The 144179-nt window shown below is 34.6% G+C and overlaps 2 long non-coding RNA genes and 1 other non-coding gene across 12 annotated transcripts in view; 1 reads left to right on the forward strand and 2 right to left on the reverse strand.

The window, feature by feature from the left end:
• Positions 1 to 12406: 12406 nt before the first annotated feature.
• Positions 12407 to 95559, forward strand: LOC141424480 (uncharacterized). 4 transcript variants are annotated; one of them, XR_012449408.1, is made up of 6 exons: positions 12407 to 12581; positions 42927 to 43017; positions 71467 to 71612; positions 74788 to 74925; positions 76234 to 76412; positions 92753 to 95559. It is a non-coding gene; the product is annotated as an uncharacterized lncRNA (long non-coding RNA). The 4 variants fall into 4 exon arrangements; XR_012449404.1 differs by lacking the exon at positions 42927 to 43017 and adding an exon at positions 64277 to 66047; XR_012449398.1 differs by lacking the exon at positions 42927 to 43017 and having other exon boundaries at positions 64277 to 71612.
• Positions 49214 to 49315, reverse strand: LOC141416279 (U6 spliceosomal RNA). The gene has a single exon (XR_012441042.1). It is a non-coding gene; the product is annotated as a U6 spliceosomal RNA (small nuclear RNA).
• Positions 95560 to 129070: 33511 nt separating the features above from the next.
• Positions 129071 to 144179, reverse strand: part of LOC141424506 (uncharacterized) — a 690552-nt gene continuing 675443 nt past the window's right edge. For 6 of the 7 annotated variants that reach the window (XR_012449431.1, XR_012449421.1, XR_012449447.1 and 3 more), the window contains 3 exons: positions 137334 to 137380; positions 136909 to 136945; positions 129071 to 135261 (listed from right to left, as the gene is read on the reverse strand). This is a non-coding gene — a long non-coding RNA (uncharacterized lncRNA). The remainder of the gene's footprint in view (positions 135262 to 136908; positions 136946 to 137333; positions 137381 to 144179) is intronic. The other variant, XR_012449425.1, reaches the window with a different exon arrangement.

Here is a 144179-nt window from a genome sequence, read left to right on the forward strand (position 1 = left end):
CTCATGCCAAATGGTACGGACCCCTCAAGTGATTTCTGTGCACACAGACTTCAAGAACTGCTGGCAGACAGCAGTGATTATGGGTAAAAGCATCTTGATTAGCATGGCTATTACCTGAATAAATAGACTGTAACAAATGCCCACAGCACCTATTTTCCCTCTCTCTGGGATTCCATGTTTCACACATCCTTTTACAATTTGGATTGAACATAACTCATTGCCTAAATGCTTTCATTTAAAACTCATAGCCACCTGACTATTTCTACTGTGAATTCCTGCAGAACATACATTTCTCTTTCTGGTAGTTCTGCACTGCCTGAGCCCTAACAGGCTTCATGTGTGTATTGAAAGTTTCCAGAAGGCAGAGGATTCATTGTGTGTTTAGCTTGGATTCCACATTACCCTGCCTCTGATGTTCAATACAATGTTATGGATGTTAGAAGGCAGAATATAGCCTTCTAACATGTGAGTTCCATGGGTGAAAATGTAACTGGAAGGTAAAAAACAACAATAAAAGCAAAAGAAATTCATTTGTACAGAATTCTGAATAAAAATATTAAATGGAAAAGCCATCTTGTGGGTGGCAAATTTTAGTAGTTGGGAATCTCTGATATCTGTGTTTTGCTTTGTATTTTGTAAAGAACTTTCAAATCCATTAACCTGTGTAATTACTACCCTAAAACAAGAAGACAACACTATTTTGTAGATATGTAAAGATGAGGCTCCGAGGAAGAGGTGACTGCCTTCACTCATTACCTCTTCAGTCCTCACCTCTCATTACCTCCTAAATTTCATTCTTAAATTGAAGATTTAGTTATCCATTCCTTTACCCAATGACCTTCTATTCCTTAAAGAAAACATTTAAAAACTCTTGAGATCTTAGATACCAGTAAGCCATCGTTCTTAACATTAACTCTTCACAAATCTTTATTTTCTTTACTGGCAGAAACTTACTTCTCTAAGAAAGCCCAAAGAAAAAAGTATTTCTTTGGTTGATCTTCTAACTAACAACTCCAATTTTGACTAATAATATCTGCATGCTCTTCTGCAACTTAGTTATTGTTATTGTGGTAAAATGTACATAACATGAAATTTACCATCTTAACCATTTTAAGTGTACAGTTCAGTGGTCTTATAGATATTCACAATGTGCATATCCATCTCCACCATCAATCTCTATAATCTTTTCATCTTATAAAACTAAGACTCTATTAAAATTAATTTTCAGCCAGGTACCGGTGGCTCATTCCTATAATCTTAGGTACTCAGGAGGCAGTGATCAGCCTAGTTTCAAAGCCAGTCCCAGGCAAATAGTTCATGAGACCTTATCTTGTAAAAAACTGTCATAAAAACAGGGCTGGTGGAGTGGCTCAAGTGGTAAAAGTGCTTACTTAGCAAGTGTAAGTCCCTAAGTTCAAATCCCCTTGGACTTCCTTTTAAAATTTTTAATTTTTTTTATTTTATCATTTTTACATTTACTCACGTGTATAGATTGCCCCCCCACCTTCTGGGCAGAACCTGTTCCACCCTCTTGTACTCCTATTTTGTTGAAGAAAAAACATAAGAGATAATAAGACATGGTGTTTTTGCTAGTTAGAGATAAAGATAGCTATACAGAGTCATTCCTTGCATTGCTTCCATGCACATGTGTATTGCAACCCAGGTTGGTTCATCTCTACCAGACCTCTTCACTACTTCCTTCTCTCCTCCCCATAGTGACCTCTGCCAGTTTAGGATTACTATATTTGCTCCTCTACAGTGAGCACATCAACCACATTCAAGTTTTTGGTTTCCTTCCCCCTTTCTCTTTCCTCCCATGTTCATTCTCCCCTTAGTGTGTGACCCATGTCCAATAATATTACTGCATTTGTTTTAGGCCTATGATTGACACATGAGAGAGAACATGAGATTTTTGGCCTTCTGAACCTGACTAACTTCGCTTAAGATGATGTTCTTCAGTTCCATCCATTTACTTGTGAATGACAAAATTTCATTCTTCTTTGTGGCTGAATAAAATTTCATTATATATAAATACCACATTTTCTTAATCCATTCATAGGTAATGGGGCATCTTGGCTGTTTCTATAGCTTGGCTATTGTGAATAGTTCTGCAATTAACATGGATGTTCTGGTGCTTTTGTAATAACCTGAGTCGCATTCCTTCGGATATATCCCTAGGAGTAGTAATGATGTTTAATATGGCAGACCTATGTTTAGTGTTTTAAACCTCCATATTGTTTTCCAAAGTGGTTGTACTAGCTGATACTCCCACCAGCAGTGTATAAGGGTTCATTTTTCCCCTGCATCCTTGCGAACATTTGTTGTTGTTGGTGTTCTTGATGATAGCTATTCTAATAAGAGTGAGGTGGGATCTTAATGTGGTTTTGATTTGCATTTCCTTTATGGTCAGGGATGGTGAGCAGTTTTACACGTGTTTTTTTGGCCATTTGGACTTCTTTCTTTGAAAAAGTTCCGTTTGGTTCAGTCGCTCATTTCTTTATTGGTTCACTGATTTTGTGGGAGTTTAGTTTTTTGAGCCCCCCGTGTATTCTGGTTATCAGTCCTTTGTCTTATGTACAGCTAGCAAATATTTTCTCCCACTCTGTGGGTGGTCTCTTCAATTTAGAGACCATTTATTTTGTTGTGCAGAAGCTTTTAAATTTCATGTCGTCCCATTTGTCCATCCTTTCTCTTAGTTGCTGGGCTACTGGAGCTCTATTAAGGAAGTCCTTGCCTATACCTATTGCTTCCAGAATATTCCTGGCTCTTTCCTGTACAAACTGCAAAGTTTCAGGTCTGATATTAACTTAATCCACTTTGAGTTGATACCAGTACAGGGTGATAGCCATGGATCTAGTTTCAGTTTTCTGCCAGCAGTTAACCACTTTTCCCAGCTGTTGAAGAGGCTATCTTTTCTCCATCGTATTTTTGGCAACTTCGTCAAAAATAAGGGGAGCGTAGCTGTGTGGATTCATATGCCGGTCCTCTATTCTGTTCCACTGGTCTTCATGTCTGTTTTTGTGCCATTACCATGCTCTTTTTATTAGTATGGCCCTGTAGTATAGTTTGAATTTGGACAATGTGATACCTCCAGCATTATTCTTTTTGCTCAGTATCGCCTTTGCTATTTGGGGTCTTTTGTGTTTCCAAATGGACTTTAGGGTAAGTTTTTCAATCTCTGTGATGAATGTCATTGGGATTTTTATGGGAATTGCATTGACTATGTAGATTGCTTTTGGTAGTATAGCCATTTTTCACTATGTTGATTCTGCCAATCCATGAGCATGGGAGAGTCTTCTTCGATCACTTTCTTCAGTGCGAACCACTTTTTTTGCTGCCAAAAATATTTTTAAAAGAGAGGGAGATAAGAAAGTCACAAGTGAGAGAGGGGAGGATGTAGGGAAATGGTATAGGAAGGTGAATATGATGGAAATATTATGTACTGATGTATGAAAGTGGAAAAATGAGACCTGTTGAAACTTCTAGGAATGGAGGGAAGGGGGATAAAGGAAAATGATGGAGAGGGTGAATTCAAATATGGTATTTTATAAGAACTTTGGGAAATGTCACAATGTACCCCCAGTACAACTATAATTAAAAAAAGATAAAATAAGAAATAAAATTAAAACAATGCATTAAAAAAAGAATGAGTAATAGTGGGGGCAAATTTGATCAAAGTACATTGCATGCATGAATGGAAATATCACAGCAAAGCCCCTTTGCACAATTAATGTATGCTAATAAAAAGATAAAAGCTGTAACTCCATTTACATTAAATACAAACTCCTTGTTCTTCCCTCTCCTCAGCTGCTGGATACTTTTTATCTTCATGAATGTGATTAAGTACCTCATATGAGTAGAATCATACAGTATTTATATTCATGTAACTGGTTAATATTACTTAGCATGATGTTCTCAAGATTCTTCTGTATCGTCCTGAATTGCAGAAATTTCTTCTTTTTAAAGGATGAATAATATCTTATTATTATGTTGCATTTATATACAATGTTTTTCTTACCCATTCAACCCTCAATGGACATGTGGGTTGCATCAATGTTTTACTTATTGTGACTAATACTGCTATGAACACAGATGTACAAATATTTCTTCCAAACCCTGCTTCCAAATTTTTGGGTTATATATCCATAAGGAGAATTGTTGGATTGTACTGTACTTCTATTTTTATTTTTTTGAGGTACCACTGTGCTGTATTCTATGGAAGTTGTACCATTTTACACTCCTACTAACACCATGAAACATAATACCAGAAGAGTTTCAATTTCTCTAAGTTCTTTCTTTTTCATTTTTTGGTGGGACTGGTGTTTGAACTAATTTTTCCACCTTCTTGCCAACACTTTTTTTTTTTCTTAATAGCAGCCACCGTAATATGTGTAAGTTGGCATTTTATTGTGGTTTTCACTCTCTGAGATGCTTGTTAGTCATTTGTACAGTCTTTGGATAATTATGTATTCAAATCATTCATCTATTTCTCAGCTACATTCTGATATTGTTTACTTTTAAGAGTTTTCCATGGGTTCTTGAAATTGAAGACATGAATATTACACCTAAAACTATGAGAGTCTTAACAGAAAAATAAAGGAAAAGCTTCATGATGTTGGATTGGGTAGTGATTTCTTAGCTATGACATCAAAGGGTCAGGCAGCAAAAGAAAAAAAATAGACAAATTGAATCTCATGAAAAATTTAAAGACTGCATCAAAGATATTACCAACACGAGGCAACCTAAAAATTATAAGAAAATATTTCAAATCATGTACTTCTAATAACTGATTAATATATGCTTTTTTGGCTCAACTTCTTGAAGCATAGTAGGTCTTAAATATTTTTGCAAAATCATTTTTATTTGTCATTAAACCACACAATCTTGAACATATATGAGTCTATAAAATCCCTACAATGAAATATAGGAAGATTCTTGGGCTCCACAGTGAGTTCTATTTGAAAATGTCTAAAATTTTAACTTTAATATTGAACAATTGCTTCAAAATTTATAAAGAAGGACTTCAAATTCCTTAATTAAAAATGTTTTTGAGACATGTATGCTTCATCATGGAAAAAAATCTGCAGATTTCACATGCCAGACAGGTTCTAACTCCCTCTTGCCTACTTGCCCTGGATGAACATCAAGCAGCCCATCAGTATTATTCTTGGGTCAATTCTTCATTGGTGAGAGGGGCTTAATACAGTTAAAATAGTATCAATAATTTCAATTTTACCTTTCTAATATAAACACCTGTTTTTCCTAAGAGTCAGTTATAAATCAGCTCTATAATGTACAAAATTGTGGCTTCTCTGAAAAATTATATTTTTGTTAGAAGAATCAAGATCAGAATTATTTGAGATAACTTTTATTAAAGCCTGAAAAAATTATAGAAACCATTGCTTAGAAGTACATTATTTTATTTATAATTCATTTTTAATAGGAAAAAAATTTCATCTTCCTAGGTACTGTATTTTTGTCAAAATGTAGTCATTATGAAAAAAGGATACAATAGAAATGGTAATATTTCATAAACTAATATGAAGTTATTTTGATAACTTGTTCTTCTACTAACTATTCACAATTATGGCCTTACTATATAGAATTTACCTGAATAGCAAATGTGAAAGAAAACCTCAACCCATAAAATATGGATGGAATTTGACAGAATTCAACATTCATTTTTTCAATTTGGCCAATTTCTGTTATTGATGTGCAGGTTTAAAAATATTTATTTAGTACTAGATCTTAAAATATGTCAAACTCCCTCCTCAGCTATCTATTTCACTTTCAAGTTAGAAAATTCTGTAATTAATATTTTCATATTTAACTGGAAAGTATTTGAATGAGAGCTAGAAATTGCTGTAAAATGACACACTACCATCAACAATAATAAACATAGGGGTCATTCCTTTTAGTGACATTTCTTGCTCTTCTAAAAGAAAAAAATTCAAAAGCTAAATATTAGTGAAGGAAAAATAAGTAACATTCTTATTTTAACTTTCAATGGAATAAGGACTAAGCATTTAATTATACTGACCCAGGCCAAATATTCATTCTATTGAGGAATTGTATTGTGCCAAACATCATTTCTTCTGGTGATTTTTTAATTGAATCAACAACTTAGGCCTGCATCACATTTTAGCAACACTATTATTTAATTTTATCAGAAGAATACTCAGACAAATTCAGTTTTTGGCATTCAGTATATAAATCAACATGTTTGAAATGGGCAGAATGCTTTCAGTGCCCACCAGTTCATCATTAGTGAAGGTAAAACATCATTTGGCAGCTGTTTTGACTGAGGCCATGGCAGTTCGCAGGCAAACTTAGGACATTATCACAATTCCCAGATTTTCAGTTTAATTACCCTTCCCCATTGAAAACACATTCCATGTTGAAAGAAGATTGAGGCAAATGAAAATAGGGCTACAGAATCACTTAAACAAGCTGCTACTTGGGAATCTGAAAATGGCGAATCTAGGAATCTTATTTATGACCATGAATGAAAAAATATATATACTCATATAATAAAATGTATATAAGTATATTGATTCATGAAATTCTGTCAGTGTCAGTCCTATGGATACAGTTGCATAGAACAGTAGTGCTTTTTTTTTATATTTTATTTCTCCACCATGTGCATATTTTTCATTTTGATGCACATGGTCCAAGTTTTTCATACTGGTGTAATTCCTCTATACCTTAAAAAAAATCATTGTTATGGGGTCATATTACAAAGTATCAGATAATTGCTATACTTTTAAAAGCATTTTATTATGGAAATTTCAAACATATTAAAAACAGAAAATTTTAGTAAACCCCCATTTACCCATCATCCAGCTTCACAGCATTATCAATACTTTTCCTATTTCATTTCCTCTGAATTCCATCCCACTTCTTACTAGAGGTTATTGAAGCAAACCTCAGATATCATGCCAGTTTGTCTATCAAAAACTCTAGTATGCATCTCTATAGATAAGGACATTTTTCCTATTCCATCATGTCATTATTTCAATTAAAAATGGCAATAATTTCTAGATATCACTTAACAGTTATCTAAATTAAAATTTCCTTAATTGTCACAAAGATGTCTATTTACAGTTGATTTGAGTCATTAATCCATAAAAGTTCTGTATGAGCATACATTGTCTCTTGATGTTAAGTTTCCTTTCCTTTTTAAAAAAATTTTAAACTTTTATTTACTTTGCATTTAAATTTTTTTCCTGGCAGTAGTTTTATGAATTTTTAAAAAAATTTTCACTGGTGTATATTAGTTGTACAAATAGGTTTCATTGTGATATTTCCAAATTCACTCCTTTTTATTTTTCTAATCCCCCTCCCCACTTTGAAAAATAATTTTAAGTTTCATTCTTCTATTTTCATACCAGTATATGAAGTACTTCAACCATATTCACTCCCCCCTTTATCCTCTCCTGTTCCTCTCCTCACTCTCCCTTAGGCCCCCAAACAGAACCTATTTTTGACAGCTGTCATTCATTTTTTAAAGATAAATTCTGCATATGAGAGAGAACATGTGATACTTGGCTTTCTCAATCTGACTTATTTCACTTAATATGATGATCTCTAGTTCCATCCATTTTTCTTCAAATGATGTAATTTCATTCTTTTTCAATGCTGAATAATACTGCATTGTGCATATACACCACATTTTAAATCTATTGTCCATTGGTGAGCACCTCAGTTGATTTGATATTTTTGCTATTGTGAATAGTGCTGCTATAAACATAGGTATGAATGATGACTCACATTCCTTCAGATATTTGCCCAGGAAATATGGTAGTTCTGATTTTAATGTTTGAGGAACCTCCTTACTGAATTCCCCAGTGGCTGTACTAACTTACAGTTCTAGCAAGCATGTATTAGGGTCCCTTTTGCACCACATCCTCACCAGTATTTATTTTCTTGATGATAGCCATGATGAGTAGGGTGAGATGAAATCTCAGGGTAGGTTTGATTGGGAATTACTTTATGGCTAAAGATGTTGAACATTTCCTAATGTACTCATTATTCACTTATGCTTCTTTTGAAACCGTTTATTTGCCCATCTATTGAGTAGATTATTTACTTTTAGTACCTAATATCAATCCTTCATCCAATGAATAGCTGGCAATGATTTTTTTCTCCCATTCTGTAGATTTTCTTTTGATTCTAGTAATTGTTTCCCTCACTGTACAAAAGCTTTTAAATTTGATAAAATCCATTTTTCAATATTTTTTCTTATATTTATAAGCAATCAGGGTTCTATTCAGAAAAGTGTTACCTATTCCTATCTCTTCAGTAGTTTTCTTTTACTAGTTTCAAAGTTTCAGGGCTTATTTTCATACTAAGTTCTTTGATACAATTGAAATTATTTTTGTGTAGGGTGAGAGATGAGCGTCTAGTTTCAGTCTTCTCCATGTGAACATGCAGTTTTCCCAACACGATTTATTAAAGAGACTATCTTTGGTATGACATAAGTTTCTAGCATCTTTGTCAAAATCATATATCTATTTAGTTGTGTGGGCTTCTTTCTGGATCTTCTATTCTGTTGCACTGATCTATATGTCTGTTTTTGTGCCAGTACGATGCTATTTTGTATAATGTGAAAACAGGTATTATGATACCTCCAGTATTGGGGTTTAGTTGGCTCAGAATTGCTTTGGCTATTCATAGTCTTTTGTGCTTTCAAATTAATTTTAAGATTAATTTTTTTTCTAGGAAAAATGGCATTGGCATTTTGAGGCTTGAGTTGAATTTGTAGATTGCTTTCCATAGTATATCCATTTTAACAATGTTAATTCTGCCGAACAATGAACATGGGTGGTCTTCCCCATTTTCTAGCTTCTTCAATTTCATTCTTTGATATTTTGTAATTTATATCCTAGAGGTCTTTCACTCCTTAGTTAGGTTTATTCCTAGTATTTAACTTTTTTGAGCTATTGTAAAAGAAAGTGTTTTCTTGATATCTTTCTCAGCCTGTTCATTATTGATATATAGAAAATCTACTTATTTTTTATGTTAATATTGTATCCAGCTACTTTGCTAGAAGTGTTAATTTAATACTTTTTTTGTGGTATTGCGGTTTGAACTCAGGACCTGCACCTTGAACCACTCCACCAAGCCTTTTTCTTGTGATTTTTTTTCCTAGATAAGGTCTCAGGAACTATTTTCCCATGCTGGTTTTGAGCCGTGATCCTCCTTATCTCTGCCTCTTGAATAGATAGGATTACAGGCATGAGCCCCTGGGGCCTGACCAGATCTAATACTTTTTTAGTAAATTCTTTAGGGTCTTTCGAGTATAGGATCCTAACATCTGCAGATAGGGGTAATTTGATTTCTTTCCTATTTTTTCTCTTTTATTTCTTTCTCTTGCCTTATTGTTCTGGCCAAGAATTCTCACATTATATTGATTAAGAGCAAAGACAGCATTCACCTTTGTCTTGTTCCTGACTAGAGGAAATGGTTTACTACTTAGGAGAATGTTGAATACACATTTATCATGTGTAGCCTCCATTGTGTTGAGGTGCGTTCCTTCTAATCCTAGATTCTTCAAGTCTTTTATCATGAAGGGATGTTGAATTTGGTCAAAGGCTTTTTCTGTATCTCTACAGATAATCAAGTGACATTTTTCTTTTAGTCTGTTTATGTGGTATATTATTTTAATTAATTTGCATGGGTTGAACCATCTTTGCAACCCTGGAATGAAAGCAACTTGATCATGGTGTATAACATGTATTGGTACTACTAGAGTTTGAACTCAGGGCCTCTCACTTGCTAGGCAGATTCTCTATCACTTGAGCCACTCTACCTGCCCTGTGTGATCTTTGAAATGTGTTATTGAATTTGATTTGTCAGTATTTGATTAAGAATTTTTACATTTATGTTCTTCAGGAAAATTAAACTATAATTTTTGTCATGTCCTTTAGGAGATCATCTGCGTCTAGAAATTTGTCCATTTCATCCAGGTTTTCCAGTCTATTAGAATATAGATTTTTAAAGTATTCCGTAATGATCTTTTGGATTTCATTGGCATGTTTTGTGATATCCCCCTTCTCATCTCTAATTCTATTAATTTGGTTCTTCTCCCTCTTTCTTTTGGTTAGTTTGGCTAAAAATTTGTCAATCTTATTTATCTTTTCAATGCACCATTCATTCTTTATAATATTCTTTTAGTCTCTATTTTGTTAATTTCTGCCCTAATCTTTATTATTTATTTCTGTCTACCACCTTTCAGTTTGGCTTGCTATTGCTTTTCTCAGAGCTGGAGATGCATCATTAGGTTATTTAGTTGAAATTTCTCTGATTTTTTAATGTTGGCTCTCATAGCTATAAAATTCCTTCTTAGCACTACTTTTGTTATATCCCCAAGGTTTTGGTAAATTGTGTTTTCATTTTCATTTGATTTGAACCTTCTGTTTCCTTCTTTATTTCTTCAGTGACCTACTGATCATTCAAAAACAAATTATTCAATATGCATATGTTACAGTATTTTCTGTGGTTTATCTTAATATTGTTTTCAGCTTTATATATTGTGATCTGAGAAAATATGTGACGTTATTTCAATTGTCTTTTATTTAAGTCTTGCTTTATGTCCTAAGATATGTTCTATTTTGAAGGAAGTTCCATATGCTGTTGAGAAAGATATTTATTCTGAGGTTATTGGGTGAAATACTCTGTAGTTGTCTATTAAATCCATTTGATTTTTAAGGTCCATTCACCCTGAAGTTTCCTTGATTTATTTTTGTCTAGGTAATCTGTCTATTGGTGAGAGTATTAAAGTCACTATTTTCTATTGGATTCTATCTGAACATTTTTGCTCAGTAGTGTTTCTTTTATGAACATTTATTTAATATTCTTTAACCATTTGCAATAGTTAAATCTTCCTGATGGATTTTTCCCTTCATAAATATGAAGTTATGTTCTTTGTCTCTTCAGACTAATTTTGGTTTAAAGTCTGGTTTGTCAGATGTATACCTACTTTCTTTTAGGTGCATTTGCTTGGAAAATGTTTTTCCGTTATTTCATTCTAAGTTTGTGTTTGTCTTTGTCTGTGAGGTCCTTTTTTTGTAGGCAACACATTATTGGGTCTTGTTTTTTAATACCAGTTCACTAATTTGTGTCTTTTGATAGAGACTTGATACCATTAACATTTAGTTATTATTTAAATGTATGTAGTAATTCCTGTCATTTTGTTGTTTTTGTAGTGTTAGATTCTCCCCTTCTCCTCATTTGCTTATCTACTCATCTGGTACAATTTATTTTTTCCCATATTTTTGTGGTTACATGTATCTTCCTCTTCTATGCATAGGATAGCTTTGAGTGCCTTCTGCAGTGCTAGTTTAGTGGTCATGAATTATTTCAGCTTTTGCTTATCATGGAAAATTTTTATTTCTTCCTCAAATATAAAAAATAATTTTGATAGGTAAAATAATCTCAGTTTACAGTTATTTTTATTCAGAGCTTGAAATACATCATTCAATGTCCTCCTTTTAGTTTCTGTTGAGAAATCTACTGTTATCCTGGTGAGTTTATCTTTATAGGTAACTTGGCACTTCTCCTTTGCAGATTTCAATATTCTTTCTTTGTTCTATATACTTAATGTTTGAACTATAATATGACATGGAGAGATTTTATTCTTATCTTGCTTGGTTGGAGTTCTAAAGGACTCCTGTAGCTAGAAGGATATCTCTTTTCTTAAAATAAAGGAATTTTTCTACTATTACTCTATTAAATATGTTTCCTATGCTTTTAGCTTGTACCTCTTTTCCTTCCTTCCTCTGTTCCCATAGTTCAAAGGTTTGGTCTTTTAACAGTGTCCCAATGTTCTTGCATGTTTCATTCATACTTCTTCATTTTTTTTCATCTTCATCTCACTTTTCTGTTACCTCTGCTCATCTGCAAGCTGTGATATTCTTTCTTCCATTTGATCCAGTCTATTGGAGAAGCTTTTAACTGAATTTTAAAATTTGACTTATAGAACTTTTAATTTCCAGAATTTCTATTTTATTTTTTTAGGATTTCTGTATCTTTCTTATATTCCTTTCCATGTCTTACATTTTATTCCTTACTTTACTTACTGTCAGAGCAAGCAGTGGGACTGTGCCTGTGTGATTTGGCATCTGGCCTTGTGAGAAAGCTTCAAGGAACTGAGGCAAAGGTCTCAAAACCAGAAGTCCAAAAAAATAACAGTGCTCAAGGTTCCCCAGATGGCTTCGTGTCCTTCAGATGTAAATAGGAAGGTTATGCTGACCATGTGCTTCTCTTGCTTCTCTGTTCCCATTTTAAAAGAGACACAACAAAGAGTAAATTAATTTTAACTGTGCTTCCTTGTACTAATGTAACCTTGACACATAATACTTGGCATGCTTTTTCTGATCAAATTCTCTGTGTTTGAGAGAGTGTTTATAAAAAGCAGAAGTGATCTTCAGTAAAGTGGCTATTGAGCACAACTTGATAGTCCCACCATCTTTTTCAGCTCCATTCACCCAGGTCCAACTGATAAACAGCAACAGTTGGTGCCCTGAACAGGGACCTGAAGGATAATTTTGAAAGTGACGTGGAGGCCCTCACAGAAGGAGGTAAGTGAAACAAGATGGGGCAAAATCAGTGCAGAGTCCAGCATTTTCTTTCACTCATGCATTGTTTTTTATTATGAGGAGGACTGAGGCTCAGCACCAACTGAGCTCTTACAAAAATTAACATATGAAGGATGGACTTGCACTGATATATAAGATCTAGTCTGACTTGAAAGAAAAGGAATGTTGCAGAAAGATTGTGAATGTGGAGAGAGGGAAATGAAGAAATGGAAACAAAATTGGGGTGAGTTCTTCATGGGTGAAGTGAGGAGAAAGAGAAAGAGAGAGAAAAGAGAGAAAAAAGAGGGGAGAGAGAGAGAAAAAATAAAATGTCATAAAATGTTTAGAGACAGAAAAGGATAAAAGGTTTAATACTCTCCTTCAGTTGGGTTTTTATGTCTTAAAAATAAAAAGTAGATAAAAAACAATTTAGGATTATTAAAATATGCCAGAAATACTGAACCTTATTCTGATTTTATAGGAAGATTGGAGGAGACCATAGAAAAACAGGTGAGAGGAGATCAAATACAAAAATATCTTACTGCGTTGATTGGCTTTTGATAACGCTAATGAGGATTGCCAAAGTCTCATTCAACCAATTTGGGAGACTGACAATATTATGGACTATTTAAAGGCCTGTCATAATGTAGGCACTTTTAAACATAAAGCCAGAGTTGCTGCTTTAGAAACCATGGCAATACAGAAACAAAAAAACAGCCAAATGTTTTAATTGTTGCCCCTGAATAATGAAAAATTACAGGCTTTAAAACAATTAGTTGAAGAACAATTAGAGCACAAACATATAGATCCTTCCTTTTCTCTTTGGAATTCCCCAGTGTTTGTTATTAAGAAAAAATCAGGAAAATGGAGACATTAATTGGCTTTGTCCTTCTTTAGGTATACCAAATTATAAACTTATTAATTTGTTTTCTATCTTAGAAGGTGATACTGCCCAGGATAGCCCTCAGACTTTAACACCTGATGCTGAAAATGAATTACAATTTTTTGAGTCACAATTACAGACTGCCTTTCTAACAAGATTTGATCTTTTAAAACCTATTTCCCTAATAATATTTCCTTCTCCTTCTAACATTACCTTTACTGTTTGTCTTGTCATTTTTTGTATAAGATACTCCTGTCTCCAACAACAATTAAAATCTTACAAAACTTCTGAAGCCACGGTCACACTGGGATTGCTATGTTTAAAAAAATAAAAATGGGAAATTGTCAGAGCCAGCCTCCGACACACCGTGCTTGTGTGATTTGGCACCATGCCTGTGTGATTTGTCATCTGGCCTTGTGAGAAAGCTCCAAGGAACTGAGGCAAAGGTCTCAAAACCAGACGTCCAGAAAAATAACAGTGCTCAAAGTTCCCCAGATGGCTTCGTGTCCTTCAGATGTAAATAGGAAGGTTATGCTGTGTGCTTCTCCTGCTTCTCTGTTCCCGTTGTAAAAGAGACATAACAAAGAGTTAATTTTAACTGTGCTTCCTTGTACTAATGTAACCTTGACACATAATACTTGGCATGCTTTTTCTGACCAAATGCTCTCTGTGAAAAAAGGAGTTTATGAAAAGCAGAAGTGATCTTCAGTAAAGTGGCTATTGAGCACAACTTGATAGCCTCTCCATCTTTTTCATCTCCAGTCACCCAAGTCCAGCCGATAAACAGCAGCACTTACCTCTTTATTTGTATCCTCTTTAAATTCATGTACCTGTTTGTGGTGTGATGGGAAAATAGTTTTTGTCACTTGTGTATACACACATATGGTTGGATTGGGTTGTGGGTTTAGGGATGTAGCCAGCTAATTAACTCACTCCCATGCCCGTCTTTTGTCCTGGGGGAGGACCCAGGAGGTCAAGTGCCTTCTGCCTGAGCACTGGACCAAAGCAGGGTGCGGTGGTCTCTGGCAGCCAGCCTTGCTGAGAGTCTTTCATGGACAATTGTATTTATGTATATGTGCTGGGGTGGGTGGTGGGTCTAGGGATATAGCCAGTTAGAGGGGACTCCTTCTGGCTTGGTCATTCCCACACCTGTCCTTTGCTCTGGAAGCGGTGGATACTTTCACTCATCCATTTCTGTTCAGTGGCCAGGGCAAGACTTGCTGGCCTGTACTTAGCCTACCATGCAGTTGTTTTGTTTTGGGGTTGGCATGTGTGGGTGGATCTTGCCAGAAACAAAATAAAATAAACAAAATAATGGGCTGGAATGGTTGAGGGATCAAGTAGATCAGTTCCTACTTCCAGCTCTGGGTTCTGTCTGAGTAGTTTGTTTCTTTTATAGACCTGAAGTTTGATAGTTTTTTACTTTTTTTAGCCATTATCTGTCTAATCTTCTATTGGTGCCATCCTCCATCTTACTGACTTGCTTAATTTTCCTTACAGTCACATACCTGAGGTTTTATTTCTTGTTATATGTTGCAATCCATCATCTTCCTAAAAAAATGATATTATGTTTCTTCAGTCACATATTTTTTATCAGTACCCCTACCTCTTTGATTTTCATTTTGTTCATCTCTTGGGTTCAAAACAGTTTTAGATTATGTATTCAGTCGAAAGTCCTCTTGTGATGTCATTTGACTTGTCACTTGAACTCATGCACTCTCAAGGGGGTAATATGTGCTCACAAAGATGGGGGAGGATATCCAAAGTGACTTAGTACAAGGGGGCATAGTATGCAAAACTATTCAAATTTTGTGGATGGGGCATTTAAGAGAAAATGTATAGAAATACTCCTTCATGGGGAAATAATGAAGAAAATATTTGAGTCAGTTTTTTTTTTTTTGACAGTACTGGGGTTTTGAACTCAGAGCCTTATAGTTACTAGGCTGGAGCTATATTTCTTGAGCCATGTCCCTAGCAAGAAAATGTTTTAAAACACTTTCAAACTTCTCATTCCTGTGCCATAGTAGTGATATTTAGAGACTTAATTAAATTCAGGTCTAACTTTGGAGGGAAAGAAAAGAGATAGTGATACTGTACTTTCTTTTATGTCCCATTGTGAGTCAGATTTCATCTAGACTTTCCACTTTCAGTGATGACAAGATTGTGGAATGGGTTCCAAAATTTCAAGCTATTACCATGTGCCTTATAAACTTTCACTTCATGGGTTTAGCATACATTGATATTCAAGGCCTATAGTTATTGTTTAACTATGGATTAAAAACACCCCACCTTCTCAATTTCTTTATTCCTTCATTTATTAGCTGAGTTTCTTCCATAAAGAAGAACGTTCCCAAGCTGAGCATGGTGTTTCATGCCTGTTATCCCAGCTACACGGTAATTGGGAGGATCTTGGTTCAAGACCAACCCCAGGCAAAAAGTTAGTAAGACCCCCATCTCAACAAAAAAGTTGGGCTTAAGTGATAGAGCACCTGCCTAGCAAGTGCAAGGCCTTGTATTTGAACACCAGTAGCAAAAACAACAACAATAACAACAAAACACTTTTCCATATTGCCTGTTTGTCTACACTGTAATACACTGGGTAGAAGAAGTTTATGCCAAATTCCTAAATCTTTCTTGTGAAAATTAAGAGAATGAACTCATATGTTACTAACTTCTAATGGGAAGCAATAAGATTGCTTTAAAAGGTATGAGTGAGTTATGAATTCATGCATTTGTATATATTTGCTGTACTTCAATTTTAGTCCTTTTTTCTTGACAATCATCTCGTGTCACCTTAGGCCAGAAGAAATTTTTTCAAAGGCTTTTGTGTCTTTTCTAAATGGTGCCTTTAGTCTTTGAACACTTTTCTGCTTTTGTTGTGATATGGAATCTATCTCAAGTTCAGTTTGTACATTTTCTGACCAAAACCTGAAATTGTTAATTTTCAAGGCTAGCTTTCCATGGGAAGTGTCATTACTTACTATGGGTGCTTTATATAGATTTTTCATTGCCTATGCTTTTTTTGGGACAGAGCTACAAAACATATTCCTTTTCTAAACATTGGAAATAAACAGGGAATTATTCTAATACTTTTTATCCAAGTTACAGGTCACAGTTTTTTGGATACTTTGGTTTTATAACTATGTCCTTTGAATTACTTAAAAACCTTGACTCTTGATATTAATAAAATAGTTTATTTGTTCTATTATCTATCTATCATCTGTCTTCTAGTGGTTTCAAAATAACAATGACATTGCTATAATAACATTAGTTTATTCTATCTTTGCTAGTCCTCTCTTAAGAGTCTCATTAAATTAGGCTTCACAAGAAATGTGCAAACAAAATACTATGTTAGAGGCAGGTACATTGGTTCTCTTTTTTGTGTAGTTAGGATAGTCCAATTTTTAGTTTGTTTTCAATTTTTAGGAATTTAATTTTGCTTTGCTCTTTAAGAAAGTATGTTAATCTTTTAGATGATTTCAAATTCAGAGCTGTGTACATTCATAAATGTCTTGCTTCCATTTCTATCCATTTCCTCCACTTTCATACCTTCCTTTAAGGTAGTTAGATTGATTAGCTGTTAGTTTACTCAACTCTTGCTTCTTTGTGAAGACATAAGCAAATAATTATAACTGTACATTCATATGTCTTCCTCTTACATATACAAAATTAGCACACTATAAACTATTCTGCATTTTGCATTTTCCCTTAACAATTTATCTTGAAGATTACTGCATATCATTATGTAGATATAAATATGTACATATATATGTACATACATATGCATATGTGTGTATATATATATACACACAATTATATACACAATTGCCAAATTCCCCATAGACCTTATTTTATTTAATCTTCCCACCAACAATGTGTTAATGTTTGCTTCTCTGTGGCCTCACCCACAGTAGAAAATTTTTATTATTTTTGTCAATCTGATAAGTGAGAAATGATAGCTTAGTATGGCTTTAATTTGCATTTCTCTTATTATAGTGGGGATGAGCATCTTTTCATATGTTAACGGGCTATTTCCATTTATTTTTCTGTCAATTATCTATTCATATTTTTTGCTCATTTTCTGTGAGGGACTGGGGCTTTCTCTCTCTCTTTTTTTAAAGTAGGAAATGCTCACACTTCTAACTCAAATTGGACCCAAAGTGGCTTGGACAAGTAACCCTCTGCATCTGCAATAACAATGGTGTAGCTTTTAGGAATATAACTATTTACCAAGTTCAGAGATTGATTTGCAGTAAAGTAAATGATTTAATTTTTATGATTACTTGTTTGTAGTTTCAGTAGTGTTTTATGATCCTCAAATCATTTTATCTATTTTAGCAGTGATTGAAATTGTAAGGATGGAAATCTAGTGAGGAGTCAGTCAGGGAAAAACTGATAATATAACAGTGCAAAGGTTTTTTAACCTTTGGAATGGCTTCCCCACGGAAGTGAGAGAAGCCCATCACTACTCTCATTTTACATCAAGCACTCACATACAGAAGCTAATTTGTGAATGTAAATCACTTGGGAAATACAGTGCAGTAGTAATGGAAAATAAAAATGCATATTTTGATTATTTGATATAAGAAACATAGATGTAGGGACCTAAATTGAATAATTCCATAACCATAATTACAGCTTCCAAAGTACAATACTGTTTATTAGATAACTCCACCTTTCTGCTATGATAAAGCCAGACTTTCTCCTTTGCCCTCAGGAGTACACAAATTACAAGACTTCTGACCTCCAATCATTTGAATCCATTAAAATGACTGTGCTCCAAGAACACACCAAAGAGACAGTAAATAAAACAAAAATGACTGAAACTGAGGCAAAGCTTCATTTTGTCAGTTAGGGAAGGGATCAGTGGGGAATTTGCAAACCAGACTTCTAGAATAAACCCATTTTACCCCCTACAATAGGTGGAGGAAAAAAAAGTAACAATTGTGTATCCTAGACGTAATGAAATCCAGATTATTTGTGTTTTATTTTTTTACTTTGGTGTGGTGAACTGACCTAAGCTATTCTGATTTATCAAACTTATTAGGCTCATTTTAGCATATGTTCAAAGTAGTTAAAGATTAGCTATCTCTCCTAACTTACTAGTGGGCTTGTAGCAACATGCATAGATATGTATTAATAAGAAATCATGAAACATATACTTATTCGTATAGGTTCAAGGTCCTGGCCTTCTCCAAAGCTCTAAAAAAACTCTTGCATAAAAACTTCAAGGTAAGTGCAATACTATGGTAACAGAATGCAGAATTTAGCTAATCTTTTATTTTTTTCTTGGTGGTACTGGGGTTTGAACTCAGGGCATTGTACTTGCTAGGCAGGTACTCTATCACTTGAGATAAACCTCCAACCCTAACACATTACTTAATTTTGTTTATTTATTTACTGGACCATACCTCCAGCCCTTTTTGCTTTACTTAGTTTTTAAATTAAAAAAAATTTTTTTAGATAGGCTCTTCCACTTTTTCTGTGCTAGCCTCAGACCAGAATCCTCTTACCTGTGCCTCTTGAGTAGCTGGAATTTCAGACATGTGCCGTCAAACCCAACTTGTTTATAAATGGGGTCTAGCTAATCTTTTTCCTGGGCTGGCCTCACATCATGATTCTCCTTATTTTTACCTCCTAAGTAGCTGGGATTATAAGCATGCATTGTTGTGCCTGGCCCTGATTAACCTTTTGCCACACCCTAGAGTGCCATGGCCAAGAGTCCTCTAACACAGCAGCACACAATAAAGCCAAAGTAAGCTGGGCACTGGTGGCTCACACCTGTAATCCTAGTGACTCAGGAAGCAGAGATCAGGAGGATTGCAGTTCAAAGCCAACCCCAGGCAACTAGCTCACGAGACCCTATCTTGAAAAAACCCATCACTATAAAGAGCTGATGGAGAGGCTCAAGACACAGAGGTCCTAACTTCCAAAGTCTCAGAATCTGGTCCTGTTTGGAAATGGGGTCATTGCAGTGCCATCAGCTAAGTGAAGATGAGGTTACACTGGAGCAGGAGTTTAGTCCCAGATGACCGGTGTGGTTACAAGAGAATAGGCTGTGTGACGATAGGCACAGGGAGAGGACACATGACCGTGGAGGCAGGGATGGAGTGATGCAGCCACACACCCAGGGATGCTGAGCACAGCCAGTGACTTCCAGGAAGGACCCTTGTCTGCGGGATTCCTGTGACACAGCCGCCCAAGGCCTCCACCTTGGACTTCCCATCTCCAGAACTGTGAGACAATAATTATCTGCTACTTCAAGCCATCCATCTGTGGTGCCTGGTGACAGCAGCCACAGAGAATGTATATGCCTTCCAGGGAAGTCTCTCCATGTGACCAGCACCTGTTCCATTCCCCCAGGTGTCAGGTACTAGCTGTGGCTCTCAGGCTCTCCTGAGTTCAAGCCCCAGTATAGCAAAAAAAGAAAGGAAAAAGAAAGCCTAAGGAGGATTCCACGTTACTACCTCCAATGACAGGCAAGGATGCATGGACTTTTATGTTTTGCCTATGCAAGGATGGAGAGGGCATCTACAAAATTCCAGTTAATACATTTATATAGAATGTACCAATTTCAATGTAATTCAATACCAATGTAATTTATAATATTCTTTATTTTTTTAACAAGCCATCAATATAATGAGTGAAAGTCCACTTCTTTAGGTTCCAAAAAATTTAGCAAAGCCTCTGGTCTTGATAAAAGATAATGAAGCACTTAAAATAGTTAACTCTGAACAGTGGTCTACTTTTGAATTAAATATTTCAGTGATCAACAACGTTGTAAGATTTCTTAATTATGCAACTGTCTGAACCTAGAGTGTGGCTTAAATGCTGCTTATGGTGCATTATTTTGAAATATGTTACAGATACCTTAATTATTTTATGAGGTATATAAAGGCACTCTTTTTCTCATTGTTCTTTTATCCTACTTTAAAATAATTTTGAAATACAAAATTCAATAATATTTTATCTTGAGAAAAATAATCATCTTTATTAGTAGTATTTTTTATCTTGAGACTAGACTGTACAAATAATTTTCAAAGTTCATTCGTACAGGACTCTATTGATTTCCCTCTTATGATGAGTTCCTGATTCTAACAGACATGAAAAAGGCAATAAGTCTTCAATTATTACTTACAACAAGTAGTTTTCTAAGTGTATAAGTAAAACTTCAACCTGCCTTAATTGTCTCAAAATCAGACCAGCATCAATTCTAACCTCAGGCATCAGTGTTATAGGTACTATAGTTCCAAGTGTGTTTATATGTACTGAGGTCAAGAGGGGATAGAGGCATGAAAAGCATGAGAGAGACCTTACAGAATCCTGCTCTAGACTTTGCCTGAGAATATTTCATTGCTTGTATTAGTTTTTCTGCTCAACTGCCCTTCAAGTTGTGCCTGAGGATTTTTAAAGTGCAGGGTGGTTGTTAAAGGACAAAGACTGAAGTGTTCTGTGGCAATAACCAGTTGAAGTTGACCAAGATTATAAAGTAATTTGCAAAGCTATTTGCTTCTACAGAGGGCTTTTAAGTGTTGGAATATCATGACACTACAAAAGAATTATCTAAAATGAGGTAATATGCTGTATTGTACTGTACAAGCTATATGCAATTAAGGAGGGATATACTTTCTTCACTTGTATTAATAAAGCTGAACAGAATATAAAGAAATAAAATTCTGGAATATATAACAACTCCTGAGGCAAACTGAAAGAAATTATGAAAGAATTCATTGTATTATTGAAACAAAACAAAATGAAATGCCTTGTGACAACATGATATAAATCACGGGATAATATCACATCTTAATAACCAATCCAGAGCAGCAGAGACTTCTGTGTTGATTTACTATGTAGAAAATGTGACATGACAGAAGACCTTCCATCAGCCAATCTCCATACTGGTAGATTATGCTCCCCCTAGAGCATTTGACTGAGATGTCACTCTGAGCAGGGCGGACATGGGCTGAAATATTTTTGACCAATAATTCATCTTACCTGGCCCCATTCTCCTGAGCCAATGTTCTGATCCTCTATATCCTGAAATAAAATCCCAACTGCAGGGTTTTTTTCAGCTATATAAACCTACAGCTAATTACTATGTGCCAAAATAAGGCTGCAGAAAGTATAATCTATTAGCAATAACTCGTGTCTAACAATATAATTGCATCTGGAATAATGAAATGTTCATTTTAGTATTAAAATTAATAATATCATATCAGTGCCATTAATAATTAAGGATTCTTTTTATAACATCACATCATTAATAACAACTGCATTATGAACAATTCTATTAATATCAACAATAATAAAAAATACTATCACATTGCCTTTCTATAGTTACAATTTTGCAAGTATAATGAAATGCTGTACACATAATGGACTAGACCCTGCTGTGTCTAAGGTAAGCAGTGCTGAAAATGTATTATTCTTTTAGATAAATGAAGTATCTTGTTGTTTTCCTAGACAGTAACTTGTAGGTAGGAAAATTTATCATTGAATACTCGGGAAGCATGTGAAAATTTTATTTAAAATTGTTCTGTTGAAGTCTATATTTAGGAAAAGTGTTGGGATTCGGGTAGTTTTTCAGAGCCTTTTATTGCGGCTAGTTCTTACTAGTTTGCTAGTCTACTTCAGTTGGGGATGGGTGCATGGACATTTTTCGCCTCATAATTTAAGTTTATGTTGCATGTAAGATTTTAATGTGTCTAGTAGTCCATCATTTTCAATATTTCATCGCCCTGTCTTCCGGGGAAACTGAATTTCAGTGATTCATTACAGGTAAGTTTCTATTTGTCCAAATTTTCTCTATCTTAGCGATATATTCGAACACATAAATATACCTGTAGATCAAGTATAAGCAAATTGAAACCTGAAAACCAAATCTGGGCCATAGTTTGTTTATCTAAATAAAATTTTATTGGAACATAGTAACACTCATTTGTTACACATAATGTATGCTTGCTTTCACCCTACAACAGCAAAGCTGAGTAGTAACAACAGAGATTATATGTCTACAGAGACTATGTTTGCTATCTGGCCTTTACAGAAAAGACCTAGATAAGGAAAATAAAAAGAGAGAGATAAGTAACTAATAACATACCCTTAAGAATACTCATGTTTATATTTATATTTCATATGACATTAAAATGAACTCTTTTGTTGTGTTGTTCAAATGAGTGAAATGTGTAATTTTAAGATCAATACTAGAAGGTGGACTTTAACAAATCCTTATTAAAACAATAAAAAGTACATGTTCTATTTTATAAATACTTATAGTGGATATACCTTGAAATAGTAATAGTGATTTATTCCTACCAATATTTGCATATCAATATTTTCTATTATTATTTATCATCATTAAGCTATTCAGATAAAAGAAAATACCAATGTATTTTGACAACAAATTTTTAAACTTTTTATTATGAAAAATTTCAAGTGTAAATAATAAGAGGCAGAAAAGTTAAATAAAGCTGTCTGTATCCTTTACTAGCTTTGAGCAATTTTTAAGTCATGGTCAATTTTGTTTCATCTATATACCCCTGTCTCCTTCAGATTTACTTTGAAACAAATCATACCATTTAAATGTTAAATATTTCAATGGGTATCTCTAAAATTAAGTACATTTTATTCAACATAACTCTAATACCATTATTATACTTAATAAAAATTAGGTATATTAACTATGATAATGACAATAATAATATTAACAATATTTCAATATATAGCTTATATTCTAACTTCAAGTTGCCTCATAAAGTACATTTGTTTTCTATAGGTAGTTGTTCAAATCAAGGTCCACATAAGGTTTACACATTTTTGAACTGAGTTTTGGGATTCACAAGGCATTCCTTACCGTATTATTTACTCAGTTTTGGTTTTTTTAGCCTTTACTGTAGAAAAGAGTAAGTGTGGAGAGGGAGTATTACAGAATACAAAACCCCTCTAGGAGTGAAGAGTAGAAAAATCAGATGTAGGATGACTAAGTATCCTTTGGAATTCCCTCCTCCACCTCAGACTTCCTGCATATATTCACTCCTAACAGCAGCACCTGAGGTACCATACTGTTTCCAGCTGGGCACTGGTAGCTCACACCTGTAATCCTAGCTACTCAGAAGGAGGAACACAGTTGGAAGCCAGCATGGGCAAATAATTCATGAGACCCTAACTCAAAAATACCCAACACAAAAGAGGGCTGGCAGGGTGGCTCAAGTGGTAAAGTGTCTACTTAGCAAGCATGAGGCTGTGAGAATTCAAACCCCAGTACCACCAAAATCAAAAAAACAAACAAAAAACTCCATATGGTTCCCAGTGCTATTTCTTGCTACATGAAGGTCATCCAGCATTAGCTGGTGTCCAGGCAACAAAGGAGGACCATCAAAAAGGTCCTGTGGTGCCTGAAGTTCTTCTCCCAGGCCTTTATCCTTTTCCCTCTCTTAAATTTATATGGGATACAGACTAAGCCCCTGGCCCTTCCTTGAGTTTCTGTTAGGAACAGGAGCTCACAGTCCAAAAAGCTACATAACTGAGGAGTACACTTACCTCAAAAATAAAGCGGGACCCCCAAGGGGATATATGGTATCTGAAAGGCAGCTATTGAAACTCATAGATCAATACTATAAAAGGGGCATCTTCAATTTTCTGAGAAACTTTTGTAGCGTTTCCATAGTAATTGCTGTGAATTTTGCATTCACCCTGACAGTGCACAAGGTTTCCAGACTCTTTGCATCTTTAATAACACTTGCTGTCTTTTTAAAATGATAGGCATTTTAGCAGGTATGAAGTGTTATCTTGTGGTTTTGGTTTGAATTTCCCCAATGATAAGTGATGATCATCTTTTCAAATACCTACTAGCCATTCAAATGTTGTCTTTGAGGAAATACCTATTAAAGTCCTTAGCCTACTTTTTAATGAGATTTTAAAGTATCAAGTTGTAGTAATTCCTAAACATTTCAGATATTGACCCCTTAGCAGATAAATGGTTTTAAAGTATTTTCTTCCATTCCATGAGTTTTTTTTTCACTCTATTGATTTTCTTTGTGTTACAGAAGGTTTTTATCTGTGCAATTCTACTTGTCTATTTTTGCCTGTGTTTTTATGCCATATCCATGAAATCAATACCAGATCAACATCACGAAACTTTTTCCCTATTTTTCTTCTAGGAATTTAATAGTCTTATATTTAACTCTATAATCTATTTTGTGTTAATTATTGTGCATACTGTCAGAATCCAATTTTATTTCTTTGCATGTGGATTTCCAGTCCAAACAAAATACATATATGTATGATATTAAAGAAATAGAAATTTCCATGTTTTCCTTTTCTCTGAATACTAAACCAAGTGTTACTTGAAACTCAGCTTTCCAAATTTTGTTTTGGGATTTATTTGCAGTATGTGAATATCCAAAACAAAATGTCTTCTGAATATGAATTAATCAGTTTGTGATCTTATGAAAGTTTGATGAGTGAATGCTAGGAAAAAAAAACCAAAAACTAACTTGTTCTCTGCCTAGAGAAAATGAACCAAGTGACTCTCAAAGCTTTATGATGATGAATATGCTTAAAAACATAGTGAGTTTCTATATGAGAGTGAGTTTTATTGTTTGAGCTAAAGGACACTGACATTTTGTTTCCATAAAATACATTATACAGTTTTTAAAGAACGTGGGAGATTTTGCTTTCCTATTGCAAATCCATGAAAAGCAAACTGCTGTAAGTATGTGTGGTGCTTCTTCAGGTGAATGTTCTCAGTATATTATCTTTTTTACGTGGAGGTGAAGAATTCTGAATTCTAATCTCAGTGATGCTGGGAAAGTCATTTTAATTTTTCCCTGGTTTTCCCATCTGCTAAGTAATTTTGACACTGGCATTTGAGATGAAACAAACTCATCTTTCTAGGATGAGTTGGTTTTGTAAAAGAAGGCTGCCACAGGCCAGTTTGCGCTTGTGAATCCCAAATCACATTGGGAATGTGATCCACAGACCAGAGCAATGCAAAATATGAACTGATGGACAAACATTCCTCTTTTACTGAGCAATGTCCTTTTGGAAGGGCTGAGAGTGAAATCAGCAAAATATATCACTTAGATTGCTGTTCTTTGGATTCAGGCAGCTTGAGGACAATCATGGTGGATCTAGGGGAAAAGGAAGTTGTTCATGTTTATTTGCCCTCCACAATTGAGAAGACAGATTTAAAAGCAGTTCAGGCTGTAGAGTTAGAAATACTTCAGCTAGAATCCTGACTCTGGCTCTGTGGCCATTCTGAACCTGTTTACTCATCTCTAAAATGAGGTTAATGGCAACTGACATGAAATGAGTTATCCTGGAAAACTTTTTTAAAGACTAAATTCATTCAGCAGTTAGCATATACTTTCCTATCCCTTGATTATGCATTTTGCTTCCCAAAACAGAAAGGTATAGAAGCCTCCAATCTAGTTAGCCTTCTCCATCTTCTTGTGGAAATCATAGGGTCTAGAGATTATTCTCTGAATTAATGTCAAAAGCTAGTATTTCTGCTTTCCCTCTACCCAGAAAATTTGTACTTATAAATAAGTTGTGGGAGGAAGTGGGATCTAATGAATAAATACAGGCAGAAGAGAGCTGGGATGAATATCGTACCTGAGTATTCTTTATATTTGCTTGTAGTCAAGTGTGTATCCTGCTCACTTGTTGGACCTTGCTGATTCCTTACTCCAGGGATTGGAGCTTATCTTCTATCCTGCTATTGCCCCTACCAGCACCTGCCCATGATCTCCTCAATCTTAGAATCCTCTGCTTTTCTGGTCATCAAAAGTGGCATTTATAGAACTGGCTGCTATTTGTGCATCTATTTGATGTTGTAGCATGACAGTGACCTAATCTCCTTCAGAACCTAATATTTGCTTCAGAATCTGATTGTATAGATGACCTAACCTCAGATTCACTTAAGGGAAGAAGATCTGTCCTGGAAAACAAAGATTTGAAGTTCAGGTAATCTTAGTAACTATTGTAAAAATAACAAGCATTGAAAAGGGGAAGTTTTTCTTGGCCCATGAGTTGCACTTTGTTCGTAAGACAGGTTGTGATTGTGTTTAATGACTTTACTTTTATTGGTCTAGTATATCTAATTTACCTACTTAGCTTAAATTTTGAAAAGATAAGAAGGAGCTGGAAAAAACAAAGTTGTATTCTTAATCCATATTCACAAAATATTTATATAGGTTAAAGAGCTACAATAAAAGGTAATAAATATACAGTTATGATCACAACAAACTAGATTATTGCAAGCTTAGAATCTTGGGAATGGAAGGTCTTCTGAAGTAAAACACAGAATAAATATGCCATGAATAAATTGATAAACCCAGCTAATTGAGATATCATGGTGACGTTCATAATGTATGAAACAAAAAATAATTATGCAAAATACATAAATACCTCCTATAATTAAAAATAGAAAATGGAAAGTTAAAGGGGAAATTCACAGAAAATTAATAAAAATGCTGGTAAACATTCATGGTATTTAGTCCTGTCCATTGTTTCATGTTCCACAGTTTTAGTTACTTGTGGTCAACTATAGTTTAAAATTATTAAATAGAAAATTCCAGAAATAACTTATTAGCTTTAAGTCCATAAGCTGTTCTGAGTGGTGTGATAAAATCTCACACCCTTCCACCCCATTCCTGCCCAGGATATTAATCATCCCTTTGTGTAGTATATCCACTCTATGCATACTATCCACCCATTAATCACCTGGTAGCCATCTTGGTTATCAGATTGGCTGTCAGGTACCACAGTGCTTGTGTTCAAGTAACACTTCTGTTGTAGCCTAAGGCTACATTATAATGCTTACATCATTCACCCTACTCCATTTCATCACATAGTCATTGAATCATCTCACATCATCATTATCAAAAGATGAAAAACTATGCAATAAAATATTTAAGAGACAGTGAGTGATCCTATAGTCACGAATTTTATTATAGTATTATAATTGTTCCGATTTATTGGTTATTGTTAATTTCTTACTGTGCTTAACTTATAAGTTAAATTATATCATAGGTATGTATACATATAAAAAAGTGTAGTATAAATAGGAGTTGGTGGGATTCATGGTTCCAATCATCCATTGGGGATCTTGGAATATATCATACACAGATAAAGGGGAGGAGTTCTGTAAAATTAATATTTTGAAATTTCATTGTGGCTAACTAGAAGTAAAAATTTTAAACACTGATAATATCCAGTGTTGGAAAAGTTGCACAGAAAATGCATCCTCTTATACACTATTGATGGGAATAAAAATATGTACAGCTCTTTGGGAGTAACTGATAATTGGGAAATTGATAATTTTATGCCTTTCCCCAAATTTCTTTTAAATATGTATTCTAGAGAAATAGTTGTACATGTGTGCAAAAATCTATGCATGATATGTTGTGTTTTTTGGTAATTAAAAATATATAAGCCCAGTCATGACATGGCACACCTGTAGTCCTGTCTCTTTAGGAAGCTAAGGCAGAAGGATCACTTGAGTTCAAAAGGTTAAGACCAGCCTGGGCAAGATAGTGAGACTGTCTCAAGAACTCAAACCAGAATTACATATACACACACTTGTGTGTGTATAATATACATATATACATTTTATAAATATAAATGTTTATTTATAGGCAATGAATAAATAACATATGACACAACATTAGCCTAGAAATCTATGCAGTAGGCAAAAGTGATGAGAACACATGTGTATTCACATGGAAAATTCTCCAGTGTAGGATTTTTTTTTGTTGTTATAGCATTTTCTTTATTGCTGTGCTGGGGGTACACTGTGGCATTTACAAAAGTTCTTACAATATATCAATTATATCATAGCTAAATTCACCCCCTCCATCAGCATAGGCTTTTGTTGGATAAAACAATACAGGTTGCAAAATACACACATGATGTATTTTAATTTATGCAAAATTAAGTACAAAAGTCAACATTCTATTTCTTCAGTTCATAGAAATGTATTTATAGCAGGAAGAAGGTTGGACATATATCAAAGTGAAAAACAGTAGTAAGGACATGAATGTTTAGCAGAGATAGATTAAGAAAGGCACTACTAAATAGAATACATCAAAAGTTTCTTTTGTAAATAAAAGGAGCATGTGTAAAAGTGAATAATATAAATAGAGGGTAGGATATAAAAATAAATCCAAAAACATAGAAACTGAAAAAGTCCAATTTTAAAAAGGAAAATGAGTCTCACATATGTTCATAGCTGACTGTAGCTTTTACAGTCAAAAATTTAGTCCTGACACAAACCAATAAAATATGCGTTTCCCAGAAAAGGAGAAGAGTTTTTCAGGGTTATGGAGGATTTTTGGTGTTTTATGAACATTATACAATGAACATTATATGGTAAATAGAAAACAAACTCAATAATAATTTCTCTCATTTTTCTAATCACTAACATATTGTTACTTTTAAAGTTCTCACTTTAATGAGGATTTAATTAAAACACAAGAAATGTTTCAAAATAAAATCTATACATATCTGCTTCCATTTCATTCAGTATAAGAAGTATGCAAGTTTTATGCAGGAATAAAAGGTTGAATTAGGTGGAAGACTTTAGAAGTTTATGATCTAATAAGAAATGGATTATCAGTCCTTTGTCTGATGTAAAACTGGCAAATATTTTCTCCCACTCTGTAGGTGGTCTCTTCAGTTTAGAGACTATTTATTTTGTTGTGCAGAAGCTTTTTAATTTTATGAAGTCCAATTGTCCATCCTTTCCCTTAGATGCTGAGCTGCTGGGGTTCTATTGAGGAAGACCTTGCCTATACCTATTACTTCTAGAGTATTCCCTGCTCTTTCCTGTGCTAACTTCAGAGTTTCAGGTCTGATATTAAGGTCCTTGATCCATTTTGAGCTGATACTAGTACAGGGTGCTGGTGGGAATGCAAGCTCGTGCAACCACTCTGGAAGAAAAATATGGAGGCGTCTTAAAAATCTAAACATAGTCTGCCACATGATCCAGCAATCCCACCTCTGGGTATATTCAAAGGAATGTGACACAGGTTACTCCAGAGGCACCTGCACACCCATGTTTATTGCAGCGCTATTCACAATAGCCAAGTTATGGAAACAGCCAAGATGCCCAACTACTGACGAATGGATCAAGAAAATATGGTGTCTATACACAGAAGAATTTTACTCAGCTATGAAGAAGAATAAAATCTTATCATTCACAAATAAATGGATGGAACTGGAGAACATCATTCCGAGTGAGGTTAGCCAGGCTCAGAAGACCAAAAATCATATGTTCTCTCTCATATGTGGACTTTAGATCTAAGGCAAATGCAACAATGTTGTAGGACTTGGGTCACATGCTAAGGGGAGAGCACATACAGGAGGTATGGGGATAGGTAGGAAACCCAAAACATGAAAGTGTTCCTGCAGAGGAACTAACACAGAATCCTTAAAGCGATAGAGGTCAATATGGGAAGGTGACCAGGAAGTAGTAAAGAAGTCTGGTGGAGATGAATCAATACACTTGTGCATGACAACAATGCTAGGACTCTCTCTGTATAGCTATCCTTATCTCAACTAGCAAAAATGCTTTGTCTTTCTTATTATGCTTATGTCTTCTCTTCAACAAAATTAGAGATAAGGGCAGAACAGTTTCTGCCTGGAAGCGAGAGGGTTGGGGGGGGGAAGAGGAAAGGAACCAAACAAAGTATGCACATGTGAATAAATGAATAAAAAAATTAAAAAAAAGAAATGGAAGATACAGAAATAAGCAACAGGCAATGCGTGATTTATGGTTTAAGGGAGGCACAAGGGGAACAGGTGTTCTATGGCAGGTTCTATGTATACTTGTAATAATAATGCATTTGATCAATAGGCCCTGGACATAATCTTGGGATGGCAGAAAAGATGCTATCATTATTAGAGTATAGGAAAGACAATTTCTGCTGGGAGAAGTAGGAGGTTTGGGGGAGGAGGTGATGTGTGAGCTTGAGGAAGGTGTTGATATTTCTAGAGTTAGACATGGTAGAGTAAGTTTTTCCAGCCTGAGAGGAGCCCCTCAAACCAAGACTGGGAGGCAAAGACATTTTTAGATATCGCCATGGAAGGGCATAAATCCTAATGTTAGACTAACAGGCATGAAGAAGATGGGTTGTCTGGGAAGCAAAGTTGGGACAGACCCTGCCAGAGTTTGAGCATAGTTGTAAGGTGAAAGAAATGAAGGTTTCCAGACAGGGGAACTACTTTAGTGGAGCTGAATTTTGTAAATGTTAAAGAGTCACAGTCAAAAAAGAATTTTCATTATGACAACCTCGCCAAAAAATCTTAGCTAAAATAGATTTTAGCCACATAAATGAAAAATACTCTCACTGATATAAATTATAGCATTGAAGGAATTAACATTTCAATATAATTATTTATTTCAGGCAAACATAACCTAAATATGACATATTAACGTATTTAACATAGATGTTATGTTATTTAACAAAAACAAAAATTGCAGATTGTACAAAATGTTTCTCTACAAAAAATAGTAGCTACCTTACAATAATGTTGTGAGATATAAATAATAAAGCAATCTCACCAAAGCCCTTAGCGTAGGGTCTGGGTACAACAGTGGGGATAAATGTCAGCTATCACCACTGTAAGTTATAGCAAGGTCTAGCTGAAAGAACAAATTCAGGGAGCTCTCCTCGTCCTGACTCAAATAGTTGATAGTTTTTATTTGTTTGGTGCTTTTGTTTGTTTGTTTGTTTTCAGAGATTATATTATGTGACTGAAGTTAAAATTGTTTTTCAAAGGAGTTTGAGATAATATTAATATTAGAGAATCCTTTGGATTTGTCTAAAAGTTCATGGGACAGGATTATATAACAAGGCAGTGAAATATCACAATTCCTTTGTGTTTACTTTAAGCATTCCCATTTTATTCTGCTGAATGTATCTGGATATTGACAGAAGCCTTCACTCTCCAATGGCATTATCTATAAGATTGCTGGTGCCTAAATTCTTGCATGCAGTCCTAAGTATGTAACACATATGCATATGTTTCTGTATTTCTCCAAAGGACAATTTAAAAACATTGAATACTTAAATATAAACACTGACAAAGACAGTTTGACTGATTTTGTATTTCCATACTGATAATTAAATCTGCTTTATTTTTGGCAGGAAACAAAAAGAGACATATAAATCCTTTTTAAAGTACAAAGAAATAGGAACTAAAGGACTTATCCTTTACAAATAAAAAACTCACAAGGAGAAGGAAATACTTGTTTCTAGTAGATATTCAACCTGTACAACATACATTTAAATAGTCACTCTCCTTGGTATCCAGTCCTTGAAATATCCATTTAAATAGCTTTTGGCTGAGACTACTTGATTTTTAAAATGGTTCTGTTTTCAGTGTCAAATATTTGGTGTCCATTTGCTACACTTAAAAAAAAAGGTTGGGCACTGTTGTGTCTTTTGAAATATAGTAACATGACAGAAAGTGACAAATGGTGAAATGTGTCACAATGAAGCATGATGTATTATAGCAGGGTGATATGCTGATACTCAAAGAATCCATAATATGCATCTTTCTTTTTATTTGCTGCTACAGCAAAGGAGATTATTCTTATAGATTAAGGGACTACTGTCACATCTTAGGTAACAAAGTAAATATATTTCACTGCATTAATATTTCTGTATAAAACTGTCATCTGTTTTTTTCTCTACTTCCCTTCTAATAATTTCAGATTAGCAGTAGATGCATTTATAAATAGAATTCTGTTCCTATGTCCTATTTATCAGGTAGTAACACAATATTTTGAGTTTGAATTTCAAGTCACTAATAAGGGAAAAAATTTATGCTTACAATGGACACATGTATGACTGAATAAGAATTCTAGATTTAAATACAACAGTATTTTGATGACCTCAATAGGACATTTTATGGGAAAATATAATAATACATAAAATTCCTAATTTAAAACTGAAAACTATACAGATTATTAAAATACATTTCAAGAAAATATATTGTCTTTTACATAGCCATTGTAGTTTAAAGTATCACATATGTTGTCATTCATTAAATATTAGTAACCAGTAATATGTCAAATACCCAGTAAATGTGGCTTACTGTCAGCTTTTTCATTTACAGCTAAGATTCCCTTGGCTTTTTTGTTTCCCAGAGAGGTGTACATATTGCCCTGTTTCTCAGAAAATTGCTGAAGTGTATTTTGAAGCTAGAGCAAACTGCAGTTTGTGTTATCAGGCATTAGTGATCCTAATGTACTAATGCCAAAATAATATGCATGGTGAATACAAATGCAACATTAATGTAAGTTGAGAAAAGGAAGCAATTTTATACTAAAAGTAAAGTTCTATTGAGATGCTTTTATTTTGTTCCATCATAATCTTGATATCTCTTCTTTGTTTCCTCCATTTTTCTTCTTATTTCTCATCAGAAAGTGATATTCTTTGACCAATTTGCAAAGTACCACCTCACAATTACCATTATGTGGTTTAAACTCAAAATTTTGCTTTATATCTGAAAAGATGTTATAAGCAAATTTATAAATTATCCTGCAGGAATTTACTACTAAATATTATTGTATACTACTTTGCCAAAACATGGTAAGTCATGTACCATAAAGCCAACTCTTCTGTCCTTACTGATTTATATTTATCCCTGTATATTCAAGGACTGTTCATAAAAATAAAATAACATATGACTTTGTTTTCATAAGCCAAAACATACAAATAATTCATCATGAAGCAATCCTATGTTATTCTATTATTTCTTGTAGGGACTGGCATGTAAGCCAGTGGTACAGAACTTGATGGTATGTACAAGGCCCTGGGTTTGATCCTCAGCACAAAATAAATAATAGATAAATAAATAAACTAATAAAAATCAGTACTTTTTTGTAGAAACAGGTTGCATGGACTCATAATTAAAAATTTATAGCACTTTTTTTTGCAGCATACAACCATCAGTTTAAAATACTTTAGTATTATGAGCATCAATTTAGGTGTAAAATTCAGGATTTTGTATATAGTAGATTTCAAAACATTTCAAACTGAAGGGTCACTAAATGTTCACATTCAGTAAGTATATATATATATTTTTTTTTTCCAGTTCTGAGGATCATACCCCTAGCAATCACTCTATCACTGAGCTATACCATCAGTCTTAGGAAATATATTTTGAGTCAAAAATGTCATTCTGCTCAGGTAGAAGACTATGAAGACACTGAATATACAAAGTGTTATTTTGGCAAGGAGAAAAGTCACTTGATATTATAGATGCTCTCACAGATGATATTTTTTCCAGCAGAGGTTTACTAAACAGGCTTCTTCTTACACATAAAAGTAGGACTACTTCAGAATTTTTAAAAACTTGGGGATAGATAGAGTTTACAACTCACAACTCCTAGTACCAAATTATAAAATCAAAGGATCAAAATATTCTAAGATAATAATTACCTTTTGGGATACTATTCTTATCTAAATTCTTAGAGAATGTTAACATTAGCAGTATCTATAAACAGGTAAAAGTGAGTAGCTTTTAATTTGTAACTATATATGTATATAATTGGTAACTGTATATGTACATTTGTATGTGTACATGTACATTTAGTTTAAATTAAAACTGCAGCATCTTAATACATTAAATAGTATCATTAAGAAATTTAAGGACATTGTTAATGAACTGGAGAATACTTTTATTTTCAAAATCATAATAAGCCTTTCAAAATTTCATATTTGTGATCTTGCTTTTATCTGAGATTTCTATATTGCTGAGTATACACATAAAAAGCACATAAAACCAAATTCTGCTGCTTTTGGAGAAAAGGATTACCATCACCATAAACAGATATTGGATAGGTTTATAGAACATCCAGAATATCCACAGACTAATATTAATATAAATTCAAATAATTCAAAATTATAACAATTTAATAGCCATTTAAATGTTTGGAAGAACTTAAAAAATTACATGGAATTTTGTTTCTCTTACTTCCAGCCTCACTTCAGGTAAACTGCAATAACTGATAAAAATGTTTTGCAGTTCAAATCTATAAAAGTATATACGTATGTGTTCACACGCATACATACACACACACTATTTTCTCAACTTTCAGAGGCTACCATGGCAGCACAGACTTCTTTCTTTTATTGGTTATAATCCTGCCTTCCTGCACAGTTGGTTGCTTAACCATAGGATTTATAGTCATTTCTATGCCACTAATTGTTTAATAATTAGCTCTTCAGAGGGATAAAAAGAAGCCTTACTCACAGTGTTGGCTGTTTTTTGTAATGACAGAAGGTCTACCATGACCTTTATCTGGCTACCAATGAAGTTCCATTGAATGAGGAGTTTGGAAGAGATTCATAGTACCACACCATAGTACTTCTACCACACCAATACTACAGTTGTAAATAACTTCAAGAGCATGGTAAATTGTAGTGAAATAACTTAGAAGTAATAAGTTGCACATTGATTGATTGATTGATTTTGTTTTGCAGTGCTAGGGATTGAACCCAGGACCTTACACGTTAGGAAAGTGCTCTACCACTGAGCTATACTCCCTGGTCTTGGTTGAATTTATTACATTTAATCTTAACACAGTTTCCTAACTATAATTCTATGTAATTTGATTTTTAAATAATGGTTATTTTAAATAACCAAAATTCCTGAGAACATAATAATTGACAATCATGAATTGGTATGAGCTCAAAACACCACTGAGTTATACTCAATAAAATCTTTCATAAGTGGTAATTTTGAAAAATGATATAATTTTAAATGTCTACTGCTTGATCTACAAATTTTTGAATGAGTAAAGATCAGCAGTCATATACTATGGCAATCCGATTGGTTTGGATTCTCAAATTTCAAGTAGCAGTCTTTCTGTTTCTTACATCTAAAAAGAGAAATTGAAATATGGTTTTATCATTGTGAAGCTGATAAAATTATATCTTTAGGTCTGATCCTTTGGTCATGCCATCATCCTTAGCTATGCTTATTATCTTTGCCAAATGATTTGCAACCTTGAGGAAATTCTGTGCAACACTTGTACTTCATTGGCTCACTTTTTGAGAAAAAGGGTTTGATGGACAGACAATGGGTACAGCCCTCTTTGACAGTTTCATGCTGATACCTCAAAGGTAGTCCTGTTGGTAAGAGAAAGGCCTATAATCAGTCTGGAAAGAATGTTTTGAATGAGATGTTAATGTGTAAATCAACCTTTATTTTTCTGAGTTACTTCAACTGCTTTATGTGAAAAAATAAGACAGTGGATTCAGAGCATGTGTCTTCACCTTTCTAATTTACAAACTACCATGTGGCATATGACTATATTTCTCCCTCACTTGTTATCTAAACTGGCCCTGAAGCATCAGGCAGGGAGAAAACAAGTTAGCTCAATGAAACATGAGATAAACGTACTATGGCATTAGAATCAGTAGTTTCCTAGAAAAGGACAATCACAGTCTACCAGATACTATACTTTGGGCCCCACATAGACTAGGAGCTGGCACTATCCATGGTTCAGTGAATTACCTGCTAATCTCCTAAATATCAAATTTTAGAGAGAGAAAAAAAAAGAGAATGACTCCCTTTCATGGGAGGCAGGAATGAATTAAGATTTGAGGCGTTCACTTTTTATCACTACTAAGTTTTGCTATAATTCTAGTCATATCTGATACAAAAATTTGAGGTTTTTTGAAAAAAAAATTACTGCTTGCATCAATTCATATACTGAAAGTTATTTGAAATTTAACATGGTAAGATTCATTATTGACATCATATCCACACATACAGGAACCTACTGTTAGGATGTTAGGATAGGAATCATGATGATTACTAAAAAATATTTTTAGACAGGATCTCATTATGTAATCCAGGTTGGCCCTGGACTCACAGTCCTCTACCTTCCAAGTGCTGGAATTACAAGTGTGCACCAGTATGACAATATTTTAATTTTAATAGTTTATCAGTAATTTTTATTATGCTCACATCTGTTTTTCACTATAGGAATCTATTTTAGCTGGAATACAAGAGGTTGACCCTCTTCTGTGTTTACCATCAGTGCAATTGGAACAAGTAATTTTTCTTCCACCCATCAACCCCCAAGAGAATGTGAAGTTTTCTCATATCATCTGGATCTAAGATGAATGAAACTTGACACATTTATTTAAAGGAACTGTTTAACTATATCATTACTGCATGAAACAGTCTGAAGTTGCTTCTGACATTTCACAGTATGTGATATTCACTGTGAATTAAAGTAAAATGAGTAACTAATAAAGGAAAACAGTTACTTGACCTGTTTTTCCTCCTTAAATTTGCAGTACAGCAGAAATAAGAATCATGAAACTAGAATTCACCAATGTTTCATTGTTAACCCTTTAATAAGAATACCTGTCTTACTGATGCTAATGTAATTGGTTATGCATATTAAGTAGAAGAGCAATAGAGTATTTCTTAATTTGTACTTTTTATTTAAATAATTTATTTGAATAGAAGATACTACCTTGAAATAATGAGATATGTCATTTCTCATAGAATGAATTCAGTCTATTTTTTTAAAAACTGCCTAAACAGAAAAAGCAAAATAAGTAAAAACAAAACAAAACAAAACCTATTTTTGAACATTTTTCTCCTAAAAAAATACATTTCCATTGGTAAAGACTTAACTTGACAGTAAATTTTAGGCTGTTTTTTATGATTATGAGTCTTTGACCAACCTCTCCAGACTTTGTACTTCAGAATAAAATTGTATTTTTTAAAACCACCAAGAACAGCAAGACAATGGGTTTATAAACCCACAACTTACTTACTTTATTTTTAATATGCATTTAAGAACTGAGTTTTCAATAAATTTAGCACATTGACATTTCAACTTTAAACACAAATTCTTACCTGCTTAATTACAGCATTAATCTTAGGTAAATAGTGTGACTTCTTTTGTTGTAATTATCAAAGATGGAATGCTATTGCCAATGTTATTTCAGAAATTTTGCAATAAAGAAGTTCATCTCATAGAATTCGAGAACAGTATTTATCAGAGGCCAGGGAGGGTAGGGAAAAAAGTGTGTGGGGGGGCAGATTTTAATGCTTCAGGGATTACAATTAAATATGAGGAACAAGCTCTGGTGTGCTGTTGCATGCAGTTGATAATAATGTATTGTATATTTCAAAATAGCTATATAAAATGTTTAATTCAGGTGGTGGACATGTCAGTTACCTTAATTTAACCATTATTCAATGTTTATGTGCATCAAAACATTAAATTTTACTCCATATATATGTACAATTATTAGTTATGAAACAAATAATATTTTAAGTACAGATTCAAATAACCTTAAAAAAGGTAAATGCCACAGACGTTTGCTGCAGAGACTCAGTTTGTGTACATTTTACTTAATCCCAAATAGAATGACATATTCAATCTTTGATCAGTTTGGAAGGCCAATGCTGACTACATAAAATACTATAAAAGTATTTTGCTTGCTTTGCTGATTTTAAAGTCAATGATAAAATACTGTAGATTTATGGTACAGGATATTGATGAAAAGCACATTATATCTACCGTGCTCAATGAGTAACCTATTTAAGGTTTGAAAACTAATAAGTTATCAACTCATATATAACTCCCATTATGTATTAAATAATCAAAAGCTTCTGAAAGATCAAATAAAGAACATTAATTTTACCTTTTCACCAGAATTTTGGCTCCTGAATCTTCTGATCTGCCTATGGATCAATGGAATAATTCTTTTAGTTTGAGTAGGGTTCTGTCCCTTAATATAACATATTAAGGTATCAAAATTTAATGTTGCTGAAAAATTTCCACTGATTTCTACTTCAAGATTTTAAGTGTAATGTGAATGTGTGTGTTCCAGGAGAGTGACCAGAAAATGCTGTTACTGGAAAAATAAAGGTGTTCAAGTACTAAACTCTTGAAAATACACTACAAAACATGCTGTTAAGTAAATTTAAGATATCAAAAAATAACATAGTGATACACTGATGAATACCAAATTATGAACACTTTAGTGTTTTTAAAACCTCTGTTTTTCGAGCTTGGTGGTCATGGTTTTATTTGTATGTTCTAGAAGTCAGGCTAGATATGACAACATGTTAGAATCTGACTCTGGACTTGGGCATAGATTGTTTTCATTAATTATACAGAAATCAAGGCGAATTAGTGTAGTGAGAGAAAGCTATTTATCTTCTGGAGGTGACTTAGAACTTTGCGTGCCTTGTTATGAGTCAAGGAAGTGGTTAGCTTATTCCTTCAGGGTTATCATCGAGCTGCCATCAAGATAAATCTTTCTGGAAGTTCTGAAGAAGGAAACTAGGAATATGGAGAAAGAACAGTCTTTGGAATCAAAAAGCATTAAAGCCTTCCCCACAAAACTGTAGATTTTTAATTTTCTAAAACCCTAAGTGAATCATTTTTAATTTAGCATTTCTTTTTTTGCCTTCGGTGAACCTTCATGAGTTTTTGAATAGCATTTATACTGCTCTTCTTGGAGCATGGGGCTTCTGAGGTGGGCCTTACGTCCTGGCTCTATTTTGTCTTTCTTTCTGTCTTTTATGCGTATTAAAATTAAGATGTGTGCGTAGGCACTGTTCTCTGACCTTTTGTGCTTTGTGCAACACCACCTGAAATAAATTATCATTTTAAACTTCCCCTCGGATTTTCCCCATCTTACCTGGAATTTCTTACCTCGTATAATTCATTCCTCAAGATTCAGTTCAAAACACTCTTCCCCATTTGTCTTCCCCACTTCTCCTCCAGTTCTTCATTCCCCAGCAGAGTGAGGCATTCCTCCAAGGTGGCCTTACAGCTCTCTGTTCACATTTCTCTTAAGGCATTGTAATGACATCCTTCCATAGCTATTTGTTTTTATACAACAAAAAATATACTTCCCAGGCCACAATTTTGAACACCAAATTTCTAATTCTTAGGTCAGTTCAGTTTCTCATCCAAATAAGCACTGGGAATGTTTGTTGAATAATGCTTACACTGTCTTGAAAGTAAAATGTGCAACTAGGACCTATTGGCAAATTGCCACTTCAGAAAGACTTAGAAGGCTATCAAAAGCAACAGGATTTGTCTTTGAAAGTAGGTTCAGTAGCAGATTTATGACCTTTGAAAAACCATACTCCCCATCCCACAGTAATGCTGTGCACGTGGCTTTAGAATGATTGTACCTGTTCCTCTCTAGAGTTGTATCTGTTCCCAATCCCAGCCACCCAAATGCATGTGTCTCAGAGCTCTTAAATTAATTTCTCTGAGATTTTACGTAAGCTACCAAGAAAGATGATATAGTGTTTTCTTTTAGACTGACAAACTCTTTTACAATGTATTTTAAGTTGTAAAAAAAAGCATACAACATAAAACTTACTATTTTAACTGTTTTAAGTGTACAGTTCTATAGCATTAAATATGCTTACATATTTAATCTCCAGAACACTTTGTCTAGAAAACTGAAAGTCCATAACCTTTAAATAGTAACTCTTCTTTTCTCTCTCTCCTTCTACTTTCCATTTCTATGAATTTGCTTCTTTAGATAATTCATGTGAGTAGAATCATATGGCATTAGTGCCTTTGTGATTAATATATTTCAATTAGCATAAAGTCCTCGTGATTCATCCATGTTATAGCATGTGTCAAATTTTCCTTTTGTTTTAAGGCTAATATTCCATTGTGTATATGCCATATTTTGCTTATTCATTTATCCACCAATTTGGATTTTATCTACTTCTCATCTATCATATGGTTGTGCAAATATCTCTTAAACTCCCTGCTTTCAATTCTTTTGGCTATATCTAAGAAGAAAGATTGATGAATCATATGGTAGCTGCAATTTCAATTTTTTGAGGAATTATCACACTGTTTTCCATAATTTTTGTACCTTTCTACATTCCCCCCAACAGTGTGCAAGGTCCAATTGATCCATATCCCCCCAACACTTGCTATTTTCTGGGTTTTGTTTCTTTAGTTTTATAATAGACGTTTATTTTTATATTAGCCATCTTAATGGGTGTCAGAAGATACCTCATTATAGTTTTGGGCAGGAAAAGGGATTTTTTTTGTTTTTTGATTGTTTTGTTTTTTGAAACAGGATCTCATTATGTAGCCTAAGCTGGCATCTCACCTCACTCAGCCTCCTGAGTGCTGGGATTATAGGCTTACACATCTCTACCATGCCTGATAATGATTTTAATTTGCACGGCAATAGGCTCTAAATTATGTTATCGAGCTAGTAGATACAGGAAGGGTTGCATGAACTGATAAATTTTTATAATTTCCTTTGGCTAGTTTGAGTTGTAAACAAAAGAATGTTGAGATTCTTTTCTTGACAATGTTGAGATTGTCGCTAAACTGACCTGACAGAGATCTTGCTGAAGACAAGCCAAGGGCATAGATAGCAAAAGCTAGGGATGAAGAATTTGACCAGACATCAAGGGTGGGAGAGTTCTGTAAATGGACTAAGCAGGACTTTTGCTAAAGATTGGGCTGGCCAGACTAAAGAATCCAGGGAGGGAAAGACTAGTGACAGACAGTCCACGTCTCATGAGGAAGGAGGCTCAGAGGATCCTGACTAAAAGGTGGTCAAGGAGAGTATCTTTGTTAGTAAACAATCCTTGACACTACCCTTCCAACTGTTTTTCTATAGCATATTGTTATTATTCATTGGGGAGCATTCAAAATTTTTTATGCCTACTATTTTGGGGGGGTGGGACTGATGTTTGAACTCAGGGCTTTGTGCTTGCAAAACAGATGTTCTACCGTTTAAGCCATACCACCAGTCCATTTTGCTCTGTTTTTTAATATACAAATTTTTATCAGGATAAAAACTAAAAGGGGGATTCATAGTGACAATTCTGATTAGACTTATATTGTACAGTAGTTATATTGCCCTCATCGTCTCTCCCCCTCAACCCCCTCTCCACCCCACTTAAAGCAATTGCAAGAAGTTCCTTAGTTCTGTTTCATAGAGGTGTATGAAGTCCATCTACCATATAGGTCACTTTTATCTCCTTCATTCATCCTCCCCCTCCCAGTAGTACTCCCACCACACTGTACCTGTTTTGCAGTCTTGTTTTTCGTTATTTGCTCTGGTTATTTTGAAGATAGGGTCTTGCAAAGAATTTGTCCAGACTGGCTTGGAACCACAATCTTCCTGATCTCAACCTCCCAAGTAGTTAGGATTACAGGTATGAGCCATTGGCAACTCACTACATTATATGTTTTAAATGGGGTTTATTGTAGATATTTAACTGTGTTCATCATGGTGGTCACTGTCTCACCGTACCTGTTTTTATTCATTGCAATAACTATCTCTACAAGTTTAAATTGACTATTTCTTATGCTTCTTTACCTTCAGCAATAAGACTGGAAGTTAATTTAGGGTTGTTTTGTGCAAATCAAAGCAAAGTTAGATAGAATTTTTAAAATAAAATTTGACTTAAAAGTTGCGCATTAAGAATTTTCATTTTACTGCAAAATTGGTATGGCTTTCATGATGTCAATAAGCTCATTATATTGAAAAGGATGCTAGGCTGAATTGGTCCTAACATTTTCATGGTATGAATGGTGCTCACAGGAAAATATATTTTAAAGTACTCTGAGCACAGAATAGCAGTACACTATAAATAATGATGATTTTTAATTTTCCATTAAGACTTTTGCTTGTCAAGCATTGGGCAATTTTTACAACTCCTTTCTAATTTTTCATGTATTTTCTTTTATGTTACAAAACATCTACCAAAACATCTCTACTTTTCTTCCACCTCTGTGTTACAGTTTTACACATTGCTAAATCTCAGACAGATCAACAGATTCAAATAAAATTTGGTGATAAAAGAAAACAGCACGCACTGTATGTGGAGAATTTCGATGGCAACTTTCAGCCGAATGTGAATTAAAATGGCTAGGTTATAAATCCCCTGAAAATAAGGTTTATAATGGAAATGCTGACAGGCATTTAACGATAGCAGCAGTAGCTGGCACCACTGTAATAAAAGGACTTAAATGAAAAAAAAAATGTGTGCCTCACAAAGACATGCAGATTTCAGGGTAAAGCTATACGCAGACTCAATGTAAGGATGGATGACAATATGCCTGAGCAATTGTGATACATGGGTGTTAGTAACAAAGAATCTTGAAATTCAGTTTCCAATCAAATTGTGAAAGAGTTTATGGAGAAACCTGAATGCAGCATTCTTCTATCACCCTGGCACCACCATCTTACAAATGTATTTTACTCTGCTTTAGTAGAAGGACGAAGAAGGGCTTAGTCAGAAACTGACCCCTGGAAACTAGATAGGTTTCAATAGTCAATCCTTTGGATCCCTCATATGAATGAAAGATTAGAGTGTTGGTTAGGAACCAGGTAAAAGAAGACCAGGTATATTCTTTCAAGGACACCACTGACTTTCTGTAGTCAAATCATTCTTAGTTCTGTTTCTTTCAGGTCCCTTCCCAGAGGGGACACTAGACCTGAGCATCTTCTCTACCCCATCTGCACACAGGAAGTTCACCCTGGGATTACATCCAAACAATAGGTTAGTGACTGTTTTCTTTTTTCCTGAGCAGCGAGGTACATATCAACTCTTTTTTTTTTTTTTGCCTTCTATTTTTGAATTTAAACTCCTTGTGTGCTTCTGAATAAACAGCTGAATGTTAAAAGTGCTGTATTTTCCTGATGATGCCAAAATAAAACAAGAATAAGTTTGCTTAAAAAAATTAAAAAACAGATTTTAAATAAATAAATAAATCTCTTCAGGAGTGAGTATAGAACCAATCAGATGACTAAGTAGTTCCTGTTTCCAGATACCTGTGCCCCAGGTTACTCCCAAAGAGCTCCACTCTGTAATTTTTCTGACAAATAACAAGCTCTTTGGTTATTTTGGGAATGCTTCTTCCCCAGGAACAGGACGGAGGTACGCCGGTGTGAGTGTCTGTGCAGCCTTTCTTCATGCTTATAAAACCCACCCAAACTGTCAAAGTTGACAATCCAAAACGATAATCAAAACCACTTTTTACATTCCTTCTTGTAACTGCCGCAGGCAAGTTTAAAAAGATATGCTAACAAATCCCAAAGAATGGCTGGTGTTAAATATTTGATATAAGCTGAAATGAATACTGTGGGTATAATGTGAAGTCATATAGTTCTTTAATTTCTAATCCATAGGTAACTCTAGTTGTGTGTTTACATATGTGTATATATGATTTAATTTTAAATTATTTAATAGAATTACAGTTTCACTAATTTAAAGATAACATATGCATATATATTATGTTTAATTCACAGAGGATTGAGAAAAAACAAAAGAACCCAAAAGTTTACTGTTTGATAAGATAGTTTATTTTAGTACTGTAATACCAAAAACTATATATAAAAAAATCACCAGCATGATCACTTGTAATGTTTCTTTTTTCTTCTTTTTTTCCGTATTGGCATTTAAACTCAGGGCCTTGTGTTTGCTAGCAAGTGTTCTACTACTTGATCCACACTCCCAACACTTTTTTGCTTTTAGTTATTTTTCAGATAGGGTCTCAATTTTTGCCTGGGACCAGTTTCAGACCATAATCCTCCTACTTACTTTTTCTGTGTAGCTGTGATTATAGATGTATACACCATGCCTGGCTTGTTTTGTTGGATGGAGGTTTTGCTAACTTTTTGCTTGGGCTGACTTCAAACCAGGATCCTCTTGATCTCCTGAGTAGCTGGGATTACATGTGTTCACCACCACACCCAGCTGTTTATAATAATTAAAAATGTTATTTATTGCTATAAATATTAATGTACATTTACTGCTTTGTATAATCCCCCCCTTATTTTTGTTACATCAAGCATAGGAAAAGTAAACAATAATACATGCACAGTAAATTTTCACAAAGTGAATACATCAGTTTAATAATGCTCAGATTAAGACATTAGTCAACATTAGCAGCACCTCCAAAATCATGCCTCTTTTTCATCCAGCTTCTCACCAACTATAGAAGTGACCACTTTGTTTGGATCTCTCAAGAAATGGCTGTCAGATGAAGACATGGGTGCTCATGGCTTATTAAAGAGGAGATTTCTGGGTTCACAAAGTAGAAGAAGAGAGACAAGAAAGAGCAAGGCCCATAAAATTGGTGCTAAAGAGTGGGTTAGTGCTGTGAACAACTGAGTCTCGACTCTGCTGCAGACACTGCGTAACCACATGCAATAGCCACACACTGCCCACTGGAGAAAAAGGAACATTTGCACACTGACTCCTACCTCAGGAATTTACTTATTTGCTCTTCTGGCTTCGGATTAAGCGAGGCTGAATAATTACATGGAGTAGTCTTATATTTTGGTAGCCTACTATGCGTGCATTTCCGTTGAGTGCTTACTAGAACTACAATAGCTTCTACACGGGCATGTTATGTTCAGCTTTAAGTGGATGCTGCCAGGTTTTCAAAATTATTATATGATTATTTCAAAATAATTACATAAGCTTATATTCCCACTAGCAGTTTCATGGCCTGAGGAACTCTCTTTACTATTTTCTTTATTTGATGTCTTTGGAGACAGTGTCTTAATTTTTGTTGTCAGGAACCATATTTAAATATAAATGATTGGTTTTGAAATATATCTGTGAAATGTATGTATTTTAAATGTATATATACACACAATAGATACACACTTCACATACATACATATACATGAAATTCTAGGTTGGCCTTTATTTTCTTTCACTTGCTAAACTTGATACTTCAACTTTTTCATCATTGTTCTGGAAAATTGGCTGTCTATCGTACTTTAAAATTAGGGTGCTATGTTATTTTTTACCCTAGCCGTTTTCACCTTGTCATTAGTTTTCAATATTTTGTCAATGATAGGGCTTGTTTAGGCTGCATTCACCTTGCTTAGTTTCTAGGAACATTTTGAATTTGTGATTTGGTGGTTATTGTGAGTTTTGCAAAGTTATTCAATAGGACAGATTCAATGGGGTTTGTCTTAATATATTCCTTTTGAGACTAAATAAGTGTGTTACATCTTTCAACTGTGTGCTTTTTATGCTTGTTATCTGTTATTATTTCTGTATTTATCTTCATTCTTGTTTTCCTTCTGTGCTTTTCCTTATTGTACTGCATGTCTGCTGAGTTGTTAAATTCATTAGTTGATCGATGTAAAAGGCAGGTCAAAAAATTAATTGTCTTTGCCTCATTCTTACTTCACTGCTCTATTTTTAGTATTTATTTTGGAATTTTCTCCAACCAGCCAAGACTTTCTCACTACATTTCTTCTTTCTGTTCCCTTATTAAAAATTACTTATCTTGATTGGCACCAACATGATCATCCCATTCTATACAAGGATGGCATAGCTAGAATCAAGTGAGTCATCTTACCACCTCCAGTATCCTTATTGCTTGAAAGCTGCCTACTATTTCCTCTTTATAACTATTCTGGGTTTATTGCTAAGACTGACAAACAGGTCAGAGCAAAGGAACTAGTCCAGTAGCATGTCTCTACGCCCTTATAGAGACCTGACTTAGGAGTTTTTGTGAAAATAACTATATATCCACTTAATTTTACTACCATCCAGACAACATTTCTCCATTTTGTGTACAAGGATATCATCATAATACTCTTTTTTTTTATGTGACTGGGGTTTGAACTCAGGGCTTTGTTCTTGCAAAGCAGGTGCTCTACCACTTGAGCCATCCCATCAGCCATAAGAATGTCATGATATTGTTTATATTTTTTTTTCTCCATCAAGTGAATGACTCTCTGAAAAGTAAAAATTGCCTAGTCATGACTTATTCTTGATACAACTATGATTGTTCCACTGGTTATTAATTTTTAAGTTGCTAACTAGTCAATGACCAATTATTTTGGTGTGAATCAATTTCAGTTTATTTGCTAATAACAAATTTATATATTGACTTTTTTTTTTTATTTCTCCAACCCAAACTTTTAATTAACTCTGAATTCTCAAAGTGACTTATTTGGTCTGCAGATGAATTCCTTTAAAGTAGGTGGATATCTTTTCATATCTGTGTATTCACCTTCAATTTCAGATTCTAGTTAAGACTTTGCTGGCTTTGAAAACAGACGCCAGTGGCTTGCACATGCTAGATGTTGGAGGCTGGATTGGGAGGATTGTGGTTCAAGGCCAGTCTGGGCAAATTGTTTGCTAGATACCATCTCCAAAATAAACATACCAAAATGGCCTAGAGGTATAGTCCAGGTGGTAGAGCTTGCAAGCATGAAGCAAGCCACGAGTTCAAAACACATTCATGCCCCCTCCCAAGAAAACAAAAGAATTTGCTGGTTTTGCTTTATCAAAGTTGAATATCATTCTTTTTGATGAAATAAGGGGCAATACAAAAATTGAGTATATCTGCTTTCTGTCTGCCAAAATTTATCTACATCACTTCTTTGGGCCATGGCCAAATGTCTTTTGTCGTTGGCTATAACATTTCATTTATCTTCAAAATTTTCTTTCACGATTATAATCTACCATTGATCTCAAAAATCCTGACACTTATGTAAATTCCATGTTTTTCTAATTGAAAAGTATCAGATGACTACTATAGTCAACTCTAGCAGGTAAAGGTCCGGGACGTCATTGTTCTTGTTCTGACAATAAGAAAAAGCTGAACAACCTGAAAATCAATAACTTTCATTAGATTCACTAGTGAAATAATGTTGCAGAGAAAACTGACATCCAAAACCTGGAGGAGTAAAACCAGAATCAGGTGAGATCTGTTTACTTTGGAGCAGCTCCTGAGGCCATAACCTGGTAAGGACATACAAATACTAATTTTCACAAAATGACAGATGCTGAGTAAGAGACTCCCAGTGTCTGTAGTCCCAATGGGCAGCACACATTTCAGTTTCTTATGGTGAAGATCTGACAATTCCCTCATAGACCTGGCAGGGGAAGGGAAAGAGTACTCTCAATTATGATCAGCCTCCATAATAAGGGCCTTCTCTCAAAGGAACAGATGTTAACAGTCTTTTCAAAGCTGATAGAAGGTCATTCTTTACATTCTACTCCCATCCCTGAGCCTCTGATCTCACAAACAGGTGGCTAAACGTTGGATAAACATTTGTAAATGTAACAGACAAAATACCTAGACCTACTAAAAGATGGAGATATAGTGATTAGATTATCCAAATCTTCCTCTCCCCAACAATTTACCACCATACCAATAGAGTTCCAGTACATTAACAGTGTGCATAGCCCAAAGAGCTTCAAGACACAAACTCTCTCTGTTCAGGAGCATTAATGGGAGTACGAAATCAGGACTGAAGTAAATAAGCACACTAAAGGAATTTGAAGACTGTGGTGCCTACATCTAAGGGAAACATTAAAAACAGCTCAAACAAAGCACCTACTGGGAAAATATATTTGCAAATCACATGATAAATAAATAAAGATAATATGGGGCACATACACAATGGAATATCATTCAGCCATGAAGAAGAAGCAAATCGTGTCATTTGTTGGAAAATAGATGAAACTGGAGAGAGTCACGCTAAGTGAAATAGACTCAGAAAGACAAATATCAATTTTTTTTTCTCATATGAAGAATCTAGATTTTTAAAAAGACATAAAAGTAGAAGGAGGACTATTTGGGAAGAGGAAAGGGATCAAGGGAAGAGGAATATGGGCACAAAAGAGAGTAATGGGAGTTGAATATGATCAAAGTGTGTTATTTCCATGTAAGAAAATATCAGAACGACACCCCCAGTTTTTTTATAATTATTAATACATGCTGAGAGAAAGAAAATTCTTAAACATGGGAGAATTCTTATAAACAGTAAAAAAAAAATCAAACAACTTATATTTTAAAAAACAGATACAAGGTTTCACAGAGTTCACTAAAGAAGATATATAGATAATAGATATCCTATGAAAAGGTGCCAAAATATTATTTGTCTCTAGGGGAATACAGATTAAAACATCTATGAAAAATAGCTTAACATACTAATTAAAATGGCTAAAGCATAAGAAAATTAAAAAAAAACTGGCAACACTTGCTACTTTTGAGGGTGTGAAACAAAGTGATTAAGTTCACTTGATATCTTCTTGATAGACTGACCTGGATGTGATGCAATGACAATGCACTTTACCTCTGTACTCTTTTTCCCCAAAACCCATAACACCAGTTTAGTCATGAGGAAAAACCTGTCAAATGCCAGCTAAGAAACTTTCTACAAGATACCTCAAAATCATCTAAGGCATTGAAAACAAGGAAGGTAAAAGGTCAAATGCAAAGAAGCTTAAATAATTATAACAAGTAAATGTGAAGTGGGGTCTGAACTGGGATCCTGGGAGATAAACAAAGGCATTAGGTAAAAACTAATGAATTTTAAGCAAATTGTGTGTCACATTGATTTATTTGTTTTGACACATACACTGTGCTAATGTATAACACTAGGGGATGTAGGGTGTCAGGCTTGTGGACCTCTATACTATCTTCACTTTTTTTCTATAAATCTAAAATTGCTATAAAGGAAAAGCTTGTTTTTACTATGTTTTCCTAATGGAGAAGATTTAGAAAGGGGAAAAGGTCATGCTTTTGACTCTTCATCCTTCTTTATATGCTCCTTCTCTGCCTGATTTGCACATCCTTTTGAAATCTTACCTTCTTAGTTAAGGCCATCCCTGTTTGTTTTGACGATTTCAGAGATTTTCTTCTGAACTGAATCAGTATATAATTCACATATGATTTTAAAATAATTTGTTTCTTTTTCTGATTTTATTTTTTATTGAAAATATGGAATGCTTCCTGAATTTGCAGGTCATCCTTGTGCAGGGGCCATGCTAATCTCTATCATTCCAATTCTAGTATGCATGCTGCCAAAGCGAGCAGAGTGGTTTGCTTTTTTTAAGTCTCTTGTCACTAAACTGGAAGTGGACTTCTCATGTCCGTTTAGTAAACTTTCTCTTTTCTAGTTGTTGTGCAAGTTTTGTGAAGCATACTAAAAAATGACATGCTTCCATGTACTTAAAACTTCCATGTCATACTATGTACATTGTGCACGAGGAGCACTGAAGACAGTAAAAATGTGATATAAAGCAAGGTAAGACAATACAGCTGCTTCTCTCACTTCTATGTTACCATGTGGCTCTTTTGATCAGTTAAATGTTACATGGTTTGTCAGGGGTAAAGTTGAAGGCAATAGCTTCCATCATGCTGTTGTTGTTTAATAGTATTTATGTAATACACCTCAGCAGGTCGGTTACCAAATACTCTACTTTTTACATAGACTTTCATCCTGTATTATGATACGCAGGTCTCCCAGTAATACTCAATTTTATCTGCTTTAATTGTATTATGAAATTTGCCCTACAAAAATCCATCCATGTCTTTCAGTGGGGTAAAGGAGATGGGATTTTTATCACTGCATCATATCTTTGGGATTGCAAAGTCCAAACAATTAAGATTGTACATTTTCCTGACCTGCTACTTAATGTGAGGCAGCATGTTTATATTGAAAATAAGAGGAAAGCAAAAAAAAAATCAGCAAAGTCATTCCATGAAGCTCATACAGTGCAGCAAGATAGATGATGGCAGATGAAACTAAAATGCTAAAGAAATTTGAAGGACTGTGTCAAGATTCAACATCAAAAAGCATGTCAAGTTTATTTGTGATTGAAAATAGTGAGTCCAATGATTTCTGAGAAGAGTTAGCAGGTTCCTTATCAAGTGTCTATGGTGACATGTAATCCAAGTTTGGAGCTATGTATTTGTCTACCAAGACATGTGTTGCAACCCCCCAAATGACAAGGCTACAGTTTAGGGTCACAGCTGCAAGCCCCAAAAGGAGTGACAGTAGCAAAACAACAAAACTTGATCTAAAGGAAACTGTCTTGGAGCCAAGGACTTAGAGAAAGACTGGAATTGGATAAAAAAGTGGTCAGCAACTTAAGTCTGGACAGGGGGTGATTATGCCCAGTTGGAAGAAAACTGGAATAATAACAGCACAAGGGATCATTTGCAGATAGGGTGTAAGTGAACTTCCCTCCCAGCTTCTTTTTCTGAAGCAAATGAGCAGGACATGCAGGTTGAGGTAAATATCTAGTTTCTGGATGGATATGTCCTATGGTCAATGCTTGCGATCTCTGCTGATTGACACATACTTGTCAGCCAGTGCTTTTAAGACAAAATATTATTTCTGACCAAAGTTACCCAATGATAACATGGCTCATTTGTACTAGTTATTTCTGGCTCCTATCTGTTCTTGAGATTCATTTGATAAACACTCATGCTCTCTTATCTAACATCCTATGCTCTGCCCATAAAATATTGTCTCTATCCTCTGAGCATGTTGTAGTTATTGATACTTCTATGACTTTTCATGTGCTTTCTCTGATATCATATTCCCTCATCTAACCATATTTCTTTAAGATTCAGCATCAGTAATATTGCCTTATAATAACTTTTCCTGATAGTTCACATTTCATTTGGTATGCTATAGTACCTATACAACTCTCTTAGTCAGTTTTTCATTTTTGTACCAAATACCTGAGATTATCAACTTAAAGAAAGAAGATTTATTTTGACTCACAGTTTCAGAGGTTTCTGTCCATGATAGGCTAGCTTCACTGCTTTTAGGTCAGTGACAAGGCAGAAGCATCATGGTGGAAAGGATGTGATGGAGTAGACGCTCTCAAATAATGGCAGCCAAGAAGCAGAGAAAGTGAAAAAAAGGGTCCTGAGACGGAATATTCCTTTTAAATGCATACCCACAGTAACCTACTTCCTCTAGTTTCTGTCTCACTAGTTTCTACCTCTTAGTTTCTGTTACTTTTCAATAACGCTATCAAATTATTACATTGGGGATAAGCCTTCAATTCACAAGCTTTCAGAAGATATCTTAGATCCAAACCACAGCAATGACATGTATTTGTTAGTCTCCAATTATGTTTAAAACTCCTCACCAACAATTGTGACATTGTTTGGCTCTTAGTAAGCTTTCATTATGTGTTAACTGATTTGAATTTAAGTTTGTTAGGTGGTTACCAAAGAAATGTTCCTATTTTTCCCTTTGTGGACACTCCTTGAGACATAGTATGTTCTCAATAAATGCTTACAGACTTAATTGAAGGATGTTAGACGGCCCACGGAGACAGCACATTCCTCTCACTATGGAATTATCTTTCCATTCATCCATTCCCCCATTTAGTTTCGTAGGTGAGTAGAATGTAGAATTAAGTGCATGAGGTCTGAAGACAAATTTCTGGCTTCAGTTTTTTACCCATTGTCTGTGATTTAGTTTCCTCCCCTGCAAAGTGAAGCTATTAACAGCATATATTTTGTATTTAGTAAGTTGTATACCTTGGTAATAGTTACACCAAAGTTTGCATGAAATGGATCTTATTCTTCAAACTTGATCATGTAAATTATATATTATATACTTCATAGCACTTGGCAAGTACTTAGCAAAAATATACTGCAGCCTAAGTGCTCAATTAATTGTCTATCCACTTATTTACTTCATATTACTCTAGGGTAACTAACATGAACTTCTGGTAAAATGACATTAAAAATTTTGTGTATGCATAGTACTAAATGGAAGCACCAGCTTTCCAACAAAATATGTGCATCCATTGTTTATGTTCAAGCATTACATATTTTATTGGATGGATAATACTGGAAACTAATGATATTTTGCATAAATGATGCATTCCAAATCCACCTTTATCAACTAAATCAATTTGATAAAGTTTTATACATCACTTTCAAAACTTACTCTCTTTGAGAGAGACCCTTTGGTGGAGATGCCCTTTAACATCTCTTTCCTATAACAAATAGTTCTTAAAGTTTATCATACACAAGTAAAATAATGTAATAAACCTACAAGGGAAAACATGAAACAAAGTAATGTATCAATAATATGGATAATAGCACAGATGTACCTTTACTGTATTTTACAAAAATAGGCATAAATTGGTAGTATTTTAGGCATCTAGTTCCTATGGAAAATACTTAACCATTTTCCTATTTAAGTATAATATAATCTAAATAAAAAGTAAAATCCGACTCAGCAGTAGTTATATTCTGTATAACTGAAGGTAGCTTAAAATGCTGACAGCCCAGCTCTTGAATTAATTAAGCCACAAAGATCAGTCTGATCCTCAGAAACATTATTTTTGGGTGATGAGAGATTAACTGCCATTACTTTCTTGCGGAAACAGGAGAAAATTAGAATCTGTGAAGAAAAATCTATTGGGTAGATACCAGTAGCATTTGATTGGGTTAGGTATAGAAAAGTAGAATAAAAATATATATCCTGATAGAAATACCGTTTTAAAGACTATTTTGATGACTTTCCACATCCAGATATTGTAAGTGGCACAGCTAGTTATATGACTGTGTCATACATTTTGGATACTACCCTTGTTAGCTCTCTATTTGAGAGTAGTACCTGTGACATATAATTTTTAATTTTGTAGTAATTAAGAATAAGTTCATATTAATGACCAGTAATTGGATACTTAATAAGAAGAGTGATGAGCCGGATATTTTTTGAGTATCTGGTTGCGCTAATCTGCTACACTCTATTTTTGAAACTGTTCCTGTTATTGTTCATGAATTTTCTCCCCTGAACTCATGCACCATGCCATATTAAAATTTAATGGAATAAGCACAACGTTGTATGTTTGTCTATGAATGACTGCACTTAAACAATGCATTATTCAGTTAGAATCAACTAACTGAAGGAAGTTAGTACATATTCAGGTTTTGTAAATTGATGCAGGAAGGCATTTTATAACAATGCTTCCTAATCAAAATGTTATCTGTTACTACAGATTATTATGGGTTTTAGAATCCTTTAATGTGGAAGAGTTGTGCTCTACAGTCTTGATAGCTTTTTACCTTGACTGTTGAAAGAGTATAGATATTTTGTAAATGAAATTCCTCAGTTTGGGTTTGTCTACTATTTTCCCATGATTAGATTTAGATTTTGTATTTCTGGCAGGAACAAAACAGATGTGGTTCCCTTTTTAGGACATTATAACAGGAGCACATTTGTAATGCTAACTTTGACCAATTTAGTACATGCTGTATTCATTGGGATTCTCCATCATAAAGTTACTATTTTCTTTTTTAGAATTAATACCTAATTTATATCAACATACTTTTGAGTATAATCTGTAGCGTTATACTTTTGTCCCTCATCAAAATTTTAGCCTCTAATTCCATCATTCATTTATGATTTCCCAACTCTATCATTTTTTCCTTAATACTAGAGGATTCTCCTTTAAGGAAAAGCATTTCTTATTTACCTGTTTATTCATTTACCTATTTATCTGACTCACAGATTTGTGTCTATCCAATGATATTTAAACCACTATTAGCATTGTTTTTTACCGTCTCTATTTGCTCAAATTGTCCCAGATTTGACCAAACATGAGTCCTTCAAGTTAGCTCCTGGGACATGTATTTTTGACATGTGCCAAATATTCTCTTATCATTTTACTTAATTGTTACTACCTGAAGATTTTCCAGACTTATCTTGTGTTTTTTATGTGAAAGCCCTGGTATTCAATAATTTTTCCAAGTATCCATGTTTCCTTTTATTGGAAAACAAGATCTACTTGCAAGTTGTTTTAATTGCTATTAGTGTCAGCTGTTAATTTCCAGAGCTTAGAAATGTATGTAAGTGTGTGTAATATAGAATATACAGTATGTGTACACATATTAAACACTTTGAGTATATTTGAAATTTGTTTATAACATTCTATTGCAGTCCACAGGCACAGGGTACACTTTATTCTTCTTTCGTTCTTTATCTGTAATGTGTTTCCTCAACAGAGATGTCTGCCTTCTATTAATCTCTATATATTTACCAATTAACTAAGTCTAGAACTCATAGAAAGTACTTTCAGAATTGTTAGTCCATACCACCATGAAAAGCAAGTTTACTGACAGCAACTCAAAGTTTGTCTTAATTTAGAGGTAAAATTTGTATAAAATGAAATTCATAAATCATAAGTAAACTTTGAAAATGGATACTTTCATGAAGTCCACAGAGTATTTCTGTTCATATAGTGTAATGGAATAACACAGTGTGTACTCTGTTGCTTGACTTCTTTCATGCTGTATAATGTTGTAAAATTGGTCCATATTGTTGCATGTATTAAGAGTTTGTTTCATTTTATTGCTGATTAGTATTCCTTTGTATAATGTACAACTAATTTATTCATTCTCCTCTTAATGAACATGTGGGTTGTTTTCAGCATTTGGCTTTTATGAATAAAAATGCCAAAATCATTCTTTTAAAAGTCTTTCTGAAGACATATGTTTCTACTTCTATTGGAAAACACCTAAGAGTTGGAGTTACTGGGTCATATGGTAGGTATAAATTTAACTTTGTAAGAAACTGCTACAATTCTTCTTTCATGGTTCTATCATTTGTGCACTCAGCAGCAATGTGTAAGTATTCCATTTGCTTCAATTACTCACTGACATTTGGTATTTTCATTTTTTAAATTTTAGGAATTTGAGTGGCTGTATAGAAGCCTCTCATAATGGCTATAATTTGTATTTCACAGTGCACTAGTTATTCTTATTCATTTTATTTTCTTACAGTAATTGCCTAGTACATCCTAAGAAATATTTGACTACCTCTACTTTCTCACAATCTCCTTTGTTTGCTATAAGAACATTATGAACTGAGCGTTGGCACTCAGGTTACGATACCTCTCAAATTAATTTTATGTTTGGTATTGGGTAGAGTTCAATCTTCATGTTTTTCCATATGGATATTCAGTTGGTTTTGCTTCATTTGTTGAAAAGACATTTCCCAATGATTTGCTTTTGTGGAAATTCAATTGTACTGTATGAATGTGGTTCTATTTCTGCACTCTCTTGTCTATTCCATTGATTCAATTATCTATCATTAAAGAGAATCCGTGCTGTCCTCATTACTGTAGCTTTATAGTAAATCTTCAAGTTGGATGATGTAAGTCCTTCTCCTACTTTTTCCCAAGAATTTTTGGCTATGGTAGGTATTTTGCACTTCCAAATAAAATTTGAATCAGCTTTTATATTTCTTTAAGAAAAGCCTGTTGTGATTTGCATTGGGATTATGTTCAGTGTATAGATCAATTGGAAGAGGGTGAAGAAGTAACATCCTAACAATTTTGAACTCGCTAATCCACAAACTTGGTTTTATTTCTCCATTGATTAAGATTTCTGTTAACAAAAGTCAGCCATGTTTTATAGCTTTCAATGCTGTTTTTTGTTATGTTTGTTACTGTTTCATGTTTTTAAATACTATTGTATACAAGATCGATTTTTAAAATTTGTTTTCTGGTTGTATGCTGCTAATATATTAATCTTGTAGCCTACAACTCTGTTAAATTCACCTACTAGTTCTAGCAGTTGTTTCAAAAATTCCTTGTGATTTTCTATGTAAACAATTATGTTATCTACAAGTAGAGACAGATTTGATTTTTTCCCTTCCAATTTTTATTTGCTTTTTTTCTTGCCTCATTGGCATGACATGAAATAGTACTGGTAAAAGCAGACATCTTTTCCTTGTTACTGATTTTATGGGAAGTCATTCAATATTTTACCATTATGCCTGGTATCAGCTATATGTACTTTGAGTATGCCCTTGTAATTGAGAAAATGCATTCTCTGCATTGGTTTGGAGAATTACAACTATTTCTCCTTTAGTTTGTTAATATGGTGAATTATAATAATTGATTTTCAAATGTTAAAACAAGTTTGCATTCCTTGGAGAATTCCCATTTGCTCAGTATATATTATCCTTTTTATATATTGCTGGCTTCATTTTGCAAACATTTTGTTAGGAATTTTTATATGTTTATTCATGGGGATATTAGTCTTTGATTTTTTAAATTTCTTTGTCAGCTTTTGAGTAATGTTGGCCCCATAAAATAAGCTTAGAAGTGTTTGCTCCATGTCTACTTTTGGAAAAGTTTAATGTAAGATTGATAATTCTATGTAATTCTAATATAAGACTAGCAGAAGTTGAATTAGACAGTGACACCACCTAGGCCTTAATCTTTCTTTATGAAAAAGTTTTACTTTTTTATGCTTATGTTTATTTATTTATTTATTTTTATTATTATTTTGCTGGGGGTAGATTGTAACATTTACAAACATTCTTAAAATATGTCATTGTTGAATATACCTCATCTATCAGTCTTCTTTATTTCCCCCTCCATACTTATACTTTTTACATAATAAATTCTACATTTTATTAGCTATGTGGGCTATGCAGATTTTTTGAAATTGTGTTTTTTTTCTCAGAAATTCCAGTGATTTCATCTAAATTGTCAAATTTATTTATTAAAGCTATCAACAATATTCCCCTATTATTCTATTATCTGTAAAATCTATAGTGAGACTCACCTTTCATGTATTATATTAATAAGTTGGGTTTTCCTATTTTTCTTTATTATTCTTCCTAACATTCTTATCACTTTTCTTATTTTTGTTTGTTCGGTGGAACTAGGATTTGAACTCAGGACTTTGCACTTGCAGAGCGGCACTTTACCACTTGAACCATGCCTCCAATCTGCAATTCTATTATCTTTTTAAATAATCAAATTTGTTTTCATTAGTGTTCTCTAGTTTGTTGATTTTGGCTTTTTAGTATTTTCTTTATAAATTTTGTAACAAATTTGTTCATCTTTTAAAAATATTATGACAAAAACTTAGGTCATTTATTTTAGACATTGTATCTCTTCTTATACAAGCATAAGAATCTAAAAACTTATTTCTAAGCACTGATTTAAGTACTTCCTCAAAGGTTGTTATACTGTGTTTCATTATTGTTTGTCTTTAACTGATGGGTTATTTAGAATGTGTTATTTTACATTTAAATATATGTAGACTTCTAAATATTTTTTACTGATTTTTAATTTAAATTTGTTATAGCCAGTGTGATCTACCATAGTTTATTTGGGGTGACCTTTCATCTTTACTGCAGCATATCCATTTTGTGTCAATTTCCCTCAGTGTGAGGAACTTCCTATAATGACTGAATTTTCTTAGTTTTGTTTACCTGAGAATGTACTTGGCTTTTCCTTTTTCACAATATTTTCACTACATACCGAATTTGGGGTTGGTACTTATGTTGCTGAGCAATCTTGCATTGTCATTTTTCCTCTGGTTTTTCTAATGAGAAACCTGAAGCCTTTAGTATGCTTCTTATTTTTATAAAATGTGTCATTTTCTTGAAATATTTCCAAGATTTTCAATTCATCTTTCATTTTAATCAATTTTTATATTGTCTATTTATTCTGCATATAGGTGGTAGATCTTGAATCTACTAGTAGATATTTCTTTGCCAAACTTGAAATTTCGGGACTATTAACTCTAAATATTTTTCTTCTTATATTTTTTGAGACTATAATTATACATATGATAGATTGCTTGGCAATGTTCCAGGTCATTAAGAAATTGTTTAGTTTTTCTATTTTTTTCCCCAACTGCTCCTCAGATTGGGTAATTTCTATTGATCTTTTTGAAAATTCAATTAATTATCTCATCTTAAAATTGTTGTTAGGTCCTTACACAGAACTCATAATTTTGCATTGAGAGCTTTAATTTAGTTCTTTTTCATAGTTCCCACATCATTGACTAAATTCCACATCTGCTTATTCATTTTGATTACATTTTCTTTTAAAGCATTGGCATGATTATATAACAGTTACTTAGTTACTTTAACACATTTTTTTGCTGTTACTGTTTTTGTTTACTAGTTTTTGCTTCTTTCAATGTCTAGATTATGTTGAAGACATTCTTTTTCCTGAACAAAGTTCACATTTGTTTTTGCTTCTTTGAATAGCTAGTAATTTCTTACTATCATTTGCTGGATAGTGGATAGATTTTTAAAGCTAAAGGTCTGTATTTTGTGCTTTGATATACTGGGAACAGCTTGATGTTTCAGCGTTTTATCGTTTAGAGTTCTTGGGTTTTGTCTACAGTGGACTTACTTTAGGGCTAGAAGAGCCTTTGTCAAGAGAGGCCTTTTTTGGTTGTCAGTTGAATGTTCATATCTTTATAGGGGTCTCTTCATTCTAGCCAGTTAGAAATTGTGTCTCCTGTCACTGTGAAGTCTCTAGTGGGTGCTCTGTACCAGGCCATGTAAAATCCTATCCTACTTATTTTAACATGGTATTTAGATAAGCACATCATGTAATCCTTATGCAGATTGATTTCTATATGGCCTTATTTTTCCTTTAATACACTGCCTGCAACTGCTAGCAAGCAGTCCTAGTATCACCAACTTCTGGTGCTTGGCTCTCCTGGTCAGTGAAACATTGTGCCTCTCTGTTTTGTTTTCACACCTTTCCACACAGAGGTGAAAGTTGTGCCTATGCTGATTGTACTTAGGTACGGAGCCTGGGCAACTGATCCTCTCTCATGCACATTCCTCTTCTCTCAGGGATCAGAGTCCTATGCTATGTATTAACCAATATCTGAAAGTTGCTTTAGTATTTATTTTGTTCAGTTTTATTTTTTTTACAATAAAAAATACTAATTTTAGTATTAGTTATTCTATTATGACCAGAGATGGAAATCCTTGTATTATTGTTGGCTATTAAATATATTTTATCTCATAATTCATGCAAATTTTAATGATAAAAATCTGGGAAAACTAAACAAAAAGCACAAAATAGGAGGAAAATAAATAACTATCCAGTGTCATTGGTCTATAATAGCTTGGAAATCTTACCTGTAATGATTTTGATTACTAGATGCCTAGACTGGGATTTCTAATGAGCCCTTTTCAACTTAATAGAAATTCAATATTCCATGTATAATTTCTTTTTAAGTAATTTTCTTATATATGCAAATTAACTCACCCATTATTTACTCCACTGACATTGTTTTGTATAATATGAGCTAGTTATAGTTTAGATATGTGAGTACATCTCATTTTTTGATCAAATAGTCAGTTAAATGAGCAAGCACTTTTGATGGATTAATCCATTCTTTCCCAGCTGATTTTGAAATAATTAAGTAATTCAATATATATTTGTTACATACTTGCTTTGTTCCAACACTGTCAAATATGTTATTGAACAATGATCAAAAACTCTATCCTGCAGGTCTTTATATTCTAGTGGATGGAAACAGACATTGAACCTCAATTTTAAACAGTGTGGCTAGAACAGTCATCTTTGAGAATATGGCATTTGAGTACCTGTCTGGTTGCTCTTCCATGGGTGGTTTATTCCTATAGTAGTTCCTCTCATTTGAAGAAATGTAGGTGTGCAATATACATTTGAGATTTGGTCATGAAAATTCCCCTTTATAATTGTATCTTTTTCAAACAATTTATTGGCTATAACTATTTTTGGACATTGATTAGCTGGTAAAATTTTTGAAAAATACATTCAGAAATGTTTTCTTTTTAATATATAGGCTTGTGGCTATTGACTTGCATTTGACTTATGATTTTCACTTTTAATATAAAAAATATAGGCCATTTTTGTGTGGTTTTTATAAATGTGGTGTCATGATGATGACTTCAATGTTTCCCTACAATATCAACAATAAAACACAAAATTTCCTTATTTGAAAGATTGAAAGACCTTGGTACATTGTTTTAGAACTACTTGCTTGAAAACTTTTCTATTTTTTAATATTTCTTTGTTAAGTAAAATATGAACATTTACATTTTTAAAAAATCTATTCATTATGGCACATTTTCAAATTAGCTAGAAAATATGTGTACACGTTGATTCATAAGTTTTAAACTCTTAATTTGTTCTTTTTTTATAACACATTTTGGATTGTAGACTGTCTAAAAAATTTTCTATGCTATTTTTTCTTTACTAAATCAGTTTTTAAATTTATCAACTTGGAGTTTTGTAATTTTTGGTGTCCTTTATTTCATTTTCAATTTATATTCATTTCACACTTCTTTTGTATTGTTCAAACTTTGAGTGATTCATTTCCTTATTTTACTTGATAAAATATTCCAAGTCATGGATTTTCACTTGAGTAAGCTTTGGCAACACTCCAAAAGTTTTAGTGAATAGTATTTCTATTTGTTTTTTTAAAGAACTTTAAATTATGACTTTTTTCTTTTCCTTTATAGTTGTTTTTTAGGAGATAATTTTTAAATACGTAAGTTTTGAATATTTTTCTTTAAATTTTTATATGTATTCTTTGTGTTAGAGAATTTTACCTGCTTTGGGATCTGCAGAATTTGAGGTTCTGTGTGTGGTCTACATCAATTTTGTTAGTACTCCATTGTTTGATAGTCAGGTATGGTAGTACACAGCTACTGTTCCAGCATTCAGAGACTCAAATAGGAGACCAGCCTGAACTACCTAATGAGTACAAAGCAATCTGGGCTGCATACGGAGACCTGTATCTGATAAGCTAATATGCATAATTTTTTCTCATATATTAAAATTAACTTGTGATCTTTACATCATTCAGATCTTTAAAATTCTTTTACTTTCTTTCACTTAATCCTTGAATAACATCAAGTCTTATTTAATATAATAGTTGACCATTCTAATCTGTATACACTTAACAAATATTCTTAAGCAAAAAGTAGAATGTTAACAAATTGGATTAGACCACAGTAAAAGTTCATATTTTGCAAGGTAGAATACATAAAATTAACCATTTTTTAGGAAGTCTTTCTAGCAGGCTCAGCAGCTCATGCCTATAATTCTTGCTACTCCAGAGGCAGAGATTGGGAGGATAGGGTTAGCAAGACCTTACCTCCACCAATTAAAGTTGGACATGGTGGCAAGTCGCTGTAAACCCAGCTGTGTGGGATATGTAAATAGGAGGATATGGAGTACAGTCTGGCCCTGGCCATAAATGCAAGATCCTAGTAAAAATAATAATAAAGAAATATAACTAAAGCAAGAAATTGAAGTTGAAGTAAGGTTGCCAATCGGCTGACCTTGACATAGGTAGATTATCCTTGATTATTTAAGTGAAATCATTGTTATCACAAAGATCCTGAAAGATGGAAGAGGAGAGCAACGGACAGCAATAACTTGGTAGAAGCAGAGGACTTCCCGGATGTAACTGTTAAAAGACGACAAGGGGATGAGCTGGATAGGATAAGGAAACAAATTCTCTTCTAAGCCTTCAAACAGCAAGACAGTCTGCTAACACCTAACAAATGTATCATACTTGAAAAACATTTTTATCCACCAATCATTTCTAAAGAAGGATATAATGTGATGTAGTGAAAACTGTGGAAAACTTTCTGAAAAAAATTGCAAAACACACACATTTGATTTTATATTGCTATGAGAGACAAATTCAGAAAGGAAAAAGGAGGAAGAGAGCAAACACTAAAGTAAAATGAGGGTTCAGTTTATAATACATGGAAATGCCACAATAAACCAAGAATAGAGAACAGGAAGGTAAAACAGGTCCTGTTTGGGAGTTGGTACCAGTGTTTGTGTGGGGAACATAAGGAAAGGGTGTAGGAGGGTAAACGTAGTGGAAATACCCAAGTATGAAAATGGAAAAAATGAGACCTGTTGAAAGTATTCTAAGAAAGGAGGGAGGATAAAGGAGAATGATGGTAGGGGTGAATTCAACTATGATGAATTGTAAGCACTTGTGTAAAAGTCACAATGTACTCCCAGTACAAAAACAGTATGATAATGGAAAAAGAAAAAAATTAGTAAGTATGCATTAGAAGAAGGGAGAGAAAGGAGCGGATATAGGAGAAGAGGAGATGTAGGATAAGAGGTAGAAAGTTAATAGATTATTTTCCAAATAATAATATTGAAATAAAATTCCAGATGAACACCAGAAAAGTGAGGAGTTTGGAGAGAGGAAAAGAAAGGAGAAAGAGAAGAAATACACTGATAAGGTGCTGACCTCTCTAGAAAAATGTTTATATACTAAAAATTATGCAAAAAAAGGGAAAGGATAGAAATAAAATGTAGCGCTATCAAAATTAGAGACCAAACAACATTCAATAAATTCAGTAGAAGAAAGGGAATCATAGAGAATGTATAACAAATTGAAAACAAAATGAGATGACAAATATTGATAATTACTGATCACAATTTCTGTGAACGAACTAAATTCTCTCATTCTTTGACAGAGATTACATGCTTTGATCAAATGAAAGATATCTAACTATTACCCCTGATGTTTCTTTTCATCTTTTGTATTTCTATTAAAGACTGTGTACACAGGTCAAGAAAAATGATCTAAATATAATATGAAGGTAATAATGACAACTATTGAGACAATAATAGGTAAATAGATAACTGAAACAGAAATCAGCAGTAGCGCACATACACACACACACATGAATATGGTACATAAAATTTCAACATAGGGGAGGAAAGATATGTTTGATTGCTAGAAAATAATCTGTCTTTGAATAAAACTTTTGTCATGTGAACAAGTTTGTTGAAGACAAATGGACCTTAAATTACAGATATGTACACATTCATTCATTAAATAAGTTCATTCATTCATTAAGTGAGTATCACATAACTCAAGCAATAATTTCTTAGTCTTCACCATACTGGGTGAGTTATGTGGGACTGGCATAATGCTGACAAGAGATGAGAGTAATGCCTAACAATAATAATATTGCTAATTACACTGCTGTAATAAAGACATAATAAAAATGCTACAAGCTCTTCTGCAGTATACTATGTCCTTGAAGCATTGTACACAGTGATATCCTGACTATTAAGAATTAACACCGAGGCATGGCATTATTATGGAGGGTTAGTCTGGCAAATACTGACCCAAGTGAAAAAAAAAGGTGTTAAATTACTCTAAGGTCTATTGCTATGTCTTTTCAATATAGAAGCAGCTGTGTGTACCAATTTTTATTCATGTTAGTAGCAATAAGCACATATGTAAGGAAACTACATTATTTTACTTCAGTATTATTCCTTTTTTACATATTTTACTAATATGCCCCAAATGTGAAAACTGTTTCAAAAGTTACCTGAAAATATCTAGATATAAAATTATACCTTTCAAAATGGAAGCTTTAAATGTTTCTATACATTGCTGGCAGCCTACAAAAGCTTCTTGATGCATTTTTAATGAACCATATTTATTATAAAATACAGGATTTTGTATTCTATCAGCAAGGTAGTTGGGTTGGCAGTAACAAAAGGTATGATTCCTAAGATGATATATAGATCCCCATGTTTCAGTGTTATAACTTCAGAAGTCAGAACACTTCAAAGTATTCACAGTACTTCTGCCTTATTAAACCTTTGGCATAGACACATGGAGCTTTCCTTTTTACCTATTTAAACAATCTATATGCTTTTTATTGCTTTAGAATTTTGGGCAATAAACCTAGATGCACAGACAATCTTATATGTTTCAGGATGTTGCATGAATGAAAACGAAAACTTTCCTTATTCTGTACAAATTCTGTTTTTCTGATTCCGATTTATAATGACAGCAGAGAATATGACAAATCTTCATTTTACAATAAGTAGCACAATGATGAGATTATTTTTAGGCATTTATAATAGATTCCTCTTCTTTGTGTCATTTTCTGTAAGTTTTTTAAAGTAAAATTTCTGAAAGCAAGGCATTATAATCGGTCACTAAATCTGTATTTTCCCTACCCTCACCCTCTAAGAAAAGCCGTCTCACACTTTTCTCCAGAGAGTAACTACAAAGGGTTAAAAACAATCCACCCTGACAATGCTAGAAAAGATCTCTTGGTGTGCATTGGTTCACTGATCCACAGGGCACAGCAGATGTTGTGTCTGGTGTAAGAAGGGCCCAGGAGGTGTGGGCTGTCAATCACATGTTTGCGTTTTCTTTTTTTCCACCTCCCTCCCTCTCTCTCTCTAACTACAGGCTATGTTATGGATATGAAGCCCAACTAAAACAATCTGCCTCAGCCGGGTGTATGAGGTATCAATAACCCTTGGCAGAGGTGTCAAGAGCCTTGCTGGAACTCAACTACCCTGCTGACCAGATGCTTAGCAAGTTAGCAAGAGTCAGAACATCCAGCACTTTCCTACCACAACAATTAACACAACTGGAAAAATCACAGCACTGGTATTCTGGAAAAGAATCACACCAAAGTTGCTCTTTATGGAACAGACAAAAAATAAATAAATACTGGGTTACATTTGAATGAGGAAGTTTCAAGTTGGCTAGGTGCTTCAGCTAAACTAAGGAAAGAAACTCAAAAATATAAATATTATCATATACTAATTTCTGAGTGCATTAAAACTATATCCAATTCTACCCTTATAAATATAATGCTTTGCCTTTGGGAACAAGTGAGTATAACATAATTCCCCACAGAAGATGAAGACTAAAACTTGATCTAAGGGTAAAATTTAAGCAGGCAATGTTTTGCTAAAGTGTACACTGGTTGGTTTATATGTATGTATATTTAGAAGTTACTCAGCTAACAACATTTAGATATCTATAAAACTTAAAATTAATAAAGCACTCAGGGTGTTTGCCTTTTTAAAAATAAAAGTCTACCCTTTAAAAGACTATACCATGTTGATAGATTCCTGACCTGAATATATTTCATGTTTGTTTTTCAAGTTACATTACCTTATGAGATTCCCTATTCTCTCATTTGTAATTTTATTAGATAGTAATTATGTATTTTTCTGGGAAAACAGATGATATGCTATTTCTAGAAAAATACATAGTATACAGGAAAACATGAATATTAGCTTTAAACAATTTAATGTTGTTTGTCTTTGCTTTGAAATTCAATAATGCCATCAGCCTGGAAGACCTCTTAGAGCCCAGCATTTCACACAGTGAAAGCTGCTTTCTGGTATAAAAGCACAGCAGCTGTGGCTCCCGCAGATTCCCTTCAAGACAGATAGAATAAAACACTGGGAGGGAGTAGGTCGACACAGGAGCATGAAATGGACGAGATGAAGCCCCTTTGTCACAGCCAAACAGGCTATAAAGTTACTATAGTAACATACAGTATTAAACTCCAGGTGGATTGACTTAATCTTCCTCAAACAAAAAATAAAGGTTAACAAAAACCAAACCAATCATGATTATAATCACTCTACCCAAATATTTTTCTAGAAGTTTTTATTTTGGGTTTTGTCTGGATAAGATGAGGAACAGGGTACACTGGCTCATCTTCTGATTTGGAAAAAAAACAACCCCAGAAGTTCAGGTGTGGAGGAAGAGATGGAGTTTTTGACTATTTTTAGTAAGTCCAATGACTTGATGGCAAGAATATCTAAGCGGCAATGAGAGAATAATTAGGCAATATGGATTCTCAAACCCATTTTTTTTCTATATTCATCACATTTTTATCAGATAGAGAGAACTTAAGTGGTAATAACTCTGCATCCAGTCCTAAATTCACTGATAATTCAGTGATCTTAACTCCGTGGAAGAGTTTCAGGCTCTATCTGTCTTACTATATGTTTTCAAAAAAAAGGAAATGACTTAAGCAAGGTACAATAACTATGAAATAAGAGTTAGAGAACTAGCCTGTGAAATATGAGACAAAAAGGAAATGAAAAAATCACAAACTGACCTCTAACGTTTTATTTTTACAAAGAAGTGAATCTGTGTTTAGAAGATACAGTGACTTCTCAGGGTAGATGTTAAATCCTGCTTATTCCTTCCGGTAGGTACAGTCTTTACTGTTTTGGTATGATCGTTGTATTATTTGTGAAACATTCTTATAGGCAAACCTTTCAAAGTTTTTATTCTACCCAAACAAACACTGTCTCCCTCTGTCTGACACACATACAATTTCAAATGCACATATTCTTATTTGTTTTGCTTTAGTAAATATCCATTTTTAGGCGGCTTATTTTCACATATTGAATTTTGTGTCTTCAATAGAGATGGAGAACTGCAATGATAAATAAGCCTCAACAAGCACATTGCTTGTATTTTGATTAATTTAATGACCACATGAAATGCTCTTCTTGACTAGTGTTCTAATGATCTGAAAGAGTTAAGAGACTTTTTCTGAACTTCAATTTATGCAATGGAGTTAGGCACCAAGGCAAGGTGGACTCAGTAAGAATATTTTTAGTAGGATTTAGCTAACAGTGTGAGACATACCTTTAATGGATTTAGTTTGGGTAAACAACCTTTGTCTAGACAGCCCAAATGTCACAGGTATTGGTGCTCATTTTAAGTGGAAACTTCTATGTAAATAATTGCAAAGTTGCATTTTGCTCTTTCTACTGATATTTTATGAATTAAAGCTTTCCACCACATCGAGAATTGCATACCCATAAGTGATGATTCTAATCATAAGTGTTTTTACTGTTTGCTCTTATTTGACAATGTGGGAACGATTAGGTTTTAGATTGCGCTTTAAGATTTGTGATGTGATTGCTGAAGGCAGCTTAAGATTTCTAGTAGCACTAAGAAATACAGAAAAGAGATGTGGAAAGGGGAGGATGATAGCAGGATTTTGGGGAAAGTGAAGAGCAGAACACAAACACAGTCATAGTCAGAATGGATAGGGACATTTATTGTAAGTAAAGATGCTCATTCCTTGAACTTGATATATCCATATATATAAGAAATATGAAACCTTGAGAACTACAACCGAGCTGTGTCATTTTCCAGTGGTGAAATAACTTTGTCAACTTCCTTGTAATTCATAAGGATTCAATAACTTTTTATAATCTTTATAGCTAAAGATAGATGATATTAAGTACTTATATTTTATCCATTAACTTAAAAATCATATGGTCTTTATTTGGCTAAAATTTATCTATAAAATATTTTGTTTATCTTAATATATTTTTGAAGATTCAAAAGAAAAGGGGAGGAAATCAGTCTGAGTCTTGTGGAAGCATAGATTCTTATGATTCAGCTACAAGTGGGGTGCACAGCTGTCCTAACAGACCTAACACTGTCCATGGGAGTACTTTAATGCACCCTCAAACTAGATTCACTTTAAACAGGTGTTTCGCGCTTATCTTGGGATCTCTATAGCTTCTAAAATTCCAGAAAGAAAGACCTATATAATACATTCCTTATCTATAAAATAGTAAATGTATAATTTTTATAAGAAAAGAACAATTTGAAGTCGTCAACAGATTCTGTCAAATCCAATGTTACGAGAGTGAAGGTATAAAAAATTAATAAGGTAAGGCAAAGGGTCTCTTTGCAAGAATAATTTCATTCTAAGGGGAACTGGACTTAAAACTTGTAGTACAGGATAAAATTTTTGCTTTTACATAAAAGCATTCAATTATTTATGCATGCAAATTTCTATTCTTCCTTGCTTTAATTTTGTTAAAAATAAATGTCATCTGAGGTTGCAATTTATTTTACTTGTTGATAACATTGGAAACTCTACCCAACAAGACAAAATAAACAGAATACAGGACCCAAACAACAACCATTGAATTAAATGTTGGCTTAAATGAGAATGCGTCACTGATAATCCTATTTGTATATTGCATAATCTATTATTTCTTTTTGTTGTTGTTCAGTATGCATTCCACATATTACCAGAAGGGCCACGAGGTTCAAACCAGTAATTAAAAACCTGGGGCTCTAATAACTTTGACAAATATAGTAGGTCTGCTCCATTGTATAAGTTGCTCACAGAAAGGGAAAAAATAAATGAATTTTTAAAAGATAAATTAGTTTAATTCATAAGAATGCACATAACGTGTAACAGTTTATACAGAAGAGCCCTGCCATCTTCATTCAGAGGAATAAACAAGGAAAGAAGAGGAGAGGACAAGTCATGTTTTTAGTGCTATCAGCTGGAAAGTGTGTCAGACTTCAAATTGCTGTAATTTTCACCTCAGGCATCCCAAAGAGCTCAGTAAACCATCCAGGATGAAATCCACAACACTCTGTAAGCTCCAACACCCTCCTCACAAGCCCCGCAGGGTACTCAGACTCCCCCAGATTCTCCTGGCATGCTCAACCACTTGACGCTGACCTCACCGAGCACTCCATCAGCACAGCAGAGCCACCTTCATCTGACTCGCTATAGGAATAAGAAAGGGGAAGAATCAGAAACAAATGACAAAAGTCATTAAGACTGTATGTAGGGAACAGCCTTGAAGATCTTTACTACATTCCCTAACTTTAAGAGGAATGATATGAACTGGAGGCTCCAGTCTGCTAATGAGCAAAGGTTATCATTCATGGGCTTATCTGTGCTGTGCACAAAGGTTACCTTGCGAACACGCAGCGAAGAGTAGTTGAATAAACTTTATTTCAGAGTTAGTAACATTTAGGAAAGCCAATGGTAGTCACTTAGCATCTCTTGTCACAGAGCATAAGCTCCTTCAAAAGCTGTTGCTGTTCTCTAACCAGATCCACCAGAAAGCAAGCTCAAGACCCTCACAATGATGGAAGCTGAAGTTATCATCACCTTAGTTTTCTTTCTTATATCCCCAAATAGAAATAGGTTTTGCAATGATTTTTACACAAAATATTCAGTCAAATTCACTCAGTGAACAAGTTGCTCTACTTATTCCTAAATGCTGGATTATTTTTTAAAAATCATATCTCTCTTCAAATGAAGATATCCTAAATTCTAAACTGTTTTAATGATGTTCATATGTTTATGACTTACTTTCATTGTTGGATATTTCATTTTTCTCTCAAAATATGAAGATTTTGTAGTATGTGTTGGCCATCTTAACCACTACTACATTCAAAGTCCATTTTCCTCTTTGTTGTGTAAACACAGTCTCTGCTTTGGAGTTTGTATTTTAAACAATGGTCAGTAAATATTAGGCAATTATTAAAATTTTACAAAATACATGAAAATAGTAGGATAATTCCTGAATTAAATCGTAAGTCCCATTTGCATATCTATTTTGTATGCTATAAGATTAATTATCCTCAAGATTACATGTAACTTATAATACATTAATAGGTATTAGAATGTGAACTCAATGGGGTAAGACCTGTACCTGTCTTGTGCATTCCTTTATTCTCAGTGATGAAAGTAGTGCCTGGCACATGATAGATACTCAGTATTTATTAAATAAACAAATGATGAAATTGTTGGATTTGACACAATTTTCTGTTGCTGCCTAAAAACATGAAAAGGGACAAATAACATATTTCACATTTCAGTTGAGTGAAACAAATTGAAATACATTCAGAAATAGTTTTAAGCATTTGCTTTTTAATGAGGATAGAACATACAGCAAATGTATACAAAGTTTACAATTTTCTTTGTTTATAAACTAGTGTTCTCTTTGAATATATGACACTAGATGAACATCAAAGGAAAATTCAGAGACAAACCATTAAGGAAAAGATCACATATCTACTTACTAAAGTAAACAATTTGTAGGGAATCTTTTGAGAAAACTGACTCCTTGGACAAAATATAAAGCAGGTGTATAAAAGAAACCAGACATCTGACATAGGAGGTTATGACATACGATTTGTAGATAATAAAATTCTTGTTTTTCTCAAAACACTGGAGTCCACATACACTTCTCATTTCTTGTTGCCATGGGAGAACATTTTTCCTTGAACACAAGTCCCAGAAGCACAGACTATTTTGTCTGCTGCTGTGCTCTCGACTTTCAGAGAAGCCATTCTCACAGGACATGCCATGGTTTTGGTGGTTGAGGCCTAACTCTCTTTCAGTCATGGTTTCAAATTCTGTCCCTGATGTTATCTATCTGTTCTCTAGTTTCCTCATCCATAGAATATGGGTTATGTGATTCTCTCAGAGCATCAAGGAGGAATAAATTGAATATGCATAAATGCTTTTCAGCATAGGGCATGGTACACAAAGTGCAATAAAAGACAATTCTTGTAATCAGTTAAATAAATAAAAATTAGTGCTCAGATTTTGTGTATTTATGCAAAAAAATTCAACTAATCCATAAGAAGAGTAAATCTTCTATATATAAGAAATCTGTTGGGTTTTAAAATGTTTTGTTTCACTTCTGTGAAAGACTGAAAAGTACAGGCTCGCAGATGCTAAAGATGTGCAAAGCTTTGATATTCAGAATTGTTTCTTAGAATTTACACCTGTGGATTTCCAGAGTAAATTATTATTCATCTCCAATTACACAGGACATAGGTTTTTGGAATTAAGAAGGAAAATGAAAATAGATTTAGACATCTTATCTATAATACTATGGACAATTATACACAAATAGAATAAATATTATAATAGCTTTGTATCCATTTTAAGTTATAATTCCTATTGTAATGTAATAATGAGGTTGCAAATCATATTTTATTATTTGGTGCATCTGTCTTAGTTTAAGGCATATGCAACCTGCTCAATGAATGTTTGTTGAGTGAGCAAAGTTGTATAAAATATGTGTGTTGAGACTTTGGAGGATAGGGTGATTCCAAAGAATTCAATGGAAATGCTTAGGCAAGGACATTCTTATACATAAAGAGCTTCAACTTCTCTTCTTCGGGACACATACAGGCTGTTCTCACTGCATCTTACCCATGAACAGGAATCACTTGAAGCTGAACATTGCATTAATGGCCATGTGCGGCTGCAGGTAGAAACTTTCTCACTATACATTGCCTAAGTTTGCATGCATTTCCAAAACTATGCCAGTCAAAATATTAATCACTGGCACACTGGAAGCAGTAAAGTTTCAGAAGTTTACAAAACATGCTATTGCACTTTTTTCGTCTATGTCATGCACTGTGGCAGTGTGCATAAATTGCTGAGCACATAACCTAAAATGCAATAAATGCTTTAACTCATCAGTTATTATTATTACTCATTATTACCGTCTATTTTTTTTTCCATGCTTGGAATTGAACCTAGTGCTTATACATTCCAGGCAAACCTCTATCACTGAACCACAACCTCAGTTTTCACCTACTTCCTGATACTAGTCAGGATCTTCAAAATAAAAGCTCTCTGCAATTTGATACCAAGCACGGATTGCCTTTTAGATCTCATAAGTCTCATAGGCGAGTTAATGTTGTTTAAGAAGGAAACCATAAAATGGCAGTAGTAGTGTGTTTAGTTTTCATTCTTGGAAAATTGTTAATGAAGGTAGAATTCAAAATGAAATACGTTTTAATTAATACTAGTTTCTTTAATCCTTAAGGTAAACTCCTCTGTCAGCAAAACGCCAAGTGTTCACTGTACTCATACTTTTTTCTAACTTATGCTGTGTATGGAGTAAATGAACACTAAATTACGAGGAACAATATACAAGAGACGCAGACTACGATGTGATGGTTCTGTCCTGGTGTAAGGCTTGGATTCTGGTCTTGATATTTTTCTTGTTTTACAGGGTTGTTTAGAGAGTTAGCCAATATTTTGTTTTCATTTTGTAATAGTTGGGCTTCTTGTTGACAAATGACCCAGTATAGCAAAACACTTGCTAGCAATAGGATAAGTTCTCATTTTCATTAATATGACCCAAGAGGCATGATTCAATAGTGACGACTCGTTTATGTAGTCAGTGTACAACACAGATTTTATCTATCAATATGTCTTCAGTGAAGTCTTCAAATGATCCTTAAAACTTAAGATATAGATATATCTGAGTTACTGTGAAATTTCTGAAAAATAGGTGAAGTGATTTCAAGATGTCCTGAGTCAGAATTCTTTCCAGATACCAGGGTAAATTACATTAGAAATTGTCCTTGGTCAGATATGCCCCATAGCTACATGCAGGGATACCCAGAGTGCTGGGCTCTACCTTTTCAAGAAGGCAGTTATTGCTTACAAGCATGAACAGGTCATTGATGTCTTGACCACAGACTACTGCTGCAATGCAAAGTGATGAGATTTTTGATAGTCAGTTATGGGAAACTACAATGAAAGAATAAGTAAAATTTCCCAAGTCCTGCTGACAATATAACAAGTGGATTCAATGATTTTCAAGGTCTCAGGAGGCCTTCAAAAATCTGTAATTGTGTTTTTGAGTTTTTAGGATGAGAAGGTTCATATATTGCAAATAGCCTTGTTAACATGCTTTAAAAGAGGCCTGGTTAATTATGGATGAAATACACATGAAAATTTTTTCTTATTCATGTATGCACATCCTCCAATTAAAAATGTTTTTGAATATTCACTCATCAACTGAAGCATGTAAACTATATCTGGGGGAAAAAAGTCATTCATTCCTTATAAATAGAGACAAACGTGGTTATATTATGTAACCATGTTCTTAGCTACTTTTGAGCAATAATATTTGGCTCCTATGGTATATTTTCTTCTTCACTTGTAGCAAGATTAAATTCAAGCATCAATTTGTTTCCTGTCAAGTTCAATTTCCATTAGTAAGAGTCAAAACCAAGGGCTGAAGTGATAGGAGTGTTTGTTTAGCAAGCATGAGGCCCTGAGTTCAAATTCCATTCCAGCACTGACCAAAAAAAAAATAAAGTCAAAAGCAGTTATATATATTAAATAGTTTTAGCAAAGAGAATATCCTTAAAATATGAATTATGAATGTTTGCTCTGAGTTAAACATGGCAGGATTTCATTCTCCACTGATGCTCACTTACTGTATCTCTTCCTAAATCACTCAGTCAAAATTTTTGCAGTTTTTTTAATCATTTTAAAAAAATGATTAAAGATAATCAAAGATATTGACTGCCTTTATGCATAAGTATACATTAACAGTTCATTTAGTAATGATAACTTAGAATATTGATATTTTTATAACTTATAAATCATATTTACATTAGTGATTGCATTTTTAAAACTCATTATCTCCAAAAATGATTTTCCCTCAAATTAATATTTTTGTGACAAGAAAACAGCAAATATTCTGAGTCCATTTCAGGATTTTTTCCCAAATGCATTAAGGCTTTTAGAACAACTCAATTTTCACTAAAGAGAGAAACTTGAAGGACAGGTCAGTGATTCTGTCTTTTCTACATATTAAACTTCTGCCCTTTTTGGATGACTTCCTTCTTTCACCACTAAAAATGTGTCTTATGTGGAGGCACTTACGTAGAAAGGAAGGAGAAGTTTTTTATTTTTTAGACTTTTTTTAAAATCAGATTAATGACATTTGTAAACATGATCAATATAATAAAAATGAGCCTGGTCACTAGTAGCTTGAGTTTCCTTTTAATTAAACAGAGTATGTATAGATTGTAAAGAAAATCATAGTAAATTGTCTTTAAAAATATAATATTACAGAATAAAATGTACATAAGTTACTAGTATGCTAGTAACATGCTTATTCTGCATTTAACAACAGAATCATTTGCCAGGGTTTTGTTGACTATGCTAAAGCAAGTATTTTGAAAATTCACTGGCTTTTTCTGCATCTCTGAGCTTGCTGTTTGGGGGAGGGGAGAACAAGAAAGGAAACCTTCCTAGAAAAGCCACTTTGGTAATATCTGAGACAACACCATTCTTATTTCACTGGGATTTTATTTCATTCTTGTAGGCTTAACATCTCACTGCATGAACAAAGGAAATACCATGTGAAAAGGGCTTCAGGCTAGCTACTTCCAAAAGGATTCAACCTTCTAAGTGCTATCAATATCATCCATACACCCACACACTTAGCACTTTTGAATACATTTACTGAAAACCATTAATAAAGCAACAATCTTAGTCTGGTTCTTAACCATGTGTCACAGTGAAATAAGTTCATGTAAATCTGTGAACTGCACGACAATGATCAAATTAACAGTCATTTCAAGAAAAAATGCCCCTCAGGCTGAAAAATAATTAGTAGTCTCTCACTATCTTTTCCTCCTAATAAAAGTCACGATATTATTGTTGACTGTGCTAATAAAACACCTCCCGTGACCCTGATGTAGCTTGATGTAAAATGTAAGGACTGTTCTATTGTGCAGTCTCACACATCTTTTATTGAACATTTCTATTTGGCTCTTCATCTGGAAACACAAGGGACCATAGAAGCTGAAGAACTTTTGTCACCATGTAATGCAACTCTCACTTGTTTATTACTGCAGTTAATAAAACACCCACTTTGAAATATGTTATCTTTGAAATTTAACTTTTAACTGCACAAGCTGAATCTTCAGCGCTTTGGATATGAGCAGGAGCAAGAGACAGAGACAGAGAAAGCAAACAGAGAAAATCCATTTGGTGCATAAAGGAGCCCAGTATTATTAAATGTGTTGCCATAAACATCAAATCCAAGATTGTGATTTTAATTGAGGAAGTCATAATGGTCAGAGGTTGTTCAATATATTTTCCATTTGGTTATTTATAGTCACTCCAGAACTACTTATTGAAAACTTTTGTGAAAAGCAGTATCACAGGTCTATGAGGGACAGAAAGAAGTAAAAATAATCCCTGTCCTCAAGGAATTTGTCAAAAAAAAAGGTAGTTTGAGATTCTGTGTGGAAAAAGACAATGAGTTGGTTACTAATGTTTCTAGTACACAAACTGAAGGTAATACGCTGGTTGTCTTTTTTTTTTAAAAATACAGCATCCTGATAAAGTCAGTGAACTATGGAAGTGCATGAATCAGAATATCAAACAATACCTATACATTGATAACACATTTTATGAAAACCCTGGTTTCAGAAGTCATCATAGGACAACAAAAACTTTTGACTGTGACGTGGTAAGCCCTTAAATAGCTTGGTGTTCAGTTGGGGGAAATTCATGACCTTAATTAAATATAACATATGCAGGAATATAGTTAATATCCTAGTGACCACTTGCTTGGTAGCAATAGACTTTATTTTACTTTTATAAATTTTCAGATTTACAGCTTTCACGTAGTGGGTAATACACATGCTCATTGGGAAAAGCCGAGAATTTCAGGCACATAGATAACTTTAAACTGTTTTCTAACTTTCCAACATTTTCAGAAAACATATATAAGTTAGAGGCTGATAGTGAGCAACTGGGCAGCAAAACAAGTCAAGCTTACTGAAAATATTATAATAGTTTATCTAAAAGTTCAGATTTTCCAAAAAGCAAAGGAAGTTTTTTGGCTTAAATTTTACAAAAGAGACATTATTGGCACTCTCTAAACCTGTTTATCAAAGTGGGCTCCATGGAATACTATGCTGCAATTGTGTTGAAGGTGTAATAATGTTTGGATATACTAGATTGATATGGTCATAAACACTGTGGATCACTGGGAGAAAACACTCCCCTCAGAGCATCCAGGGGACTGTGGTCGTGTGGAGCAATGTTTGGCACAGCTACAGCTGATGGTTGATGAGAACAAGCACTGAATTCTCAGCTGCTGTCCCTGAAGGGTGGAGTCTAAGAGTCCACCCTTATTAAGACTCTTCAGGTGGTGTCAATGCAATCATCAGGTATCTGAACTTGGACTGATACTTGAGACTCTCTGCTACTAAAGATAAGCCCTTACATATAGATGCTACAGGTGAATCAAGATTTTCAAACACTTCTTTAAACATAGTAGTAGGCATGAAAAATTATTTTAGAAATTCTTTAGGTAGCCAGATGAAAATAAAATGCTTTTTATAATTGCCCTCTGTTTTAGCCTATTTTCTGTTACTGTAAAGAAATGCCTGAACATTCTACTGAGAAGAGTGTTTATTTAGCTCACAGTTCTGGAGGTTCGAAGTCCAATATTGGGCAGCCTCCTGGTTTCAGGCTTTTGGAAGGGTATTAATGATGAAGGGTGTCACAGTGGCTGGAGCCATTGTGGGAGGAAGCAATCCCATTTCAATGCAGGAAGCCACAGAATGATTGAGTCCCACAATCCTTTCCAACAGATGCCTCCAAATGCCTAATGACCGCCCACTGGTGCCCACCTCCTAACGTTCCCACCTCCCAGTATTGCCATGCTGAGGACCAAGCTCTCAACACGTGAACCGTTAGAGGATAAATAATGTCCAAGCCACAGCACCCTCTGTTGGAAAAATGCAAATCTTTCTTTTTCATTTCTTAGGCTATGCTTACATTTCGTCAAGAAGATGTTAAATTTTGGAGAGAAAGAGGAAGGAATTTCTGATGTCATTTAGTGCTCATGAGATCTGTCTGGTTTTTCTTGGAACAATTATTATATATATTGCTCACCAAATCTTTTGGCATGAGATGAGCCTCAGCCTCCAAAGTGCGGGATTACAGGTACATATTACTTTCGTTTTCCGGTTGTTAAATTTTCTTGAGTTGCATACATAGTCTGAGTATTAATCCTTTGTCAGGTGAATCATTGGCACACATTTTCTTCTATTATGTAGGTTGTTTTTTCACACCACGGATTGTTTCCTCTGCTGAGCAGAAGCTTTTCAGTTTGACATAATCTCATTTTTAGCTCTCAGAGAAATGCAAATGAAAACTATGATGAGATGCCACCTCACTCCAGGTAGAATAGTTATTATCAAAAAAAAAAAAAAAAAAAGCAAATTCTGGCAAGAATGTGGAGAAAAAGAAATTCTTAAAAAGTTATAGTGATGTAAATTAGTACAGCCATTACAAAAAACACTATGGTGGTTCCTGAAAAAACTTAAAAATAGCTCTACCATATAATCTCTCCCAATTCTGGATATACATCCAATGGAAATGAAATTAGCATAACAAAGAGATACCTGCATGCCCATTTTATTGCAACAGCATATGTGGAATCAGCTTAGCTGTCCATCGTCAGTGAATGGATAAATAAATGTGAATGTGGTATATATGGTCAATGGAGTAGTACTCAGTCATAAAGAAAATCAAAGCCATAATTTTCAGCCAAATAGATGGAATTGAGTGGTGTTAAGCGAAATAAGCCAGACATAAAGAGACAAGCACTGCATGTTGTTGTTTCTCATATGTAGAAGCTAAAAGAAGTTGATCTTAATGCAGACCAGTGATTACTAGAGGTTGAGAAGGATGTGTGTAGTGGGGGAGAATAAATATAGGTTGTATTTGATTGGTGCTTGCTGTATGCATGTATGTAAATATCATTCTGAACTCCACTAATATGTGCAATTAATACACATTAATCAAAAATGAAATAAAGCCAAGTGTGGTAATACATGTCTGTAATCCCAGCTACTTGGGAGGAGGATTGAGAAGAATCTAGAATTTGAAGTCACCTGGGGCTAGGACATAGCTCAGGTGGGAGAGAGAGTGCTTCCCTAGCATGTGCAAGGCCTCTCAGGTTCAATCCTGAGATATAATGCAAATAATAAAAATAGTAATAATAATAATAAAATATTATTTTTTAAATGCCACTTCTTAGGTCCAACCTCTTTAAGTGTAAAATTGATTTTGGAGAAGTAGACTTTTGTTTATAAAAGTTTTTGGTGTGTACAACAGGAAAAGCTTCTATCTCGTGGTAGTAAGTGGTACAGGGATGAAAGAGTGAAGATAGCTGAAATACGAAATACAATTCTCCCTCCATTATCCCAGTGCTAGCTGACTTCGACAGTGAATGTTGTCTTGACTTGCCACTGGGATGAAAAAAGTTGAAATTAGGCTGCTATGTTGCTTTATTATTGCTTCATTAGTCTATATAGCAAGTCATCCTCAGTCATAGTGGCTTAAAACAGAATTCCATTATTATCTCCCACATTTCTGCTGAGTAGTTGTATTTTCGTGTTTCATTTGGTTTTGGTTTTGTTTGGCAGCACTGGGGTCTGAACTCAATGCCTCACGCTTGCTTGCCAGGTGCCCTTATTGCTTGAGCCAGTTCACCAGCCATTTTTTTGTGAAGGGTTTTTTTTTTTTCCTTTTATTATTCATATGTGCATACAAGGCTTGGGTCATTTCTCCCCCCTGCCCCCACCCCCTCCCTTACCACCCACTCCGCCCCCTCCCTCTCCCCCCCACCCCCTCAATACCCAGCAGAAACTATTTTTCCCTTATTTCTAATTTTGTTGTAGAGAGAGTATAAGTAATAATAGGAAGGAACAAGGTTTTTTGCTGGTTGAGATAAGGATAGACTCCAACAAAATGAAGGGTTTTTTTGAGATAGGGTCTTCCGAACTATTTGCCCAGGGCTGGCTTCAAACTGCAAACCTGCTGATCTCTGCCTCCTGAATAGCTAGGGTTATAGGAGTGAGCCACTGGTGCTGGGCTGCTGGGTAGACTTTACTAACAGTTTTTCATAGGTATGCAGACTGCTGATGTCCTCTGAAGGTTTGATTGGTCTGGACATCCAAATTGTGGGCAAGCGTGCTAGATATCTCATGAGTTCCCAGATAGGGCTATAGACCAGAGCAGCTACATGGGACATTTTTCTTTGACTCAGGCATTTTACAGGTTCTTAGAAGAAGCATTATATATCAAGAATTCACTGGGAAACTTCAAGGCTCAATATAACCTCATGGTGAAATCCTAAGAAAATACCAGTCACTAAGTCAAGCAAAATTTAAGAAGAGAGGAACTAGGCTCCTTCTTTTAATCCGGGAAATAATGCATACAAACAGGGAGGGAAAGGGACTGATGGCTTTGGCTTTCATTATTACAGCTTTTTAGAGGTTCTTCATTCTGCAAAGACATAAAACTGTCTCAAAATTAAAGTGAAATATTTCAGTGAAAAAACTTCTGCCTCTGGTAAAAACAGATCCAGTGCCATTCCAACTCCTTCCAGATGTTTTAGTTCTTGAGGCAGAGGACAAATAGCAAAATCCTTAAATATGATTTACTTCATTTCAACTGGGTATAGGCTTTGCCAAAAATTTCATATCCTGCTAAGTCTATGGAAGATATTTATTTTATAAACTGTGAGGTAACAAGGAAGCATAATTACCTTTGTCTTACCTATTGTAACAACTGTTAAACAAAGTGGATGAAGGCCCCTTTTTTTCTTGTTTAATATACCTAAATGAAACAAATATTTGTAATCCTATTTTCCAGAAGCTCAAAAGGTTTAAGTGTTTCATTTCCTTAAAATTACAAATTTAATAAATAGCAAACAGATTGCAGCCCAGAGTTTTTGCTCCATGACACATGCTGCTTCCATAAAGACTTAGTGAATACTGTGAAAAGTTGTGGAGAAACTGGAGGTGAAGGCATGGAGACTGGGCAAGAAGATGCAGCAGGGAACAGTGTACTAACTTTCACTTAACTGTGAGCTATTTCAATAAATATTTTCTACCTTCTTAAACTGCCAGTGTGACAGAATCGTCCAGCATCCACAGTCTGGGAGAACTTAGAAAACAAAACTGCAGACAGTGGAGAAAGAGAATAATGCTGGGAGGTCATGGAACTGGTGGCGGGTAGAGGCACAGTGTGGCTGGTGCTGGTGCGTGGGAAATACATGGACAAGTGACAAACAATGAGATACACGGAGGGGTGGGAGAGGTGACCCTTTCCCTCCCTCGGTGCTCACACCCCTGCTGCTGAATAGCCTTTTGGGTTTGTATAGAGTTTGAGGAAGACTGTGAAAGAAATGATGAGAATATTCACGCTGCTGGTTTCATGGCACTCCCTTAATTTTTTTTTTCCCTTTCTATGGCTTAAAAACAAAACAAACAAAACAGTGTGCCCATAGCAAAATAAACTAACTTAAAATTTCAGTAACAGCAAAGAATTATAGCAAACAAAATACACTTCTGCCTAATTATATAGGATTATGTTTCTATTAGAGTCATGTTTACAGTTCCATCTTAAAAACAAGGAAGTCTGAGCAACAGCAACTTTATTTGATTTATTTCATCTCTCTAGACAGTACATAATTGTTTTAAAATGGAGTTAATTTTTTAAGAAAACACTGACAGCTAAAATTACAAAAATAAAAGAAAGAGGTATAAATGAAAGTGTTAAGCATCACCTATTATGCTATTAGCATTCTTCCCAACTGATTTACATATGTTACTAGTTGGAAGTCTAATCTAGGCAAAATATTGCAAATTAAGTTTAAAAATCTCATTAAAACCTGCTTCAAAAAAGTTAGGTCACATAAGCAACTTTCTAATTATATGTTTTTGAATAAATTGATCTGTGTCTTTGAGGAGTTTAGTGATAGCAAATTATTCTTGTTAACATTAGTATATATTTTAGTTCAGAACTGCAAGTTGCCTTTCACTGAAAGAAAATAAAATTCTAACATCATTCTTGGTCTGTGATTCTTATCTATGCATTCATCTATATCCATCCCAGCCTATTATGAATAATAATTTCAAACTATTTTATGATCCGTGTTTTTTGCCGCAAAATGCACAAAAGTAATTAAGCCGAATTGAAACAATTATAGAAATACACTATTCAATAACTCGGTTGCCAAAAAAGTTTTACTGTACCCTAAGGAGGCTAGAAAAAAAAAAAAGCCCATACAGTAATATCATTCCACATGTTACATTTATTCCTGCAAGCCAGCCAAGCTCAAATTAATTGTACTGACTAAACTTTTCTTCTTGGAGAAAATTAAAGACATGCTGTTGTCAACACTTGAGCACAACCTTTGCGACACTTAAACGCAGAGAAGGGTGTGACATCCTGCCCTGGCTGCCTTGCGCTAATTAATCACTCTGGTATTTAGGACCATTCAAGCAGACAAATTAATGGGGAATAATTAGTGTATCTTTGTTCCAGCTCAGCTTTGCACCCCAGACACTCTCAGGGAGAGAGGGGAGTTTGCAGTGCGAGGCATTAGCATCTGCATAGTTTCGCTTCTGTTCAGCAAGTTCTTCCCAGATTAAGAGAAAGGCCAAATTAGCAGACGTGTGACTGGGGTTAGGACACCCTTCTGGAAAGAAAGCCCTCTATTTGGGTATCAGCTTTCAGAAGCAAGTTGGTCATCCAGACACTCAATGTCATGAAACACAATCAGAGTTCAGGGAAAATGTAATTTCAGAATCCAAAAAAAAATTTTTTTTAAATATAGTGAAAAAACCATTTTTATTTATACCATTCATGTTTATTTATATAACTCAGACATTAATGTGACTATAAGAAATTTCACATTTCCCCTGATTATTTGTGTATTTTTCTTGAAAATGGATTTTTATCAACAAATACTTACACATTTTGTAATTAAATAGTGTAGTCCATTTAACCTCTCCCCATTTACTAAGAACTCTGTGAAGATATTCCCTCTGGCCATGAAACTTAATTTGTTTTTCTCTGATAGGAATCATAGAGTAGAAAATTCAGAGAAAGTCCGCATACACAGTCTGTGTGACCATCACAGTATTGATTCAACTCTGTTCCATTGCACGTGCACATTGAAACTGCTGTCTGGTTTCAATGTGCACGTGGACTGAGTGACAGCACAGCTTCTTATCAAAATATTTTTTTAAACTAAGATTTAAGTGTTCTTAAATTCTTCCACTGAGAAACTATCATGATTTGGATTCCCTACTAAAAATCAAACAGAAATGAAATCAACTGACATAAAAGTTCAGGTTTTCCTGGATTAAATTTACCAGTTTTATTTGCTACCTAGATTCTACCCCTCGCCAGACAAAAAACACCCCGTTTTTCCACAAATATAGTTTCTAACTCCAGATTTCATGCTGATGCTAAATTATTTCAGAGCTTTTTATTAACAGTTTGCTACATATAGACCTTACCCAAACATACTGCAAGTAACTGTGAATATATGTGTATACATTCACATAATTACACTTGTTTTAATACCATATGTGAAAATGGTCTTTAATTATTCTTTTCATTTTTTATGCAATTTATGTAAAGGGGGAATTTTTTTTATGTTTGCCTACTTAAAGTTCCTTTTTTAAAAAAATGTTCACATACTATTTATTACATCTCCCTTCCTAACTCTCCAGGTTCGTCCCTTAACAATCAAGGCTAGCATGGTTGCTGTAGCCCTCCAGAGAACATTGCTGCAAGTTACATACACACTACAGGATGGTTCACACCCTGGAAACCTCAACTTTCAGAGCAGGGGCTGCTGCATGGGACAGCAGGCATGGAGAGTGAGGTGCAGATGTACAGGGAGACCACACAAGTGAGAAAACAGACCACAATCAGGGCAGGTGATCAAGCGGGTTAGAAAGAAATTCCTCCACCCAAACTGCAAAGGTGAATTTAGTGTGGGCACTGTGAGGTTAGAACTCTTAATAGCACGCAACATAAAAACGGTCATCATTCAGAATTGTTAAAAACTACATTCAACTTCCAGGTTTCATAAAACATGATAGTAAGCATAATGCTCTTGATTTTGTGCTTGTGGAAAGGGAGGGAGAGAGGGAAAAAAATCCAATCACAAAACCACATATTCTCACAATTTCTTAGAGGCGAGAAATTAATCCAGTCCCCTCTGAGATACTAAATTACTGCCTATGATAAGCCCAGACGCCATTAGAAAGACTTCCATCCTGGGAGTGGGTCCTCCTAGATCTTTGAAGGTGCCTAATCCTCATTAAAGGCAAACCCTGGGCGTGGGAGGGGCTGCGCTGGCATCAAGGCACCTGGAGATGACTAAAAGCTCTGGCCCCATGTGCGGCTGCCGCTGAGCAGCAGAATGTAATTTAGTCGCACCAGCGGGAGCAGGGGTCAATGATTTTATATTAATGGGGATCACGACAGTTCTAAGCTGTGGCGTGCTTTGAAATAAGTGTTGTACAAGGCAGCAAAGAGAGCTCGGCTGAGGAAATGAGCTGTGTCACTGTCTCCTCATGCCTTGCAGCAAACACTGGAATGTTTTTAGTTGCTGCACATTCTGTGCCATCATAATATTTTATAAACAACAATTACCTATTTCATTTTGAAAAAAAAAAAAATCAAACTCCTAAAGCAATACTACCAAAGACGCTAGTGAGGATGAGCAAATTCCTTCTAATCCAAACAGACCACAAGCACAAGGCTGAAAAAGTGAATGAACTATAGGTGGGATGTCAGATCTGTAAACAAACTTATGAAAACAAGACCAGGGGTGGTGATGTGGGTGTCTGATGTGTATGAGATGGGATATCACCACATACCTTGACACCTTATCAAAGGGCCTACATCTAAAGTAGAGGAGATGGAGAGGGTGTTAGAGGCAATGATTTTAAATTGCAGTTAGTATTAAACCTTTTTCTGCAGTTGAAAACAGCAGTGTTACATCTTATCTAAAATTTTTCTGAATTTTCAAGTTCTGGTTCAGGAAACTCCATATTAAATTTTCAGTAGTATTGGGATATGCGGAATAAGAAATTATTTCTGTCAGTACCTGTGACTAAGTAAAAGCTATAAAATGAGTTTTCTCAAGTCTCTAGGATGGTCAGATGAAAAGGGGTGCATTGTATGACCTAAAATACAGAAACTACAAAGAAGGAGATTTGGATTTTCAAATTTTCTCTTGAATTAAACAAGTCAGAGATGTAACAGCCAATGGGGGTAAACATATATTTGTGCCAAATATGACTGATGATGAGGAATTCTATTCTTTAGTGAATAACAGCTGCCCAAGAGTTACTAAAAAAAAAAAAAATCCAGCTGTGAAAAGGTATACATGTTGACCAGAAAAATAAAATCTATTCTTAAAAATCACAACTGGAAACACATTTCAGTATTTCTCCCGTGCCCAAGAAGAGTTCTAGCTGGGTTTAGAATTACTGAGCCATTACGGAAGAACCATGTTTTGTAATTGAACATTGAATTACATGCTATCTGATAAACACTTTTTATAAAACAAAATCCAAGCTTGACCAGTCTGCTAGAGATGCATTTTCCAAAGGTCATCTGTGAACAATCATGCTGTAACAATCTAGGCAAAAGCTCACTTGCATACATGTGATGATAGATAGATAGATAGATAGATAGATAGATAGATAGATAGATAGATAGATAGAGGATAGATAGATAGATGATAGATAGATAGATAGATAGATAGATAGATGATAGATAGAAAGATAGATTATAGATGGATAGATGATAGATAGATCCTGCAATCAATTCCATTAAGAAACACTGCATTAAGCCTTTCAGTAATATTCCTAAAGAGCATTAGCATAGTAAAGGTTCTGAGAGTCCTAAAATAAAAATCCTAGAGATCTTTGTCTATCCAACTGCTTTCATTATTGCTTTATCCCCCCTGAACTTATTAACATCCCTTTTTCAAAACACACTTTGGGAAATGTTGCACTTGATTCATTGAATTATAAATATGCATTTTCATCAAGTGAAACTAGTAGATGCAATCTCAGTCCCAAGTTCATTTCTTTGCATATAGGGATTGGTTAATGGAAGAATTGAGTTAAGTATAACCTTATGAAAATTTAAGACCTTCAGAAAGTATACAATGAACTAAATGATATTTATAAATTAATCTCTCTCCAGCTCTAGGGATGTAGCTCACTTGGTAGAGCACCTGCCTAACAAGTTCAAGGCTTTGAGTTTAAACTCAATAACGTCAAAAAAAATTAATATACCTCCTAAAATGAAAAAAAATCCACTATTTCCATAATAAATAAGTAAATAAAGCCCAGTAAGCACATTCTTTATCCAAATGTGAAGATGTGAGTCACCAAAGGCTGGGTGCTGACATGAGGACTTCACTAATTCATCATACTCTTAGATTTGAGACTATGCAGTGTTTTGATATTCTAAGACTGGAGGTATGGGTAGTCTTGTAGGGATAATCAGAGCCAGGATTCTCTTCAGCACAAAATGTAAGGGCAGCAAGACTCAGTAATCAAGACACATGATATTTTCATCAATTTTTTAAAAACTAAAATGTATGCAAATGAGCCGATGATGAACAAAATATCAAAAATTTAAAGACTGGATTAGTGTTGCTGATGCTTCTTTTGCCTCATGCTCCAATGTGCCTATACACTGCAATGAGGATAAGAAACTACAGGAGAAAAACTGCAGAAAGGACAAAGCACTTGATTAGGAGTCCAAATTAGTTCTTATCTGTTAATAAATAGCATATAACTTTTTAAAACCAATAAATACACCATGCTTTGTTTATCCATTTGTAGTGAGAATAGTATTTCTCAAACTATTCCAAGAAACATTTGTTCAATGAAATATTCACAGATTTTAGAAAAACAGAAATAGTGATTTTGATACCAAATATATTTAGGAAAAGTATGTTCAATTTGGTCAAGATTCCTTATTGTAGGACTTTCCCAAATTTTGGCACACTAATATATTCTATGACTATCTTATAATGAACTAGAATATGCACAAATTAGTCCATTTATTAACATATTATGCACAGTTTGTAAAATGGTGAACAACATGATCTTAAGATTCCTCCTCCCTATAAAACTTTAAAATTACACAGAGATTTTAGGGGCAATGTGAAGAGTAAATAAGAATTTAGTACAAATTAGCATTCTGCTGAAAAATAGGTTTAACTATGCTTACAGAAATATTTATTTTGGCAGAGCATATGTAACATAGCAAAGTGGTTTCACATTCAGGTTTCCTAAAAGCAGGATCTACATATTAGCTTCAACAGCTAAAAACAAATGTTGGATGAGGACTCAAGTTCTGCTATTGAAGTCTTACAAAAGACGTATGTAAGAAGGAAAGTGAACAGAGTAGAAGATGATCCAGCATAAACATATGAAGGAAGATGGGGTCATTTTACTTCATTTTCAGTATAAGAAAACAAAGTTTGACAATCAACAGAAAGTTTATCAATCATAACATACATTTTCAGAAACATAAATATGAGCAAATGGGAGTTGAAGCTTGAGAGAGACGAGTTTAAGGATACTTTTAATTCATATAAAATGAATTCATGCTCAGAGATGCTGAAATGATGTCACCATATTGAATTATATCAGTGGCTTTCAAATGCTTTAGAAATATTACGAGCATAAATCTATGGTTGATGAATAACAGGCTTCGCACATTTTGAGGAGGAGCTCAGCGTCTAGCACAAACCCACATCTCTTGGAAACTGTTCCCAAAACAAACTACTGAATTGGAATTTTCATTAATTTCAACATGGATATTATTTTTTAACTTCATGAAATTTTCAATTGTTTTCTTTTATAACCTCATGTCAATTTTATAAATCTCAAGCAGAAACTACCACTATCTCAGAAATGTTGGGCAGAAAGTACACATACCCTGACCCCCACAGCTACAAGTCCTCCCCAATAGCAACATCCACTGCCTTCATGTGTCAAATGGAGCCTACATTGACACATCCATCACTTTTATCTAAAGTTCATAGTTCACATTAGGCTTCATTCTTGGTGATGTACAGTTAATGTGTTTGGGGAAATGTGTGAAGACCCGTGTTCACCGTTATACTGTAGTATCACATAGAGTAGTTCACTGCCCCCAAATCCTCTGTGCTCTGCCTATTCATCTTTCCTCTCTCCAACCTCTGTCAACCACCGGGTTTTTCATTATTGCTATGGTTTTGCCCTCTCCAGGATTTCATATAGTTAGAATCACACAGTAGGAAGTCTTTTTTTTTTTTTTTCAAATTGGTTTCACTTAGTAACAAACAGTTTCCTATGTGCCTTTTTATGGCTTGACAGCTTATTTCCTTTCAGCATTGAGTGGTATCCTATAGATGTACCACAGTTCACATACAGAAGGACTCCTTGTTTGCCTCCAACTTTGGGGAGAAATTTTGAATAAAGCTGCTACAAACATTTATGTGCAGATCTTTTTTGTGGAAACGTGAGTTTTCATCTCCTGCAGATAAATACCCAGAGCCTTATACTTCTTTTCATGCACATACCAAATGCCAAATCACCCTGGATAAACCCTGGACTGTGTACTCTGGCATGTGTGTGGGCACTGAATAAAGCTGAAAACACAGATATGCACATGCACAATGCATCCCCCCCAACTAGGTGCACTTTGTGTGCATTAAAATGCTTTACTTTCTTTTTCACCAAGACTCTTTCCCCCTGCAGTAAGGTTACTTTGGGGGTAATTCCATGTCCTCCATGGTGTGTCCTCAATGCCTCCCTTATGAAGAGGGGACACTGGGAATGAGTTACTTCCTTAGTCCCTTCCCTGGTCCCCTCACACCTCAAATCCCAACTACTTACATATTTTTGATTCAAGGTGGTTATTAAAATTTATTTTGTAGGATTTTTTTTCTGTTTCAAGAATCTTAATTTAGCACTTACATTAAATATTTCCAGATAATTTGCCATTTGGAAGTATATGTAAGTTTTATTGATACAGCTTTTTCTTTCCTTCCTTGTTATCTCCCATCTTGAGTTCTCCTTTCATATTATTAGGGTTCTTAAGTACTTCCCACAGCATCAGCACAAGGGGATGTTAGTGACATTCTTGTATACCTTATATATCTTCAGGTATCTTTCTCTTTTCCTCATATATGGCTAATAGAAATATTGGATGATATATGATTTAACAAAATATGCATTTTTCTAAAGTTAGGACTCAAAAATTTTGCACATATAAATAAAAAATCTAAGTTCCTAATATGGTAGATTTTTGCCTTGTGTCTCCTTTTAATAGCAGTTATAATATTTATGCAAACTAAAATTTAAATGGCAAAAATAACAAAACACACAAAAAATTTTAAAACATGATCAAACAAATAATAAAGTATTTACTGTAACCCTCACAATGTAATATGAATAAAAGAGACACAAGGTTATCTTGACTATACAGAAACTTTTAAATATTCTTTCCTAAATTAAGGGAGTTGTTTACATTTAGTAGTCAGTGCAAATCTAATTGAAAACTGAATGATAAAATTTGATATTTTATGTAATTTAATATATTTTTGCATAGATATTTAAAGAAATATGACAAAGTGATGCTAGAGATCACCTGCTAAAGTCCCTTATAAAGATCACTGTATCAATCGGAATTCATACCTCTTAGCTCTGTCCAAATTATTCCACAGGATTAAAGTGTTAGATAATAAAATAAAAACTGGAAAAAATATTTGTTCAGTTCATGATTCTATTCTCTAGATGAAAGACTTCAAGCATAAATGCAAATAAGAATTCATGGCTTTCTGCCACACATCAGACCGGCGGACCCGGTCTGCCATTTTTCTAATGCAAGGATTTCAGCAGGTCCAAAATTCAGTAAGTCAAATATATGGAAAAATAAAGGAAAACAATATTTGGGAAATTTTGCAACAAATACAAAGGAAATTTATATTAATGTATAAGTTTATACCAATCAGTAACAAAGACAAGTACTTCAATAGAGCTATTATGAGGACTAATAAATGCTTAATAAATATGAAAATGCTCAACCATGCTTATAATAAAATACAAATTAAGGCAAAATTTCTTGTTTTATTTTGCTCTATTTTTCACCCATTAAACCAGCAGCATACTTCTTTAAGCAACTTACTTTATTTTTTTAGTGTTATATCTAGTGTGTTGGGAGGGATCAAAAATTAAGCATAAACTATGAAGAATTGGTGGACAAATTGAAATATTTTTTCTAAATATCAGTCTTATACTCATAGTCAGACTTTCATGGATATGTTTGATGGAATTATATGGTAAAGCAAACCAAAGATATATCAATAAAGAAACTGAATATACCGAAAAACACATGAAAAAATGCTCACCATCTCTAGCAATAAAGGAAATGCAAATTTAAACCACACTCAGATTCCACCTCACCCCTGTTAGAATAGCCATCATCAGCAACACCAACAACAACAGGTGTTGGCGAGGATGTGGGGAAAAAGGAACCCTCTTACACTGTTGGTGGGAATGTAAACTAGTACAACCACTCTGGAAAAAAATTTGGAGGCTACTTAAAAAGCTGGACATCGATCTACCATTTGATCCAGCAATACCACTCTTGGGGATATACCCAAAAGACTGTTACTCCAGAGGCACCTGCACACCCATGTTTATTGCAGCACTATTCGCAATAGCCAAGTTTTGGAAACAGCCAAGATGCCCCACCACTGACGAATGGATTAAGAAAATGTGGTATCTATACACAATGGAATTTTATGCAGCCATGAAGAAGAATGAAATGTTATCATTCGCTGGTAAATGGATGGAATTGGAGAACATCATTCTGAGTGAGGTTAGTCCTGGGATTGGACTTTGGTCACAAAATAAAAGCAAGAGCACACAAGGGAGGGGTGAAGATAGGTAAGACACCTAAAAAATTAGCTAGCATTTGTTGCCCTTAACGCAGAGAAACTAAAGCAGATACCTTAAAAACAACTGAGGCCAATAGGAAAAGGGGACCAGGAACTAGAGAAAAGGTGAGATCAAAAAGAATTAACCTAGAAGGTAACACCCACGCACAGGAAATCAATGTGAGTCAATGCCCTGTATAGCTATCCTTATCTCAACCAGCAAAACCCCTTGTTCCTTCCTATTATTGCTTATACTCTCTCTACAACAAAATTAGAAATAAGGGCAAAATAGTTTCTGCTGTGTATTGAGTGGGGGGAGAGGGAGGGGGCGGAGTGGGTGGTAAGGGAGGGGGTGGGGGCAGGGGGGAGAAATGACCCAAGCCTTGTATGCACATATGAATAATAAAATAATAATAATAAAAAAAGAAACTGAGTATAACATCACCTAAAGCAACAAAATACTGTAAATAACTAAAATGCCCAAGAGTAGAGAAATGATCAAATAAATTTTAGCATATACACTTGTAATAGCTTAGAGTCACTTAAAATATCAAATATTTTAAATATTTGATATAGTGGAAAAATGACCACAAAATATCAGCTTTAGAAAAACAGAATATACAGGTTATTATTCAGAAGTTTTGCTGGCTAATAAAAACAATATGTGCAGAAAGAAATACACTATACTAAAAGCTAGCAATGTTTCACATTGAGGAAGTTATTTAAATGTACTACATTGTTTTCTTTTTAAATACCCATTGTTTTTAGTGGTGCTGGGGATGAACCCAGGACCTCACATATCCTAGGAAAATACTTTAGCTCTGAGCTACATTCCCAAGCCTAACCATCTTTACATATTAGAAATTTACTACACTAAACAGCCATTGTTTCAATATCAGGAAAAATACTCTCACAATTTTAGCATTGGTAATTTTATATTGTTGATAAGGTAGTTAATGGTAAATAAAAATAGAATACCCTATGCAAAGTAGTAGCTGTTCAATAATGTTTACTAAATGAATAATTAGTACTAAATATTATTTTACATTTCATCATCCTCTTCTACCTTTTTATTTTTTACATTTTGTTTCTGTATCCTGATTTCTTGGATTAATTTCTTCATGCTCTCCCTTGCTGTTTTTCATCCCCTTGCCCACTATTTTAATCATTTCTGTAAATGATTGAACAGATGAAGACAATATACTGGCCATATTATCAAATACATTATAATTATGACTATGTGATCAAAGAAATTAATATTTAACTCCACTTTCATTTACATATTATTTGTTCAGTAGGAGGAAAATATCATTTACAGAAGATAGTGAAGGGAAAATACGGGTAAACCAAGGAAGACCCACATCTACTGATAGAGAATACTTAGGTGTTTGTGAAGTTCTTATTAATTAGGAAGATTGGATGAATATTTGATATAAGCAGTGAAGAAGTGAGGCTTTATTTTTAATCTGATCAGTTAGAAATATGTTGAATGTGATAGATTAAACATACTAATAAAGGTAATCCCATACCTGTGCTCAAATTACAAAGCAGTTTGAAAAAAACAATCTTAAGTGATGCTTAGAATTTTTCTTAGGAATCTTCAATCAAGTCACAGATAAACCATGAACATTAGGGTTTATCACAGATAAAAATATTTATCAAATGTTATCTCCCCCACTTACCAAACACAGATAATTTATTTTAGTGCGGATGTGATTCTTAGCAATGTCTTGGATGTAAATTCTTAATTATGTAGCAAAGTTGAGCCTGAAAAATGAAGCAAATAAATGTGTACAAAGTAAATGTCAAACGTAAAAGTAAAGCTCATTTTACTATTGGTGTATCTCCTTTTATCCAAAAAGAAATGTGGGTAGGTGTGTTGGTTCGCACCTGTAATCCTAGCTTTAGGAGGTGGAGATTGGGAGGATGTGGGTTTGAGCCCAGCCCTGGCAAAAAGTTAGTGAGACCCGATTTCAACAAAAAAGGTGGACATGGTAGAGTATATCCATAATACCAGCTATGTGTGAGGAGTAACTAAGAGGATCACAGTCCAAGTCTTCCCAGGCAAAAAAACTGTGAGACCCTGTCTGAAAAATAAGCAAAAGGGGCTGGCAACATGGTTCAAGTGGTAAGCACGAGGCTCTGAGTTTAACTTTGATACCCCCAAAAAACATGTTTGCAATCTGATCCATACAACATTTCATTGTAAATATAAAAAAGCAGTATCATTGCCTCTAGTTTTCCCTTTTGTCTGAATCTGAGAGATGGGGATTAAATGTGTCTATTCCACTTATGAAAAAGAGACTTTTAATTGCTGAAATTTATCTATGGCCATTCACAGCATTAACAGTCTACCACAATACATTGTGGTATCTCTTTTAATTACCATTTAAACCTTTTATTTATTTATTTATTTGGTAGTACTGGGGTTTGAACTCAGCTTGTGCACTCTACCACCTGAGGCACACACACATCAGCTCTTTTTGTGCTTTAGTTTATTTTTTAGATAGAGTCTTGGGCTTTTCTTTTCTCTTTTTTTTTCTTTTCCTTTCTTTTTTTGGCCTGGGTCCAGCCTCAGACCACAAACTTCCTACCTCCATCTTCCACGTATCTGGGACTATAAATATGCACCATCATGCCCAGCCCTCCATTTGCACCTTGATAGGCTCTAACATTGTTTTCATTTGTACTACAATGGCAATGGAATGTGCTCTAACGTTTTTTCTTTGTTTATTATCATATTATTGCTTACTGGGGGTACGTTTTGACATTTACAAAGTTCTTACACGATATCATAGTTGAGTTTGCCCCCTCCAACATTCCCCTTTATCTCTTCTCCCCCCATTCCTGGAATAGTTGCAACAGGTCTCATATTATCTCAGTTGTATTCAGAAACATACTAAAGTATTAACAGGAATCATACTGCATAAGCTACAAAATAGTATCAGGAGTGCCATGTGAAATATCTACTCCTTAGAATATTTAACAAAATTATTTAAAGTCACAATGCTTCCTGATAACATCTTTACAGAGGATTGCTGCTTTCAAAGGCATTCAAAAATACAGTTAAAAGCAAGAATATTTTAATTTTGTTTCCTAGGCATGAAATAAAAAGATGACTTGCTCTGGCTATTTTTCAAGGAATATTTCCAAGTTTCTAAGTGTGCCCAACTTTCATCTCTTAATATATACTCTTGACATAAAAATCTTGAAATATTGTATAAAACCTTCTCCTTTGTTCAAAGAATGAAATGTAGGTTTTACATGTTGTGTATATGTGTACATGAGTACAAGCAGGAGGGATTTGATTTGGGGCATTGGGGAAGAGAAGTGGATAAACAGAAATTAGAAAAAAATGAAAAGAGGAAAATAAAAAGAAGTGAAATGAGGAAATAAAACGTTGTGTCCACTTAATGCTGATAAGTAAAATAAACTCAAAGCAAACTGAACCAAAAATTGTTTTCATTGTCTCAAATTCATTTGTACTATGTATCTTATTTATATTTCTTGATAGAAATCAGAACTTATCATCAAGTTACCCAAACACTGAACCAAAACCACTTTGCATTCTACCTTGGATTTCAAAATTCTACAGGTATCTTTTGACTTGAGTCCTGCTAGGATCCAGAAGCAATGTGCATTCCTCATGCTTTTGAAAAAGAAAAGATTCAGCAGGATCCAAACGGAAATAAATGTAAAAAGGAGGGCAAAGAATGTCAAACATACAGCTTGCCACTGTTGTTGGGCCTACTTTCCTTCTGCTGGGTCGGTGACCTCAGTGCTCAGGACTCAAGCAAAATGGTCTGAGCGACACCTGTTTTCCCAGAACCCTTGACCCTCACTCAGTCAGAAGTCCTGACATGCCCTCATGAACTGCATAGCGATGGAGTCAAGAAAATGGGCAGTTGCCGGGGGAATTCTGCTCTACATTTTGACTCACCACTTAAATATTACCTCTCACCTCATGTGTAATGAAGAGAAATGCATCTATAAAATTGAGGATCTGTATTGATTAGTCTAAAAAGCTTGGAATTGGATTTCAAGATACCATAGCTTTATTCACTGTCATGTTAGCTATATGACCTTGTAACTTATTGGAGCTTTACTGTGAAAGCATTTGAGTTTTTTACCTTGATTGTAATACTGATCCCTGAAGAAGCTGTGAACCAGTTTTCTTTCCTCATAGGTTTTAAAAATCTGCATAAAATTTCTAAAGTTCAATAAAGTAGAAAGTTATTAGACTCTATTCAAAAAGAATAAAGAATAAATGTTCCTAAGTTGTAATGTATATGAAATATGAGATTCTGTCACTTAACCATTTGAATTGCTTCAATTTTTCTATTTGCATTTTCAGACCCATCTTTGCAAAAGCCAGCTAAATTCTGTATATGTACATGCATTTGACTCATGATTGCTAAACTGCAAGACAGCATACTAGTTTGTTTATTTTATTCACACATGTGGACTTAAGCCCTTCATGTGAGTTAAATAAGGAACATAAAATGAATCAGTTCTCCAATCAATTAGAACAGGGGCTTTTTCCCCAGGAAAGTTTAAAAATAAATCACAACATTTTTATGTCAAACAACTTCCCTAAAACTCTGGATAAAGAGGTGAATTTGAAATGGAAAAACTGGAAATGCCTTGAAGAATTCAGAAGCCTTCCAAGGGTTAATATGCTAGCAGTAAGAGGAAAAGAAATCTCTCTCTTTTTTTTTTCTAGCTCCATATTATTGTTCCAAGATAGAGAGTCCTCCCATGCACCGACGAACAAAACTCAGGACAGACAGGCTGGAATACAGAGGCCTATGTGGGGCAATTCTCTAGCTTTTGAGCCAGGCACCACTTTTACCTTCCCCAAATGTTATTGTCCTTTGGGCAATAATGAAGTTTGACTTAGAGAAGCATCTGCAAACAGAGGCCATACAAAAAGAGATTGCAGGCTCATGATGGATGCTGCAAAAGAGAAATAAAGCAAGATGCCCTGACACCCTTGCTAAAAATCTTCTTTAGACAGCATCACTGTCAAGAGCATTTTCACTTAGAGCAGAGTATCATGTAACAAGTGTAAATTCCTCCACATGACCACAGATAGAGTTTGTGTTTCCTGATATCTGCTACTCAAGTCAGGGTCAGAGTGACAGGTAATTTTCAAACACTGGATAAAAGAATGCAGGGGTGACAAAACAGAACGATGGAGCCATGATCAAGGTGAAAGGTCTTGAGGGCAGAACCTGGAGTTAAAGAAATTTGGAGGGATCAAACACAATTTAAAGCCAAGATGCTCAGAGAAAGTACTAGCATGAAGTTATTTTAAAAAGGAAAAAAACCCAAAATTTTACACTATTATGAGAAATAGTTAAATGGTAACTTTCAAAAAACACATTCTTTTTTTTTTTTTTATTTTTAAAGGTGCCTTTGCTAACATTGCAAAACCCACGTATGGTATTACTTTTTACTTTTCTCCCAAGACAAATCTTCCAACAAGTAAATCAAGTGCCTTTAACATTTTTAATGCATTTTGCCACAGACATTCTTAGTTCCAGAAAATTTTCCTCCAGTTTCTCACAAAATACAAAAATTGGGGGACAAGGATGTTCTTCTCAACATTGTTTACGACTTGCTCATTTATTCAACAAAATTTCTGGAGAACTTTCAATAGGCCAGGCAATGTGTCTGCTGTTTAGAAAAAAAATTAAATGCCATTAAAAGAATGATAGTTAATTATGGTACAGGCATATGATGAGCTATTATGCAGTTATTAAAATGATGTTTACAGAATGTTTAATGACTTGGGAAAATGCTAATGATTTAATATTGAGTGAAAAATGTACTTACAAAATAGCACTTATCATATTATCTGAGACATGTAAAAAATGCATTAAAAATGCAGGAAGACTCCCAAATATGAACAGTAATTGCCTTTAGGTGGTAGAATGATGGATGCTTTTTTTCTTGCAATGCTTTTTATAAACAACATGTATTAATTTAATTATCATTAACATATATTCAGATTTTTGTAAACTAGAAATATCAGAGCCTGAGCCAACTGACCACCTGAACAGAACCTCCTTCTAGCTCCAAGGATCTGTTTGAAGCTGGCAAAATGCAGGATATTCAAACAGCTTTTGCAGACAAGCAACTCTGGAAGGCACAGTGCTCAATTTTGTGGATTTCCTGTTTCTTTGTGTCATGCCTTTAAAGTGCTTTGTATTCCTAAGAATAGCAAGTGGATGTGTTTAAGACTTTTTGTTAATAATCAAAAGCAGTTTTAACACATTTCCTGTCATATCACTTTTATTAATGTAAAGTATACATTAAAGACACTCACTTTTTCACGATCCTCAAAAGTTCCCTTGCATTTTTCTATTGCAGGTAATCCTAAACCCTCTCCATGACACCATGCAACTCCTGCTCCATGCCCTGTCACTGGAGATTAGATTTACCTTTTAGAATTTCATATAAATGGAATCATACAGTATATGCTCTTTTGTAGCTGATCTATTTCACTCAACTTAATGTTTTGAGATCTATCCATGTTGTCACATGTATTAGTATGGGATCCCATCAAATACACTTCAAGTGGTTAAAAAATGGAAAAGATTTAGGTTTCCAAGTGTTGAAAAAGTGGTGGAACTAAAAATCCCATATGTTATCAGTGAGTACTTTAGAAAATATTGTGGACTTTCTCATAAGGTTAAATACGTGCCCGCTATATGACCTAGCAGCTCTACTCCTAGATGTTTATCTAAGAGAAATGAAGACATATGTCCACAAAGAGGCAGTAGAAAAACGATAACGTAGAACCGTGACATTTATAACAGCCACAGTCAGGAGCACTGGAAGCAACTTAATGTGTATAAAAATGAAAGGATAAACAAATTATGTCATATGTGTACAATGGAATACTATTCAGCAATTAAAAGTTGCCTTTTTTAAGCACAAGGCTTTAAAACTACTTCAACATAGTACATTGTCCAAAGCAAAAGACACTGACAATTGGAAAATTTTTTATTCCACTACAATTATACACATACTGTTAGTCAGCAAAAACAATTCTTAAGCTGGGCATGGTGGTTCATGCCTATAATCCCACCCATTGGTGAGGCAAAGATAGGAGGGTTAGTGTCCAAGACTGACCCTGGGAAAAAGCAAGAGATCTTATCTGAAAATTATACTATAGCCAAAACAGGCTTGTAGGTATAGGTCAAGAGATGGGTTGCTTGCCTAATAAGTGTGAGACCCCGAGTTCAAACTCAGTATCACCAAAAAAATTGTTTTAAACTTTATTCACTTTTAAATAAACTATAGTCCTAGGTTTAATTAATAAGTATAGTTACCAATTCAAGAGTATATTTTTCTACTTTTATATTTAAGGTGAACAAATTTGTAAATAGATTTTGTTATGTATGTCAGGAAAAGTATTGCATTTGTTAAACCAATCAGGAAACTGCAATGAATAGTTATTACTCAAAACTTCATGTTTTGAATTAAATTACAAACTCCTACTGTGTTGTCCTCTACAAAGCTCTGGTGAAAACCTTATTTTTCTTCAAATGAGAAGCTCCAATAGTCAGAAATGAAATTGTTTCATTTTTCTTTCATTTAAAAATCAAGTACTGAACACAGAATTAGATATGGTCCCTGCTCAGTGGGTTTCACAATCTACAATGCCAGCCTGATTTTCTTTCTGCTCCAACTCTGTACTGTAGCACATACTTGATAGAAATTTGTTTACTATTGCTAAGATATACTGTTGTGCCCTGATATACTCCTGAAAGAAAGTTCACAGTCCTTTGAAAAACCAGGGCCTTGGGCATGCTGGCAGGCCAAGCACAATAACACACAATTTTATCAAACAAAGGAAAAGTTCTGTGTCAAGAATGGAATTCTAATAATGATTTATCTTTTTCTATCTAACTATTTAATGAAATGCCAGAAACAGAGCTCCGACTTTATTTCTAAATGTGTGCAAGTTTGCGAGTCTAACACAGTACCTGGAATAGAATAATTATTTTTGAGTGGATTTTTGAAATACAACGTTTTAAGTCAATAACACCTGTGATTTACCCATATCCATGGCTTCATATCCCTGCTTGACTGGTCTTAGAAATCTTTGACAATTATGAATTCTGTTGCTATTTTTCTGAATTTTTCTGTATCAGGAAGTCAATCTTGGCAACATAATATACAGTAAAAATGTTTTACTCTTTTTTAGGACAAGAAAATTAGAAACTTCACATATTGGAGATTTTATTTCAGATACTGAACTGAACAAGTTAACTTATCCACTAAATAAATATTCTTTAGAAACGTATTATGAGTCAGACATCATTCTGGCACTGGGAATATGGAAGCATACAATGATAGTAATGTCCCTTGGACTGGTGGATCTTACATTCTGGTGTATGGACTTGGGAGAGCAGGAAATAAAAGGACATAATAAACAAATAAATTAGTACATAAGACAATGTCTGGTTACATTGTCCTGGTCTCATTCGTTTTCGACATAAGCTTGCAGCTTAGCTACTCTTAAAATGAGAATATTGCAAGCCAGAGATGTCATATAACTTGCCTTAAAAGCCATTCTGTACCAGGTTTTCCTGACTGACAAACCGTGGCTGTTTACCCTTATTTATATTAGGAAAAATAATCAGAAAACAATCACTAAGTTCATAAATGATAGCAAACAAGGAAGAGGATGGAGGGGGAATGGGAAAGGACTTTAGAAGTAAATATTAATCTGTATGTGGAGGCCATGATTGGACCTCCCTTTCTGTGCAGAATGCAACTAACCAAGACCTTGGGTACTGCGCTGTGAAATCTACGGTGGCATTTGCACTGAGTCAATAGCTGCTCGCAATCACTGGTGGAGCCAGTCCTAGATGTTAAGTGATGCCTACTCCTGGGAGACATGGGACCTTCTGATGGACAGCTTTGACTTGAAGATGCCCTGACATCTTTGCTGCAATCTACCTTAGGCATCATCACCGGCAATGGCACATCCCTCCCTCTGTCTTTCACTTATATTTCAGTCTAAAGATGCTCCCAGCCTTATCTGAAATACTTGCATTTTATTTTTTTTTTCATTTTTCTTTTATTATTCATATGTGCATACAAGGCTTGGGTCATTTCTCCCCCCTGCCCCCACCCCCTCCCTTACCACCCACTCCGCCCCCTCCCTCTCCCCCTCCCTCAATACCCAGCAGAAACTATTTTGCCCTTATCTCTAATTTTGTTGTAGAGAGAGTATAAGCAATAATAGGAAGGAACAAGGGTTTTTGCTGGTTGAGATAAGGATAGCTATACACGGCGTTGACTCACATTGATTTCCTGTGCGTGGGTGTTACCTTCTAGGTTAATTCTTTTTGATCTCACCTTTTCTCTAGTTCCTGGTCCCCTTTTCCTATTGGCCTCAGTTGTTTTTAAGGTATCTGCTTTAGTTTCTCTGCGTTAAGGGCAACAAATGCTAGCTAGTTTTTTAGGTGTCTTACCTATCCTCACCCCTCCCTTGTGTGCTCTCGCTTTTATTTTGTGACCAAAGTCCAATCCCCTTGTTGTGTTTGCCCTTGATCTAATGTCCACATATGAGGGAGAACATACGATTTTTGGTCTTTTGGGCCAGGCTAACCTCACTCAGAATGATGTTCTCCAATTCCATCCATTTACCAGCGAATGATAACATTTCGTTCTTCTTCATGGCTGCATAAAATTCTATTGTGTATAGATACCACATTTTCTTAATCCATTCGTCAGTGGTGGGGCATCTTGGCTGTTTCCAAAACTTGGCTATTGCGAATAGTGCTGCAATAAACATGGGTGTGCAGGTGCCTCTGGAGTAACAGTCTTTTGGGTATATCCCCAAGAGTGGTATTGCTGGATCAAATGGTAGATCGATGTCCAGCTTTTTAAGTAGCCTCCAAATTTTTTTCCAGAGTGGTTGTACTAGTCTACATTCCCACCAACAGTGTAAGAGGGTTCCTTTTTCCCCGCATCCTCGCCAACACCTGTTGTTGGTGGTGTTGCTGATGATGGCTATTCTAACAGGGGTGAGGTGGAATCTGAGTGTGGTTCAAATTTGCATTTCCTTTATTGCTAGAGATGGTGAGCATTTTTTCATGTGTTTTCTGGCCATTTGAATTTCTTCTTTTGAGAAAGTTCTGTTTAGTTCACTTGCCCATTTCTTTATTGGTTCATTAGTTTGGGGAGAATTTAGTTTTTTAAGTTCCCTGTATATTCTGGTTATCAGTCCTTTGTCTGATGTATAGTTGGCAAATATTTTCTCCCACTCTGTGGGTGTTCTCTTCAGTTTAGAGACCATTTCTTTTGATGAACAGAAGCTTTTTAGTTTTATGAGGTCCCATTTATCTATGCTATCTCTTAGTTGCTGTGCTGCTGGGGTTTCATTGAAAAAGTTCTTACCTATACCTGCTAACTCCAGAGTATTTCCTACTCTTTCTTGTATCAACTTAAGAGTTTGGGGTCTGATATTAAGATCCTTGATCCACTTTGAGTTAATCTTGGTATAGGGTGATATACATGGATCTAGTTTCATTTTTTTGCAGATAGCTAACCAGTTTTCCCAGCAGTTTTTGTTGAAGAGGCTGCTATTTCTCCATCGTATATTTTTAGCTCCTTTGTCAAAGATAAGTTGCTTATAGTTGTGTGGCTTCATATCTGGATCCTCTATTCTGTTCCACTGGTCTTCATGTCTGTTTTTGTGCCAGTACCATGCTGTTTTTATTGTTATTGCTTTGTAATATAGTTTGAAGTCAGGAAAATACTTGCATTTTAACGTCACTTTGGGATCTACTTCTTGGAGGATCTAGACAAGTGCTACCAAGATCAATCTGTACAAATGAGCAGTAAGATAGATTTGGAACTGGCTCCCCAAATGTCCAGTACTATCACTGATTTGGGTAATCCTTGGCACAATAATAGTGGCTCAACTGCTAAAGCTGTTACCAATAGTAACTGGGGAAAATATCCTGGTGGAACAAAATACTATGACAGCTGTAATTATAAAGATATCTAAAAATTGGTGTGTGGGAAAGGAGGACAATGCCTACAAAGGCAGCAGAGTAGGATGCCTTTCAGAAAAATAATGAGACACTGAGGGTTGTTAAAAAGGATCTCATAGCTATGTGAACCAAAGAATCTTGGTTGTAGTTTACAAAGGGGTCCTTATCCCCTGTAATAGAAAGGTAAACACAACTAAGTGGCAGGCTGAAGGGTGATTTCAAAGTTACAGAGCTCCAGAGATGTTTCAGTGCTTAGCCAAGGTAGGCTTGTTACATGCAAAGATGAAGGATCCTGGTAGAAAAAAACAAAGATCTGGATATAGGACAGGAATATATGAATAGATGGCTCTGAATACGCTGACTATTCAACCTACTGGCTTCTCCTGAACCACCTGACCTTGCAAAGTTAGCCCATCCTTCCTTACTGAGAGCTGGTACCTCTGCTGCTGCAGAAGCTTCTGTGTCTCAATGTAATACACACTCCCCAAGTCAGGAGAAGCCTATCTCTTCCCCTGCCTGCCAGGCCAATAAGCAGGGTTAAATCCCTACATAAATTGGCTGCAGGTTATTCAAGGCCTAATAAAGGAGGAAAGAGACCATAGTCTTTAAAAATTGAAAAAGTTAGCAATCATGTACTGGGTAGAGAAAAGGAAGTAAGTACTCCTCAGATTGAATTTTGAGAGGGCTTGACAAGGGGACCAAAATATAAGGCTAAAAAAACAAGAGTTAGGTGTGCATTATGAAGAAAGAATTTAATATCCTAGAACTCGAGGGAATGAGGCGACATTGTGGCTGAGGTAAACTTTAGAGGTCTTTAAGTATTATGGCTAACTCTAAGTAAAATAAAAGTGTCAATATTGCCCTGTAGATAGAGGAAGGAATAATAAGACTGATGGAAATGAGCTTGCTGAGTGGATATGGTATACAAATCCAAAAGACTCAAGAGGATGCACCCTCCACCGCAGACACCAGGAATGTTCTGGTGAGAAGGACATCACAATAACGGAGAAGGTTGGCAATATATCTTTCCAGACTAGGGATGACAATAGAAGTGGTTACTCTTTAACATTTGTGGTAACATTGCTATTCCCTCTAAGGAATAGAAACCAGGTGATGACATTTAATTGCCAGAAGCTAGGAGGCTTCAATTACTAGAGTGATAGAAAAATTGGAGAAAGTCAAGAGGTTTAACCTGTAGAAAGTTTTGAAAATGATTGACAGACTTGGGATCCTTTCAGGCAAGAGAGATGGGTAGCTAACAAGAGTGTTGTTTAATATATAAAATTAATAACAATAAATGAATAAGAAATGGTGCTATTGCAGCTCCAAACTGATACAACAAGCCCCACCACCCAGGGCATATAATAATATTCCATAGTGTTAGGGGATTCAGCATTACTTAGTGCTGAAAAAATTACAATGTGGAACTTACACCAAAATACAAGAGAAGAATTATAATGCAGTCCCCTAGAATTCTTTAATGAGGCCAGGCAAGTAAAAAGTTACCCTTAGAAAAATAGTTCTTATGTATTACTAGGCTCTGGTAAAAAAAAAAAAAAAAAAAAAAAGAACACTTGACCATGGAACACACTGGCCATACATCTAAAACTGACCATCAAGACTTAGAGTCTGTTGAATCAACCAAGTCATTAATTTCCAGAAACAGTTCAGTAGACAAGAAATGGTGGTGTAGATCACATGCCACCCCAAACAGTTGTACCTATGGTTATATGGGAGTTGCTATAACACTAAAGTAAAAAGCAAGAAAAAAAGTTGAGTTTGACTTGTAGGTTGCCTCAGTTTGCAATGTCAAGTAAAGTATAAGAGTAACTGCAGTATAATCACACTTAGCATTTGCCTTAAAAACCAATGGACTATAAAAAATATCTTCCCAATGGCAGAGCTATAGACAATACATTCGATCATTCATTTCATGCACAAAGAAAAGTAGACAAGTTAAGAAAACATACATATTTCTGAATAGTTGGCTATGGCCTGACTTCATTCAGGAGCCTTGAAAGAAAACAACAAGCTATATGGGTAGGACATACCATGTAGTGAACACAGACATAAAGATTTTTAAGTCATCCATTGTCTACCAAAAGGCACTAAACAAACATGTAAACAGAATGAGTCATGAAATGGATATTAACTAGACTTCATTTATCAGTCACCCCAAATCTAACATGATGGGCAACCACATGAAATATCCACAGGAAGTAGCAGAGATAGTAGAGTTCAACAACACGGAAACCTCATTGTATCAGAGTTCTTCAGAGAAACAGTACAGATAGCACATACCTATATACATAAGAGGAAGTACATTATAGGAATTGGCTCACAGGAATATGGAGGCCAAGGGGAAGAGGCAGTACTGGTATTAGTGCCATAGTCTGAAGACCTGATAAAAAAATGGTGCTTCAATGTAAATGGACAGTGAAGACGGGTGTCCCAGCTTAGAGAGAGAGAGAGAGAGAGAGAGAGAGAGAGAGAGAGAGAATTTTGTATACCATTTTGTTCCATTTGATCCCTCAATGATAGGATGAGTCCAGCCCATAATGAGGAGGGTGGACCTTCTTTACTCAGTCTATTGACATAAACACTAATCTTACAGATTCATCTCATAGTTAACTAGCTTTCTGGATTCAATGAAGTTGATTCATAAAATCAACCATCACACCTACTTATCAAAACTGATTTAGCTCCTATTACCACTGAATGTCCAATTTCTCAGTGACAGAAACCATCGCTGAGGCTCTGATATGGCATTATTCCTTGAAGAAATCAATTGGTCAGTTGACTACATTGGCTTACTTCCATCCCAGTTCATCTTATAGAAATAGTTACTCTGAGCCTGAGTTTGCCTTTCCTGTCCATAGAAATTTAGTGGGCACCATTATCTAGTGACTAACAGAATACCTCATCAATAGATATAGAATCCCACCCAGCCTCTAGATTCTAATCTCAGAGACACATTTCACAGCAAAGGAAATATGGAAGTGAGTCCTTAGTCATAAAATGTACAGCATCACTCAGAGACAGCCAGCCACAATGAATGTTGAAATAGCCTTCTAAATGTGCAACTGAGGAACCAATGTCAAGGAAACACCAAAAAGATGCAATGCTATCCTTTAGGACGCAGTGTGTTTAGCAAACCACAGATTCCCTATATGGTGCTTGGTCCTCAAAAGAATACATGGGCCCCAAAACTAAGGAGTGGCCACTAATAAATAATTCATAGGGAGCATTCCTACTTTATGCCTGACTTACCACCTTCTTCTTTGCTATCTTCATTCACTTTCATAAAATAAATGTCTAACCAGGTCGTATTCTACCCCTCTTTCTGATACCACCCACTCTCACCCCTGAAATTGTCTGTATTCTAATAAACTTTATTATAATATTTTTGTTCTCTTTCTAAAGATGGCCTGCTTCCAGTCTATTGGTACAACAGTATACAGAACTGACAATTTTTGAAAATCCTTTAATCAGATTGTCATTTTATCTTTATTTCCTTATTTTCTTCCTCCACAAAAAGCTAAACTTCAGTCTGTCAGAATTGTCACAAACTCTGTGCCATCAGTGTCAAAAATATTATTTAATATAAAAATTTATGCTCATAAAATTTTTTCTCCATTCTCTTTGGTTGTTCTGGTGTTTTCTGAAATAAGAGTTTTCTAGGATTCAAAAAGTTTAACATAATTTGTTTTGAATGAAATTACCACTGTGAAAGGTTTCCAATGCTTGTATTATTCTGTCAATCAAGAAGGGTAAAATTTGGGGGACAACATACATTTTTAAGACTTCCCCAATATAAGCTGAAAACATGAAAAAAGGATAAGGCGCTATTTTCTTCTTGAAATGTAGCATTTTATTCATGTTTCCATACGTTGTACTTTTTACTTTTTGCTTAAGGCATAATGGAAAACTCTCTATGACAGAAGGCAAGAATTCATTTTCTTTATCAGGTATCATACCTTAAGGTAAACCCTTCAGTGAAAAAATAAAAATTTAAGTACTTTACTGAAAGTTGTGGTGACAGAACTTACTTCTAACTACTTTGAATTACTTTCATCTACTATCAAAATGGTACATGCTTTTTTCATTCACAACCAAATTTAACAGTGTTGTCAATTCAAGTTAGTACCAAGTACTATATTCTTGACAGAAATTTTATCAGTAACACAAAGATATTTTTATACTTACATCAAGATTGTCTTAATTTGTAGAAATATAGTCTCTCAGATCAAGATTAGTTGTTTTATATATATGAAATATATATATAAATACCATTTGTAATTGCATATATACCATTATATATGTATACCCCTATAAATATATACATGTGTGTACATATAGACACACACACATATATATGATTTTTAGGTGTCAAACTATGGTATTCATTACAACATGTGGATACACATTTTGAATTTTTGAGTTGATATAAATATTTTAGGTAAGTCATTTGTGGTTTTTTTCCATCTATTCTTTTTTATCCAAGAGTCATGTAAATACTTTAGGGAGAGAAATACCTTGAAAAATGTTAATTTCTTTTGCATTTCCTTCTTGGTTTTTCCATGAAATGGAAGTTTGTGATCCGCTAAGAACATCCCTAAAATCCCTTTACATTCTATGTACTGTTTTAATTGTTACTGAAACAATTCTTAAGGCCTAAATTCTATCTGTACCTTTTATCTAAAGATATATAGTTAGTTTGAACACTTTTAACAGAAAAATTATAATGTACATGATTGTCAAGCTAAACTTTTTAAATGTTTGCTTATATGTTTACAATATAAGCCTACATTTTCTGGATATTTGTTACGAGAATGACTAATTCAGTGTTCTTAAAATTGCTTCTATTTGGCCCAAGTGAGCATCATTACATTTTTACACAAGAAGAGAATAAAGTTCCTAACATAACAATCCCTACCCACCTCTTTGTCAAACTTGTACCCTCTCATAAGAAATAAGTAAGTAAAAATGCACACAAATCTTCTGGCTACAAGAGGAAGTTTACATAAATGTATTTAGGTCCCATCTTCCCCGAGATTCGTTAAAATAAAAGAAACACAGAAAGTATAAAATCATACATGAAGGAACAGATGAGAGACCTTCATAATTAAGAAATTTTATAGACTCCTGGAATGTGTGAAGGAGATAGTGGAAAAAAAGAAGATATTTCCTACATTAAAAGAAAAGAAAGCAGAGTCTAAAAGGGAACTATTTCCTCTAAAATCTCAGAACACTGGGAGCTGAGAAATGCCAGGCAGCATGGAGTCAGATGGAAGATCAGATATTTGAAATGTGTTAATTATGACTCTACATAAGGAAGGCTCACTTGTGGGAACACAAATCTCTCCCCCAGTTTGGGTACAGATTGCTAAGCAGACATTAATCTAGACTCTGACAAAAAAAAAATCACTAAGTAAATTCACTGAAACTTTCTCTTTATAAAAATTAGAAGACCTGAGATAAACAATATTTTCATTTTTAAACATTTGTGTTAGTATATGATAGTTGTACAGGGGGCTTCACTGTGACATTTCCATATATACATATATTCTACCCCAGTTTGGTTCATCCCCTCCATTATTCTCCCTCTTGCCCCACTCCCCTTCTCAAAATGACTTTGACAGGTTTCAGTGCTCTCTATTCACATATGTATAGAAAGTGCCTCAACTGCATTCACCTTCCTTTACTTCTTCATCTACCCTCCATTCCGCTGGTGCCCTCCCCTTAACATGACTGTTTATATTCCTGTCCTTCTTTACTTAAATGTCTGCTCATTGTTCAGTGGGGTTTTGCCTTAGTATTTTAACTTAAACATATTCTACTTTAATCATTCAATTCTTCTCTATTAAACTTCCTTATCCTTTTCCCTACCCTTTGTTGTTCAACAAATTTCAGTGCATTTCACCATGTCAGTTCCTACCCAGATTTCAATATCATTCACTCTCTATTATTCTTTTTCTTCTTTTCTTCTTCTCTTAATCTCCTCTAATAGTCTCACTTTTTGGAAACAAGTTATATATATTATATATATGTTATATATTATATATAATATATGTTATATGTTATATATAATATATGTTATATATTGTATACATTTGTACATCTGTATATATGTATGAGTATACATATATATGTCTATATGTATGTATATATGATAATGCTTGTATTTGTATTTGAATCTGTCTTGCACATGTGAGAGAAAACAAGTGACCTTTGTCTTTCTGAACTTGCTTACTTCACTTAACATGATGTTCTCCAGTTCCCTCCACTTACCTATGAATGACAATATTTGATTCTTCTTTAAGGCTAAATAATATTCCACATATATATGTATGTATATATATCCCTAGGAGTGGTATTGCTGGATCATATGGCAGTTCCATTTTTAGTTTTTTGAGGAGTCTCCATAATGTTTTCTATAATGGTTGTACTAGTTTACATTCTCACCAGCAGTGCTATGCAGGTTCCTTTTTCCCCCACATCCTCACCAACATTTGCTGTTGTTTCTGCTCTTGATGATAGTAATTCTAACAGGAGTGAGGTAGAATATTAATGTGGTTTTGATTTGCATTTCCTTTATGGCCAGGGATGGTGAGCATTTCTTCATGTGTTCCTATATTTTTGGTTACAAGAAATTGGTTAATCTTTTGCCTCAAAACCATAAAAGAAAACTTGCTTTAAATAAAAAATAAAGAAACTACCACTGTCTGCTGTTCCACTTTCTAAACTGTCACTCTTGAGTGCATTGCTTGGAGCAGCTTTTGACAAAATCAGCAAAGGTTTCCATATTTTAAAACCTGGTGGTCAATGTTCTAATTTTTTTTTCCTTGTCATAAGCCTTGATAGTTGATTTCTCTTCAGCTTTTTCTCTTTTCTGGCTAACCTCCTACCTCACCAATCTGTCTCTGTCCTCAGCCGGATTCTCCTCCATTCAACTATTAAGCAGTAGTGCCTCTCTGGGATCAGTCCTGAGAACTTCTCCCTATCTGGACTTAGATAACTACCAACTGTGCACGAGAACTTTGCCATGGACTTGACAGAATGAAGTAAGTGTTTAGTATCCAGTTTTAACACTTCATAAAAAATATATTTTAAAATTGAACTTGAGATGTTGAGAAAAATATCACTAGAAGGTAAAAAACAACTTTATGATAGAATATTCATTAAAAAATAAATTATCTCAGAAATTAAAGAGAATAGTACACAAATGATTTTTTAACTTAAAATTTGTATGGCAAAAGAATTCTATTACATAAAAAAGGTTGGACCGTATCATTTTAATTTTTTTATATATTCATTTGAAACCTGTATTCTTTTGTTGAGAAAAAAGCTTTCATTAATAGGTTTTTAAGGCTCAGATTTGCTACTTTTCTGACATACATTTACAATTTCAACTATACTGTTAGATAAAGCTATGCTTGCTAATATTTCTTTACTAGATAACAAAATTTCCCAAATATTGGCTTTTCTATGTTAGTGTTTTAAAGTTTTATTGGGGTATAATTTTATATAATAAGCTATATTAGTTAAAATGTAAGACCTGATACATTTTCATGTATGTATAAACATGTAAAAAGCAGCCCTAAAATCAGTAGGTTGAACATGTCTATCATCCCTAAGTTTTTCCCAGATCCCCCTACAGTATGTCCTTTTCCCTCTCTTTTGGCATCATTCCCCAACTCCCATCCCAGGCAATCACTTACCTGCTGTAACTATAGAATAGTTTACTATTTTTGAATTTTAAAAACATGGAATCAAACATGGTACAGTGGTTTTTGTTTGTCTTCTTTTACTTGACACAGTTATTTTCACATTCATCCGTATTGTTTCTCATATCAATGTCGCATCCAATTACTATCGCAGTTTATCTTCAAGTGACATTGTAATTCTTTATGTATCAGAATCTGATGACAATACACTCCTATTTTTCCTTTCCTGGCCTCATCCTATCCTTGTAATACCGATGACTCTTCCATATATATGAACTCCACACAACATCCAAATTACTCATTAAAAAAAATCTTAAACTTTACTTTTGGATGCACTTAAATTGGTAAGAACTGTTTGAGTCATTTCATTTTTAAGAGTTGCTACTTCAGAACCAGAGAGTGTTTATCTAGGATGAGTTATTCCCCACTAGTTACAAGGGCAAGACCCTTCTGAGGATTCTGCCCAGTTGTGAGGTTTTCCCAGTCTGGCTGGCGGGAACAGGCACTATTCCAGGTGCAAAGCAAGTGCCAAGCACTCTTGAGTAGTTGCTTCCCAGAGCCAAGGGATCGTCCTCACATGGATACACTGATCTGTACTCTACTGCCTTCTGTCAGGGGACCCTTTGCAGATCTCTGAAGTTTTTTCTGTGTGCAGCTCTCTCCTTTCTGGTACTCTGTCCTGGGAACTCTAAAAGTGTTGGTCCTCCTACACTCTCAACTGTCTCTTTACATCAGGGAGGCAAGCAGGTTCTGTCTGTATTCCCTTTTTCTGTTCCATCACATAGAAAGGCCTTCAAGACAGTAAACTGGGGCAATTCATTGGATTGACCCTGTCTGACTTCTGTCTCTGAGAAATAAGTATCTTTGTTAACGGCCGTCCAGTCTTTCAAATATGGTTTTCTAGTTTTTAGTGTTTCAAGCAGAAGGGTAATTCTAATCACTATGATTCCATCACTACTATATGAAAGTGTCACACTAATGTTTTTAAACTGTTATTTATTTGGCTTAATTCTTTACTTTCCAAGTCCCTTAATTACGTGAAGGTAGGAGAGTGATGACACATTCTTCTTCACAATATACTGCTTTCCTTGTGTCATTTCCAGCTCCAGAACCTAAAATGGTTCTCTTATTGCTCTTTAACTTAGATATAAATATAAGCATAAATACATGAATGATCTTGTATAGAAGAATAAGAGTGTTTTCATTGTTTATGGCTTTCTTATATTCTAGCTTGATCCAAAGACATACTTGATGTAGGGGAACGCACAGATGACATCATCTTTATTTAATCATGCATGGCTAGTATGACTTTAAAGCAACATTTTTTAGAAAAACAGTGCATCTAAAAAAGTAAAATTACAAAATTCATCATTTAATTCCTTATTACTCTATGTGTTATTTTTGGAGCCAGATTTCAATATATCTTAGATACATCTGAATGAATGACTGCTTCTTCATATAGAGCTCTAGAGTTAAGACTTGCTGTGACTTAACCAGAATTTGTCCCTTTTTACCATAGTGGTGAAATCAGCAGGGCCAAATGTATATAGATTGTACTTGGGCTGTCCCATAAAAGGTACCATTGGCATATATAACCACCAGCTATTCTACTGTAGTTCTGCATAACAAACCAATCCTAAACTCAGTGTCTTAAAAAAAAATCCCAGTCGGTTTCCTTGTGACATTTCCATGATTTACTCATGTAATTGTGGTTAATCAAAGCTTTCTTGGATTCTATAATAATCTCAGAGTCTTGAATGACATAGAAGCCATGAAGAGGTCCTAGGCAGAAAATAAGGAGCCCCGATTTTTCTAGGGCATGGCACATCCTATGCTTTAGTCATCTTATTGTCTTATGTGGATCCCCTGTGCCTCACCCTTGATAGGATTCCCCTGTAAGATGGTTTAGAATTCCTACAAAGAGTGACTCTTGAAAACATGTTTAATCATTTAGATTTTATCTTTGTATATTGAATCTTATTTCCCTCTGTTTTGCCTCTTTTTGTGTAAAAACCATCTAAACTACCACACTGATGTGTTTTGACCATGACCAAAATGACCCTGACTTGTTATACATACACGTGTAAGTAAATGTAAAATGATAAAATAAAAGGAAAAAGAAATAGAGGAAAAAACAATGTCAAATGTGTTTTATTCAATGGTTTAGCATTGCAAAAACATAGGTAAAATATACAGACTTGGATTTTTTTTCTTTCTGATATTGCTACATTTCCCAAAAGGTTTCAACATAAAGTTAGCAACTGAACATATTCTTATTGTATTTAATATCCAGGAATGTCAACATTTATCAACAACTGTCACAATGTCTAACTACCTATGACTTACACACACACATGCCCATACCTTCAATCATACAACACATGAACATTTATTTAATATTTCCTATTTTTAGGCACTAGGATTCTAGATGAAAAGTCAGAATAAGAGAAAGGAATATTTTTCAAGTGTTAAGAGAATAAAAATGGGGAAAGTCAAAAAGAAAGAAAGGAACAGGATGAAATAATCTAATGCATTGTGACTCATACACCTCTAAGTTACAGACATTCTCCTTGCTTTGAAATAGCTATGATCTTGATGGCACCTGCATCATGCTCAGTGCCCAATACACTTGACTCTCCCATGTTAAGTGCCTCCGCTCTGGCCTGTCACAGCATAAAGCACTCAGCCTGGCAGCCCCTGCAGCCACATGTTAAATTGAAGCACAGACCCAGTGGCTGAGACTTAGAGCACAGGAAGGGGACAGCTCTCAAGCACATCACTTAAATTGCTGTAGTTGCATGTCTGCTACTGCTGTGCTCCTGAGTTCTTTTGTATGCAGATGGGCTGGGAGGGCTGGAGTCATTGCACTGTTGAGACATTGCTGCTTAAGACTGCCATCACTTCACATTCTCAGGACAGATATCTTGCAAAGGTTTGAGTATTTAAATGGGGACCCTGAAGACCTATGCTTGAAAATGATAGCAACAGGTTAACATGTAGATATTCCTACATGTACTTTTTATGTTTATGGAGTTATTTTTTATCCCTTCAGATTAAAAAAATATAGAGATCTCTGCACTGCTACAACATAGAATAAATGTCAGTTAAAACAGGAGTATTAATACAAGTCTCAACATTATCTTTGGCTTGAAGGGGCAGCAAGCACTTCACTCAAATATTCACAAGTAAAATGACTTCGACTCATGGGTCACATGAAAGAGCTTGCTTAGGGACTTCAGAAAGGCATTTAATATTATACTTGGACTAAGAGGTACTTTCTCAAGAACAAAGCATTAATAGGAATCCTTCCTTTTGTCACACTGAATTACGTCTCACAAATCAGTGCAATGCTCTCAATATGTTTTTGCCTCAACTTTTCAGAAGTATTATTAATACAGTATCATTCCCTTCTGACTGACACCTCGCTTTGCTTTTAAAAAAGAATCAAATTTAAGATATTGTTGACATATCAAAGACAAGTTAATCATAATGGTGTGATTTAGAACCAGGGACTTTAAGTAACAACCTTTTCTTAAATAATTTTTGGAAAAGCTTCTGTTAGCCTGGGGTTGTGTCTGGGACTTCTACACGAAGTCAAGTTAAAAAGCACAATATATTTCTCAAAAGCACGTGTAGTCTAAACTATGCTACAGGTGGTCAGAAAAGTTTAAGCCATTTCAGAAATGTTACAGGAAATATAGTGGATTGTGATTGTTAAGATGAAAAATTTTGAAGATTGATTCCCCAATCATCTGAAATGTTGAATGGTTTGATGTCAGAATTAGTCAAAAAAAAGAACCAGAGAATGTAGTTTTCCATCCATGCACACTGAACATATGTACTTTCTCAAGTTAGTAAATCAACTTGCAAATTTCTCGAAGCCCTGAAATCAAACAAGGGAAAGGAAATAAATGATAAACTGTGACTTGAATCTTTTATTAACATTTCTACCTTTTATAAATATGGCATTGTAACATTGACTGCTCACTTTCTCTTCTACTTAAGAAATGTACAATATTGTCATAATTAAAATGTACTTATTAGTTATCAATTTACATATAATGCTACAGTGGGCACTAGAAAAAGAACTACTCAGGCAGAGATTCTACCATGTAGGAGACTAAAATCAGAACTGATGACACGATATTGAATAAATAAATCTGAGTTATATACAACAATAACTGAAAAGAAGTAGATGCTTGAATAGTATCATATATTCACTTAAAGATAAATGACAGGTTGTAGGGATTGAAAAAAGTTGGTGTGAAGGGCAGTAGAAGTGTGGGGACAGGGAAGGGGTCAGCTCTCTTCTTACCACTATGCAAAGACATTCTGGAAAATGTGAGGTTTCCAAAGAAGTCAGATTGGAGCAAAGTGACAAAGTGGGGTTCTCTGTGATCGTAGGAAAATAGTCGAATGGAAGCACAAGTTGGGGCACTGGAGTGTCTACAGTCTCAATTTTAGACTTGCTTCCATCTCCAGGCCAAGGAGAAACTAATTCCAATCCTGGTTTTGGATCAAGACACTGAATTAGAAATAACATAAAGAAAAGCAAATCTGAGAATTATTCATTAAGACTTCCATATAGACAGTTTCTGTTTCAAGACCAGAAAATTCAGTGTGCAGAACATACAAGTTAAAAGCAAAACAATGTTTAATTTATAAGTTATGTAGGAATAATTTTAGTAATAAAACATAAATGTATAAAAGATAATTTTGCACCCATTATTCATGGCCACTTGAAAATGATATGCACCAATCAGATTTAGTTATGATAGAAAGGTGCAAAAACATTTGTTTGTTTGTTTATCTGATTGACTGGTTTGGTGGTTGGTTATTTATTACTTGATTATATACCTCTCCTAAATATTTGTTGTAGATAGTAAAATAATTGTGCCCAAATTTACAAGATGATTCAAAGTAAATGATGTCATTCTGGTTTATCTCTTCCTTATCATTCTATTCAACTTGTAGTATACTTCTACAGTGAAGTGACATTTGGTACTTGAAAAAATAAATACTTTCCTATTATATACAGATATTTTAAACAAAAAAATAGAAAAGGAAAGAAAATGAAAAGAAAGAAAGATCAACTCACCTCTAATAAAAACCTACAACAGCAAATAATTTTTCTTGGAACACTGCATAGTAGTAATTCTGCTTTTCTGTAGGTTTCTCGGATAAATGTATTTAGTGAAGAAATGATAAACCAGTGAAGGTGGCTCTCTTGAGTTGTAGACCAACCCATTACAAAGGGCTTCAAATGTCTACACTTGTGTGCTAGGGACAAGAGATAAATTTGACCCTAAATTGACAATAATTTTGGTTCCTGAGAAAACAAAACAACAAAACAGCATCAAGAAAAAAAGAATTCTTGCAATGTGAATTTATTGTACATTCAATTGTATATTCAATTTATGTGTGTTTTAGTTGTTCATCTAAGGGACTTACATATTTATCTTGCTGAAGTCATGAGTGAAAGAAAATATGAACCATAGTTGAGAAAAAGTCATTGCTCAAATTAAAGATACTTTTAGTTTTTATTAGAAATTTAGTGGATTAAACATAGGTTAGAATGTGAAAAAGACTGCAGTTTGTTTGTTTAAATAAACAATGAAATTCCAAAGCAGCCCAGATCACATGCCCAAGGCAGTGAAATGATGTGTACTGCGATGTGCCCTGCACATTAGTAACATGACTGCGGGAACTCTGAAGTCAGGAAATATTTGCACTGCCTCTTCCTATTCCCCTTTTATTTTAGTCTTTGATGGATATATAATAATTATATTTTATAAGAATGCCAGTGGTGACGGAAGTGCTTCTCCTAATGCAGAGACTGTAAAGCTATCAGAAGAGCTTTAAGCAAATGTTACCTGTTTTACAGAAGAAATCAATTACCCACAGATTGCTTAGACCAGTGACAGGCATGGTAAGGAATAAAATGTGTTAAGTAGAAAAGTTACAGCCATCAACATGCAAGGACTTACATGATATATGAAAGCAATCACTTGTTCAATTTACCTTCAAAACTAAAACAAGTTCTTCTGCATTAGAAATAAACATGAACCTCTCTCTGAAAAGGGAACGATTTCCAACTCAATGGAAAAAGTACTGTATAAATTTTAACCAGGAATAGTGCTATTAGGAGAACACACCAGGTTTTCAGAGATAAAGTATGTGAACTATTTAACATACTTATTTCAAAGGAGGCATCAGTTTGTCTTCATCTTCCTGCAACTCAGCATTATGAATTTTCCAGATAGGCTTGGAGTAAAAGGAGTTTGCCAGACAATGCCCCACACTTTATAGTGTGCCTTACATATATATCAAACTGCAATTGATTTTACTCAATTAAAAATATCTTGACTCTACTTACATTATAATATCCATTATTCTCTGCTGATGACACACATTTTATATATATATTACCAAAAAAAAGATATAGAAGTGAACCTTTTTTTTTTTCCTGTTTAAAAGACAAAAATAAATGTTACCATGTAGTCCTGACAGTTCTTATGAGGAGTTCATGGTGCAAATGTTCGTCAAAGCTGTTAATTACTCAGGTGGAGTTGGCAACTTGTGAAACAAGGTCACAATTTTTAGTTCTTTCTCTTATCAGTCTTTTAGGAATTTTTGCATTGCATAATTGAAGTTTTTAAATGAGTTAATTCAAATCACATGTAACATAAAAAAGTGATTTCTTAATATTGCAAAATAGGAACCATTTTACCAGATGTGCCATTAGAGACATCACACCATAACCATCATGTTTCCTGGGTATCACTGTGTACAATGACAACCACGACAAGAGATACCTGCCTAATGAAGAACTTATGCTGTTCTTTTTATTTTCTTCTTCTTTTTTAACTGAGAAGTGTTTAGAAGAATTGGCTGACATGATCTTTTAATAGAATCAGGAGTAATATACCAGCTGGTGCATATCATTCTTTTATGATATTCCAAGGGAGAGTTCTATACTGATTTAATTTCTCAGGAATAAAATATGTATATTCAGATTTCATGCAAGTTGATTGTCTTTAATGGACAACTGTTAATGATAAATTTAAAGTGCTACATTTTGGAACATTTGTAAGTTAAAAAATTTAAGAACAGCCATAGTAGTCATTTTTTACCCACTCTAACACAGAAAGCAACATTGTAAAAATTCCCAAATGAAAGACAACACTGCTAATGCTTTTTCCTCCACAAAATTATCAGGTTGATATAATGGTAATGTCCTACTGATTATTCACCACAGACCTTCCTGCAGAATAATGCATTCTTAAAATATGAACTTGAAGCTAAAATATTAAATATGCATTTCCTCCTCTTACAGGACATGTTGAAATGCCACACGCTGTTGGTGAAAATGACCCATAAGTGTTGGATTTTTCTCCCCCTCACTCTTCTTTTCCAGAAACAGTTAGTGTGGCGTGCAGTGAACCAAATCAACAATGTGATTCAAGCTGTCTCTGTAGCTTCTTGGCAAAAGAAAGGATAAACTATAAAAACTCCCCTCCTACAGCTTTCAGCTCTTGCTTCCCACACTTTAACATCTTCTGTCACCTCTGGCGCTGTTACTGACCCATGCTAAGCTAAACTAAAGGATGATAAGTTTGCTGCCTTTGCCCTTGTCCTGAGGGGCTAGACATTATCCTATCAAGTATCAGTAGCCATTTCTGTGGGGTATTTGTCACCCCACGAAGGCTTTGGAACAAATGAAATGGGCAGCGAATTACAAAAATGTCATTCTCTAAAGGAAATAGATGAAGGCTTTTGTTCTCCAGTAATAAATAGATGCCATAGGCCTATAACACTATTTTTATATTAAATTTGACAGGGTTACTATTTCCAGTTCATTAAGGGAACAGCTTGAAAACTATTTCCTTCTGTACCTTTAAAAATAACGCTGTTTCTCTTTTCTTCCCAGTAATAAATATAAACAATACCTGGCAATAGATCCTGGAAATCATTGATCATGATTAATTTCACATTACTTTTGCTAATGTTTGTTTTAAGAAATGTACAAAAATCTTTGCAGGGAGGGATTTTGAGAATATAAATGGATTATGTAAGAGCTTGTTATGAATGGATTTTTAAAATCTGATTTATGCCTATCCCTCTTTCTTTATAAATCACAAATATATTACTTCCTTTTCTCACTTTTCTCACACATTATAGTTTTACAGGGCAACATGATAAATATACTGTGGACAAAGGTCAAGCAAAGGATAATAACTCAATTCCTTAAATGAAAGCTTCAAAGTAAATCCTGTGTTTAGCAGCAGTATACAGGGGTCAAGATGACAATGTCCCAGACTAGAGAATAAAATGTGTGTTAATACCTTTGAGCCTCAGTACATTTGTTAAATGGGTATACTTGGACTCAAATACTTAGATTCTCTTTGAAGTGGAACTTGAACAAGATACATAATACAAGATAATAAATTAGATAGACATATTTTTAAACAAATTGCATTGTGTGATTTATCAGGTTTAGCTGGGCATTTTCATAGTAGTTATTGACTATGTTCAATATAATAGTTATATTTCTTCAGTAGTTTCAATGACTCTTGAATGGAGCTACCTTTTACTTCACTAACCTTGTTTTGTTATACAAAGTTTGTAAGATAAAGTAGTACAAATGATTGATGACAATATTTTAGTCTTAGTTATTTTGACCCATTAACATATCATGGACAATTAATAGTTGTGATATACTCTGTGAAAGGTGTTAAATGGTGAAATAAATTATCTAACCTTAAAATTTCTGATTCTATGTTTATACTTATAGTTCTTATGTTGGCACAGTGTTTCAAATCTTAAGTTTGATCACTATATGCCTATATTTCAACAGAACTGATTAGCAAAAAACTGGCTAAATCAATTCTATTAAATTTTTATTTAGGTTAAAGTAGGTCACCATTTGTCAGAGACAAATGATATTTTAAAAATCATACTCTGAACGGTGCCTCTTCAGTGGACATCTGCATACACACACACACACACACACACACACACACATCTATATACATATATATTTGTACTGCATCTCAACATAAGAACACATGCTTACCTTTGTGACCTCCCTGACTGTGTAAGGTTTTACAGGGGCACTAAGGCAGCCAAAAGTTCTCCAAGTATGTCAGCCCATCACATGTATTCAGGCTCAGTGACTAATACACATTTTCACCTCCAGCCAGATCCCTTTATCTTGACTCCTGTATACTGCCCTGAGCCACCCAATACCCATCCTTTAATATCCTTTTAACCCTGACAAGTTGGGTTCCATTGCTTTCAACTAAGTGTACTTCATCCTGAAACATTTAAGTTCTTTAGCTAAATCTAGTTAGTGATTCTTATACCTCAAGAAAGAGGAAAGTAAAAACCATGTAAAAAGAAAATTATAAGAATAACATAAACTTTAAAAAACAAAATTTTTTCATAAAACCAAGTTTAAGGAAGAAAAACTTGTTTTTTTCTTTGCAGATGAAAATGATCAGTAATATTCCCCTCATTATATCACAAGCATAATAGGCTAAACAGAAATATAGTGGATAAAGAGAGGTTCAGTAAGAGAAAACAAGCCAAAACCTAGCAGTAAGCTACTCAAAGGATTTAAGTGATTTGTTTTCTGTTGATCTTTCAAAATAGTTCGCACTTCATCCTACTCAATTCAATTTTGTTCTGTCTTATCCACAGAAAATATAGTGCAATCTATTGGCAATCATTGCATCATCTAAATACTATTGGACTTTTATCTTTATCTGACTTTTCCATGAAAGGTATTTCTCAAAGGTCTTCATTTTTTTTTAATTATCAAATGTAAAAACCACTTTGAAACAGATTATTTTTTTCCCTAAATTTATATTATTCAATCAACAGGTCTAAAACTGAGCTTGTTATTCCCAAAAATATTCCCTGATTTCCTCATTGCTAAACTCTAGGAGGCAGTAAATAGATGTCTATAGCACATCAAGGGTATTGTGGGAAAGCCCACAAGAAAAGATGCTGTGCTTTCTCATATGGGGAAAAATGATAATAAGTAAAAAAGAAATGAGTTCCCCCACCTGCTGGTGAAACTGAAGATTGTTTTGAGTCAAGGGCTTCAGAGTAATAAAACCAAACATAACCGCAGACATGCAACAACCTGACACCTGTAAAGCAGAGAGCAATGTGTGGCAACTATGAGTCTATGGCGGCCTAGGGGAAGAGCTTTCTACATCTACAGATCCCTTTATCTAGAAGACTGGCTCTTGCAGGATTTGGCAGAACAGAGTCAGGGATGGGTATTTTAGTGGTTCGTTAATAATTTACTGAACAAATGATATTTTTATGAATTAATTTGTTACTCTGCAGTAAGAGTGCCTATTTTTTCACACCTATATTTTAGGAAAGGAAAATTAGAATTTGGCAAACTGAAAATATTTTATAAAATAAATCACTTAGGAAATTTACCAAAATAAACAAATAGGTAAAAAGAATGACTATTTACACCAGAGCAGCTATGGCACTTGGACTTGTAATTTGACTAAGTCTTAAGAAGAAAATATATTCCTTATTTTTTTGACAAATGAGAAGCATGGTACATAAAAGAAAATTTTACCTAATAGAAATGTAATTAAAACATTGTGGTCAGTTACACAAAGAGTTTTAGTAATTTCCTTTTATGTTGATCTTTCAAAATAGAGTAAACTCTGTCCTCTTGTTAACACCGTATTGACATACTTCTCTTCGTTTTCTGTCCATTCACTTTGCTGGCCTTCTTAATTTTTACTTTTCAATACTTCTTGCATCCATACATAATTTTAAATTTCTGTTCCTTTTATTCTTGCTTGAGCCCTTTTTATTCATTCTGCCTCTCCCTGTCCTTCTTCCTCTCCCTCTCTCAAAGATTTGTACCAAAAATAAAAGCAAGGGCCAGATTCATCCCTATAATCTCAGTTACTCAGGAGACAGAGGTAGGGGAGGATCGTTGTTCAAAGCCAGCCTGGGTAAAATGTTAACGAGTCCCCATCTCAACCAATAAGCCAGATGTAGTGGTGGTGCACACCCGTCATTTCAGCTATACGGGAAGCATGTAAGAGGATCATTGTCTGGGGCCAGCCTTAGGCAAAACTGCAAGACTGGAAAATAACTAAAACAGAAAGAGTTGAGGCCACGGCTCAAGTGGTAGCAAGCACTAGACACTGACTTCAAACACCGGTACCACCAAAAATTATAATAATAAAATAAAAATTCAAAATTAGTTAGGCTTGCCTCCTACTCTATCCAGCTGTTATAAACTGTTGTAGGTGATTCTTCATAAATCACCCCTGCCCAAAAAGCCTGGAAGAAGCACAGGCATCAGACTGCTGCATCTCTCATGATCTTGGTAAACTTGGCCAGATTGCTTAAACTCTCTAACATTCTCTTTCCTCCTTCAGAAATGAAAGACTAATAATAGAACCTCCTTTGAAGTGTTGATATTTTGAAAGCACTTACATTTTTTGCAAAGGTTTTTCCAAGTTATTTGTCATAGCTTCCCTCCAAGATAGAGACTTTTGGTGGGTGTGTTTCCTAACAACATCTAAATGACATGAAGTATAAAATATGCTATCCTTTGAATTTGCTGACATTTATATCATGCATCCAAAAGTAGTTAAAATATATTATATTTCCAAAATTATTAATATTTTTTAGAAAACATTACATACACAAGTTTTGTAACTTCATATTTATATGTATAAATTGTTTATAATTGTATGTGGTTTAAAGTAATTGTTTTTTCTATATATTGTCTTCCAAAATTTGAGACAACTGCTGATGTAGTTCAGTCCTAGAGCATGTGTGAGACTCTAGGTTTCATCCCCTACCCCTGCAAAAAATGGTCTGTGTGTTGAGGGGTGGCTAATAGCCGTTATGAAATCTAGAACTGATTTTAATTAAATCATTCAAGGGTTAGTGAGACACTTTAAACCTAGATACTTTAAATGCTTTTTAATATATATTCTTTGTTAAGAACATAATAACTACCACATTTACTTATTTCTGAGGAATAATTATGAATTTTATCATCACAATTGTCAGATGACAACATTAAAAAGTAGAATCACAAACTTGTCCTGTTAACATCTAGTAAAATGAAATGTACTTTAAATGCATAATGCACTTTTTTGAAGGAAATTACTACTTTCATATGGCTTGCCTTATACTAATAAAAGTTGGCACAAATGACTAATCTTTTTAAAGTTTACTTTCCAAATTTAACTTTGAGCTGTTACTATCACTGGTTAAAAAAAGTGCTTTGCAAAACCAGCCATAAAATGTCTGCTATGTATACATTTAATATAAAGAGAATTATTCAAATCATAACATATTAATTAGCTACATGATATAGCAAGCCACAATTAGATTACTTATTGAACTAATTTAATTTGCACAGTGGCAGCTAATATAAAGGACATATTCTCTTTTCAAGCTTTTTTTTTTAAAGAAATGCTTGTGTAAAAATTATTAGTCTGGTATTTGCAAACCATCTTTTCCCCATTCTTTCCTTTTCCAGAGAGATAGTTATAATATTTTTCTTTTGAGTAGACATAGATAGAACTATTTTTGAATGATTAAAAAAAGCTAAAAGATGAAAAAATCAATGGAAATATATAAATCTTACTAAGAACAGCATCAGCTTTTCTCCTTTTTATGTTGTTTCATTAGCCTACCCACTTCTCATTCTTCTTTTCATTCTCTCATTTTTTTTATTGTTTTCAGTATCCTTTTGAAACCAATTGGAGATCCTTGCATTAGTGTGAGAAAGAATATACCAAGAGTGTGTGACTGAGATCTATTTAGAACACACAAATGGAAACTGAAACCCACTTTTTACAGTCCTGTGTTTGTTTCTGTATCATGTACTCTGCAGAAGCAAATATTCTACTTGTTCCCAAGATGTAAGTCAGAGAGAGAGAAAAGAAATAAAAGTCATTGACCCAAATAATAAAGTGGACTTAAACAAAACTATAGAGAAGATAGAAAAAGATTGATATGATTATTAATATATTTTGATACTGAGGAAAAAATGACCATGGAAAGGCTCATTGAAAAGAACAAGTAACCCAACTGCATTAATGCTAACAGATAAGAAAACAACTTTGTCACATTGCAGGTTCTTAAACTTGCTGAAAATGAAACTATTACAAGATAATTACAGAAATATTTTATAAGACATACTAATTAAACTATAACATCCATTCTCCAAATATGTCAATGAGTTCAGCAATGAAGGCAAACCATGAAAGCAGTGGAAAGAGATAGAAAAATCTTTCCTCATTATCTTTGATTTTGAAATATGGAATACATTCAGGATCAAATGAGATGATTGAAGTAACTAATAATATGGAGTTGGTAAGACAAATTTGAACAATCATGTAACTTGTAAAACAGACATTATTGATAATCATGGTCATTTCAAAATAAGATAATCCAGAAGGTTTGGGAAAATGTCAGCATCTTTGAAATGATTACAGATCCATGCAAAGTGGTGGTTCAGATCTACAAGTGCCAATATAATAGGATATTATTATCAGCATCACACATATATTTAATCACTTAAATTACTGAGTGTGCTGTCTCCCACAGTCATTTAATAGAGCACAGGTTTTATTTTTTCTGTAATTTCATGTATTAAAAAGTCAATCATAGGAGAAAATACTTATTTCTCTTTCACTGTTGACTCTCTAGAGGAAAACTATGTGTTAAAAGTAAGAAAAGGGAATACAAGAACCAAAAACAAAATTTGTATGTTGTGAGAAAAGGAAATAGAAATATAAATAAGATGCTAGACACACCTTCATACATCAAGGATCTTCATTAGCATACCCACTTCCATTCTTCTTTTCTTTCTCTTATTTCTTTAAAAGTCAGCAATAATCGCAATAACCTGGTTATCCATGTTTCTGACTCATTATTTTCAACATTGAACCCAATTGGCTATTTTCTATGCATAAAATTTTGCATTTTACATTTATAGAACAAAATTGATACATTTTATTTCCTGTGATTCTCAAGGCTGATACTTCATACCCACACCTACCCAATTAAGTTGAGGTATGAATAAATGTATAACATCAAAATATAAATACTAACATTTAAAATGAATCATAAAAGGGAATGGAGAAGAACGAGATGTTTAAGTTAATAGTAATCTACAAATGCCTATCTATCCTTTTCAAAAGAAAGCTCACAAAGGAGATTTTTCCTTTTGCTTGGTAATGTCATGAAGGCATTTAATCAACTAAAAAAGAACCATTCCATGAATGCTGTCATAAAAGAACATGATAATTTTGCCAAGAACTAGGATATTTCAGCAAGCAGAGAACAAGGACTATACTACCCGTGGCCTTGTCCAGGCTCATTCAAGATAATCCAGGAAACTTAGCATTTTGAAAAGTAAACTGTATTCAGCCAGATACCTGACATGGCTGAAACAACCAAGCTAGAGAAACTTAAGTTTCTCTTAAACTCATAAGTTTAGGCTATCTGAGCAGCTTATTTTATCAATTTATTACATGTGAGCTTTTGAGTAGTCCCTGGCATAAAAATGTCCGATGAATCCATGGTAACATGAATTTTTATCAGAGCTTTGACCTCGTAGTCCTCAGGTAGGAGTTGTGTAGACAATAACACTTTGCTTGAAGTTGAATAATCCAATGATACCCTTCACCGACTGAAATTTTCTCAGAGCAATTAAAGCCCTGTTCCTCCAGTGGAGGTACTAGAACATCAAGAAGTACCCAACTTCTCTTTCTTAGACCCAGTTTCTCACTGTGAGAGGAAAAATTAACTTCAATCATGAAATCCCTCAGAAAAAAGTTAAATGAAGACATGGCAAACATTAAGTGAAGAGAGCATACAGCTTTGTTTCAGGCTATAGCCTAGCATTTTACCTGTGTTCTATAATTCGTATGTGTTATTCATCTTTTTTTCAAATTTATGTGTTTGTCCATGTATAAAGATTTGAGGATTTTGAAATGTTTTCCCCCAATCTCTAATAACAATGTTTGGATTCTAGGAGATATCCAATTGTTCTTTAAAAAAGAAATTTATCAGAAGGAATTTGTTCTAAAATATCATTGTGATTTCTAGAATCCTCGTTTGCTCTTGTGCCAATAGATCTGTTACTGATGTTTGGTTAGTTTCTTGAGAAGACGGTCATCATTCTTACTCAATCTACTCTGCTTCCAAATTTTTCCTAAAGCCTTTCTGAAAGGAGGGAGGAGAAAGGGACCCCTAATGTTAATACTAAAGTTAATTCTAAAATTCAATGAAGGAGCTTTAAATCATCCTTAATATTAAGAACACTGATAGTTCATATACCCACATTTATTTTTCCCCTTTCTCTCTGAATTCTAGCTAGTCAACATTCTATTTTTCAAATTCAGGAGAATTTTTTTAGAAAATATCATGTAGGCTATCAGCCATGGTGACTTCTGCTTTTTCAAGATCTGTTTACATTTAAACTATGTTACAAAAAAAAAAATACAGGTAGAACAAGAAGAAATGCAAAATTTTTGTTATTAAGAGTAAAACAACTTAATAAAAAATATCTAAAGTGAATAAGCGAGCCCTTTCCCACTCTAAAGGATGAGTAGCTAGCTTTCCTGCCCACTAATGAGCTATTTTGACCTGACTAAAACCACTCCAAGACCCTTCTCCTGTCTACTCTCACATACAGCTCCTCACCCCCATAGCATTCCCATCCAGTGGACAGTCTGCCTAATCTGCATGCAGTATTGTGGACCATCATGAACAATTTACAGTGGGCACTTTATTTCTATAATTTAGAAGGAAAAAAGAGAAAGAAAAAAATAAAACTACTACTGATACAAAATATCATTTTTTCCCCTTTTTAATGGATTTGTAACAACAAGGAAATTTCTGAAAAGCTGTCCAGGGTGCCTGTCAGCACTGGCAAAATTATGAGTTACAGGCCCGTTTTGAAGAAAGCTGCTCAAAGAAGCACCACAAAAATTGTAAAACTAGCTTAAATATTTGGCCCATAGAATTCACTATTCATCCGTACATGCAGTTTTGCATGGAGGAAAATGTATAAAATTATGTTTTGAATTAAATTTAAAGTAACATATATGAAATATGTGGTTGCAAGAACTCTACAATGAAATGCTGTTTCAGTAGATGCCAAAGGGTTAGAAATCAGTAAATGGATGTAAATTAGATCAGGCTTTGGCACCTTGCAAACCCATATTCCCATCAGTCCCAATCCTTGTGCTCCAGTTGAACTTGATTCTGAAGATCCTCTTTGTGGTCTGATTTGGAACTTATTTCCTGTCTTTTGAGATGAGAACAATAAGGGGGAAGGGAAGGAATATGTGAAGAAAGGTAACAATAATTCTCTTGAATTAAGGGATCATTTTGCTTCATGTTTCCTTTCAGTCCCTCCTGCCCTTGCATAGATCTTGGCAACTGCTGCTATTTCGGTGCCAATTTAGTGAAGGCAGTGGGCCTGGTGCTAGAGTGGAGAGCGCCAGCATGATATCTGCAAATGGGAACTGTTTGTCAAACACAAGAGGCCAACAGAGGAAGTTAGGAAAGCGAGGCTCTCTGCACTACTATTATTCTTTCTATAAGAGATTAAAACAACTGCGATAATTCAAATCAGGACTTTGCTCTACATGGGATTTCTCTTAACAAGGATTGTTCAGCAGCAGGATCCTCCAGCTGGTTCTCCTGGGAAAACTGCAACTTGTGCACAACTTTCCTCTAGGCAGCTTCTCAGAGCACTGTTCATGTTGCAGAATATGAAAAACGTGTCTCTGATAAGCAAGGAGATGTGCACTTACCAAGGTATATGGGATCTATAGAAGATTATTTATAAGGACTTAAGATGAAAGTGATTAATGCAGTGTTTATATAATCTCCAAACACGTAGTAAGTTTCTTGAATAAAAATCAGTTAAAGTGGCAACTTGGCATCCTGTAGAAGAAACATCTGGTTGGTTGACTGCAATTTCATTTATGAATCAGCAGTTTTGGCACTGTACATACACAATCAAAGATCAGTTTTATGACGTTATCTGAGATTACTGGTGCTTCATTGTGAAATGCAGGCAAATATCCAAGTGCGATTGTGAGGTGATAGTGACATAGAACAACTCTGTCCGGTGAGTAAATCATGTACATAGTAATGGGATAAGTCGTGTAATTACTAATTTGTGTCATATTTAAAGTCTACAGAGTATTTCTATATACATTATATCATTTGATTCTTATAATAACTCTGTGAGGTAGACAAGAAATATTTTCAATTTCACAGTTGAGGAAACTGAGTCCAAGGGAACTTTTTAAAAACTAGAACTTTAATTAAAGTCATCTGATTGCCATTCTGGTGCTCATTTCCATTCAGTGTGACTAGGGGGTAAGCTAAATTGAAAAAAGAGTGTTTTAATGCCTTCTTGAGCTTGTTACTTTTGAACCAGAGATGGAAGTGTAAAGAAAATGAAATACACCCTCACAATCAGAGTCTAATGTCTAATAATTACAGTGTGTGTTTATAGGTATTGATGGATACAGTATGTATATATGTAAATGTGCACATTTGTATTTTATGTGTGGCCACGTCACAGATATTGATCAGTAGTCACATGTGGTTGAAAACTCACTGGTAGCACTAGTCTTCTTATTCACTTTGTACATAATCTCTATCCACACAGTAGTGATACTGCTTAGTTAGTTACCACTATCTCGTCATTATCCTTTAGGATGATGTAAAATAGAAAGGAGGCAGAAGCAATAGCACTTGTGAATGCCACCACTGTCATTTGCAGTATACCCTGGATAAGAGATGACCTGAGTGTCCATTACATTTGAAACTAGGATTTGGATTCTCAATTTCAATATTTAGAAAAGATGGTAGACCATGTCTTTATTGCAATGTATTTATGAAAGCACTGTTTTCATTTTAAAATGTTCTAAAGCATCCAGAATATGAAATGTGTAGATGGCATTCTGAATGCACTGTGAAACTCATTCTGAGTGTAAATGCTTTATTGGGTAAGAACTTTTTTCTAACAGTTTAATTCAGAAAATTGAGGAAGTGTGTGTCCTAGAAGCATTTACAAAGAAGTACCTTCACATAACGGAAGAAAGGAGAGAATGGTAATGAACACGAATACCACAAAACATGGTTATCTTCATAGACTTGGTCTTAATTCCTGCCATTTTTTTATGCTTCAAGAATAAAACAAAGAACAAGCGAACAGCAGTGATTAATGCAAGAAAGGTGGCTCTTCCCCAAACATTCTGCCTTTTTATCCCCGTCTGGAAAACGAATTGAGGCTTCAGAAACTGCAGAGCTTTTGCATTTTTCTTCATTAGGAAGTGTATTTGTAAAACAAGCTCCCAAATTTTGCCATTCATGATTCCTGGCCACAGGGTGGTATTCTTCAGTGACACAACCTTCAATGTATATGAGCCAGGGGATAATTTCTTATCCTGAGCCCAGGACATGGCTAAGGCACAGCTGAAACCACCCCTCCCACACTCTCCACTTCAACAACCGCAGCTCATTATCAGAAGCACATTGCAAAGGGCGGTGCAAGCACAAAAATCAATCTGATTGCCTGTATAGCTCTGCAAAATCATTCCAAGGGAGAGTAAAAAAAAAAAAAAAATGTCGGAGAGTAAGGAGAAAAGCGACTAGGAGGGTGGAAAAGCAGGAATGAGCTCATAAACCCTCACAGGTCCATAAGGACTGAAGTTTAATGGCTGAGTGCTTGTTTTGAACTGTGACCTGAGGTTTGGCTGGGCACTAACAGTGGCATGCCTCATCAGCCACTGTCATAGCCACCCCAGGGTATACCTCCAGCAGGGAGTCAGCTCCGTATCCTGAATTCTCAACTACCAGCTACCCACTGCCTCCTCCGCACGCACTGCTGAGACCCTGCCGAGAAATCAGCATGCAACCCAAGGAAGCATCCTTTCCTCTGGAATAAAAATTAATATTACTTGTCATATTTCATGTCTGAGCTCTTTTCATGCTTTATCCTCTGGTAATGAGGGCTAAATTACCAATATTAGTAGATTTTCATGGCTAGCACAGAAAGAGCTGTTACCAGAATAAATGTTTGCCTTGCTTCTGTTGGACACAGGCTTTGCTAATGCAGCTTTGCTAATTATTTCTAAATAGGCAATAATCTGCATCCCCTAGTGCTGGATAGTGGATTGGCTACGTACCTGCTATTTCCCTTATTTACATGTTTTACAACTTTATCAACTACACTAATTACACTCTGAGCACTGTTTAAAATTTTCTGTTAATAGAGATACAATGATGCACCAGAGGATGTGTATTTATGCCATAATTGCGCCTCTGTTCCTACGATGCAGTCTCCAATTAGCTGTCTACAGTGGCACAAGCAGCTGCCTGATATTCTAAAGCAGTGAAACATCTGCACGGCGGATGATATGCTCACATGGATTTTTTTTTTTTAAGCCTAGAAATTTACACCCAAGGGAGTGCAGACAAATAGGAGCCTGTCATGTGTAGGGATGATTAGAAATCCTCACCATGGCAACATTGGAGCAGCCATGTCACAGAGTGAGGGGACACATGTCTAGATGAAGGCGCTAAAAACATTTGCCATTTTTTTTTTTAGCTTCAGTCTTCCAAACTTGCCTCCCTCCCTCTTTCTCTTTTTCATATTCTTCTCTTTGCATCTAAAGCCAACCAAAACAGCAGGTGAAAAGGCCAAAGTCTGCAGCCATGCAAGGCATATGACACACGGGATTCAGTGTTAGGAAAAACAGTGAGCAATCAGAAATGTTAGACCCAGAAAATATGCAGGGCCAGGAATGGGGGTGTTTTGTTTCAAAAATGTTATAATTATTATTATTATTATTAGTGGTGGGTTGTGTGAGGATCAAGAAAAAAGACAGAAAATAAATATCATACAGAATATAACAGTTGAGGTACCTCAGTCAAAAGACGGCACTTAATTTAAAATTTCCTTTTAACCCTCATTAACAGTTACAATTTCTGCATGAACAGTTGGCTAGCACAGATTAGCAAGAGTAGGGAAGGCACACAAATGTCTTCTAGTCTGATATTGAATATATTTTTCAATGGCTGCTTCTGTGATAAGTCTGTCTATGTCTATGTAAGGACAGTACATGGATGCATTTAGCCATACATAAAAAGAGCATTAAACCCCATAGGAAAATATGGAGGAATTGCAAAAATACAGTGTTATGTGTCCTAGAGATATACTGATTTGTAGATTATATCTGTTAGAAATAACATTATACTTTGCTTATGATTTGACCACATAGGCTTCAAAGATGTGTCTCATGGTATTTCATGGCATTACATGTTTGCTGTACAAATTGCCTTACTTTCTACATGAAAATGCTGACATTTAAGTTACTACTTTAAAATTGGCCTTCCAAATAATTATTTTATCATATGGTCACAGCAACTCTTCATCATTAATAACAAAGACATGTTTAAAAGTATTTAATTAGCAGAGTGCTGAAAGGTGAAGGGGGCTACTAGTAGAGAAATAATTAGAGGGAAAATGCTTTAATGTAAAGAGTAATTATAGGTAGGAGCAAAAAATGTAACATATGTGCTAAATTATAAGAGTACTACAAGCAACGTGAATTGCATTAAGGATCAAACCTAATCAGTTAAAATCAGCTACTGTTCTGTGACAATGGTCCCATTAGCAAGGCACTAGGTTGGACATACCTGTCTTACTTAACATCACTTTAGATGGCTACTTCAAAATTTCTAAGATGTCAGAATAAGGTACAGATTGTACTATCATAATTGAACTTCTGTTTGGAATAAATTCTGAGAGTACATTTAAAGAAAACCTTTAAGTCATTCTTTTGAGAAAGAATGTATTAGGAAATGCTATAGTTAAAACAAATATTTAATTTAAGAAAGTATTAGATATGTATACATATGCATACATATATATTATATGTACATACACATGTATACATAAAAACTGGAAATCTTTCAAAATAATGTCATAATACTGTATGTCTACAGTAAACAACTTCAAAGTTAAAGTTATGTGTTTTAAAAATGTGTCAATATGTTTCACATAACTCCATGAAATTATAATAACAATTCTAAGAAAATATCGTTTTGAGTTAACAGAATTTATTAGCATTATTTTGGGTTAATGGCAGATAAGTATCCTAAGCCCAGTTCTTCTAATTTCCCAATATCCTGTTACCATTGGGTACCTGATGATCAATATTTCAGTCAACCCCCTCAGGCTCCTGGCTTTTATCAGACTATGGCACTAGACACTGTACAGTGTTTACCAATGAATCATATAGTGTTGTGCTAGCAGTAAAAATGCCTTTTCTCTATTTTACACTTTAGTAGCTTGACAATTAGTTATTTACTCATTTCCAGGAGATACTGAGAGTTGCCTTTTCCCCTCAAATCTGCAAGTAAATTTTGAGTGCAGTTGGATAGTGGGTGCATAAACAATTCTTGTCATGACTCTGATTTGTGGGTCTCATCCTCCCTCAGCATACCATATTTTGCACAAGTCTTATAGTAGAGAAGTATGATACTGAAGATCCACCATCCACCACATCTGTCAGTATAAGGACAGAGTTTATCTGATAAACAAGTCATTTTTGGAAACTGCAGATGCTCCCACTGTGAAGTATTAAATGTGGCCCCGCTTAGATACATAGAATGGGGTTCCGGTCGACTGAACGCGGCCTGATAAGCTCTGCACAGCTCAGAATGCTGTTTGCCCACATACTAATGTTAAACAAAAGAACCGCAGACTGCAGAGAAAGGATGCAGGTCAGACCAGTAAATTGCTTAAACCCTTAGGCAGCCTTCTGAAAAGAAAAGGCATGAAAGAAGCTGATATGAGCTTTTATGCAGAATTGTTCTATTTATTATCCCTGTTAAGGAAATGATGGCAAGTGCCTTGTTAAACTATATATTCCCAATAAGACAAGAGGACTGACTCTCTAAACAAGATACAATATGCCACTGGTCATCTCTTGATAAACCATACATCTCTTCTATATTATTTCTAGATTACTAACACAATAAAAAGACATAATAAAGCTGTACACATGAAAACCATACAGGCTGTTAAGCTGTGTCCTAGTATTATGTCACCTGATTTGTATTTCAGGCTAATAACAATCTGTCATGGAAGAAATCCATTTTGAATAAAAATTTCACTATCTTCCATTAAAACTTTGTTAGTTTTCAATTGTGATGACTCTATTTCAAATGAATTGCTGAGACAGCTTAATAATAAAATAAGAATAAAGTATATCATTGTGACAACATGTAAACTTACCCTGAATGGATCAGAAATATAATTTTATTAGTAAAATTCTCCAGTGGATAACATGCCAGTCAATATTGAATCTCCCCCATGTTAGGGGCTGGAGGAAGGGAAAGTATGATTCTTGAGCTTGCTAGTCTTTCAATACTTTCCCTCAGCTCTGACCCCTCAAGAAACATTTTTTTTTAAAGCAAATGTTTCTTGCACTCAGTCTTGTCTCCTCTTTTCTCCGTTCCTGCAGAGATACTCCCTTTCTGATTCATGTATTGGGACAAAGGAAATGAGGGAAGATCCCAAGGCTTAAAGAAAATTTGGTGAGAGAACCCTAACAGATAAACAATCAATCCCTTCTAAATCACAAAGCAAGAAAAGATTTAGCAATCAAAGACCATGTACAGGAGGAAGAAATAAAAATATATGGTGTAAAGACAGAATAAAGAGAAACACACAGGCAATTGTACCAACAATAAAAAATTAAAAATTACCCTTTGCTTAAATCCAGTATAACATGTCTTTGACATTTCCCTGCAGCTTTTCTCAACAGGCAACAAATGAAAACAATCTTTGAACCATTCTGCTAAGGGCTCAGTCCAGGAGGCACGTCCATACTTTGTCATCAGATAATCTTACAATCAAGGTTGGCCTTAAAGCATTTACACCAATAAGAGCAACAGGTTTTTAATAGGAAATACTCAACTCTGGTCCCAAATGTTTATGAAAAAAACAACAACAAAGCAAAAAACTGAAAATACACACACACACACACACAAATGTGACTTCCATATTAAAGTCAACTTTTAGAGAAAATGAAGTCCAATAGCTTTGCCCTTAAAGGGTATACGAAACTGAGGACTAAAGAAAGCCCCAGACAGCAAAGGGGAGTAGAAGTAGAGAGTCAGGTCTTTGCAAGAACACGGGCCTACTGATTGTGTGAAACACTAGCACTCAGGGAAGAACAGATGTCAAAAAGAAAAGGAGGTACACAGAGATTTTTTTTTTTAAATCTCTAGATGTGAAAACAAACAAACAAAAATTTCCTCCCCTCAAAAATATTAAAATCACCACCAAAACCAGGATTCTGACACTGTGACATTGCAACTCTAGTGAATGGTCCATGGAGGGAGCTGTTGATACAAGTTCTTGGATGGAAATAAAATGTCACCATTACATCCATCAGAAAAGAAGGAAGGGAAAGAGAACTTAACTTCACCACACATTTGAAATGATTTGGCCAAAAAAGTTCCTTTAAGCTACAAATCTGCTTTCTCAGGGTCTTGTCTAACATAGATCCCTCCCAGTCACACCACAGGCCCCATCTAGGGGTAGATCAGAGCCCAGTTCAAAGCTTATAAGTTTGTCTAGGGCAGAGGCACAAATAAACCCACAATGCCAAAGAGGAATGCAAGCACTGAGAAAGGCTGAGTGGAAGTGAGTTAACCCCTACAATGCCAGCCATATTATATGGTAAATATTTAGGATGGTCAACACATTAGATCAATAGATTGGAGGAAGGCTCTTATCATAAAGGCTAGTTTCTGACCCCTCATAAAGGATAGGGCGTGCAGATGTATCTCTTTGCATAATGTCTGAGTGCAGAATGCATAATGGGCACATCACTTCAAATACTTTCCATTTCACACACATTCCTGTATAGAAGTTTTGCAGAGTAAGCTTTTCTTTTTCTTCTTTTTCCTTGGCAATAGGCATTGACAGGTTTCAGATGATGAAAGTAGAAGATTATATCTGCAGGCTGAGGATTCTATCTGTTCAAGATTTTTTCCAAAGACCTTCACCCACCTAATCTGAAAGGTCCTTGCTCACCACTGTGCCCAAAAGCTTGTCTATTAGCAGAGAGCAGGGCTGGGATAGAGCAGCATCCTCGAGCAATGTGTCCTCAGCTGCCTTCTGCTTCAGCGGTCCTTGGAAAAGGCCTACAGGAAGCATATAAGCTTTGCTTTCTCAGAGTCCAAGGCAACATTGGTAAGATTTGTTCACACAAATGGGGTGTGATTTAAAAAATACAAAACGATGGCAGACTTCCTCCATCCTTTCTTTTTCTTTGTACTTCTGTGTGTGAGAGAGCGAATAGTCAGCTCAATGAGGAATACAATATAAATTGGTAAACAAATTATTTTGGGTTAATCTTTTGGGAAATAAAACTTTTTCAGCAAAGACAATAGATTATGATAGACAGATAGATGAATTTCCTTCTAGAAAGTCTGCCATGAGGTTTTTAATCCTATAATTGAGGAAACTTTGTGAAAGTACAAATATGGAGATAAAAATTTTCTTTTACTTTTTGAATTCTACCCAACTTACACTCTTGCTTTGTGCTTGCTAGACAGGTGCTCTATACATGAGCATTCCCCCAGGCCTTTTAACTCTGGTTGTTTTTGAGCTAGGGTCTCTGTTTATGCCTGGGCCAGAGTGGACCATGATCTTCCTTTTTATACTTCCTGCTGTATCTGGGATGACAGGCCCATACCACCACCCCAGCCTTTTACTAGTTAAGATGGGGTCTTGTAAACAATTTGCTGGGGCTGGCCTGGAATCTTGATTTTTCCAATGTCTGCCTCTGAAGTAGCTATGATAGCCGGCTTGGGCTACCATACCTGGCAAAATATTAACTATAATTAATTTTTTTTGACAGTACTGGAGTTTGAACTCAGGGCCTGCACTTTCTAGTTATGCACTGTACCAGTTGAACCACACCTCCAGCTGTAACTTATACTCCTATTCAGCTCTTATCATAAAGCATTTCATCTGTAGGTTTTTTTAACTATATGTTTTTAGGAGTGAAAGGTTCATAATACTGATTATGTGAAACACTAAATTAACATTGAGTAAAAAGTAAAGAACATAAAAAAATAACAATGCTAAAGCTATTTGGGGCCCTAAAATTGTGTGGAATGATACTAAAGAAGTACAAATGGAAAAGAAATTCTTTTCCATGAAATATTGGTAAAAAAAAAAATCATGAAATGGTGAGGACTCCACTTGAATCTGTAAGGATGACCTTGAATTAAACACCCCTTTGTTTGTAATATTGCATTTATACCCATTGTAAACATGACGTGGGAGAGAATTTATTATTAATATGAAGTTTTTTAAATGGAAAAACTCTGGTAAAGGAAAGATGATTACCATTAATTATTGATCAATTAGGAGGAGCAAGTCTTTCTATTCTGCTTGTAATTTTTAGCAGCTTTTGCATTTTGCAATGTGACTTTAGGCCTAGGGAAAAAGCAGTTGCTTTGGATGTATTTCCTAATGTTGGTTCACAAAAACACTTTCTGGAAGTTGGCTTTCAAAAACACACTGCCTAAATGTGATTTGGAGATTTATTTGTTGATCCATTAAATTATTTTCATATTCTAATAAAGACTCCTCCATTTGGTTTTCTCATGTCAAATTGCTACAGTCTTTAAAATTGGTCAGTCTGCATTGACATTATTGTTTTGTTAATTAGGCAAACTTATTTATATTTAAGAAAGGATGAGGAAACATAGAAAAAGGGAATAATGAAATATAAATAGAAAATAGGAATACAAGTAACCATGGCACAGTTTAGTAATTTTCTGTCAATGTAAACATATTTTGACACACAAACTTCAAGACTAAGACCAAAATGAGTATATATTTTGTACCTTAAAAGTATAACATAGGTTGTATTTACTTAAATCAATACATTCTTGAATCACTTGGAGCCAATATTTAGCATATACCTCACTTCTTAGTTGTGTGTACTCTTAACCTACTCTACCTCTACTGTTCACAATTTCCTCATCTAAAAAGTGCTAATACCTAACTCAGAAAGTTGATATAAACATTAATTAGTTAATGTGATTTTCATATCCATTCTTATATTGAATTGATTAAATATTTTCATTTTATTTAGAGCTATTAGTGATAAAAACAAATTATTGGATAAAGAAAACAAATCATGCATATATACCTCACAGTCTTGACTGTTTGCAAGGTGGAAAGTTAAAAAGTCTTTCATTGGGAAAGACAAAAGGGTATGGATTCTAGCCTGAGTTTCTCTTCAGGAGAAAATTCTGTTCCTCAATGTTGCTTCTGCAGAACTAGTGGGGATTGACTGCCAAGTAATGTTCCTCTCTGGCACACTCTGAATACTGGACAGCCTCATTTACAAGTCCATTACTTTGCTTTATAGTCTTATCATTGAAATGGGATACTTCATGAATAAAAACAGGCATAGTGGATAACCACTCTCTGACAATGGATATAAACCTAGATTCCCTCTTTCAAACAGGCTGTTGACCCATCTATTTACAGGTATCTATCATCCTATTGGTGAACAATTTTCTTTACTTACTACATGAAACAGTAGCTTGTGCAGTATTTTCCCCTTCATACCATGCTTCTCACCTGACTGATGCAAATATTCTATCTTCGAGAAAAGAGTGGATATGAATTTCCAGGAACTACTTAGATTGTTAAACAAATACTACTTAGAGCATGAAGACCATCTTTTTTACACAGAAATTATTTTCTGTAATAGTATCTCTTAATTCAGATATCTATAAAAGTTTGCCCAAATTAATCTGGTATTACTGATTCAATTAGTTATAAAATAAGAGTTTGCTGAATTAAAGTCAACAGGAAAACACTTAGCCATTTTTAAATAATTTCAAAAGGACTTAAAAGTCTGACATTAGTACTTATTGATTATTATCTTAATTTTAAAATGCAAGTAATTATAGACTATTGATGAGGCTTTTGTTTTTATCTCTTTAGTGATAGCTCCATCACCTCTAACTTATACAGAGATCCTGAAGAAAGTGCTATGAAATTCTGCTGCCTTAGCAATAATGCATCAACATACCTTTCTGGCCAGAGAAGGTAAACAGAATCAACTCATAAGAACTGCAGAGGGTTTCTTAGTTGGATACAGGATCATCTTGCCATCAAATGTGACCTGACACCATCAACAACAGTTGATATATGTGTTGTAGTTACTAAGGCTAAACTCTTGATCAATATGTCAGATTTCAAAAGCGATTGTAACAAAGTAGACTCTGGATTATGAGGGAGCTGAAGGCACAAAGGCAATAGAAGGACAAATCAGCCAGGGCTGCCTGCATTTTGCATGTCAAAGGACAGAGCACATGGTGCTGGATCTATAAATGCCTGAGTACTTAGAGGGGCAGTAGTCTGCAGATCACTGGATAGACTAAAAATGTTAAACATTACAAGTTAATTATTAGTAAGTAGAGGAAAGAGAAGAGGAGCATGAGCACACACAGTTCTGCAAACCCCAGTAATTCTGCCTGGGCCTGTGACTTGCTCAGACTTCACCTAAGCAGCCATTAACATGATAATACCCGTTAATCCAGCCAAACACAACTCATCTGTCATCCTCAGTGGCAACCCATCTGTGTGCATGTTGAGGGGGAAATTCACAGTTTTAGCTGTCCAGGGATTAGCTTTGGAGGAAAGGCTGATTTTCCCTAATTCTTTGCTAGGAAAGCACTCATTTGTTTGCATTTATTGTAGCACCTATTTGCTCTTCAGCTTTCATCATCTCACCAACATCTTAAGCAGAAGCTAAGTAGAGGATGGATAAAATGACAATAAAAACATCTCCAAACAATCAAACTGAAGCCTAATTTAGTTCTCTCTCAAAGTTTGCAATATTAATGATTATCTCTTGGCTGATTTCAAAAATGCCTTCTATCAAAGCAAAGAAATGTACATATTTTATATCTTTAATTGTTGTTAAGGGGATCTGCTTTTCTATATTGCTTATATCTAATTGATATAAATGGGTAAAATCTGTATATGCTTTTATTATTATATATATAGTCTGTTATTTGAACAAAAAAGTGAAGATGCAGTTTCAGAGAAGGTAGGAATAAAAAACAATTTATTTTCTCACTAATTATTAAAGACAGGCACAGTGATATCTCACCTTGCCATGAAACCTTGCCCAATGGTTAAATAGTCTTTTATTTGTAATATGTCTATTCTGAACAAAAATTATATGTGTGTGTGTGTGTGTGTGTGTAATAAACAAACACAAATACCCTTCTAATGCAAACTTACAAAGATATAAGAATGACAAAAGAAATTCCATCAAAATATTTTGAGGATAAAACAACTATTCCATTCAGTCAATTTAGTGGGGGAAAAATCAGTCACAAGACATCCTGACTGGCTGGTTGACTTAATCATCTCACCTTTCAATTGGTTATATTGCAGTATTGTAGCAATGACCTTCTTTGATAAGGTAAAGAGTCAAATCACCATTTAAAAAAGCCATCATCAAGCAACCACTGGCTGATGTTTTTATGAAAATGACTTGTCACTTAAGTAAACTGATTAGAAAGTTTATTTTTAAAACTCACATTGGCCTATGCTTGTCACAGCCAAGGCATTTTTTAATACCTATAAAGGGAAGTATAATTTAGTTTTGTGTTCCTCGTCTGGAATGTACTACAGTGTGTCCGTGGGATGTGAACAGACTTTACATGCAAAGTGTTCCATCACAAAACAGGTTTGGTAAAAATTGAACAATACGAAGTTAAGCAAGTTAATTCTCAACTGGTCTTAATGAATTTCTTACCTCTGTAAGTAGAGAACAGGTGAGGAAGATATTTCACCTGTAAAGTTAGGGACAACAAGACCTCAAACAATGTGGGCAAAGCAGTTTGGAGTACCAAGCACAGAGTAAGCACATAACTGAAATTAGTTAATATTATTAGCATACATATATTACTAAATACATTTAACAAAGTGCTTTTTGCCCAAGTAATAGTACTTGAAATTACATTTGCAGAATTCACTCTAGGAATCGCTCTTCTAGACTAAAATTGGAGCATTTCTATTGTTAGAGATATCCATCAGAAGATGGCTCCAACAATAAACCCTCAAAGTGAAAAACTAAATAGCATGAATCAAAAAATATGTATTAAAGAAAAAACAATGAAAATTAAGTCAACACACTCAAGTATAAAGGACTTAACCACAAAAGTTACTTGCACAACTTGCCTTTGGGCATCTGGTACTGAACCTTCATTTCCTCTTGTCCATCACACCTGGAAGATGAACAGAGGTTAGAAAGCTGACACAGTAAGGCAACACTACTATTTAGTTTCTATTTCCTTTTCTCTTCCATTCAAGATGCTACTTACTAATGGAAATGACATAAAAATGTGTATATGGCAGCAATTTTGAAAAAGAACATCTATGTAAATAGAGCATGAAGAGGGCATGAAAGAATCTAGTGAACTCCATTTGGGTCTTTCGAGTTAATAGTTTAGGTTTGGCTTCAGATGTGCGTGCATGCATGCATGAGGCTATACTGAATTTGACCAAAGCTATGTAAACAGTCCGAAAGCAAAATGAGTCCAATGTTTGATGCCTAAAGAGTTGGAACTGCAATTTCGACACAAGACATGGAACAGCTGCTCAGCAAAGAGGAAATATCCTGTTTCATCCTCACTCAGACCAGAGTGATGCTTTATAAGAAAGAAATAGTCTTTAAGTTTTGTTTTTCCTTATAGCACTAATATTCAGATTTCTTTTCTAATTTATTTAAATCCATCAAAAGCAAATTTTTGTAAAATAAAACACATCTCATAATCACTTAAAATATGTAGACATTTGTGATCTATCAAAGTCAGTGAAAGATTTAAAACTTGTATGTATGTACAGAACTTCAGCTCCACCAAAGTGAACCCAGTGCATTTGCTTGAATATGCAATGATGCAATCACTAAAATAAATGTACTTGCTGCACTCAATTAAACATTGTATTGTACATGTGTGTTTATTCAATTGTGTGACGATACAGTGATTGAAACACACACGCTTGGCGCATTTGTCTCAATCTGTAGTGCATTTATTTAAATGTACAATCAATCACAGGCCTGTGCTTTTAGTTTTTCCTTTGTATTTTTAGAGCATACTAAATACAGGCCATTGTGAGTATGCTGTGACATGGTAAAGAACTTAAATAAAGTAGTATTAAATTTAAATTTCAGAGAAAGAATTTATACAACTAATAAGTGTAAATGGACAACTGCTGTCAACTTAAATATAAGGTCAGAGTTGCTAAGCTGTTCCTATTGATAGATGGCTTTGTATGCAGTGATATTTACATATATTTAGTAGATTTTTTTTTTTTGGTTGGTACTGGTGTTTGAACTCAGGGCCTCATGCTTGCTAGGCAGGTACTCTACTTTTTGAGCAACTCCACCAGCTCTACTTAGTAGTATTTAACAAAAACAATGTAAATCTATTCAAATCCATATGAAAATATTTACTTGCTTATTTCATTGTAGTATATAGCTTTGTTGAATGTTCTTCTGTATCATTAATTATTTTACACATGCTTATTATTGTATTCATCAAGTTTATCCTATTTTCTGAATTTGTTGTGAAGCTCATCCTTCCACTTATCCTGTTTATGAAATGTTACTTGAGGTATAGAATATGTAATTTTAAAGAGTTACCTCTTCTTTAGGAAGGTGTTATCTGTGCCTATTCTGTGTAATCTAAATTGAAAAAAATGTCCAGAATAACTTTTCACCTGCTTGATGTTCTGGCCTGGGACCCATCTATCTTAATTATAAATTCTAAACTCACCTTACTGTAGCTCATGAGTTTTATATTCTAACGGGACATCTTTCTCAATCTAGCATCGAGACAGAGACAAACTTCCTTGTCTACCTCTGGTTTTTTGCCCTTGCTGTCCTCTTTACCCAAAAAGTGCTTTTGTTTTATGCTTGACATGACTGACTCCTCATCTTTTAGATCTTAACTTATATCTCACCTGTTTACAGTAGCTGTCCCTACAGGCACTTTCATTCTTTTTTAAGTTTATATATTATTAAATGTATTGATTGTCCACAAAATTCCAGGCACCAGGAATACAGAGATGAACAGAACAGATGCAAGTTCTCTATCCATGGAACTGATCATCTAGCAATGTGACCCTTTCATCTCATTATTCAATTCATTGTACAGCACATACTGTAGTTTGCAATTTTTATATTCCTAAGTATTTTTCTTTCTCTCTCTCACTTGGCAACAGGTTTCCAAAGGATCAGCACCATGCTGTTCTGCTTATTCACATTTTCCTCATCACCTGGAACATAGTAGGTAGTCACGAAATACCAGGTGGATAAATTAATTAAGAGATGAACAAATGAACTTAGTACTCACAATAAGCCTAAACAACCACTATTTTTCAGTTAAAGAGACACAAGACTAATGGTACCATGTTGCTGGTCAGGTATAGGACCAGAGCTTAGCACTATGTCAGTGTGATCCACAATGCATAATAAGTATTTTGAATTATTTCATTATGCATCTACATACACCAGCAAACACTTATGAGGGTAGGCTCTGGAGAGAGCCAAGTTCAAACTCAGAAAAGTTAAATAACAAACAAAACAACAAAACCTAACTCATATAAATGTTATAAACATTAAATAAATGTTATAAACATTAAATAAATGTTATAAACATTAAATAAAATAATAGTTATAAAGTTCTTAAAATAATGTGAATATTATTATTATTATAATAATTATTATTATTATCCAGGAAGAAAGACCATGTAATTGTCAGTAATCTTCTATGTGGAAATTATTTGACTTATAGTCATTTCCATAAAAGGTATAATGCAAATTTCTTCTTCTTCTTTTTTCCTGGGGGAGTAGTGTGGGGCCTTTCACTTGCTGGGTAAGTACTCTACCATTTGAGCCAGACCTCCAGTCCTTTTTGCTATTTTAGTTTGTTTACAAAGACAGTCCTGTGCTTTTGTCTGGGACAGCCATAGATATCTGGCGCCCATGTAGATGTGCTTACAGGCATGCACCACCACCTCCAATCCCTAATGCCAATTTCTTATATACCTTTTCTATCTAGAGTACCAAATAAGTGTCACTACTCAGGAGGCAGGCAATTCATTTGTAGTGGTAGATAGATAAATGGAGCTACGAAGACAGTAGAAATGAATCAATTCCTTTGCAAGAGAAAGAATAGATTTCAAAACATATGTTCAAACTATAACAGCACTTTGAAAAGTATTAAGCAAACATGGTTTTTTAAAGTGCACTTAAATACTACAGTGGTGTGCATTTGAGTGCAGGGAGAACACTAATCATCAGAGCAATAAGGAATCTTAGACTGGACTGTGCCCTTAACTCTTCTGCAGAAATCATATATTACCTCAATGTCTTTTAAAATCATGCTACCAGTTTTGTTTTGTTTTGTTTTTAGAAAAGATGATATTTGAGCAACATATCTGACATGACCATTATCATCAAGTAGATTTTAAAACTTAAATGGTATTTTATACATTAAAATACTATGCACATGGTGATAAATGGTGGCTCACACTGGTATTCCAGCTACTCCAGGGGCAGAGATCAGGAGGACTGCAGTTAGAGGTTAGCCTGGGTAGAAAGTCAGCAAGACTCCATCTCAACCAATAAGCTGGGCCTAGGGGTTGTGTACATGGGATCCCAGCTACACAAAAGGATGTAAATAGGAGGATCACAGTCAGCCCTCAGCAAAAATTGGAAACGCTATCTAAAAAAATAACTAAAGCAAAGAAGGGCTGGTGGCATGGCTCAAGAAGTAGAGCACCTGCCTAGCAAGCAGGAGGCCCTGAATTGAAGCCCCAGTACTGCCAAAAAAAATTATATACATGGAAGCTATGATTACTTTTAGCAATAATTGGTAATTAGTACCTGACTTAAAATAAAAAGAAAAGTGCTAAGGTGTCAGTCACTACTCCATTTACACTTATTTGAAAGTTTTTCCTGTGAGACACACAGGTTTGCTTCTTTAGCCCCCTATAGGAAAATTAGTTATCAGGGGATTTTCCTAACCTTAGTCAGAGGACTTGAAGAAGTTGAATTAAGAGAAGAGAGACCAGATCTGTGCAAGAATAAGCCCTCAAAAAGGACCAGCTACAGAGCTTTGGGGACTCTTTCCTCACCTCTAAGCATCTGAACCACTTTTTGATACTCATCAAACTCTAAATAGGCCAGAGATTATCCTCACCATTATCAAACATAGGTTCACTGTGGGGAATAAATACACTTGCCCATCCACCAGCGACAACTAACTGCCCATCGGGCATCAGGCTGTGAAACCCAGGAGAATCCACATCAGTTGAGCCCTCACAAATGGCCACACTTAGAACCTTACCTCCATCAGGACAATTACTTCTCTGTTGATTATTTGGTCTCTGGCAACCATCTATCTCACTCTATCCAGATGTTTACTTCTTGGGCTATCATTTTTGCTTACACCATGCTACTGATATTCCTGCCACCTGCCTGAAATGCCTCAGCTCAAGTCCCTGATAACTGGCATCATCATGGCCCTAGAATGCCTGAGACAGTCCTGATTTGTACCTATTATCTCTATGTGATACCCAGAATTCCTCTTTCACTCTCAAATGAGTGCTGGTGTGGTCCATACATTATACGATCATAATGCTGTACTCTGTAACGGATCTGCCTTCATATTCATTCAAAAAGAAAGACATCCATCGCCATGTAAATACATCAATCACTGTTTTAGGCCACCCAGGAAAGCTACCAATGATTAAAGAAAATAGTAATTTGACTCTTAATGCCATAGCATTTATCAGTAGCTGATATATGTCCCTTGCTTCTTAATTATCTGTCTTCCTTAACTGGAATGTAAATTCCGCAAGGGCAAGAACTTTTCTGTTTTATATACTAATTTGTCTTTATCACTTGAAGATTATATACTCCAAATAAATGAGTGAAAGAAATCTAAGAACTAAAGCAGCAGAATTTGTACCTTACCGTGGTCCCAGAACTAGTCTGAGCTCTTTGCATGTACAGTATTTTTCAGTGCTAACAACAACCCTATAGTATAAGTCTTTCTTTTAAAGGTGAATAAAACAAGGGAAAGATGGCGTGGATAATTTGGCACTAGTCCCACAGCCAGAATGCACAGGGTCCAGGACATGCACATGGATTTTATGCCAGGGTGCTTAGACGGATTGCTGATGCTGACACTGAACCATTCACCTTTTGGTTTTCTTGTTTTCAAATACTTTGTGGGGACAGAAATACACAATTTTTTGTTTTAGCAGATTTGAGGAAAATCAGGCTTCAATAGAATGAAATACTTCCAGTTTCTGAGGAGGTATATTTTGATTTTTTTTAAGAACCAATAAACTGAAACTTGTCATGCTTCCAAGTCTAGAGAGTAGTTAATGAAAAAGCATATGTCTCATTTCAGTATTTCTTTAAGATGGTTTAAAATAGCTAACACTGAATCAAGCAGTGGTAACTGCACTATCACCATCTTGCTAGTAGACAGTAGAGGGAACTGTTAGTACATCGAGCAGCAAGGTGTAAACATTCTATGGCACAGGGGAGAAGCCACAATTACAGCGTACATCACACTTGGATCTCTTTTTATTTCAAATGTTAGGCTGTTTTATTACAAACCTGTATCCTGCCAACACCCTCAAATCAATTCAGAATTGATATCTCTAAAAGATTGATTTTGCATGATAAAGAATTTAGCATTTTCTTTTTCTTGAGTCTCTTTATTGGAATCTCATTGTCATTCAGATGAAGTTTAAGTACCTGTCCAAGTCCCTGGGGATTTTCTCCACTCCTCTTCTCTTATTCTCTCTAGTCTTTGCCTCCTTTGACCTCTTCACCTTCCTCTCACAATCTCAACCATCTGGAACAATTTTCTTATTTTCCTTTGACAAGTGTCATATTTTACTTAGGACTGTTCTTAAAGCTCTTCTCCATGAGGAGATAATTTCAAGCTTTCTTGGATAGATGTGTGGGCATTCTGGTCATGACATCTACCAATGTTCTGATAGCAGAGTTGATGGCCCTAATACTGTCTGATCACTTAACCCCTCTGGCCACACTACTCTTTGTAGTTCTCCTTCCCTGAAATGCCTAATAATAACACAGCATTGTATTTCTAGGTAAAGTCTAGGAGCCATCATAACCCACAAGAAACACCAAATTTCTCTTTGGATAAGCCAAGAAAACAGCTATTCTACCTTCAAATATTAGCAGCATGCAGAGCGATATCTGTCCTGGATGAGTATTTAAGCATCAGGATAAAAAATTGCATTGATATTTTTGCATGTACCAGCTAAGTATCTAAAGTTATAATATATGGATCATCTAAGTTAGAGAACCAAGGCCAATTACAACTTCAGTTGGGGATCTCATAGTATAGTAGCACACATTTTAAAAATATGTTTCATAGAACTCTGATGCCAGAAGATGTGAACTGGAAGTGACTCATGGCCACACAATCTTGAAGAACAATACCACATGCTCCCCACCTTGGAAATACATAATAAGCATCAAAGAACAAGTTTCTGAGAAACTGCCAAAAACCACCTCTACTACAATTTTACTATTTTCCAAATTTGTTCTTTATAGAACTCTTATTTCATATAGGACACATTGTTGCCCAACAGAACTAGCATTCAAAAGAAAAAAACTTAGGAATCATTGGTTCAAAATAAAAGCTGAGAAAATCTATAAAATAAGTCAGCTCCAGTCTCTTAGTCTTATTGACAAATAAACAGAGATAGATTGTCTTGAAAATTCATGAAGCATCACATACTTTATTTTCTTTATCAACTTCCTTCAGTTAAAATTTCCTTATGCCAATTCATCTTCCCCTACTCTAGTTACTTTTTATTATCCAGAACCCATCATTTTAGGTATGGTCAAATATCAAAAATTACCTCATAGACATAGTCTAAAATTCACACTCCTAAGTATGGTCTTCTATGATTTGAGTAAACTAAAACCTGTGATTTCAGTGTCATTTATCACTACTCCTGCTAAGTATA

Source organism: Castor canadensis, chromosome 1, assembly GCF_047511655.1.
Source record: "Castor canadensis chromosome 1, mCasCan1.hap1v2, whole genome shotgun sequence".
NCBI lineage: Eukaryota > Metazoa > Chordata > Mammalia > Rodentia > Castoridae > Castor > Castor canadensis.